The sequence below is a fragment of the Mustela nivalis genome (genome assembly GCF_964662115.1).
Source record: "Mustela nivalis genome assembly, chromosome: 10".
Taxonomy (NCBI): domain Eukaryota; kingdom Metazoa; phylum Chordata; class Mammalia; order Carnivora; family Mustelidae; genus Mustela; species Mustela nivalis.
Genome location: NC_139029.1, coordinates 16,081,285 through 16,221,510, shown reverse-complemented (window position 1 = coordinate 16,221,510; position 140,226 = coordinate 16,081,285). Strand labels below are relative to the sequence as shown.

General features: G+C 50.3%; 4 protein-coding genes and 2 long non-coding RNA genes across 11 annotated transcripts in view; 4 read left to right on the top strand and 2 right to left on the bottom strand.

The window, feature by feature from the left end:
- The window catches only part of E2F2 (E2F transcription factor 2), a 20,404-nt gene extending 7,233 nt beyond the window's left edge, over window positions 1-13,171 (top strand). For all 3 annotated transcript variants that reach the window (XM_082684660.1, XM_082684662.1, XM_082684661.1), the window contains exons 3-7: window positions 1,263-1,482; window positions 2,149-2,307; window positions 3,235-3,349; window positions 5,131-5,323; window positions 9,746-13,171. In XM_082684660.1, the coding sequence (XP_082540786.1) occupies window positions 1,263-1,482; window positions 2,149-2,307; window positions 3,235-3,349; window positions 5,131-5,323; window positions 9,746-10,023 (965 nt within the window). In that variant the 3' untranslated portion in view covers window positions 10,024-13,171. The remainder of the gene's footprint in view (window positions 1-1,262; window positions 1,483-2,148; window positions 2,308-3,234; window positions 3,350-5,130; window positions 5,324-9,745) is intronic.
- LOC309841551 lies at window positions 2,814-3,359 on the bottom strand. Its single transcript, XR_014299183.1, has 2 exons — window positions 3,254-3,359; window positions 2,814-3,001 (listed from the first exon to the last, which is right to left on the bottom strand). It is a non-coding gene; the product is annotated as an uncharacterized lncRNA (long non-coding RNA).
- An 18,983-nt stretch (window positions 13,172-32,154) lies between the features above and the next one.
- On the top strand, window positions 32,155-79,086 carry ASAP3 (ArfGAP with SH3 domain, ankyrin repeat and PH domain 3). The gene is given in 27 exon segments (XM_082687896.1): window positions 32,155-32,469; window positions 57,689-57,761; window positions 57,853-57,998; window positions 59,935-60,009; window positions 61,203-61,252; window positions 68,052-68,163; window positions 68,369-68,454; window positions 68,892-68,967; window positions 69,118-69,204; window positions 69,343-69,461; window positions 70,379-70,448; window positions 70,761-70,848; window positions 72,145-72,193; window positions 72,363-72,556; window positions 72,647-72,780; window positions 73,012-73,106; window positions 73,342-73,519; window positions 74,480-74,565; window positions 74,738-74,853; window positions 75,424-75,491; window positions 75,586-75,693; window positions 75,824-76,019; window positions 77,069-77,279; window positions 77,831-77,867; window positions 77,869-77,922; window positions 78,874-78,910; window positions 78,913-79,086. Coding segments are annotated over 27 exon segments (2,709 nt in total). The 5' UTR covers window positions 32,155-32,340; the 3' UTR covers window positions 78,948-79,086.
- Window positions 79,087-83,154: 4,068 nt separating this feature from the next.
- On the top strand, window positions 83,155-120,032 carry TCEA3 (transcription elongation factor A3). The gene is given in 12 exon segments (XM_082687897.1): window positions 83,155-83,352; window positions 88,482-88,544; window positions 89,482-89,587; window positions 90,074-90,186; window positions 90,189-90,214; window positions 97,435-97,497; window positions 107,132-107,295; window positions 107,462-107,523; window positions 109,863-110,012; window positions 115,367-115,513; window positions 117,364-117,435; window positions 119,834-120,032. Coding segments are annotated over 12 exon segments (1,044 nt in total). The 5' UTR covers window positions 83,155-83,283; the 3' UTR covers window positions 119,843-120,032.
- Window positions 120,033-121,806: 1,774 nt separating this feature from the next.
- On the bottom strand, window positions 121,807-128,952 carry LOC309842912. 2 transcript variants are annotated; one of them, XR_014299849.1, is made up of 3 exons: window positions 128,819-128,952; window positions 127,208-127,271; window positions 121,807-122,101 (listed from the first exon to the last, which is right to left on the bottom strand). It is a non-coding gene; the product is annotated as an uncharacterized lncRNA (long non-coding RNA). The 2 variants fall into 2 exon arrangements; XR_014299850.1 differs by lacking the exon at window positions 121,807-122,101 and adding an exon at window positions 126,635-126,977.
- Window positions 128,522-137,272, top strand: ZNF436 (zinc finger protein 436). 3 transcript variants are annotated; one of them, XM_082687893.1, is made up of 4 exons: window positions 128,527-128,972; window positions 130,265-130,356; window positions 131,164-131,290; window positions 133,495-137,272. In XM_082687893.1, exons 2-4 carry the CDS (start codon window positions 130,324-130,326, stop codon window positions 134,745-134,747), a joined length of 1,413 nt encoding a protein of 470 aa, XP_082544019.1. In that variant the 5' UTR covers window positions 128,527-128,972; window positions 130,265-130,323; the 3' UTR covers window positions 134,748-137,272. The 3 variants fall into 3 exon arrangements, with proteins under 3 accessions (XP_082544021.1, XP_082544019.1, XP_082544020.1); XM_082687894.1 differs by lacking the exon at window positions 128,527-128,972 and adding an exon at window positions 129,443-129,631; XM_082687895.1 differs by lacking the exon at window positions 130,265-130,356 and having other exon boundaries at window positions 128,522-128,972.
- Window positions 137,273-140,226: the final 2,954 nt, after the last annotated feature.

Below are 140,226 nucleotides of genomic sequence, written 5' to 3'. Positions count from 1 at the left end.
TATATTCAGTCAACATCCTGGTTCCAGCCGGAGTTTTAGAAAATTTGGGGGGTCAGAGACCTCATGAAGAAGGTATGTCACTGGGTGGGAAGCATGAGGGTCGGGGATCTGGGCAGGGCTCTGGTCCACCCTGCCGTGAGCCTTAGCTGTCTCTTCTGTAAAACAAAGCCCAGCTGGGTCAGGGAGGTCAGGAAAGCTGGCCCTCCTGTGTGGGTAGAGGCTGCCTGCAACATTTTATTGAGAGACACTAGGAGCACTGATCATTCAGTAATGTCTCCCAGGGACCCCAAACCTGACCAAAGCCTCCTGGTGCCGAATGCCTGCCATCCGTATGTGATGGGGTCTGAAAATCCCCTTCCGGAGGAATCTCACACTCTTCAAAGCTCAGTTTCCAGAACTCTTCCGCGGCTAGCTTGCTGTAGGACTTTGCAAGTCACTTGATTGCCAAAGCCCTCTTGTGGTTTAAGATACTGCCGCTGGGATGTAGTCTTGTGACATCAACCCCATTAAGAAAGTCTCTTTTTTTCACGAACCTGCCCCACTTGGTATTATAGGACTTATTCCTTTCAGATAATCATTAGGCTATACGTGGAAAGAAAAAGCAAGTCGAAAAATGTGCCCAAGTCCCAGTCCATCCTTCTCTTTCTCTCATTACCCTAATTCCAGATTTCTGGCAAAGCTGGCTGGAGAGAGGAATGGTTAAGAAGACAGACTCTGCAGCCAGGCTGCCTGGATTTAAATCCCAGCTTTGGCACTTTCTAGCTGAGTGAGCTGAGCAAGTCACTTTCCCTTTCTGTTCCTCGGTAGTCTCATCCATGAAATGGGGATGGTTGTGCAGCAGCCTCTTAGGGGGTTGCAAGGATTGAATTTGTTGTATATGGAAAGTGCTTAGAACCGTGATCCCACACTCAGTCTCAGTGCTTGTCATCATTGATGGTGGGGGTGTTGATACGGCTCCCTTAAGCTATGGTGGGAAGGTGCTCTGAACCAGGAGTTAGAAGAGGCTTGGTCTCCAGTCCTGTCCCTGCCCCTGACTGTGAGACCTTGAACAAGTCACGTTCCCTTTCCAGGTCTCAGGTTCCCTGCCTGGACAGGGGTGGCGAACGACCACGAGGTTTACAGAGCCTCGCGGTGCTCTGTAAACTGGAGAGTGGTTGTTCCTGTGTTCATGGGAAGGGCGGTACCTGTTAGGTCCCCATCTGTGGACGAGGCTGCCCAGGCTGGCTCTCCCTGAGCGGTGACAGGGCCCCTTTCTCCCTCAGCCCCCAAGTCCCCTGGAGAGAAGACTCGTTATGACACATCGCTCGGGCTGCTCACCAAGAAGTTCATTTACCTCCTGAGTGAATCCAAGGATGGGGTCCTGGATCTGAACTGGGCTGCCGAGGTGCTGGACGTGCAGAAACGGCGCATCTATGACATCACCAACGTGCTGGAGGGCATCCAGCTCATCCGCAAGAAGGCCAAGAACAACATCCAGTGGGTGTGAGTGCCTGGGCTGGGGCCGATGGTGCCCGTGGGTGCCCTTGCCGTGGGTGAAGGTGGGGGAGGGGCACGATATCCAGCAGGTGGGGTGGCGGTGGGACGGGGGCTGGCGCCGAGAGCAACATCCCATAGGCTTACATGCTGGGAGCTGAGCCAAGGTATTGAAGAAGGATTTCTAGAACATGTAAAGACTAAGAGGACCCAGATCCTCTTGAATTGGGGACCCCAAGATTCCCCTGTCCAGCTTAGCAAAGTCCCCTGGACCTGGGCTGTTGCAACTGACCCTTTTTCCAGCTCAGATCTGAGTCCTCTGGGCTCCTTTCCTCCTACGAAGACCAGAGCAGACCTGCAGGGAACCCAGGCAAGGCATTTGGGGGAGGCTGGGGTGTAGGGTGGACCGTTTCGAGAGCTCTTCGAAAGCAGGGTCAGGCTTGACTTGTCTCTTTTCCCTAGCCCAGCCCCCGAACTTTAGGTTCCATTCTCAGCGGCACCCTGCCGGCTAGGCGGAACCACTGATTTGCACAGCCCAGGGAGCCCCACTGTAGACCACACTGATGGCCCCGTTCTGGGGTTTTGCACGGTCTGGGCAGGTCCACGCGGCAGCCCTAGGGTTGGGGCTCCTGGATATGGACTGAGACTGACACTGGGGAACGGCTCTCTTCCCAGAGGCAGGGGAATGTTTGAAGACCCCACCCGGCCCGGGAAGCAACAGCAGCTGGGGCAGGAGCTGAAGGAGCTGATGAGCGCGGAGCAGGCCTTGGACCAGCTCATCCAGAGCTGCTCTCTGAGCTTCAAGCACCTGACGGAGGACAAGGCCAACAAGAGATATCCTGTCTGGCTGGGGGTGGGGGGAGCGGTCAGGGAGCAGGGCCCTGCTGCATACTCTATCCATCCTGAGTTCGTGCAGAATCTCCCCATAGGGGGCAGTCTCCCTCAGGGTCCGTCATGTCTTTCTTTTCTTTTCTCCCCCCCCCTTTTTTTTTAGAGATTTTATTTATTTATTTGACAGACAGAGATCACAAGTAGCAGAGAGGCAGGCAGAGAGAGAGGAGGAAGCAGGCTCCCTGGTGAGCAGAGAGCTGATGCAGAGCTCCATCCCAGGACCCCGAGATCATGACCTGAGCCAAAGGCAGAGGCTTAACCCACTGAGCCACCCAGACACCCCTGCTTAGGCTTTTCATCCATTTTTCCCAAATGGCTCCATCATCTCATTGGTTTTAGGATCTCACCTTGTATTTCCATAAGGATGCTAGGCATTGGAGAAATGTACAAAAGTAAGACAGGTCTTACTACCTGCTCAAAGATAAGGATCTAGTCTGAGAGATAAAGTCTTTTTTTAAAAAATATTTTATTTACTTATCTGAGAGAGAAAGAGAGAGCACAAGAAGGGAAAAGGGATAAGCAGACTCCCTGTGGAGTGGGGAGCCTGATGCGGGGCTCGATCCCAGGACCTCAAGATCATGACGCAAGCCGAAGTCAGACGCTCAACTGACTGAGCCACACAGGCTCCCAAGATAGTCTAGAAAATGGACAAGAGGCACCATTTAAAAAAATTAATTAAAAAAGTGATTTGTACTCCCATTTGTTTTCTAAAGGGATCCACGGTAGCTTATGATGCTAAAAGGACCGGTAGCTGTTTTTGGTTATTTGTAAGCTGCAGAAGGAGTGAGAAAGACATGTTCAGAGGCTTTGCCTGGCAGGCTAGAGGTTTGGATTTTGACCAGTTACCTCTCTTGACTCTCGTGCCCCTACACTGGCCTATGTGACTTACCAGGACATCCGTGCTGTTGGCAACTTTAAGGAGCAGACGGTGATCGCTGTCAAGGCCCCTCCACAGACAAGACTCGAAGTGCCGGACAGGAGCGAGGTGAGAGGGGGAGCATTCGGCGGAAGGAAGGTTAAGGAGGGTCCCAGGCGGCGCTCTAGGCTCTGTGCCTGGCCCTGCCTGGCCCCAAGCTTGTCTGAACCATTCTGGTGCTTGTAGCAAGATTGGTGGTCTCTGAGCAGGGGCAGCGATGGCAGGAGCCGGAAAGGACAACAGACGTCAGCTACTGATCCAAAAAAATCTCTGCTCTTGGCACCTTTCTGCACCCACCAGCCCCTGTACTCCTGGGCCTGCACGCCGTGGTACCGGTGGCTCACCATGATCCCTTCTCACCTAGGTTAAAGACCCAAATTCTTACTGCTTTCCTAGGAGGCCCTCTGGGCTCTGATCTCACCAGCCTCTTCTCTCATTATGCCCCATTGTGCCTCTGCTTTGGCCCCTATGACTTCTTTGCTGTGTTGCCATCACACTAAGCTCGTGTCCATTATAACACATTCTGCTGCTGCTCCCTCCGGCTGAAATGCTCTTCCCTTGGACTGCCTGGTTTACTGGTATTTGTCTTACAGGTCTCAACTCAAACTTCACTTCCTCCAGGAAGGCTTCCCAGATTACCACCCCTACCCACCCCTCCCAGATTTCATAAGTTCCTGTGCTTTTCTATTGCACTTACCCTCCGTTTGCTGGAAGATACGGGTGACTATGTGATGATACTGTGCTTCGCCTGTTAGAGGGTTAGCTCCACAAAGACATGCTGCACGCCTGTGGTACCCCTGGCCCAGAGCTGGATATGTCTTAAGTGCTTGAGAAGTAATTTGTTTAATGGAAGGATGTTAAGATAAATGGGACCTTACCCCTGCCTTGAAGGAGCTCAGGACCTAGTGGGAAAAAGACCCAAGGAAGCAGTCGTGTTGCCATTTATAGATTTAAGGTGCTTTGAGGGCCCAGAGAAAGGACAGACAGAGGAAGAGCCCATAGACGGTTACAGGTATTGGGTCCTCAAGAATGACCAGGACGTTTGTCAGGGGGAACAGGAGTAGAGAGAGGGCCCTGCAGGTGCACTGGGGAGGAGACCTGGGTGCGTGTTGGAATGGCAGGGGTGTGTGATGGTGGGAGGGAAGAAGCAGAGGAGGGAAGGCCAAGTATGAGGACTCCTGGTTATAAGCAGCAGAAAGCCAAGTCCAAAGGGCTTAAGTCAGGGGTGAGGGGTGGAGGGGACTGTGGGAAGCCACGCGAGAGGTCCAGAGGGAAGATTTGGAAACTGCAGGCAAGGCTAGACACTTCACCCCATGCTCTCCGTCTTTCTCTGCCATTCTCTGTGCTGTTTCCATTCCTAGGTGGGTGTCCCTTTTCCGGTGGCAAAGGTAGCTTTCATGATCCCAGCCCTGCAACCCCAGTGGGAAGGGAGCCTCCATTTCCAAGTCCAGCACGAGTCCTGGGTCTGATGCTCGGGACCTGAGCTGAGTCGTGTGCTTCCCTGAACTAGTCACCATCACTGTGACCTTCCAGGCCTGCTCTCCAAGCTCACCCACTGGAGCTGGGAAAAGTGTTGTCCCCCCAAACTACATGACTTGAGAGTGGCAGAGGAGTGGTTTCCCAAGGGAAAATCGAGATGTTCTCCCTCACAGAAGGGAGCCTGGGGGCCAGACAGGCAGAAGGAGCAGTTGTCCCCCTCGGGTCAGATGGGGCAAGCGTGGGGGCCCAGCTCAGGAGTGTGGCTTGCTCACGTGGGTGGTGGGAGGCCGGGGTGTCCATCCATTCGGCCGAACCCATGAGTCAGTGCCCAGCCGCCCAGAGTCATGACCTGGCTTCTCTTCTTCCTCTAGGAGAACCTGCAGATATACTTGAAGAGCACCCAGGGGCCCATCGAAGTCTACCTGTGCCCAGAGGAGGTGCAGGAGCCCGACAGTCCTGCCAAGGAGCCCCTCCTGCCGACCTCCACCCTTGGCTCCAGCCCTGACTCCACCCAGCCCAGCAGCAGCACGGACCCTGGGATGACAGAACCCGTGGCATCCCCAGGTAGATCCCTCTGTCCAGAGGAGCAGCAAATGGGAGAGCCCCCAGCTTTCCAGTTTCCTCCTCCACGGCAACATTTGTTGGGCAAGGGGAAGCTCGCACTTTACATAAAGCCTGTGTGTGTGTGTGTGTGTGTGTGTGTGTGTTCTTGTCTCAGTCAGGAGGCTGATGCTGTTCTGGGCTGAGGCTGTTCTGGGTCTTGGGTTTGAAACCCTGCACTTCTAACTACCAACTGTGTGACCTTGGACAAGTCACTTAACCACTCTTTGCCTTAGCCTCATCTCTAAGTTGGGCACAGTAACAGTATCTACTTTGTAGGTTGTGAAGATTGAATGAGTTCATATAGGGAAAGCCCTTGGGATGGTACCTGGCAATAACTGCTGGCTATTCTTGTCATTGTTAACCTGCCAGTACTGCTAGAACCACACTTCCATGAGGACTACAACCAGCAAAGCCTCTGGCGCTCAGGAAGCCCACAGTAAATGGGAGCTACAGATTTTTTTTTTTAATTTTATTTATTTAACAGACAGAGATCACCAGTAGGCAGAGAGACAGGCAGAGACAGGCTCCCCACTTAGCAGAGAGCCCGATGCGGGGCTCGATCCCAGGACCCTGGGATCATGACCTGAGCTGAAGGCAGAGGCTTTAACCCACTGAGCCACCCAGGTGCCCCGGCAGCTACAGATTTTTGGAGGAAGGCTCAACTAAGATTTTTTAAGTCACAGCTATGTACTGGGTACATCTATGTTATCACATTACTTTTCATAGCAGTTCTTGAGATAGGCATTATTGTTCCCGGTTTAGAGATGAGTAAACTGAGGCAGAGAGGTGATGTGACTTGCCCAAGGTCTCCTTGGGCAACAGAACTGTGTCTTGACCCTCTGTCTCTACACACGTAGCCCAGTCCTCTCTCCGTGAGGCTTGGAACAGATCAAGGAAGGGGTTGCTGACCGGAGCAGATCCCCCTTGCTGGGAGGTGGACCGTACAGCTAAAGCTGGCTCTACCTGGCAACAAGTAGCATGAGGCAGTCATCAAGGAGCAGAGAGGCGGGAGAGGTCTCAGCGAAGGAGTCCAGAAGGAGTAGAAATGGGAGCCTGCGAAGGCCCTTCCCCCAGGATGGTTTTTCCTTTTACTGGTATCACACAGCAGGTCAGCCTGACACATCCTTTGAGGCTATGGAGGCCATTGTTCAACTTTCTGTTTTTTTAACTCCAGAATTCTCTTAAGTAGAACTCTGGTGTTTAAAAAAACCAGAGCTCGAACTGATGGAAGAGCCTTGGGGGGGCGTCCACAGAACACGGGCTGGATTCCATTTCTTTAACTCAAAGGTCCACAAACTATTGCCTGCAGGCCAAATCTGGCCTGTTTTTAAGGGGCCTATGAGCCAAGAATGGTTTTCATGTATTTAAAGAGTTGGGGGGCAAGAAGAAAGTGACTATGTAACAGAGACTGTAAGTATCCTGCAAATCCTACACTTGATCTTAGCCAAAAGGCCGAGAAGCCATCTGGCCCTTTACTGAAGTTTCCTCAGCCCTGATCTAACTCAGCCCTTCATTTTACACATGAATAAGCAGAAGTTCAGAGAGGGTAAGTGACTTCTCTGAGGCCACACAGCAAATTGGAGGCAGAGCTTGGACAAAAGCCCAGGCCCTCAGCTCTTCTCTGGTGATCTCTTCTCTGTCGCGCCTCTCCCTGCACCAGCCATCTGTCCCTCCGGGTACCTCCTAGGGCCTATCTCCCATGCCAGACCTGTGCCACGCCCTGTTTTCTCTCCTGCTTCGCTCTGCCTTCTCACTCCGCTGTCAACATGTGCGCAGCTCTCCCAGGTAGAGCCACTTTGACTTCAGATGTCCTCTGAGACCTGGGGCGCAATAGAGCGGGGAGAGGCCTCCAGCATAAGTAAGGGTGAAGTTTTTAACCTCAGTTTTACTGATCAGTTGTGCTCCTGGAAGGAGTAGAGGCTGACAGACTGCTTGGCGGTGGGGCAGCCTAGGAGCCAGCTCTGTGCCATGGGTGCCCCTCTCCACCCTTGTCGTGTGGCCTCTTAGTGACATCCTTGGCAAAGGGAACAGAAGGACAGTTCCTGAAAGGGGTACACACAACACACACACACACACTCACTCTCTCTCTCTCACACACACACATACTCTTACACACTTTCTCACATACGCTCTCACACTCTCTCTCACACACACACACACACTGTCTCTCAAACACTCTCTCACACATTCTTTCTCTCTCTCACACGCAGACACATACACACACTCCACGTTCTTGCCTGAAGCAGAGCCATTTTGAGGTCTGAGTGCCAGGGGCCACACGCAGTCTGGGGACCCAGGTTCTGGCATCACCAGAGGGAATCCCTTTTGCTTTGGGGCCTCAGTTTCTCTCATCTTTCATGGAGGGGCTTTGGGTATGGGTTGTCTCTACCATCTCTCCAGGCTCTCACATTCTGAGGTAAACGTGAATGTTGTTACCATGCAGGAGTCAACGCTGGGAGCCTGGGGCTTGAGTTTGCACGTCACCTGCTGTGACTTGGTGACTGTAGGCAGGACACTTCGGCACCTCAGAACCTCTGTTCGCACGTCTGTAAAACTGGGACACGTAAAACTCCCTCATGATTTCTGGGTTACAGGCAGTGAGACAGCGTGAATGTGATTTTTTAAAAAGCTTCTGTGAACCGGGCACCTGCTCTGTGTGGTCTGGAGATAGAGCGGGAGTCTGAGCCGTCAGAGTGGGCACAGATACGAGAGAGCAGCTCCCTCCTGGGTGTGATAAGCAGCGCGAGAGAGCAAGGTCCGGCCCACAGGGGTTCCACACGCCGGTTATCTCCTTACTGTTCAGCATGTCAGGGAGGTAGCACCTTCTTTCCCCTCCTGAGAAAACTGAGGCTCCTGGCCCTACAGCTGGTGAGGGCTGGGCCTGGGGTCCGAGCCTGGACCCCCGCCCCCACTCCCAAGCCCAGCCTTTCACTAGAACTTCAGGCCTCAGCAACCCACTAAAGAAACATGCTGGTTTTTTCATTCACGTACATTTAATTGGCTCCTTTGAGCCTCAGTTTCCTCATCTGCAGATAGGGGTCCAGGATTACCTCCTGTGGGGCCCCTTAAGGAGGTGAAACACCCCTGTCCTTGAGATCAGGGCTGGCCATGCCTTGGTAAACCAGAGCTCCTCTTATTTTTATTTATTTACTTATTCACTTATTTATTTGAGAGAGAGAGTGAGAGAGCATGAGAGGGGAGAAGGTCAGAGGGGGAAGCAGACTCCCTGCAGAGCAGGGAGCCCAATGTGGGACTCGATCCCGGGACTCTGGGATCATGACCTGAGCCAAAGGCAGTTGCTTAACTGACTGAGCCCCCCAGGCACCCCCACAGATACACAGCAAGTAAGAGGCTGATCAGGCAGGCGGACACACCAGCACGGCTCTGTTTTCCAAGGAATGCTTGGTTGGGGTTTAAGGCATGACTCAAACGGTGAGATTCTGGGCGTCAGGATATATTTGGGGGGATTCCCAACACCCTATTCCTCGTCCCTGTGTAGGAAGTCGCCCTGTGATATCTAAAGAGAAATGCTTTTGGTGTGCTCACAGCAGCCGAGCCAGTGTAGCTGGAGAGGCTGCGTGGGAGCGGAAGGAGGCGGGGCAGAGGGAACAGAAAGGCCGGCGGGTGCTACATCCTGCGGGGTGATCTCAGTGCTGGTCAAACGTGGATTGTCTTCCAAGCCATTTTTAAGCTAAAGCATAAGGGTCAAGGCAAGGTGACTGGGAAGAAGTGTCTCGGTGGGAGACGATGGGCTAGACCAGGGTCACAGCACTGGAACTGAATGGACTGGGTGCGGGGGAAATGGCAGGATTTTTTTTTTTTTTAGATTTTATTTATTTACTTGACAGAGAGAATGAGAGAGAGCACAAGTAGGGGAGGAACAGAGGCAGAGGGAGAAGCAGGTTCCCTGCTGAGCAGAGAGCCTGATGCGGGGCTCGATCCCAGGACCCTGAGATCATGACCCAAGCCCAAGGCAGAGGCTTAACCTCACTGAGCCACCCAGGCGCCCCGGGTTTTTTTTTTTTTTTTTTTTCTTTTTTAAAAGATTTTTATTATTTAGTAATCTTTACACCCAACATGGGACTCACACTCAGAACCCTGAGATCAAGAGTCGTGTGCTCTTCCAGTGGAGCCAGCCAGGAAGGAGTAGGAGCTGGAGACCAGGAGATCCCACCTCTTTCTAGAGGTGGGAGAACAGGTGGCTGGAGCTGTGCCGGGAGAGGGAGCGTGTCCCCTGCCATTGGGTGTGAGGCATGTTTGGAGAGAAGAGGATGCCCAGTCATCCAGGGAGGGGGTGGGGGAGAGCCGTTCCTGGGCTCTGAGGTCTGACCAGAGGCTTTTGGGCACCAGCTCTAAGTGTGACCTCTGTCTGCTTGTCTCCAGCACCAGCGCTGACGCCCCAGCAAGTCCCGCAGCCGCCAGCGCCCCCGCCCCTGCCGCTTGTCCCCCTGGAGGCCGCCGACAGCCTGCTGGAGCTGCCGCACCCACTTCTGCAGCAGACCGAGGACCAGTTCCTGTCCCCGAGCCTGCCGTGCAGCTCTCCCCTGATCAGCTTCTCCCCGCCCTTGGACCAGGACGACTACCTGTGGGGCCTGGACGGGGGTGAGGGCATCAGTGACCTCTTCGACTCCTACGACCTTGGGGATTTGCTGATTAATTGAATGGCCTTGCCTGTCCCAGCAACCTGCCCTTGGCTCTACCTCCGCACAGACGGACAGGCCCTCTGCCCACATAGGGACGTGGGACACAAGGTGCTGCCCTAGGGATGGGGGGGGGTCCTCTTTTCTTTCTCACCCCCCCCCCCCCCAGCCAGCTGAAGCTATCTTGGAGAGAGGTTTTGGGTGAGGAGTGTATTAGGGGTCGGGTCCTCTCTTTCCTCATAGAAGCTGGGCCCAGGAAGGCCCATCTGGCTTCTGACCTCTGACCTCTGACATGAAGGGCCACAGGTGGGACAACCAGGTCCAGGGAAAGGCCCTCCCCTCGCCTTTTGAGGGAGGTGAATTAGGACCCTGAATTTATCAAGAAGCACTTAATTTCTTTGTATTTATTTCAGGTTGAGTTTTGTTTGTTTGTCTTCCTTGAGTTTTTAGCAGGGAGATTGTTCTAGTTTCTAGTAAGACTTCTCAGACGGGCCCAGTGCTGTCCACAGTCCGAGGGCAGCCCAGGGCTTCCTGGGCCCCAGGCCAGTCCCCGATTTCCCCGTAGCGGTAGACTGGGTCTCTGGGGGCTGTCCAGTCTGCTAGAACGCTACTTGCACTTCGGCCTTGTAATTCTAGTAAGTGGTGGCCACAGGCCCTTTGGCTCCTCCTGCCCATCCTCTCGCGCTGAGGCACCAGCCTTCGGTTTCTGGCCTCCTCTGTCCCAGGGATGGTTGCAGGGAGCCCTCCCGGGGAGGCGGCATCAAGGCTCCAGGTGTGGAGACCCACTTCTGTGGAATCCCCTACCTCTCCATTCCCTTAGAACAGGAAAAACCACCTTCCAGGGAGTCAGCACTGAAAGGCCCCCCCTCCCCAGGGAAACACAGACAGGAATGTGGAAGCAGCTAGAGGGCTCCGTTTGCGCCTCTGCTTGGGACAGGGGCTGTCTTACCCTGAGTACCTGGGAGGGAGTGGCAGCCCCATTTAGAGAAAGGTGGGGTTAAAGCAAGAAACTGCCAGAAAGCAGCCCCTCTGGAAGCTGCTCTTATCATCCTCCCCTTCCCTGGAAGGATTTGTTTACTGAAGGGAGTAATTCTTTAAGGATCTCTTCTTCTCGGCAGCTCTCACACAGACCCCCCCCCTGCACCCCAGGACAGAGGTAACCAGGGCTTGGTGGCATTTTAGCTCGTTTTGTCACTGGAATGCCGAAGGGCTGGCAGAGTGTTTATTGCAGACCAGACCTTTGCCCTGATGGGGAGAGGGGCTTATGTTACCTCTTGAGGCTTAGGGTCCTGAGAAGGATTCTTGCCCTGGCCTGCTCCCCGCCCCCAGAGGCTTGACCATCCCACAGTGTCTCTGCAGCCCACTTGGGTGTGAGGGATGAGGTCAGCTCTCTTCCCCACCCAATGTGGGGCGGGGCTGCTCTGGACTAAACCAAGGCTGTGCCCTCTGGAGAGAGGCAGCCAGGAATGGTGGTCTTAGAGGCCCACCACCTTCCCTCAGGGAGCTAGGTTTCCTCAGGGGCTTGGCTGGGCAGCACTTTTTTTTTTTTTTAAGTTTGTAGCATTAAGTTGGTTTTAAATATGAAGTTGGCCTCATGGGATGGCTCCTGAGTTACCCAGAAGCTGGCATCTGAAGCTGGGGATGTGGGCTTCTTTGGGGGTGGGTCTGGTGTGAGTTAATGCTTGCATGGGGACAGCGTGCCTTGTCATTTTCACAGCTTCCCGGGCCCCTGACTGTGCCCTCTCAGGAACAGATGTCCCGCTCTGGAAACAGGGTTTATTTTGTAGGCTTTACAGACATGCTGTTGGTGTCCCCTCTCCAGATACTCACAGAGGTGTCATCAGAAGCCTGCTTGGAAGCCCACTATGTCCAGGGGCAAGGGACTACCTCAGCCCTTGGGCAGGGGACAGGAGTGTTGCTTGGAATCCTGTTGGGGGCCTGTGGGGCCTAGATGGCTTCGCTGTTCTGAGGTGTCTGGGCTGCCGTTTAGCTATGTCCCATGTCTGAAGACAGAGACGTTTGACTTCCATGCCTTTGGCTCTGTCTAGAATCTTCCAGAATTAAATCAGAGAAAAGAGAGACGAGGCCTACAGGACTCACTGGGAACGGGTTTACTAGTAAAGTCTGGCCAGAATTCAAGCTCATTCTCCAAATGCTGGGCCGTAGTGCTGGACAGAGGGGCTGCCCCTTGGGCCCATGGTCTGTACCCTGAGCAGCTGTCCCTGTCCAGTGCTATCCCCTCCACACCCTGCCTGGCCCCTGGGGCTGGACCGCCCAGGCCAAGCCTCAGGCTGTGGGGGGGTGACAAGCTCACACCTCTTCCTTGCCAGCGACACTTGAAACCTCTCAGGAGTTGCATCGAGAGCTTTAAAAATGTCTGTTCGATGGTATTTCCTTTATGGGCCATGTAAACTTTAGAACTAGGGTGGAAGAAAAGCCACTTTTCTTTCTGAGGTACGTTATTTCTTCCAGGACATTTCCCAGCCCTACAGGCAGCCCCCAAGTCACCTATGTCGCACGGGGGCACCAGAGGCTCGGGGGCTCCAGGGAACTCAGTAGGTGAAGTTGTGGAGGTTCGGCCCCGCTCCCGTGTCCCTTCCCACGAAACGTGTTCGCTAGAGCAGCGTGAGGTCCCTTCTCTGTGGCAACGCTGTGGTTGGACCGGTGTGGTTGTGGGAGGACGAGGGGGATGGTGAAGCTCAGAAAGCTGGTTCTGAGAGGGTTTTGACTTGACTTCCCCTCCCCGAGTGTTCTCAGCCCCAGTTTTGCAGTGTTTAGTTCCTAGTAAAAGCACCTGGGTGTTCCCACGTCTGAGCGTCGTGTGGCTTGAAGTGAAAGCCTTCTGGGGTTGTTTGCAGGCAGCTATTTGGTGCTCCTCTTGGTGTCCCAGAGCCCCTACCTCCCCCTGGGACCCTTTTCTTCCACGAGGACCCTCGGTGACCAGAAGCCCAGCCAGCCTGCGGGCTCCTGGGTGAGGGAAGAAGCCTTGTGTACGGCAGGTGTGTCTTGAGGGTGATGAGGCCCAGGTCACCTGGTCCCTGTGCAGGGACTCTAGACAGGTCACTTTCCTCTGGTCTGGTTTTGCCCCAGGTCCTGCCTTGATGAGCACCGTGTAAACCTCCTTGTGTTGTGATAATCGGGCATTAAATGACAACTCTGGACACCTCAATTCTTGTGCTTTCTGAAGGTCATTACCAAGCGTGGGTCTGGTCCTCCCAGGTGGAAGGTAGGGACGATCCTGACCGCCTGGCTGATTTATCCCCAGAAATAGCCTCCCTTTCCCACACTGGCTTATTACCAAGCCTGAAATCTCACCACACAGACACTGAAAAAGTTAGCGGGTCGAGAATGGGAGCCCCTCCCCTCCTCCGTCTCCATCACCTTCCTCTCAGCTGGATGGTTGGGAAAGCTTGCGACCCACTCTCCGTCCGATCCTTCGTATCAGTGGTTCTCAAAGTGGGTTCCTCAGGTCAGCATTACTCAGGAACGTACGAGAAATGCACATTCTCAGGCTCTACCCCAGACCTTCTGAAACTCAGGGGAGGATCCAGGATCTGTGGCTTAGTGAGCTCTTGGCTGCTGAAGCTTGAGTACTCACACCCTCCCAAACTCAGTTCTGATCGTGTCTCTCCTGTTTAATGGAGGGCCCCTCTCTGCCCTCGTGACCCCTTCAATTGGCATAAAATTACGTTTGCAACATGACTCATGGCTTTTCCTATTTCTCCAGCCTCACTCACCACTCCATCCCACCACCCATAGCCACACTGGACTTCTTAGTTCCTGAAAAATATGTTTTTTCTCTGCAGGGCCTTTCCACATGCTGTTCACCCGGCATGCGCTTCCCTCCATTTCAGCTGAGCAGGTGCCTGTTTATTCCTTAAGGCCCCGTTCAAGAGTCTTTTCTTATAGAGTTTTCTCAGATACTAACATGTAACCATTAATACTTCGTACACAGATGTGGTTATTTACGGGCTATCAATACCTACTATGTGTTAGGCACTAAGGAGACAGAATAAAAATAGCCCCATCCTTAGGATGTTCATAAGACAGACATATAAAAATACAATTATAAATAGAGTGATAGTTGCAGTAAGATACATTATGGGGGGGGGGTCATTAGGAAGGCTTCCTGGAGGAGGTGAGGCCCAAACTAGGACATAAAAGATTAAGAGGAGTCACCTGGAGTTAGGTTATATGAGGGATGGGAGACGTCCCTTCCAAGCAGAGCAATGAGTAACTTCTGTCCTGTCATTCAGCAGACAGGAGAGGCTCATGGACCACTGCCTGCTGCCTGAGGTCAGCCAATTTGGAGCCCTTTGCCCTAGGAAAGCCCACTGAGCCAAAGAGGTTGACACAAACTCTGAGGGCAGTAGGAGAGGGGGATTAGGTTGGAGGGTCCTGTTAAGATGGTTAAGGGACTGTGACTAAGAAGAAGGGTGTGGAACTTGACACCAAGAAGTCATTTTACAGGGAAGACTTGAAGACAATCTCATCCAGGTGAGTTAACCCAGGTCCAAAGCTTGGGACATTAGTCAAGACAAGAGAACATATAAAAGGTGTCATGTACTGAGCCGTATGGGTGTTTGGGCCCAGAGCCCTGCTCAATCCGCCACACATCATGATCTCCCTGACCTTGTGAAGTCTGCTATTATTACCACCACTTTATAGAGGAAGAAACAGTTTATTTATTTTTTTTTTTTAAGATTTTTATTGGGGCACCTGGGTGACTCAGTGAGTTAAGCCTCTGCCTTAGGCTCAGGTCATGATCACAGGGTTTTGGGATCAGGCCCCACCTCGGGCTTTCTGCTCAGCAGGGAGCCTGCTTCCCTTCCTCTCTCTGCCTGCCTCTCTGCCTCCTTGTGATCTCTTTGTCAAATAAATAAATAAATAAAATCTTAAAAAAAGAAAGATATTAATTTATTTACTTATTTATTTGACGGTGAGAGAGGGAACACAAGCAGGGGGAGAGGAAGAGGGAGAAGCTGGGTTCTCACTGGGCAGGGAGCCCAGTGGAGGGCTCGATCCCAGAACCCTGAGATCATGACCTGAGCCAAAGGCAGAGGCTTAACGACTGGGCCAGCCAGGAGGCCCTGAGGAAGAAACGGTTTAAATCAATTCTCAGGTAACCCTCATTCTTAGCTAGTGGGACCATAAGAAGCTACCACCACTTGGAAAGCATTTTGTCAGTTCCCCAGAAAGATAAATCTACTGGGGCCCTTGGGGGGCTCAGTCGATTAAGTATCCGACTCTTGATTTCAATTCGGGTCATGATCTCAGGGTCGTGGGATTGAGCCCCGAGTCCAGCTCCGTGCTCACCTGGGAGTCTACTTGAGATTCTCTCCTCTTTCCGCCCCTCCCCCGGGGCGCTCTCTCTCTCTCTCTCTCTGTGTCTTTCAAATAAACAAATAAATCCTAAAACAGATAAAACTACCGTAGGACCCAGGAATTCCACCCGTAGGTGTCTACTCCAAAGAAATGAGAGCATGTCCATACAAAGCCAAGACTTGTACATGAGTGTTTATAGCAACATTATTCATAATAGTTCCACTGGAAACCTCGAAATATCCATCCATTGGCTCTTCTGAGTCGAGTTGCAAAAATCCACAACAAGGGACGCCTGGGTGGCTCCGTCTGCCTTCGGCTTGGATCATGATTCCAGGGTCCTGGTCTGGGGAAACCTAAGGGTCTCTGCTCAGCAGGGAGCCTGCTTCTACCTCTGTCCCTCCCCCTAGCTGTGCTCTCTCTCAAATAAATAACATCTTTTTAAAAATCTGAAAATCAACTAATGTATCATATTAGTAGGATGAAGGGATAAAAACCAAATGATCATCTCAATAGATGCAGAAAAAACAAAAACAAAAACAACCGTTTTAACAAAATCCAACACCACTTAGTGATTTAAGAAAAAAAAAAAAAAGCCCTTGTACAGCTGAAACTAATATAGTACCGTAAGCTGACTATGCCGGAATTAAAATGAAAAACTAGAAAGAAAGAAAGGAAGGAAGGAAGAAGGAGAGAAAGAAAGAAAGAAAGAAAGAAAGAAAGAAAGAAAGAAAGAAAGAAAGAAAGAAAGAGAGAAAGAGAGAGAGAAAGAGCTCAACAATTAGGGATATAAGGAAACTTCCTCAACCTGGTTTACCAGGGCATCTATGAAAAACCCACAACTAGCATCATGCTCAATTGTGAAATACTAAATGCTTTCGCACCTAGATCAGAAACAAGATAAGGATGTCTACCTACTCCCTCTTTTTCTATTCAACATTGTACTGGAGGTTCTTACCAGGGCAATTAGGCAAGAAAGTGAAATAGAAGGCATGCAGATGGGAAATAAAAACTAGCTTTAGGGGCACCTGGGTGGCTCAGTCCTTGAGCATTTACTTTTGTCTCAGGACATGATCCCAGGGTTCTGGGAACCAGCCCCGCATCGGGCTCCCTGCTCTGCTGGAAGCCTGCTTCTCCCTCTCCGACTCCCCTTGCTTGTATTCCCTCTCTCACTGTGTCTCTGTCAAAAAAAATAAATAAAATCTTAAAAAAAGACAGAAAGAAAAATTAGCTCTATTTGCAGGTAACATGATCTTGTGTAGAGAAAACCCTAAAGGATCCATCAAAAAATATAAAACTAATAAATGAGGTCAGTAGGGTTGTAGGATACAAAATCGACATACAGCAATCAGCTGTGTTTTTATGCGTTAGTAATGAACTATGCAAAAAAATGAAGTTAAGGGGTGCCTGGGTGGCTCAGTGGGTTAAAGCCTCTGCCTTTGGCTCAGAGCCTGATCTCAGGGTCCTGGGATGGAGCCCCGCATCAGGCTCTCTGCTCAGCGGGGAGCGTGATCCCCCCCATCCCTGTCTACTTGGGATCCCTCTCTCTCTGTCAAATAAATAAATAAAATCTTAAAAAAAAAAAAAAAGACTCTAGAGGGAGGGGAAGGGAAGAGGGGAGTGACTGCTAATGGGTACAGAGTTTTAATGGGAGAGATGAAAATACTCTGAAATTGATGTGATAATGGTTGTATAACTATGACTATCCTAAAAACCTCTGAACTGTATACTTTCAGTAGGTGAATTGTACGGTATATGAATTATAACTCAATAAAGCTATTATTTTATAAAAGGACAGGGATCCTATGGGGGACATGAAAATGATAAGTTGTTACTTAATAAAATTTCTAGAAATCATTTCATTGTACATCTGAAACAGATGAATTTTATATTATGTAAAATATATGTCAACCACGTTGTTTGGGGGAAAAAAAGAAAAAAAAGAGTTCCTGGGTAATGCAACCACAAGAGAGGCAAGTCTGAACATGTATGTGAAAGGGAGAATTTTCTAGAAAATAACAAATGTACCCAAACTGACTCAAAAAGAAATAGAAATCATTAACTAACTCGACAGGGCATTCAGGAGTTTCTGACTCCAAAATGATGCCAGAGCCAGATGGATTTACAGGGAAGTTTTATTAAATCTGATCTTGAACTTCTAGATTTTTCAGACAATGAGACAAAGGAAAATCGTCCAGTTTATTTTATAAGGATAGGATAACCTGGATCCCCAAACCAGAAAAAGGACAATACAAGAGAAGAAAATAACAGAAGAATTCCCTTAAATATAGAGACATAGGGGCGCCTGGGTGGCTCAGTGGGTTAAGCCTCTGCCTTTGGCTCAGGTCATGATCTCAGGGTCCCGGGATAGAGCCCCACATAGGGCTCTCTGCTCAGTGGGGAGCCTGTTTCCCCCTCTCTCTCTGCCTGCCTCTCTGCCCTTGTGATCTCTCTCTCTGTGTAAAATAAATAAATAAAATCTTAAAAAAACAAAACAAAACATAGAGACATAAATCCCAAGTAAAAATTAGCCAATTAAATAGAGTCTAAATAGAGGGGGAAAAAAAGTCATAGCCAAGTTGGACTGATCCCAGGACTGTAAGCATATTTCATATCAACACATTTGCTGCAAAACTCCAAACCTTTCTTGTGTGCAGTATGTGAGATAGAAATGCTACTTTTTTGGAAGCTTTCCCCAGGAATCTGTTGTTCCTCATTTATTAATTTAGTAAACATTTGGGTGCCTATTAAGTGCTCAGTACCATCCCGATACCAGTGCATAACATAAATTCCTGCCTTCAAAAATGAAAAGAGACCGAGATACACAATTCCCCACGTTAATGAATTAAAGGAAAAACCCATGTGACCATCTCCATAGATATAAGGAAAACACTCGAAAAACTCAACACTTTTATTTATTTTTTCTGAAGATTTTATTTATTTATTTGACAGAGAGAGAGATCACAACTAGGCAGAGAGGCAGGCAGAGGGAGAGGGAAAAGCAGGCTCCCCGCTGAGCCGAGAGCCCGATGTGGGGCTCAATCCCAGGACCCTGAGATCATGACCTGAGCCGAAGGCAAAGCCTTAACCTACTGAGCCACCCAGGCACCCCAGGAATTACTATTTTATAGCAAATCCCATACTCAATGGCAAAAACTTAGAAACAAGTCAAGGACACCCGCTATTACTGTTACAAATCAACACCATCCTGGTGATACTGGACAAAGCAGTAAGACAAGAGGGAGAGAAAAGCCATAATCTGACTACCTAAAGCCCAGTGCAATTAACTACTGTGCTCTCCTAAATAAGGGTCATTTATTCATCAGACATTTACTGAGCATCTATCCTGTGCCAGGGGCGGGATCATAACTTAACCTTTCTTGTCAAGGGTATTGACCTGTGTTAAGAATTGGCTTCCTGGGGCTCCTGGGTGGTTCAGTGGGTTAAAGCCTCTGCCTTCAGCTTGGGTCCTGATCTCAGGGTCCTGGGATCGAGTCCCGCATCGGGCTCTCTGCTCATCAGGGAGCCTGCTTCTCCCTCTCTCTCTGCCCGACTCTCTGCCTACTTGTGATCTCTGTCTGTCAAATAAATAAATGAAATCTAAAAAAAGAAAAAAGAGTTGGCTTCCTCCTTCCACAGATGCACACGGCCTGGCAGGTCTATGTCTGCAGCAGAGCTCTTGGGGTACCTGAAGGGTTCTAGATTACAGCAAGGAGACCAGACCTCCCCGGGGTTCAGAAGGAGAGTTTCTAACAGGGCTCAGCAGCGTGACAATGCTTTGTTATGTGTATTTATACATTTCATTTGCCTCTTGATCCTTTCATCAATCCTGGAGTGTAGAATAGAGTGAGTGTCCCAATAAATCTCAATTCACTGGTGTCAGGCTCATGCCAATCCTCAAGTGACCAGAGCCACGAGTGACCAGCAGAATGCCGGTGTACCTGCTGGCTGGGGCTGTGTTGATCCAATCAAGGGACACAACCCTCCTGGCCGGGGAGCTTGTGTGTTCCTTCAAAAGGATCACTGATTACCAGGTATATTACTTTCTCAGCATGGGGACTGCTGCCCTCTGGTGGCCATTCTGCTTAATGTCTAATTTAGGAAAAGAATTACAATTTACAGAGTCCATTAAGGACCAGGTTTTATCTTATTTACCCCCAACGCCCACCCTGCAAACCTTACAGAACAGGTATGATCCCCAGCGAGGCTCAGAGAGGTGAAGCTACTTGCCTGAAGTCACACAGCCAGAAGTGGCAGATGGGCTGTGACTAGGGCAAGGCACGAGGCAAAGGCCAGACTGGCCCCTCACCTGCTCCACCTTGACCCCCGCCCTGGCGAAGGCACAGGACTAGAATCAGGTCAGCCAAGTTCCTAGACTCCTGGTCTTAACCACCTGGTTTTCCAGCCTCCCGCGTGGCGTGATGGGGGTTCCATTCTGACCTTGGATGTCTCCTTTGTATGTATGTAATGCTAGGTGCTCGAAAAGCAAAGACACAGCCTTTCACCCATGAGGAATGTGACGTGTGTCCTGCAAATGTGGGTGTGAGAAGACTCGTTGCTCCAGAAGCAGCAAAGGAAGCATGATGTGTGTGTGTGTGTGTGTGTGTGTGTGTGTGTGTGTGGTGTTCTAAGGGAACAGGTCCTGAGGGGAAGCCTGGAGGTAGTGTCCTGGCCACAGTTATCTTCTGGCCCAGGTAGGGCACCTCCGAGACAGGCCAGTCAGCACCACATAGGCTCCTTAGAGGTGCTGGGGAAACATCTGTGCGATAAATGACCATAAACTTGTAACAGTCGATCTGCTCTCCATTGTGAAAGTATACGGGATTGTTATTGTCCTGTGTGGTCGAGAGGCAGAGAAGGCAAGTGCTCACGGGTGTGAAGGGAAGTCGCATTCCTTTGACCAGACATACTCAGCCTGGCTGTTTTAGCTCTTCTCATTTTGCCAGAATTTTTCATCAGGATCCAAGCCAGTAGTTTTCCCCTAAAACCAAATTCACAAGTTTCTATTGAGTAGCCACTAGGGAGTCAAGGCCCAGGGAGAGGGCAACTGCAAAGGGAGAGCTCTAGGCCATTCATTCAGCCCAAGCAAGGTGCCCAGCACTGTCCTAAGTGGTCTTCTTTACATCAACACAGTGGGGGGTAGGGGTGGGGAGGAGTGGAGACGGAATCCTTTAGGAGATGAGAAAGCAGCTCAGAGAGGGCAAGGGGTGTCTCTGAAGTCACACAGTGAGAGGCAGAGCTGAGATTTGAATCCAAGTCTAGCCTGGTGCTCACATTTCAACTTCTTGTCCTCAAGAGTTCCCCCAGACGAGCAGCATTAGGATCACCTGGGCACTCGTTAAAACCCCGGTCATCAGGTCCCACCGCAGGTCTACTGAACCTGAACCTGTGGGCAGTGGACCCATTGGCCTGCGTTTTAGCAAGCCCTCCAGGTGATTCCATGGGATTCTCGAGTGTGAGAACCACAGACCATTGCTCTAGAGGTCCCTGAGCCTCAACTGCCCACAGCCAGATGGGGACCCACCAAAGTGGGACAACCCAAGGAACTCCAGTCAAGACATTTTGTGATAGTGAGGGGAGAGTTAGAGAGATAGGGAGGGGAGAGTTCTGGGAGTTCTGAAACAGTTTCTTGGAAGAGATGACATTGGAGCCTGGCCATGTTGAATGGAAGGACTTTACAGATAATAGATGGAAGAAAAAGACTTTCGTGTAGAGCAGAGGCAAGCAGGCCAGGAAGGTCCTGGTGACGAGTAGGACAGAGGCCTGTTTATAACAAGCGTTGTCTGCCAGGCTGAAGGATCTGGCCTTTTCCTTGGAGGCAGTGGGGAGCCATGGTAGATTTTTGAGCACAGATGCTCACAGCATTTTCTGGCTTACTCACTGTAGCAGGCAAAATAACTGCCCCCAAAGATGTTCATGTTCTAATCCCCAGAGCCCGTGAATACATTATGTTACATGGCAAGGGGAGATGAGGTCTGTGGTTGGAATAAGGCTGGTAATCAGCTGACCTTGAGATGGGGAGATTATTCTGGATTGTCCAGGGAGGTTATTCTGGATGTAACGTGGGGTCCTTATAAGTGACAGAGGGAGGAGAGTCAGAGCCAGGGTCAGTGAGGGATTTCAAGGTCAGTCAAAGGAGTGATTTCAAAAGCCACCCTGCTGGCCTTGGAGTCGGAGGAAAGGGCCAGGACCCGGGAATGCAGGCAGCCTTTAGAAGCTGGAAAGGCAGGCACCAGATGGGCGGAGCCTCCAGAAGGAACACAGCCTTGCTGACACTTTGATTTCAGCCCAGGGAGACCCATCTGAGAACTTTCCCCTCCAGAGCTATGAGATAGGCCTCCAGGAAAATGCAAGGAGTCTTCTTTTCCTCAACGGAAGACAAATCCCAACATCAGTTAGCGTTTTCTAAGTGCTTGCAATGTTGTATATTTGAGGACTATGCTCCCTTTAATCCTTACAACACCCCCATGACGTGGGCATTATTATCTCCTTGTTCCATGCGGGGAAACTGAGGCTCGCTGGAACTGATAAGGAGCATAGCCGACACTAAGACCCAGGCCTGTCTCCCAAGTTTGTCCCCACTTGGCTTGAGAAGAATTCAGCCCCCTGTGACAGCTTCCATGTGAGGTTGCCTGGGTGGGTTTCAGCCCAAGGTGCTGAGGACCTTTGCTGGCTGGAGCAGGGGCACACTGTTGGAGGACCCTGGACATCTTCGCCCTCCAGGGAGGAGTTTGGTGAAGACAAACTTGAATTTCTCAGTGTACCACGCTGCCTTGGGTCTGCTTTCAGCTAGGCCAGGGGAGACAGAAGCCCAGGCATTGGGCTCAGGTTCATGGCCAGATCGCCTGTGTTTGTCTCCTGGTTCCAGACAAGTTCCTCACTCCTACTCCGTAAAACAGGGATGATAATAGCACCTACCTTCGAGATTGTTCTATGGCTTATTGCATGTATGGGATGGACTTACACATTAACTACACAAAGCAAGTCTCATAACTGTTATCATTATTTGCATTATAATTTCATGTCACGGGAGACGCACCCCCCCCCAACCCCCTTCTCGGTAATAGTGGGGTGATCAGCTGTGCAGATGGATTCACACATATACCTTTTTAATATGAATATTTTTACATATTTGCTGAATATCTCTTCAGGAGTTTTCAACCTTTTGTGGGTCTGTGGGCCCTTTGGGACTCTGATGATAACTATAGACCTTTTCATATCTGATCTATCCATACCCTTCTGGGTGCACAGGGATAGGTCCCTGCAGCTATGCTTGGATGTTGTGGGTATTGGTGGGCTTCCACAGCTCACAGGGAGCCTGGCCCATGCTAATGGGCACCCAGGGTTACTTGGTCCAGATTCCCGGCTGTGCAGGTTGTGCACTGCCCAATTCTAAGGCGCGCCATGATGTAGACTACAATTCACAATCCTGGCATTGTACAACATGGAGCCTTGTGAACTTCTGATCCAGACTGTGGTTACCCAACTCTTTCTCAAGGGAATTTAAGATCTGAGATTCTAAGATTAGTCTCTACGGGTGGCTTGAACTGAGGATATGCAAATGAAGACCCTTTGGTCCTAGAGAGTAGCTGCTCTTGGTTCTTGAGTACTTTCCAGTTTCTTGTGGGACAATTTAGGTAGGAAAGATCTTGCACAGCTTGAAGCCACAGGACCATGAAGCTCACAGCCTAGCAGAGGGTGGGAGTGGGACTTTACACACACATACACACACAAAGGGAGCGAGGGAAAAATAAGGAAACATGAAACATAATGGGGAGGCATGGGGGCCTACAGGAAGGGCACAGGAAGGGAAGGTTTCCTAAGGCAGTGACATCTGGGTCATGAGGATGATTAGAAGATGGCCAGGCGAAGAAGCTGCAAAAATAGTGCAGGGAAAAGGAACAGCCAGTGAGTGAGCAGAGTTGGGGGTCTGGAGGCCTTAGGAACTAAGCGGAGGTCAATTTTCTTCTCCTGAGAGAGAGCATTGAGGAGGCAGATGGAGCTAGATGGGAAGGGGCTCATGGCCTTGCAGAAGAGTATGGGCTTGATTTTAAGGGTGGGGAGAAGCCCCTCATTCCATCCATTTTCCCCTGGTGACTCTCATGTTTCACTTCTAGTCTCTGGTCTCATCTCGCCCCATGGCATGAAATGTGAGTTCTCCACTCCCAGGAGCTCAACCTTGAATCACTAGAAGGTACATCAGTCATGGAGCAGTGGACGAAGCAAGGATTTAGACATTAGATAAACCTGGATTCGAACTCTATCCCAGCCACTCACTAGTCATGTAACTTTGGGCGTCAGTAAGATGGGAATAATGAAACCTATTTGATCCAGCAAATATTCACAACATTCCTACTATGGACTGTGGGGTCAATAGTTACCATTTATTGAGCTGGGACATACTATGTGCCAGGCACTGTCGCCAAATCCTTTGTTGTTGCTGTCCTTTTTAAAGATTTTATATATTTATTTGAGAGAGAAATTGAGTAAGAGAGAGAGAGCAAGCGAGCACAAGCTGGGGGCGAGAGGCAGAGGGAGAGGGAGAAGCAGACTCCCACTGAGCAGGGAGTCCAATGCAGGGCTCGATCTCAGAACCCTGAGAACCGTCATGACCTGAGCTGAAGGCAGACACTTAACCGACTCAACCACCCAGGGGCCCTGCCAAATCCTTTATATCCATCACATCATTTAACCCATTTCTGTAACATTATGAAGGAAATGCTACTGTTCCCCCATTTTATAGATGAGAGACTGAGGCCCACAGAGATTAAGGCATCTACTCACGGTAGATAGCAAAGCCAGGATTCAAACCCGGGCAGTCTGGCTCCAAAGCCTGGATATATAACCTGGCTTCCCACCAAGCCCTAATAAGGACAAAGAAGTCCATGCTCTCACAGAACTTATATTCTAATAAAGGGAGCAAACAATAAAACATAGACAAATAAGAAAAGCAGCATGTTAAAAGGCGTAAGGGCTAAATAGGAAAAAAAATAGAACAGGGGAAAAAATAGAGTGATGTAGCGTTCAGGGAGAGATAGGTGACTGCACTTTTAAATGAGATGGTCAAGATAAGCATCATTAAGGTGGTTACAGTTGAGCTAAGACTGGAAAAAAGGTGAGGGAGTTGACCATGTGGATGTCTGTGGAAAGAGCATTCTGGGCAGTGGAAACAGCAAGTGCAAAGGTCCTGTGGTGAGTGTGTGCCTAGTACATCTAAGGAACAAGGAAGTCAGTGTGGCTGGAACAGAGGTGGAGAACAAAGGGAAGAGTAAGAGTAGACAAGGTCAGAGGGAGGCGGATTATGTAGGGACTTGCAGGCTATGTAGAAACTTGCCTTTTTGTCCGAGTGAAATGAAGAGCCATTAGAGGGTTGGGTTTGTTTTTTTTTTTTTTTTTTTGTAAGATATATTTATTTACTTATTTATTTTGAGAGAGAGAGAGCAGGGGAAAGGGAGAGACAGAATCTTAAGCAGACTCGCCGTTGAGCACAGAACCTGATGCAGGGCTCAGTCTCATGACTCAGATCATGACCTGAGCTGAAATTAAGAGAGTTGGGCACTTAACTGACTGAGTTCCTCATTAGAGGCTTTCAAGGAGTGAAATTACATGATCTGACACGATACATTTTTTAAATTTTTTAGAAGATCTTATTTATTTATTTGACACAGAGAGAGGCAGTGAGAGCAGGAATACAAGCAGGGGTAGTGGGAGAGGGAGAAGCAGGCTTCCCACTGAGCAGAGAGCCCGACGAGGGACTCGATCCCAGGACCCTAGGATCATGACCTGAGCCAAAGGCAGATGCTTAATGACTGAGCCATCCAGGAGCCCTCTGACATATTTTATTTAAAGGATCATTTGCTTCTCTGTTAAGAGTAGACTATAGCAGAGTAAGGATGGCACCCAAGAGACCAATTTGAAGCCTCCTGAAATAATCCAGGCAGGAGATGATATGGCTGAAATCAGGCTGGTAGCAGTGCAGTGATGAGGAGTGGTGGGTTTAGGATCTATTTTGGATATAGACGCGAGAGATTTCTCACTGTGGGAAAGGAGCTTTGGGAGGGAAATCTGAAGTTTGGCTTTGGATACACCAGGTTCAAGATGCCCCATGTGCCCTCCAGGAGTGTCAAGGAGGCAGATAGATATAAGGGGCTGAAGTTCAGGAGAGGTTCAGGCTGGAGTTTTAAGTCTGGGACTCATCAGGATCTAAATGGTATTTAAAGCAATGGGGCTAGATGAGATCATCAAAGGACTGAGCACACATAGGAGAGGAAATGACCAAGGACCGGGTCCTCAGTGTTAAGAAACCAGAAAAAAAACAGGAAGAGCTGATATGGGAGGTCAAGATGCCACCAGTGAGGGAGGCAGAAAATCAGGCAGTGTAGTATCAGGCCAGCACTGAGCACTGGCCACCGGGTTCAGCAATGTGGGGGCACCGGTGACCTGAATGCGAGCAGTTGCAGTGGCTAATGGGAGTGAAAGGCCGATCCCAGGTAATTTAAGAGAATATTAGAGTTCAGGCCTCTTTCTGGAACTCCTGGTATTGTCCCTGGTGGCTCCACGGCTCACGCTTCTAGGTCTCTCCAAGCTCGTTTTTCACCCTTCCCAGCACTCAATCCCAGCAGCACCCTGGGTTCTCCTCTTGACAGATGCAATTTGCCTGGGACCCCAAATCAAGTACAATATACCAATGGTGCCAGTGAGTGATGTCCGAGCAACTGCTCCTGACTCTGTACTACTCGGGGCAAGCAGAAAGGAAGAGAATCTATCTTCAGACGTTCTCTTTAGAAAGTGATGACACTGGAGCCCCTGGATGGCTCAGTTGGTTGAACGTCCAACTCTTGGCTTCAGCTCAGGTCATGATCTTGCAGTAGTGGGATTAAGTCCTGCATCAGGCTCTGCTCTCAGTAGGGAGCCTGCTTCAGATTCTCTCTCCTTCTCCATCTTGCTGTCGTGCTTGCGTGCTCTCTCTCTCAAGTAAATAAATAAAATCTTTAAAAAGAAAATGATGACAATGAAAGAGAGCATTTGCATTAGGTACCCCAAACACTGGGATCCTTATATTTTTCTCCTCTATTCTGCTCCAACATAAACATAACCTTGGCCACAACAGGATATTAAACACCTATTGATTACTCAAAGATTTCCCCAAGCCTGGAAACTTAGGGAAATTCTCAGTTTAACTGAATTGTTCACATAATACTTCAATAAAAGCAAAGGGTTGGGGGTGGGGTTATGGACATTGGGGAGGGTATGTGCTTTGGTGAGTGCTGTGAAGTGTGTAAACCTGGCGGTTCACAGACCTGTACCCCTGGGGATAAAAATATATGTTTATAGGGCGCCTGGGTGGCTCAGTGGGTTAAGCCGCTGCCTTCGGCTCAGGTCATGGTCCCAGGGTCCTGGGATCGAGTCCCGCATCGGACTCTCTGCTCGGCAGGGAGCCTGCTTCCTCCTCTCTCTCTCTGCCTGCCTCTCTGCCTACTTGTGATCTCTCTCTGTCAAATAAATAAATAAAATCTTTAAAAAAATATATATATATATGTTTATAAAAAATAAAAATTTGAAAAAAAGAAAAAGAAAAGCAACATTATTTAAAAAAAAGCAAAGGGTTATTTTACTAAAAAGAAAAATACTAAAAATTAAATTATTAAAAAATTAAATATTTTACTAAAAAGAAAAATATTTTACTAAAAAGAAAAATCCAGGAGCGGAACTGGATACAGTGAAGACAGCAGTGACTTTCAATGACTCCAGCGGCAAAGGGAAGCCGGGAAATGGGGCCGTAGCTGAAGGGAGAAGAGAGATCAAGAGAATTGCTTCATCACAAAAGCTGTTAGGGCATGCGTCTGTGCTGATGGGAGCGGATTTTCTGTATCATCTTTATCCCCGCCTTGGCTCATTCTGTCCCCAGCGCCCTCAAATCCTTCAGGGCTCAGCTCAGGTGTCCTTTCTTTTCTGAAGTCTCCTCAGCTTCCCTGAGCCCCACATTGAAAGGGTTCTCTTCCCCTCCTCACCCCTCATTCCCATAGCTCCTCTTCAAGGCCAACTACAATTTGCATCTTATGATGATTTGAGTTCAAGTTCCTCCAGAATCTCCCCATATCGTGCCAATCTCTGTATCCACACCTTCCCCACTGCTCATCTTCCACTAAGGAATCGGCCTGGAACTGCGTGGTGACTGTTTGTTGAGTGAATAAGTAAATTTCCATGAGTCAGATTTGTATAGTTTGGCCCAGGGACTTAGAGAAATGGCTATTTTATACATAATGTGTCTCAAACTCTTCCCTTGAAATAGCCCTAGTAAAGTTGAATTGTTTCACAGGGTGGTCTGGGGGCATAACTTGAAGCAACTGGAAATTTCCTTGAAGGCACATATTTTCTCTGAAAATTCCCCCAAATTTCGTAACTTATGCTGATAGGGTCCCAGGTTTATCTTATTTCCCCCAAAATACTGTAATTTACTTACCATTTGTTATTTAATTCCCCCTATTTTTATCTATCTATCTATTTATTTTGACAGAGAGAGACACAGTCAGAGAGGGAACACAAGCAGGGGGAGTGAGCGAGGGAGAAGCAGGCTTCCTGCAGGGCAGGGAGCCAGATGTGGGGCTTGATCCCAGGACCCTGGGATCATGACCTGAGCGGAAGACAGATGCTTTAACGACTAAGCCACCCAAGTGTCCCTTCTCACAAAGATCTTGAAAGCTTCAGAAGTGGGCCACAAGAGTAACATGTGTCTCTCAGTCTGAGCATTTGATAAAAGATTTGACCTTGAAGTAGTTGCTTTGCAAGCTAGTAAGGAATTTGTTAGCCTGTTAGATATGACGACAGTGTTCTGCCTCTAGTGGGTGGTATGTTTTAATTATAGGAGAGAACACATGGAACATTTATATCTACTCAATTTGCAAGAAGCAACATTTTCAAGTTAGGTAGCATAGTTTGGTGATAAAACAAAACAAAACAGGCTTCTGAGTCATGCAGACCTGGGCTGGAATCTGGGTTCTATTGCTTGTTCATTCTGATTTTATACTAATTAACCTCTCTAAGCTTTAGTTTTCCCACCTACCACACAGAGATGGCAAGAATAATGTTATCTGCCTCCGTGGGTTGTTGGGGGTACTGAGCAAATTATTGCTTGTAGCCCTTGGCATTGTGACCGGTACATAGTAAGTGCTCAGTAAATAAACATGTGGGCCAGAGACCCAGATCGGCAAGCGAGTGATTACAGTGCACAGTGGGAGGTGTTATAGCAGGGCATAGCACGTCCTGTGGGAATCTCCAAAAGGACATTGGGGATGGCTTCCTGAAGCAAGTGACATTGAATTTTGGGCAGCTGAAAAGAGGTTGGGGAGTATTACAGGCAGCAGGCGGTATAGCGAGAGGTCTCAGATGATGTCAGGGACAGAGGGTTGGGGTGAGAGATAAGGCTGTACATGGCAGGAACGACAAGATCGTGCAGGACCAGCTAGCCATGAAAAAAAGTTCATCTTTCACCCAGAGAGCAATGCGGACCATTAGACAGCTCTAAGCAGGGCAGTATCAGATCAGACATGCAAGAATGGGGGCAGGGAGACCTGTGAGGAGGTGAGAGGTAGCTTGGCCTGGACTGGGGTTGGTCTGGAGAAGGAGAAGGTGGCCATATTGGTGAGACATTAGGAGACAGTGATAAGACTTGACCGAGTGGAAGTTGGTGGAAAGAGATGGAGAGGATTACCCTGTGGTGGTGCAAGATGATACCTTTTACCAAGACAGGGACAGAGAAGGAGCCAGGGCCAGGGGCAGGGTACAAGATGGTGAGTTCAGTTTTAGACAACGGAGAGTTTGAGAGGTCTGTCTGTGAGATATACATGTAAGATATGCACCATCCCATGGGCCACTGGATCTTTAGTAAGCAGAGAGGCAGGCAGAGAGAGAGGAGGAAGGAGGCGTTCTGCTAAGCAGAGAGCCCAATGCAGGGCTCGATCCCAGAACCCTGGGATCATGACCTGAGCTGAAGGCAGAGGCTTTAACTCACTGAGCCACCCAGGCCCCGGATATATAGATCTTAAGCCAGAAAAGAGTCGGAGCTGGAGCTAGAGCCTTGGAAGATGTGGTAGGCTCAGTAATGGCCCCCAAAGACATGCAGGTCCTAATCCCTGGAACCTATAAATATTATCTCATATCCAAAAGGAATGTTTCAGTTGTGATTAATGTAAGGATCCTGAGATAGGGAAATTATCGTGGATTATCTGGGCAGATCCTAAATGTAATCACAAAAATGCTTATAAAATGGAGACGGAGGGAGATTTGACCACAGACATGAAAGCAATATGATATGACACAGAGGCAAGATGCCCTTGAAGATGGAGTAAGTTGACTATAAGCCAAAGAAGGTGAGAAATGCAATTCTAGAAGCTGGGAAAGGTAAGGAAATAGATGCCCACCGAGTACCTTCAGAGGGAGTGCAGTCTTGCTGGTGCTTTGATTTCCACACGACGAAACTCATTTCAGACTTCTGACCTCCAGAACTGCAAGAGAATAAATGTGTGTTGTTTGCAGCCACCAAGTTTGCAATAATTTGTTACAGTCCCGATAGGAAGCTAACACAGAAAACATCCACATTAATGGTGTGAAGGAAGCTGGTGGGGATGGATGAAAGTGTCCAGAAAGCCTGGGCAGAGTGAGAAGAGCAAAAGGTCTAGAAGGGCGCTAGCATTTAAGATACATGCAGAGAAAGTACATCTGAGAAAGGGCCCCATGGAGTGGCCAGGGAGGGAGGAAAACCACCAAGGAAAAGAATTCTCTCAAAAGTCAAAGGAAAGAGTTTTTCAAGAAAGAGGGAGTGATTAATAGTGCAAAATATTTCTAGAGGTCAAGAAAGAAAAGTGCTGGTTGCATTTTAAGAGAGAGATCCTCGTTGACCTTGAAATAACTCTGGAGGGATTCCTGCTGAAAACAGACCTGAGTCAGTTGAAGGGTGACTGAGTTGTATTTCACAGCATATTTGTCCTGTCTCCTCCAGCAGACTGTACACAGTTTTTCAACATTTAATTCTATTACAAGTAGTATATGCTCCTTTCAGAGAAGTTAGGAGATACGGATTCACCAAAAGAAAAAAAAAATACTCATAATGTCCTCAGCCGGTGATATCTTAGTGTTTTTTTTTAGTGTTTTTTTTTTTCCCCTATGTAAAGTATGTAATAGTCTCAATCACCTTATGGAGTAAAATATTACCAAGCCGGCCACTTTAAGAGTAGAAAATTTAGGTTTGGGGGAGCCTGGGTGGCTTAGTTATGATTTTGCCTCAGTCAGGGTTGTGTGATCAGCCGTGTTGGGTTCCCCACTGGGCTTGGAATGTGCTTAAGATTCTCTCTCCCACTCAAAAAAAAAAAAAAGAGAGAGAGAAAGAAAAAGAAAACTTCAAGTTTAGAGAAGTAAGCAATTTGCTCAGCCGCACACAGCCAGTCAACAGCAGCAATCACGATTGGAACTCAGATCTATGAAATTCCAAAGCCAATATTCTTCATCTCAGTGCTTCCCTGATTTATTTTTTTAAATTAATTAATTAATTAATTTTAAAAAACCTGAATAAATCCTTTCCATAGGACTTCAGGCTCCAGAACAAAACCCAAGTGGATTTCTATCCTGAACCCCATTCCTCATCCGCCCAAGGAAATAGGTGGTTTCCAAGAGGTAAGGGTTAACAGTTGGGAAGAGTGGCAGTCTTCAGCCCAGTACGGACAGTGAGCAGGGTTGAGGAGTGAAAGGCACGATACTGAGCCCAGCAAGAGTGAGGGCGCGGTGAGAGGGTCCGCAAAGGGCGAACGGATTGCTCAGAGTTTATTCGTTACGCGCACGTGTTAGGTTCTTTCCTCGAAACTTCACAGTTTAGTGGGCATCAGACTTCTCACGTCGCAGAGAAGGAAACTGAGGTTCCAGGAAGGAATGTACCCGCCTTCAGATCACACAGCCACCCAAGGGCAACGAGCCACACAAACCCCACGGCGAACCAAGGGGCGGGCGGGCGGCTCCGGGGGAGCGCAGACTGGAGGCCAAGAGCTGGGCGTGCGGCGCAAGGGAGTGGTGCAGTTGGGAGCGGAGAGGGGGGCCCAGACCAGGTGGGCTTGGTGGAGAGATGGGGGCCGGAGTCGGGATGAGGCCGAAGGGGCAAAGTCACGAGGGCTGGGAACGAATCCATAAGAGAAGACACAGGGCGCAGGCAGGAGGGACGCCGAGGTGGGGCGCCCGCGCAGCGGGAGGGTAGCAAACTTGGGAGGCCCAGGAGAGGGCCGAAAGGGGGCGTGGCCGTGGAGGGCCCGAGAGGGAGAAGTGGCAGAGAAGCTCGCAGGCAGGCCAGGGCGGCGCAGTCGGGACGGAGCTCTCTGGGGCTGGGCGGGCTGGGAACCCTGCAGGGGAGCCCGGCGTGGGGCCGGGGGCGGGGCCGGGAGTCCGGGGCAAAGCTCTCAGGGCCTGGGAGGCTTGGGGGCGGAGCGGAGGAGCCCGGTGAGGTCTCGAGCTCCGGGGCCCCGAGTCCCGGTGGCCGGGCGGGGCAGTGAGTCAGGGGCGGAGCTCTGAAGGGATGGGCGGCCTGGGGACGGGGCCGAGGAGCCCGGTGAGGGGCGGAGCTCCCGGGTTCTGAGGCTTGGTGGCCCCGCGGAGGAGTCCGATAGGGAGCCGGGGGCGGGGCAGTCAGTCAGGGGCGGAGCTCTCAGGCTGGGAGGTCTGGGGGTGGGGCTGGGGAGCTCGGCGAGGGGCCTGGGCCGGGCAGTCCAGCCTAAGAGGGGGTGGGCGGGGAGAGGCTGGAAGGCCAGGGGCGGGGCCTAAAGGCCGGCGGGGTGGGGAAGCTCTAGGCTCCCCGGACGCGAGGGAACGCGGCTGTGCAGGGCGAGGGCAGTCGAGGGCGGGGCGGCGTGGAGGGGGCGGGGCGTGCGGAGGCCCCGACGGCGCTCGCGGTGGGCTGTGAGGCCAGCCCAGTTCCGTGCAGCGAGCGCCCCCCGCGCCCCGCTCCGGCAGTCCCGGCGCCCCAGCCCCGCGCCCGCCATGCCCGAGCAGCTCAGCGTCGCCGAATTCCTGGCGGTCACCGCGGAGGACCTCAGCTCCCCGGCCGGGGCCAATGCCTTTGCCGCCAAGATGCCCCGGTGCCGGGGGGCGGCACTGGCGCGGGAGGAGGTGAGGGGGCCGAGGCGGGAGGGGTCGGGGGTCCCGGCAGGGCCTCGCTTTGACCTTCACGGGCGTGACCGTGATGGCTTTTACCGCGTCCCAGAAACCTGACCCCTCTCTAGATCTTTGAGAACCGAGTGCATCTTAAACATCGGCGACCTCACTTTCGAGTCCGGAGGGGGGCCCCGAGTGACTTTTTGTGCGGGAGGGGGGTGGGAATGGGGGCTTGAGGTCATCTCGATGACAGGCTTCACAGGTCGGGGTCATAACCCCAGTGCTCGTGTTGATCGGCCCCGTCGCATGCATGTTTGTTCAGCGCCTCACTGCATCTGTTTGGGTTTTCGTCTTCGGAGCCCCACGAGTTTGCTCCCCAAGTCACTCCCCTCCTGGAAAACAGGCCTTTTGCCTCAGTCTGAACTTAACTTTTCCGCAGCTTCAGGGAGGCCCCCTCCCCCTGGCTGTGGGTTCTGAGATTTGGCCGGCGCTTGTGGAATGAATGCGAATGAGAAGGCGCCAGGAGCCGGGGTTCACCTTGGCCAGGCTCTTGGCAAGTTTGTAGTCTCCCCTCCCCTCCCCTTTTCTCTTTGTCTTTCCCAGCAACGCGTCCCAGGCCTTTTCTTTCGCCCTTGCAGGCTGCCCCACCCCATTCCCGTCTGCACCGGAGTTCATTCCTACCCCCCACCCAAACGGACCTGCTGCACGCTGGCGGGGGGGTGGGGTGGGGGGGGCTCCTCTGCCCCGACTGTTCTAGGGCAGACACCCTGCGGCTTTGGGTCAAGGGAGGATAATGGGGTTGTGCACCTCCCTTTCAGAGGATGCCCTGAATTGGGTGGCATTTTTGACTTTACCAGGAGCTCTCATCTCCAGTCTTCACCATGAGAGTCTTGACCGCCCACTGTGTGGCAAATAAAAAGCTCAATAGTTCAGAATACTATTGGGCCTTGGCCCAGTGTCTTGGGCCAGTGTCTTGAGGAGTATCTCCTTCTCCCCCTCTCCCTGACAGGCTGAACCCCCATCCCAGAGTCTGTGCATCTCTCTGTAGGGGTGTTAGAGGAGCGTGGGAAGAGCATTGACTTTGCGAGAGGCAGAGCTGTGTTCAAATTCTGGCCCTGCAGTTTGCCAGCTGTGTGAGCTTGGGTGTATGACCTGAGCTGTTTGAGCCTCACATTTGGGATCTATAAAATGGGATAATAATGTTTACCTCACAGGGCTATGGTATTATATGAGTCAGTGTGAGTAAAGCATGCATCTTTATAAATGGAATGATTATCAGGTTGATTGATGGACCTTTTTAGACGGTGACCGGTTCTCTTTTGTTTGTCCTCATTTCTCTCATAGAGACTAGCCTAGTACGTTGCACATAGTAGGGTTACAGGCTTTCATTAAAATAAGAAGCAGCCGTGGCGCCTGAATGGCTCAGTGGGTTAAAGCTTCTGCCTTCAGCTCAGGTCATGATCTCAGGGTCCTGGGATCCAGCCCCGCATCGGGCTCTCTGCTCAGCGGCTTCCTTTTCTCTCCCACTCTGTCTGCCTCTCTGCCTACTTGTGATCTCTGACTGTCAAATAAATAAATAAAATCTTTAAAAAAAAAAAAAAGAAGAAGAAGAAGCAGCAGCAGCCAATGACCTTTCGGCCTCTTTCCTCAGGCAGAACCAGTAACTTAAAGTCCCCGCACTATGAATGTGGATTCTGTGTTTCTGGGAGGTTCACAGGGCAACTGTCGTCCTGATGGGAGAGTGCTGCCAGAGGTTTGTCTTCATGGCTTCACATTCCTTGACCTGGAAGAGTTCAGTGCCACTGGCATCATTAGGGCTTTCACAGTTCACCCTCCTCTCTGGGTTGTTCATTAAAATGTTAGATCAGGAGCCGGAGAAGGGACTGTACTATGAACCTTTCTCCAGGGACAGAAATGGCCATTTATCCTGTGCATCTGGCCTTGCCTGGGTTGGTGTGTGTTAGTACTTGTGTGTGCTGGGGAATGAGTGCGGGTGGGAGGGAGTATGGGGGGGGCGCCCCTTGGAACGGGTCTGGAGGCTGTCGTAGACTCCGGTCAGGACTCAGCTTTGCCCCAGTTCAGGCCAGACAAAAATCCAGCCTCGTTTGCCTTTAGGACTTTGGTTTGGTCCGTGTGACGGTTTGTTTTCGCAGCAGAAAGCCTGTGGCACCCAAACACAGCTTTTCTCTTCAGTGTTTTGGTGTCCGAATAGTTAGCATCTGACCTTTGGATTGGACTTTCCTGAGGTTTCCTGTTTGATTTTGCATTCATGTTTATATTTACATGCAGTTTGATGCTGGCATCCACCCACACCCCTTCCCCCCAGCTTCCCCCCCCGCCCCCGCTCCACAGTACCCCCATTCTGGGCATGTCTAACCCACCCCCTGGCTTGAGGCTCCATTTGGCTGAATTAAAATGCAACAGGTTCTTAAAGCACACCTTCCAGTCCCCTATGGCTTCCCCGGGAGTAACTAGAGACACTGTGCTGGGACTTGTAGGACTCTTTAGGTCCTCTAGGAAGGACCCTTGGCAAGCCACTGAACTGGAATGTCAGCATTGAGCAGCCATTTAAGATAGAGGTCACCTAGGAACTCTCATCTAAGTTGTGAAACTGATGTCCAGAAAGAACAAGAGACTTGTCCGAGCTCCTTCCTCTGGGTAATAGAAGAATTGACATTGCCACCCAAATATTCTAATCCCTGTTCCTATTCTGTTTCCTTCCTAAGTCCAAATGCCTGCTTTCCCTACGTAACTTCTCTGAACCTTAATTATTCTACCCTTAAAATGGGTCTAATAATCCTTCCTTGCTTTCCTCTCTAGGTTGTTAAAGCTTTGTTTGTTTGTTTTTTTAAGATTTTTATTTATGTATTTGACAGAGAGAGACACAGTGAGAGAGAGAACACGGGGTGGGGGGGAGGGAGAAGCAGGCGTCCTGCTGAACAGGGCGCCTAATGCTGGGCTCGATCCCAGGACCCTGGATCATGACCTGAGCTGAAGGCAGACGCTTAACGACTGAGCTACCCAGGCATCCTAAAGTTTTTTGTTTTTAATTGTGAAACACTGTACAAATGTGAAGGAATATTAAGACAAATAAACCATTCTGTCAACCACCTCTTTCCTGTTCTGGGCCCCTTTACAGTCCTCATCTTACTAGTAATAACAAGAACACAGGTGAAAATGGACCCAAGAAGCTTAAGTCAGTCACCTAGTGACTGCCTTAGTCACCACTATCACATAGTGGCTATGTCTGACTCTAAGTATATGCTTTATCCAGTTCTCCATGCCATCTCTGGGCCAGGCACCAAGGACGTAGAGATGCTGCTCTGGTTTGATGGCTGGTTGGGAGATGTGCCTGCCTTAAGGAGACGAGTAGGAATCCCAGGAGTCTGTCCTGAGTGCCTAGAGAGAAGTACAGAAGGAGGGGCACCTGGGTGCCTCAGCAGGTTAAGCCGCTGCCTTCGGCTCAGGTCATGAACTCGGAGTCCTGGGATCAAGCCCTGCATCAGGCTCTCTGCTCAGCAGGGAGCCTGCTTCCTCCTCTCTCTCTGCCTGCCTCTCTGCCTGCTTGTAATCTCTCTCAAAAAATAAATAAAATCTTAAAAAAAAAAAAAAAAGAAGTACAGGAGGATGCCATAAGAGGTCAGTGGGGTCGGGGGGGAGAGAACAGTGAGGATTGGTGCAATCATTGAGAGCTTCCTGGAAGAGGTGACTTCCAGATGGGTCTTGAGAAATGGAGGAACTCCTTCCTTCAGTGGAGAGGGTACGTGAGTGAATTTGGAGATGCGGGAAGAGAGCATATACAAGGACCAAGTAAACTATTTTGACCGATGCTAAGAATTCATGCAGTATTGTGTATCTCAAACTACTACTGAGCGTGTATCTCCTGCTAAGGTATTAGATAAAAGCAGTCTTCCACGAAGAGATCTTCGAAGGCTTGCGTCTCATATATTTATTTGAAGGTCAATGAAGTTTTAATTGCACAAAGGACATGATAATTTTTTTATTAAGTTTTAAATTTTAATTCCTAGATAGTTAACATGTAGTGGTATAAGGACATAATCATTTATAATTAAAACATATAAAAACATAACAGAAAAGGCAGAATTCACCTCTGATCATGCTTCACAATCCTTATACTCTCCCTGGAGGTATTTGCTGTGGAAATGTGTGTGTTTCCCAACATATGACCTCAAAGAAAATACATTATCGCAAGGGGGTGGTAATTAGGAGGAATGTTTACCTCGATTAGTATCATGTTCTATATCACATAGTTGACGTTTTATTGGAGTCAGATTTGTCTTGTCCTTTGTGACTTTGCTTTTTTTTTTTTAATCTTGTTTTAGAAAGAACTTTGTTGCTAATACTCTTGTGACTTCTATATTCTGCTCTATTGTGTCTTTATTTGTTTTACAAAAAATAATAAAAATTATGTAATCTTTGAGGTTGTTTGCAAGAAACATAAGCCCTCTCAAGCTGCTGATGTTGAAGGGAAACTTGTTTTAGGGAATTAGAGGGGCCTCAGGGGACTGAAGCGTGGTTAAGTAATAGTAGACCGCATCAGGGCCTCACTTGAGGCTGGGAAGTCATCAGAAACAAAGGGAACTGCTTCATCATTCTGGCTGCCCTGCCTCTGCTTCTTTCGGCGTATCTGCTCACTTGTCATCACACAGGTCCCAGAAGGTATCACATAGTCGTCTGGGGAAGAAGGTGGCTTCAGCCCCATATCCCCGTGACCTCACGTGTCTGAAGGTAACCACGCTGGCCTTGGGTCCCACTTCCTGGTTCCTGGTGGAGAGGTTGATGGCCTGGCTCGGCTTCTGGATTGGTTCTAGAAAATAGGGTTTCCACCCCTGGTTTCACGTGGCTACGGAGACCTGTGCTGTGGGAGGGAACACTTCCCAGAGAAGAGGGGCAGAGCTTGGAAAGTCCCCACCCCTCCTATGCACAATCTAGGATCCAGGGAGAGGCACAGTTCTCATCCTGTTTTCTGCCGACTTGGCTATCCAGGTGTTAGGTGGACCCCAGTTTCAAAAGCTCGGGTTTAGTGGAATTAAAAAGATGGAGAGCTAGGGGCCTCTGGGTGGCTCAGTTGGTTGGGCCACCAGCTCTTGATCTCAGGTTGGATCTTGATCTCAGTGTTGTGAGTTCAGGCCGTGAGTTGGGATCTGTGTTGGGCGTGGAGCCTATTTAAAAAAAAAAGATGGAGAACTAGAGGGTGTAGCATGACTTAGAAGGCCATGACTGCCAATTTGTCACTTGGGCTTTTTGCTGGACACGGGGGACCAGTGAACCCAATCATGTTGTCCAAGGAATGGATGAGGCCAGTTCTGCTAAGGGACACAGCAGCCAGCATAAGGCCTTTGGGACTGCTCGGTGCCAGGGCCTGTGGTATGCACTGGGTGGACACATTGCTTATTAAAAGAAATAGAGGCCTTGCTCCATTGCGCTTTCAAATCTTCTGGGGAAGACGGCTAGTAAACAGATTAACAAAGTAGGTAATTGCATGTTGTGATGAATGGCATGAAGGCTCATCCTCCTGGCCAAGGCCTTCCTTGGAGCTTGGTCCTGGGCCCTCATTTCTTTGCGTGCTAGCCCCTCCCCGGGCAATCTCATCCACACCCTCAGCTTCGGTCCTCTCTCATCTTTAAGCGACTCACTCACGCATTGGTATATCCAGCCCAGACCCTCATGTTCAACGGCTTGCTTGGCCATTTCACTTAGACATCTCAATGAGTCCAAAACCACACTTGTGACTTCCTACACAGGCTGGCCTTTCCAGGATCCCCTTCTCCAGGAGTGGAACCTCCCTCTGTACTGTCACACCAGCCAGAAACCTTGTACCTCCACATGCATCCTGCATCATCAAGGGTCACCAGTTCTGTAAATATCTCCGCAGCCTACTCACTTCTATACATCCCAACCCTGTCCAGCCCACCATCACCTCTCCCCTGGTGCTCCTAACTTGTTTCTCTGCTTTTATTCTAGCCCAGTTCTCCCTAATAGCACTGCATGTCCCTCCTTTGTGGCACACATCAGAGATATATTTTGTATTTATTTATATAATGATGTTATTAAAATCTGATTACTCACTAGATTTTGAGTTCCATGAGAATAGAATCTAATCTCACCACTGTACCCCTGGTATTTACCATAACACCATTGTGGGTGCTCAGAAAATATTGGTTGGATCATGAATAAATAAAAGAGGAAAACTAAAAAGGAGCATACTAGAGAATAGTGGTGTGAGGGTGTTCCAGATTGGGGGAACAGCTTAAGCAAAGGCCCTGAGGCAGTAAAGAACCTAAAGCATCTCTGACACCGAAAGGAGGCCAGAGGGACAGCAGCTTAGTGATGAGGTGTTGGAAGACCAAGATCGGATGAGTTTGGGAAAGCAGGCAGGGGCTTTCAAGCTTGTAGGCCCTGGCAGCAGGTTTGGATTTTATCTTTTTTGTAAGCAAGCAGCATGATCCAGTTTCTGTTCTAGAAAGGTCCTATCAGCTGCCTTGTGGAGATGAGATCAGAGGGAGCAGGAGAAAACCCAAGGATGCTGTCACAGCTGTTCATGGAAGAGAATGATGGAAGTGTGACTAGGGCCGTGATTGGTGGAGGAGAGAAGTGGACAGATTCTAGAAGTATTTTGTAAGTAGTAACTAACATCGAGACTTGTTGATGGAGTGCATGTAGGGGAGTGGTCAAGAAAGGCTCCCAGATTCCTAAGGAAGAATGCCATTGACCCTTTTCTAAGGAGAAATCCGGGGGAGAAACAGGTTTGGGGGAGAGTCAGGAATCCTGTTTGTACGACCTTATAGGTCTTTGAGATACCCCAGTGGAGAGGTCAGGAAGGCGTTCGGGTATGAGTTTATTTCGGGTATATGAGTCTGGAGATGAAGGGAGTGAGGGAAGGAGAGTTGTCAGAGTTGAGATAGCGGGTTTTGAACTTGTATCTGTGTAAGAATCACCTGCTGGCCTCCTCAGAGAGTCTAACTCAGTAGCTGTGTCTTTCTGAGGTCTCTTATTGCAAGCGATAGAAACCAACCTGAGCTGCTTCACACAAAAAAGCAGTTCACGGAAAGGAAATATTCAGTAGGTCACACAGTTTCTGGGAAGCTGGAGAGCTGGGGTGAGGTGGCAGCCAGGCTCTGAGCCAAAATCACTCCGCTGAGCCAGTTTGGCGAGGACACCGCTAAATGCCACAGCTCGTTGCTGCCACTGTCCTTGGAGACAGGGCTCCTTCGTGGCTCTTGCCGACGGCAGGAGAACAGATCTTACCTCTCTGCTCCCGACTCGGAGTCTGCAGTGAGTGCCTGCTCCGCCGAGTCCCGCTCGCTCCTGGACCCTAGCTGCAAGGGAGTCCGGAACAGCAAGAATTTGGACTTCACAGCTTTTGCCAGAGGCAAGCTCTGCCAGGACTTGCACTGCAAGTAGTTTCATAGATGAAAGGAGACTCATAAGCTGGCCGGTGAAAAGTGGCAAGTGTCCCTGGCCGGTTTGCTGGCGGGCAGGAGGGTGTCTGAGAATCTGCATTTTGATCAGCGTCCCAGGAGATGCTCTTTCAGACGGTCCATGGACCACGTGGGCTTACATCGCATTAGCTGGTGTTTAAAGCTGAGGGAATGGATGAGGTCCCCCAGGGAGAGGAAGGAAGAGGGCCCTGGGTCCAAGCTCTGGGGAGCTCCAGGGCCAAGAAGTTGGGAAGGAAAAGAGTAGCTAATGAAGGAGATTGAGAAGGAGCTGCCAGTGGGGAAGGAGGAAACTCAAGAGGGTACAGAGCCCCAGAAAACTGGAGAGGAGTGTTCCAAGGAAGGAGCCATGCTCAGCTCAGTCAGATGCTGCCTAGATGTCCAGAGGCAAAATAAGAAAATGGCAGACACAACGCCTTTCTATGGCAACATAGAAATCGATGAACAGGTTAGGAGCCGGGCCAGTGCTGGCTTCCCCTCTGTACTGGCCTGGACCGATTCAGGGAATGGGCTGATGAGAAGTTCTCCTGAGATGGGGAGCTGAGATGGGATGATGGCTGGGGACCCGCGCCAAGAGGGTTTTCCAGGATGGGCTTAGAACGTGGCCCCGCCTCAACCATCCTCTTCCCGTACCTACCTCTGGACAAGGGCAGAGGGTCTTCCTGGAGTGTCTGCCTCAGGCTCAGTCTTGTAGAGTCTCCCCCTCTCTCTAAATTTCAGTCTTCAGTATTCACTTCCTTGCCTCATGTTCAGCTGTTTTGGGACACTGAGGTGACACAAGCAGGTCTGAGGACAGACACTGGAACTGCAGGGTGTGGCAGAAGGAAAGTGCTTTCCCTGAAGGCCGTTTGGTAGTCTAGTCCTTAGACAGATGTTGTTGCTAGAAGATCTTTTTCTTTTTCTTTTTTTTCAAGATTTGTATTTATTTGAGAGAGAGAGGGAGTGAGCAGGGGGAGGACAGAGGGAAAGGGAATCTCAAGCAGACTCCCCACTGAGCATGGAACCCAATGCGAGGCTTGATCTCATGACCCTGAGATCATGCCCTGAGCTGAAACCAAGAGCCAGATGCTCAACCAACTGAATCACCTAGGCACACTGCTAGAAGATTCTTTCAGTGGGCCTAGTGCTTGGGTCCAGAGCACATGAGACATTGAGGTCTGGGGAAGAATAGTGACTTCCCCAGGCTCTGGGGCAGAGCCCTGGGAACCCTCTGTCCTGGGAACATTGTAGGGACTGGGCCTCACTGGGGTCAGAGTGGGCCTCACTGTGGAGCGTACTGGAGGCTGACCTGGGAACAGCTGCTAAAGGTTCTCCAACTCAGATGGCTTTGACCTTGACTGAGCTTTTAAGAACTTCAGTTGCCATGGGCTCTACCCGGACCCACTTTATGAGAATCTCCCAGGGGTGAAGCCTGGTCAGGTGAGGAGTTCAGAAGTTCCCCAGGCGACTGATGAGCAGTGGGGGTGAAGATGATTGTGGTAAGCCCTGGCATGCCCCTGTAAGGTTGGGAAGGTAGGTTCTGATGGCACGGAGACCATAGGACAAGGCCCTGTCTGGAAAGGAGAAGGACTTAGGCCCATGGAAAGCTGATCGACAACCCACAGCATAGAGCAACCCATGAGGCTGAGCTCTATGCAGAGAGTCCGGGGACTGACGTCAGACAAACCTGGGTTTGAATTCCCTTTGGCTGTGTGACCTCAGGCAGATCGACAACCCACAGCATACAGGGATGAGGCTGAGCTCTATGCAGAGAGTCCGGGGACTGACGTCAGACAAACCTGGGTTTGAATTCCCTTTGGCTGTGTGACCTCAGGCAGACCTCAAACTGAATCTCAGTTTCCCCATCTGTAAATCACAGCCAGTGATAACACTCACGGGGTTGTTCAAGGGGATCACAGATAAAGCACTAGCATATCCTTCGCACATGACAGATGCTTAACTTTTTTAAAAAAATATTTTATTTATTTATTTGACACAGAGAGAGAGATCACAAGTAGGCAGAGAGAGAGGGGGAAGCAGTCTCCCCACTGAGCAGAGAGCCTGATGTGGAGCTCGATCCTAGGACCCTGAGATCATGACCTGAGCTAAAGGTAGAGGCTTAACTCACAGAGCCACCCAGGTGCCCTGATACTTAACTTTTTTAGAAGTCCCTTTTACTAAAAGCACAATTCCCCCCTGGGCATAGGATACCTAAAGAGATCAGGAGCCACACAGGGAAAATGAGATCATTGCAACAGGGTTTATGAGTGAGCGCTACAATGGTCTGGGACGTCCTAGCACCAGAGCCAAAAGAGGACTCTTGTGTCCCCTCCAGGTGTCCAGGAGTGAAGAGCCCAGCCCAGCCCTGGACAAGGCAGCTTCTTCCCTCAGCTCTGCTCTTTGTTGCCTCCTCAACCATTCTTCTTCAGCAAACATTTACTGAGACTGACTGCACGTCCCCTCCCCTGGGTTGCTTTTAGGAGGATTTCTTAAAATTGGGATAAAATTCACCATTTTAACCATTCTAAAGCATGCTGGTCAGTGGTCCTTATTCACGGTGCTGTACAAACACCACCTCTTACTCCAGAACATCTCCTCATCCCCCAAACAAATACCGTGTTCCTTAGAGTCACTCCCTGCTGCCCCTCCCTGAGCCCCTGGCCACTCTCTGTCCCTCTGGATTGGCCTGTTCTGAATATTTCATATCCATGGAATCCTCCAATATGTAGCCTTTTGGGTCTGGCTTCTTCTCGTTAGTGTCATGTTCACATGGTTCTCCCATGTCATCTGGGTTGCTTTAAAAGCAGTAAAAATAGGAACGGCAAACACAGCAGGCAGTGCTGTGCGCACTTCCTGAATCCAATCCCTGTAATCCCCATAAGGAGGCGAAGGCACAGAGAGATGAGTAGCTCAGTAAACAGGATCACCAGAAAACGTCCAGGATGCCCATGTGATATCTGGGATATACTTATCCTAAAAAATTATTTCATTGATGATCTGAAATTCTAATGTAACTGCATGTCCTGTGTTTGCAAAATCTGGCAGCTCTACTAGCCTAAGTGGCAAAGCCAGGGTTTGGACTTGGCAGTTCGAAGCCCTTGGGAGGGCCTGACCTTTCACCCCATGGGTCATGCCTGACATGATTTAGCAGGTCTCAAGTGAGGCTCTGGTACGCTAGCTTTTTGAAGTGCTCCAGGTGATTCCCCTGGCAGCCTGGGAGTTTGGAGCTGAGTTCGCTGGGCTGGAGAGCTAGGCTGCCACCCTCCCTGTGTGCAGGGCGCTTCGTTATAGGCTGAAAGACCTGACTGCATTCAGTCCTATGAGGTAGATGCTGTTATTATCCCATTTGACGGATGGAGAAATGGAGGAACTGAGAAACTAAGTCAACCTGCTCCAGGTCACATCATTGACCGTGATTTACAGATGGGGAAACTGAGATTTGGAAAGGTGAAGTCATCTGTCTGAGGTCACACAGCCAAAGGGAATTCAAGACTATTGGAAAGAGAATTTAGACCTCAGAACAGGGCCGTGATCGTATAGTGGTTAGTACTCTGCGTTGTGGACCTCAGAACAGTGTGATGTGAAAGCTGGAGTCCTGACCTCCTGCTGCTTTTTCTTTGTTCCCATAGGGCCTTTCATCCATTCATTCACAAACGTTTGCGGCTACTCACGTGGCCCTGTGCTGGGGGCTGTGAATGCAAAGCCAAATGAGCCAGTCTTCAGCCCCAGAGGGAAGTCAGACTTGTGGTACAGAAGGGCCATGAATGCCCGGATAAAAGACAGAAAGGCAGGAGGGATGGGTTCTGGAGGGGTAAGTTCTGTTGAGGCAGGGAGGAAGTAACCTAAGCAGCGTCTGGGAAGACTAAGCGTCTAGGGCGGAACGGGGGAGGGCCTGTCCAGGCAGCCGGGAGAGCGTGAGCAAAGGCTTGGTGGCTGGCAACAGCCTAGCGTGTTGAGGAAATTGCAGAGCTGGGTAGGACTGACATTTATGGGATCCGTGATGGATATCCCGTTGGGTGCAGGGAAGGGACTCATCCAGGCCAATAAGGGAGCCAGAGAATGGGAGGCGGGGGGCTCTTGGCTCCTCTATTCAGGGAGGGCAGGCAGGCCAGGCTGTCTGCAGAGCTGGGTGGAATTCAGGGCTTGGGGCCAGGATTCAGCTGGGAATCCAAGGCGATCGGTCCGGCAGAGTTCTCGCTCTCTTAGCTCATCACTGCCTAGCAGTCTCCCGAGAAAAATCCCAGCCAGGAAACTTGGGGTTTACAGAGGGCTCAGCTTACGTGGAGGGTGCGGCTCCCTTCCTGCAACCCCTCTTCCTCCCCGCTTCCCACCACCCTGCAAGGGGCAGCTGGTGAGGCCTAGCAGCTTCCCTGGCCGGGGAGACAGATGCAGGGGCCCAACCGAGGGGGCCCCCGGCCAGTCACGGGCTCCAGCCGCGCAGGAAGGAAAACAGCGAGAGGCTGAGGGACCCTGAAATAATAAATGTCAGAGCTGGCAGGAGCCTTCCGCATCCCGCCCAGCCCCTTCGTTCCAGACTCCAGATGGGAGCCGAGGAGTCAGTCTGGGAGGGAAGGAGACTGCTCAGGTCACAGCAGGGGTGGGGGTAGAGCTGGGCCCCTGGTCCTGGCTCCCAGGCTCTGCGGTTTAGCTAGGACAGAGGCTGCAGGCAGGCAAGGAGAGAGGAACTGGAAAGAGCCCTGCCCTGCTCCCTGGCACCTCCTTCTGACTCCCCCAGCCTGGACTCCTGGATTCTGGGGGGTGGGGGCTTTGCCCACCTAGATGAAAACCAGTTGGAGATGTGTTCTCGCTGGTGCCCGAGGTTTGAGCAGCCTTGCGGGATATGATTAACAGGACTCGGGGTCCCAGAGCATCCCCTAGAAGGGTAATTAGCACTCATGTCCCTCAACTCTAAGGTGTACAGGTGAGGAAACTGAGGCACAGAAGGGCAGCACGTGCTCAGGGAGACCCAGAGGGGCTAGTGGCTGAGGCAGGCCTAAAATTCAGTCCCTTTCCCCTCCTTCAGAATGTTACTGCATTACCTCTGAAGCTGCCTGACATCCACCATTAGAAAAAATACGGTCTCATTTAATGTTCACAGTCGTGCTGACAGAGCTAACAGGCTCGGCCAGGTGGGATCTCGCTCATGGTTTGCTATAGCATGATAATATGCGAGAAGGCTCTGGAAACTACGGGCTCTACCCTTCCTGGAGCTGCCTGTGGCACCTGAGCCAGTTGCCTCATCTATCCCAGCCTCAGTTTCCTCATCTGTAAAATGGGAAGGATAATAACTACCTCGCAGGGCCGCCGGGAAGAACAAATGAGGGAAGCATCAAGTATCTGGCCCAAAGTGTTCCCTCAGTGGGAAGGGGGGATGGATGGTTGGATTCACGTTAGTAAGTAGACTCATTCTGGGACTTTGGAGTCTGAGTCCTTCCTGTCGTGTGTGATCGGCTTTGGGTCGGGCCAGGCTGTGTTCCCCTTCACCCTGTCAAGCCTGGTGGATGCGTCTGCGCCCCTTTTTCCCTCTTGGACATGGGTCTGCAGGCAAGCCCTGGGGCTGATCTTTCTACCATCGGAATTTACCACGTCACTCCTCTCTTGTCCAGAGCCCTGCGGGTGCTCCCCGTCAGCTGTGGGGTAAAACCCAAGGGTTTGGTTAAAAGAGCCTGACACCCTGGGTCTAAGTCTAAGTTCCACCACCTACCAGTTGTATGAGCCTGGGCAAATGCCAAAACTTCCCTGGGCCTCAGTTTCCTCATCTGTAAAACCTTCTGGGGTCACTGACAGGATTCCATGACATGGGACAAAGCATGTCACCTGGGGTAGAGTGCAACTCTTGACCCTGGGAGTGTGAGTTTGAGCCCCACGTTGGGGGTAGAGATGACTTAATGAATAAAAGTTAAAAAAAAAAAAAAAGTATGTCACATGCTTGCTGCACAGCCTGGCATACAGTAGTGCTAGAAGCATCTGCTCAGCTCTCACTGTGACCCTGGTCTCCCAGGGGGTCATTCTGGCCCCTCTCGGTCCTGAGACCTCACTGTTTGCTGCCCCGCCCCCTGGTGACGTGCTGCTGCAGGAAGATCCTGGCTGGTCCCCAGATGTGGGAAGCGTTCCTACCCAGGGACTCTGCCAGGCACCTCTCTCCTCTCTTAAAGTCGTCTTCCACTGTCTCACTTTGCTCCACTAATGTCTCCTTGTTTTTCAGGGCCCTGAAGAAGCATCAGTTCATCTCAGCGTGGGGTGGGTACCTCTTTGTCTGTGTCCCCACACAGGCTTCTCTCCTGCTCTGTGCTCCCCAAGGGTCTCCGTAGCTATCCGAGACCGTGTCCTATCTCCCACACTGGGCACCGTGAGGGCAGGGCCCAAGCAGACATCCCTCTCTCCCCAGCATCCATGCAGGGGCTTAGGGACAGCTCGATGCTCAGTATGTGTGAATGAGCTCCTACTCTGTGCCGGTGACTGGCTAGAGACCTTACCCCAGCTCCTCCCTCTGTCTCACGGGGTGGAAAGGGGCAGGTTTGCAAATCTGAGCTTCCCCAGCACACACACCCCTGAGGGTGTGGAGTTGAGCTCGGATTGCCCTGGAGCTGGGTTGCTGGAAATACTTCTCAGTCCCGCCCTTTCCCTTCCTTGCTGGCCACCCACGAAGGGCCCAGTGGGGTTCCCTGCCTGGCTCTGGATCTGGTGGTTAGACAGGTGGACGAGAAAAAGCAAACTTTAGAGTCTCATATGAGCAGGACAGCTCACGTTTGCATGGGCTGCAAACTTCCCCAGTCTAATAGGATTTAATTCTCAATGCGGGGTGACTGGAGCATCGGTGACTGTCATTCCCATTTTGCAAGTAGAGAGCCAATGGCTGAGAGACCCTTGCTCAGGGTCTCCGAGCTAGTGAGAAATTGGGTCTAGAATAGACCTGCCTCCACATCCTGTGCTCTTTCCACCATGTGCCCTTTTATAATCAGGCCGCAGAGCATGGAACCTGCCTCTAGCCAGCAGGTCAGCCTTTACCCCTTCCTGCCTGATCCCTTGCCCTCCATTGGCCCTGCGCCCTAGGCCCCTGTTTCCCTCGGGCCAGCTTCTCCAAACCCACTCTTCCGTCCCGTTCCCCTTGTGGAAAGCCGTGTCCAGACAGCTATCCACTGAAAAGAATCAGTTCGAACGTACTAAGGTGTCAAGGGCTCGTTGCAGTAACTTAGTGCAGTGGTTCTCTACTTTTCTGAATATATGAATCCCTGGACGGGGCGCCTGGGTGGCTCAGTCAGTTGAATGTCCAACTCTTGATCTCAACTCGGGTCTTGACCTCAGGGTTGTGAGTTCGGGCTCCGTACTGGGCTCCACACCAAAAATGAAGGAAGGGAGGGAGAGGGGGAGGGGGAAAGAAGGAAGGGCCCCTGGTCGTCTTGTATGAACTCTGTACTGTAGAAATTCTCAAACATACCCAGAAGTAGACTAACCCAACTATTATTATTTCCTCAATCTTATTTTTCATCGACGAGCCCTCACTTTTTTCTGAGTTTGTAGAGATTCTGGAATGGTCACGGGGACAGAACAAAATGATGCACAACCCCCATTTGCACGTGACCCAGTCCTGCCCTGACCACACCTCCACCCGCTTCCCTGACTCTCATCTTATTTTGAAGCACATGCCAAAGTTTTGCTTAAATTCCAAAAAATGTTCTAAAAAGCAAAGGAAGGTCCGTGCATCCCCTTTTGTCGGTGTGTGTTTTACACCTCTTAAATGATTTCTCCTCCGTTGTTTTTGGTTTCGTTTTTTTGCAATCCCCTTGTTAAGGAGATCGGTGGCTTTTTCTGTAGGTTCACACGGTCTGTGCTCACTGTTGCATTCCCCAGGAGTGGCTGCACGAGTTTCTCCGTCTGCATTTCCCGTACGTTAGTAGTTGGATGTAGAAATGAGAAGCCCTGGGGATTTTGTGTGGGGGGTTGTTTTTTTGGTTTTGTATTTTATTGTATTTGCATTTTATATATCACTTCATTAAAATTTTTTTAAAAATCACTCTTTTTAGTTATTTATCTATTTATTTATTTATTTGACAGAGAGAGAGAGAGAGAGACAATGAGAGGGAACACAAGGCTGGGGAGAGAAAGAGGGAGAAGCAGGCTTCCCGCCGAGCAGGGAGCCCGATGTGGGACTCGATCCCAGGACTCTGGGATCATCACCTGAGCCGAAGGCAGAGGCTTTAACCCACTGAGCCCCCAGGCGCCCCTCATTAAATGGTTTTTTTTTTAAGATATTTATTTATTATTGGACAGACAGAGATCACAAGTAGGCAGAGAGACAGGCAAAGAGAGAGGAGGAAGCAGGCTCCCTGTGGAGGAGAGAGCCCAATGTGGGGCTCGATCCCAGGACCTTGGGATCGTGACTGAGCTGAAGGCAGAGGCTTTAACCCACTGAGCCACCCAGGCACTCCTCATTAAATGGTTTTTTTTTTCTTTTTTAAGATATTTATTTATTTATTGGACAGACAGAGATCACAGAGAGGCAGAGAGGCAGGCAGAGAGAGAGAGAGAGAGGAGGAAGCAGGCTCCCTGCTGAGCAGGAAGTCCAATGCGGGGCTCGATCCGAAGACCCTGGGATCATGATCTGAGCTGAAGGCAGGACTTTAACCCACTGAGCCACCCAGGCACCCCTCATTAAATGTTTTAAGTGTAACTTGGCTTGCTCTTTAGAATGCAGTATTTTAACTTTCACATTTAATATGTAGTAGATATAATTTAATCTTCTTTGTGGATATGAAAGCTCAAAGGAGCTGGGATTCTGCCCCCTCACAGAGGGACCTCTTTTTAATGTCAGTTTGATTGACCTTCCCATGAAGTCATACTTTTAGCATTGCTTGAGAAATTTGGAAAAGGACAAAAAGTTACCATGAATTCAAGAATGCTTATTTATTTATTTGAGAAAGAGAGAGAGAAAGAATGAGAGAGAAAGCATGAGCAGGGAGAGGAAGAAGCAGGCTCCCCGAAGAGGAGGGGGCCTGACATGGGGCTCAGTCCCAGGACCCCAGGATCATGACCTGAGCCGAAGGCAAACACTTAATTGACCAAGCCATCCAGACGCCCCCCCTCCACCCATGAATTCAATAATGCTTTTAAAGACTTTTGTGTCTTATTGATCATAACAACTATGTACAAGATTTGGAATGTGGTCATGCTAACCTGGGAGACTTTTTAAAATTGGTCTCTGGTGCTTCCTGTAGGTGCAGCTTGGTGGGGCCCAGGTAGGAACTGTGTGGACGTCCAGGGTCTGGGGTCCACAGACTAGAAATGAACTAGAAATGGCATCTCCCAGTTTGGGTCCGTGCATCTCTGCTACTTTGTGGCTGCGTGAATTCAGGCAACTCCCTTCACCTCTCTGAGCCTCACTGACTCTTTAGCCAGATGGGAACAAAAGCAGCAACTGCCCTGTTGGGATGCTGTCCGTCTTACAGGATGGATGTGAAGCTGCTTTAGGAACTGTAAAGTCCTGTAAAAGTGTTGGTTTATATTCTTTTCTCAGTTTGTATTTCCTATGAGACTTGGGGCAGGAAGCTCATCCGACCCTTTGCTCTACAGTCTGTAGGATGAGGAGGTAATGTTAGATTATCACTACTATTCTGTGATTTAGTCCTTTGGGAGACAACATCATGGTCCAGAGCAAAGATGGAAAATGGTTTTCATCTCCTGTGCCAACTCTGATTTAATTGGTTAGAAGCTACCTGAAGAGTAGTCCTAGCAGAATGAACCAAATCCAGGGTCAGTGGGAAAAATCCTGAGATGGATTAAGGAGGCCACAAAAGTGATGCCTCTGTGCCGTATTTGGTAGTCCCAAGGAGTGAATGTCTAATGGTGAAATTTAATGAGCAGCTCCCAAGGCCTTAGCTTTTGCTGCTCTGCTCCCTCCGCTGAGTCGCCATGGTTACCACAGCTGGCACTGGGAAATCACAGGAATGAAGAATGGGTCCTATTGATGAATCTTAACCCAAGAGGGGGGCATGCAAAAGCCCCTTCCAAGCCGGCCAGCTAGGCATGGCCCTAGTGCTGCCATCTATATAGCCTTTGCCTGCAGAGAACACAAATCAGAGCCAGAGCACAGTGTATGTGTGTGGGGGGAGGTCTGAAGGGGGAGCACGCCGGGGGAGGGAGGGGCATAAAGGGCAGTGCCACCAGCGGGAATTCAGGCTTTGTCTAGGGCCAGACAGGCAAGGCTGCCCAAAGGTCTCCAGCTAGTTTTCCAAGTTTAGGCACGTCTCCCCCGCCTCTGCCCGATGCCTGCCCAGGCTCTCGTGTGGAGCCATTGACTCTAAGCTTTGAGAGAACTCTGAATGGCCATCACTACTAAATCCAATTCCAGTTTGAATCTACTACCTGAAGTCCTTGAATACTTCCAAGTGCTGGGGAGCTCACTCTCTCGAAGGGTCGCTTACTCTTCCTTAGGAACGTCTTCTGAGCTGAAATTTGTTTCTGTCTCCTTAAATTCTACCTCTCAGGCCTGGAAATCCTCCTCTGGTCCAATTTGTACACTCTACGTTCTCTTCAGTAGGCTAGCCTGTGGAGTATTTGTCGTTGGGCACCGCGGTCAACCCTGTTGTTCTGGCACAGGTCTCTACCTGCCCTGTCCCTGTTTGAAGGATGGGGAGGGGATGGTAGAGGCGTTTGAGTTGGGGTTCAGATTCAGAGGCAGAGCCAGTCCCCAGATCAAAGAAGCCATGTCCCTGAATGTCTGGGGGGCAGCTTGGTGGGAGGGACAGACCATCAGCCCTGGATGTGGCCAGACCTGGGTTTCAAGGACAGCTCTGCCACTCTTTGGCATTTCTGTGACCTGACCGTCCCTGGACACGCTCCTTCCCCCAGCAGCTTCATCTATAAAATGCCAGTGGTGATGTTGGAAGGGTGACAAGAAACGTGCCTGGCACAGCCCAGGCATTCTCATGTACCATCTTGTCTGCCCTGTGGCGGAGTTTCTGTGTGACTGCCCAGTGGCCCCTCGGGGACCTGCCATTCACGGGTCGTGCTGAGCTGGATCATTGCAGGGTGGGGAGAGGATCTTTAATCAGCTCCAGGAAGGTTGAGAAATTCCTAACCCAATTCAGCTTAATTTTGGAATAGGTAACATCACCAGCTCTCAAATAATAAGCGCTTTAAGCACTAAGCACTTTACCTGGGTGAAGTCATTCCGTCTCCCCAACAACCGTTTGTAGTGGAAACTCTTGTCATCCTCATTTCAGGAATGGGAACCTTGAGGCACAGAGAAGTCACACAGCGAGTGCCTAAATGGAGCTGAATTCGAAACCAGGTAGTTTGGGGCCAGTCCCATACGTTCGGCTGTGATGATTTATTGCGTCTCAAGGGTAGAATTAGGGAGCGATTTCCAAACTTTAGCATGCGTCAGAGTCACCTGGAGGACTTGTAGACCAAATTGCTGGGCCCCGCCCCTGGATTTCCTGATTCAGCTGAAGCCCTGCATTTCTGACAAGGTCCCAGGTGACGCTGTCGCTGCTGGTTCAGAGACCCCACTTGGAGGATTAGGTAGACCCACCTGCATCCAGAGATTGATTTGTTTTTTTTTTTTTTTTTTTTTCTAACCTGTCCAGCCTCAGACCTGGGGAATGAGGACTGATCTCCTGCAGAGGCAGGAAGCAAACCACAGTCAGATTCATACTCATGTTTTCCAGATGCCCCAAGCCTTGGCAGGTGCTGCCAGGTCTGCGATCTCTCGTAAGCTTCACCAGGAACTCTGTAGGTTAAGTGAAGAATGGATTTTCCCCCTGCATTGTAGTGTTTTTCTCCTGTTTTAAGCAAGAGGAGATTTGGAAAACTGCTGTGTCAGTGTTCCCCAGGGAGGTCGTTTCGAGTAGACTAGGGCTAGAATCTCAGCTTGTGACTCCTCTCTCGTCCTACAGTCCATCACAGGAGTTCTGGAAACTGTGGGGCCTTTCCCCAGATACCTTTCCATCCCCACACTATGACCAGGATTTTCTCCTTAAAACTATATTTCTTTAGCTTAAGTCTTTGCTGCGTTGTATCATAGGGTGTGGATAGATGTTATCAGTCATTTATACCCCAGTATAAACGGTGTTCAGATTTTTTTTCTTGAGAAAAGGGTGATGAGAGAGGGGGGTACCTTGGTGGCTCAGTCATTAAGCATCTGCCTTTGGTTTGGATCATAATCCCAGGGTCCTGGGATCAAGCCCCGCATTGGGAGCCTGCTTCCCCTCTCCCACTCCCACTCCCCCTCTCTCGCTGTGCCTCTGTCAAATAAATAAATAAAATCTTTAAAAAAAAAAAAAAGGAGATGAGGGTGATTAGAATTCTCCCCTTTTGTGCCCACGTTGAGCACTTCCATGTTTGTATGTCTGGGAGCCTCTTGAAGGAAGGGGCCATGCATGGCTAAAACAGGGCACCAGCAGATCCTTGCTGGAATGAATGAATGAATGAATGAATGCATGAATGAACATATGGACCATGTTCCTCTCCTTTCCCCTTCTTCCCCGAGCCCTCCCTCCTCTAGCGATCCTACCATTATACGGAGCGCTCCCCACACCACCTCACAGTGCATTCTTAGTCCCTTTCCTGCCTGTCCCGTCCCCATAGTCAAGCATCACAGCTTACAGCTTTCCCTGTTCCTTTTAAGCAGATGCGATTCTGCTTCCCCTGGGCTCCCGGGTGTCTTGTCCACCTTCCATTACTAGCTCTGATCACATTGAAGGGATCTATTTGCTCGGCTCTTTCTCCCCTTAGATACTGATTTCCCTGGAGAGATGAGACTGTGGCTTTTACACAGGGTGCAAATGCAGAGCAGGCACTGGGTAACTAAGATGAATGAATGAATGAATGAATGAATGACTGTGTGAACTTTGGTACGAGCACGAATAGTATCTTACCAGGAAGCCATTTCCTGATGTATGTCTGACAAGGGCATCGAGTGATAGTTTGTTGGTCTTTTATTTTTCCTCAAAGATTTTGTTTATTTATCTATTTGACAGCGAGAGATACAGTGAGAGAGGCAACACAGCAGAGGGAGTGGGAGAGGGAGAAGCAGGCTCCCTGGATGTGGGGCTCGATCCCAGGACCCTGAGATCATGACCCGAGCTGAAGACAGACGCCTAATGGCTTGAGCCACCCAGGTGCCCCAGTTTGTTGGTCTTTAGGTGACTTGCCTGCCTGGACCAGCTAGAGCTCCTAGCTTCAGTCCCAAGAGTATGCCTAGCATAACGTGGCTCATAGAAGACAGACATGTATTTCTCTTCCGTATGAAAGAAGTCTGCAGGTGAGTGGTCCAGGGCTGACGGGGTGGCTCCCTAGTTACTGGGGACAAGGCCACTACTTTGTCTTCCACCATCTGTAGCACATGACTTCTGCCTTACGGTTCAAGATGGCTGCCCGAGCTCTAGCCATCACACATGCATTCTCACCAGAACGGTATGACAGAGGGTTACCCCTCCCTTTCTTCCTTTTCTTTCTTCCTTCCTTTCTTTCTTTTTTTATTTTTTTTTAAAGAGAGAGAGTTCTGGTGGAATGGAGGGACAAAGGGAGAGGGAGAGAGAGAATCTCAAGCAGGCTCCATGGTCAGCATTAAACCTGACATGGGACTTGTTCTCAAGACCCTGAGATCACGACCTGAGCAGAAATCAAGAGTTGGATACTTAAAAGACTAAGCCACCCAGACACTCCTCCCCTTTTTTCAGGAAACAAAACAAAACAAAACCAAAAAAAAACAAACTTTATTTTTTAGAACACTTTTAGGGACACCTCTGTGGCTCAGTTGGTTGAGTGTCTGCCTTCAGCTCAGGTCACGATCGTGGGGTCCTGGGTTCGAGTCCCACTCAGGCTCCCTGCTCAGCAGGAATCCTGCTTCTCCCTCTGCCTGCTTCTTCCTCTGCTTGTGCTCTCTCTCTGACAAATAAATAAATAAAATCTTAAAAAAAAAAAAAAGGAAAGGAAGTACAGAGTTCTCATATATCTCCTACTCCACAGACAACCTCCCCTCCTGTTACTGGCCCACACCAGAGTGGTACCTTTGTTAGAATCCATGAACCGACACAGACACATCATTGTCACCCTAGATCCGTAGTTAAGTTAGGTTCACTCTTGGTGGTATATGTTCTTTGAGTTTTGACCAGTGCCTAGTGTCCACTCTCAACATCGGGCAGGATAGTATGATGGCTCTATAAACCGTTCGTGCGCCACCTGTTTATCCCGCCCTCTGCTGGTGACCCCTGATCTTTTCATCGTGTCCATTCTTTAGCCTCTTCCAGAATGTCACATAATTGGAATCAGACACTATGCTGCCTTTTCAGCTGGGTTTCTTTCACACAGTAATATCCACATTTTGTGAAAGATTTTATTTTTAAGTAACCTCTGCACCCAAAGTGGGGCTCAGACCCACAACCCCAAGATCGGGAGTCACATGCTCTACTGACTGAGCCAGCCCGGTGCCCTCCCTCCTCAAAATACACACTTAAGTTTCCTTCACGTATTTTGTGACTTGATAGCTCACTTATTTTTAGTGCTTAGTAATATTCCCTTGTCTTCCAAGTTTTAGCAGTTAGGAATAAAGCTGCTATAAACATCCATGGACGTGTTTTTACGTGGGAACACGTTGTCAGTTCACTTGGGTAAATACCGAGGAGTGCAGTTGCTGGATCAGATGGTAAGAGTATGTGTAGTTTTGTAACAAGCTGCCAAGCTTTCTAGCGAAGCACCCGTACCGTTTTCCTTTCCCACTAGCAGTGTCTGAGAGTGCTGGTTACTCCACAGCCTCATCAGCATTTGGTGTTGTCAGTGTTTTGGATTTTGGCCATTTTAAGAGGTGGGTAGTCCCTTCCTTTTAAGAATACTTCTGGAAGCTAACAAGTAAAATATCCATTATATGACATAGGTCAGCACGTAGTCCTAGACTACATTCCGCTGCAAGGTAAGCTGGGAAGTGTAGCCTGTATTGGGGTGACCGAGTTGCCATCTGAAAAGTCAGCATTCTTCTTTTTTTTTTTTTTTTAAGATTTTATTTATTTGACAGAGAGATCACAAGTAGGCAGAGGCAGGCAGAGAGAGAGGGGGAAGCAGGCTCCCCACTGAGCATCCCAGGGGCTCGATCCCAGGACCCTGAGATCATGACCTGAGCCGAAGACAGAAGCTTAACCCACTGAGCCACCCTGGTGCCCCAAAAGTCAGCATTCTTAACTGCTAAGGAAGAAGAAAGAATGGACACCGAGAGCCAACCAGCAGATTGTGCCGTGCTGCAGGGAAAAGAGATGCTCTCAGAGCAGCTTAAGCATGAAGGGGAATTTGTTGGGTGCATTCAAGGATATTTCATGAAGACCCAAGGACAGGAAGTGTGGAGAAGCCTCTCGGGGTGCAGGATCTGGAGATTTGCCAGAAACCAGAGCAGCCTTCTCTGGTTTTCTGGGGGCAGAATACATCTGCTTTGTTCTTTTGTCTTTGCGCATGGTGGGAAAGATGTCCCAGCTTGAGTATTTCAGATCAATTAGCCAACTTCCCAGAGCCCGATTCCAAGTTCCTTGGAGAGAGAAGCTGTTTGGGCCGGCCTGGATCAGGTATCACCCTGGTCCCGTTTACTCTGGCTAGAACAGACAAACAAGGTAATAAAGGACCCCCTTCGAGAGGGGAGGAGGGCAGTTTTCCGAGAACAGGTATCGTGAGGTGGGGAGGCTCCCCCAAAAGTATCTACAGCAGGGACACAGACTCGGCAGATCCATGTCCCGGGACTTTGCAAAATGTTCCTTTAGGTAAACAACTAGTGGGTATTTTCTGTGTGCTCGGCACATGGATCTGCCTTTTAGGGAGCTTTCTCCTTTTTAAAAGATTTTATTTTTATGTATTTATTTGAGAGAGAGCGTTCATGAGGGCGGGGGAGTGACAGAGGGAGAAAGAGAAGCAGACTCCTTGCTGAATGTGGAGCCCAACGCAGGGCTCGATCCCAGGACCCTGAGATCATGCATAACCTGAGCCGAAATCAAGAGTCAGAGGCTTCACCGACCCAGCCACGCAGGCGCCCCCTTTGCAGGAGTTTTTAAGTCTCTTTGGAATTCATTTGTATCTGTGGTCTGCACTGTTGGAGAAGGTCAGAGCTCCTTAAGTTAATCATGTCTTCGCTTTCCCTGTCAAGTCTCAAGGTGGGGATCAAGGGCTTCGGGGAATGCGTGTGTCCCCCGCTGGATCTTTGGGAACTATCGTGATGTCCTAGTTCTCTCCTCATGTCTTTGTTTCTCTGGTAGTGTCTGAGTTTGTTAGCCGGTTCAGATACGGCCTCCTGTTCCCCCATCTCCCTAATTCCTTGACTTTTTTTCCTTCAGCCCTGGGATGGGCGTCCACTGTCCCAAAGTCACATGTCCCAAACATGAAATCTATACTCAGGGAAGAGAATGTTAGCTTTCTAGTCCCTGTAGGAAACGTACTCAGAGTTCGGCGGACCCTTCTAGCCACAGGTACTGATAATGACCACAGGTGCTGTTCTTTGAGGCCACACTCAGCACCAAGCTAGGCCCTCTCTGTGCATCATCTCATACATACAATCTCATAACCCTGAGAGGGAGGCATGATTTCTCCCCATTGTAAAGATAGTTAATCAGGAAGCAACTTGCTGGAGGTCACACAGCATCTGGGCACTAGAGCAGAGCTTCGGAACCAGACCCCTCTCCCTCCCGAGGCTTCCCCCATGCCCAAGGCCTCGGAGAACATTCCACATTGCCCCCGAGCTCTGCTGGGTGCGTGCCCTCCTGTGCGCAATCTTTGGAGAAACCATTCCGAACGTGTTTGCTAACTCTTGTCACTTTGAAGGTAACTCTTTGGAGATAAACTCTGATCCCTTTTTCAGTCAGTGGACAAAATAGGCGGGGCTGTGGCGGGGGTCGGGGGAAGGGTGTGTGGTGGAGCACCGAGCTAGAGCAGGGACACAGAAGCCCAGCTCCGGGGCTGCCCCACTCTTTGGCTCTGGGCCAGGCCCTGCCCTCTCCAGGCCTCAGTCTCCTCTGAAGTGGTTCTGTCAGCCTTTCTCAGCCCTGATGTTCTATAATTTCCAGCTTCACCAACATTTCATCAGGGGTCCGTGAGGTTGGAGCATCTGCACCCCACTGAAGGAGGAGGTTTGGATCTCTGGCTGAGCCTGCCCCCCTAGCGCCTGTGAGACCTGCTTCTCCCCGTCACATCTCCTGGCCTTCCCCATCTGCTGCAACCCACAGAGGTTGCCTGGTGCTGTCCCACCAGTTCTTTCCAGTCGGGGTATACTGTGGCCCCTTCTGCTTACCGAACCTGGGATTCGAGGAACAAGCATTCTTCTGTCTCTGCCTTCGAGAATACAGAGATGTGTCTGCATTCTCTCCTCTGGTCTTTTGCTAAGCATTTTTGGATACATCTGTCAAATCATTAATTCTATCAGCACCTCCGGGAGCCTGTAGTATCGTCTCCTTTTGCAGACAAAGCCCCCAAGGCTCAGAGAAGTTAGCAGTTCTGTCTCGATCGATACTCTAGGTAGTGCCAGGGTCAGGATTCAAACCCGGGACTGGCGTTCCCCCGACTACGCCACGTGCCTTGGAATCGCTCCATTTACTTGGCCTGCGTTGGAGTTGGGGAGATAAAGTCTGTAGGTCTTCCTGGAGTGCTGTGATGGATCTCTGGTGTCCTGTGTGGTCTGGATGGAAGGTGGTGGTCTGTCCCTGTTTGGAGGGGGGCTGGGAGGCCCGAGGGAAGAAACTTTATATGTGTGTTTGGAGGGTGGGGTCCTGGAGTCAGGCACCCCTCCCAGCTGAGCATCCCTGAACTCTGTCTGCATTTGCTTCCAGATGCTGGAAGGAGACCAGGCCATCTTGCAGAGAATAAAGAAGGCTGTGCGGGCGATCCACAGCTCCGGCCTTGGTGAGTGAGCCTGCCTGATGCCCAGGCTGGCCAAGCAGCCCCTTCCCCAGCCCCAGCATGGAACTGACTCTGCCTTTCCCTACCTCCACAGGCCATGTGGAGAATGAAGAGCAGTACCGAGAGGCCGTAGAGTCCTTAGGCAACAGCCACTTGTCCCAAAACAGTCACGAGCTGTCCACTGGCTTCTTGAACTTGGCCGTCTTCACCCGTGAGGTGGCTGCACTTTTCAAGAACCTGGTGAGGACCTGTTCCTTTCTCAGCCACCCTTAGCCTAAGCTTGGGACAAATCAAGTGAGCTAATGAACCTCTCTGTCCAGGGTTGCCCTGGACCTCTAGTCTCCCTTGACCTTGACCAATGACCCAATTCCCTTTCCAGTTCTGACCTCCCATTTGCATTCTTCTTCTTGTCTGACTTTCCCCCCATGTGTTCTCTCTCCCTCTCTTCCTCCATGTCTGTCGTGTACCCACCTTGCAGAGCTGTGATGAGGCTCATGCTAGCTAAGTGCCCAGCCCCGAGGAAGCGCTCAGTAAGGGTTTGTTACTTTTGCGTCTGTGATTATTATATCTCTTTGCGTAGCACTGCCTCTCGCACTGTCTTCTCGCACTGTCTTCTGTAGTCTATGTAGGTCTTTGGTGTTTGAGTTCAACCGAGTTAAAGATTGCTTTTGTCTTTATCTCTCCTCCCCCTGCTTTGGTCAAACTAAGGTTTGCTGAGGGTCTCCTCCGTCTGTTCTGGGCATTGTACTGGGAGCTGTTGACACAGGAAAGAGTCGGGCTGTGCCTGAGAGAGCCACAGTCTACTGGGGGAGGCAGGAACTGAGATGTGGGACGACACCAAGCATGACTAGCTGTGCGGCACAAACTCAAGAACCCAGCAAGTTGGGTCAGAGGCCCAGGGCTGCCAGGGTTTGGAAAAAGGAAGGTCACAGGGCGCCTGGGTGGTTCAGTCCATTGAGCATCTGACTTCGGCTCAGGTCGTGATCTCAGGGTCCTGGGATGGAGCTTCGAGTCGGGCTTCACGCTCAGGGGGGAGTCTGCTTCTCCCTCTGCCTCTCCCCCCACTTGTGTGCACGTGCACTCTCTCTCTCTCTCTCTTAAAAAAGTAAGTAAAATCTTTAAAAAAAAATTGAAAAGGGAAGGTCAGCATAGGCCATGAGTGGAGGCAGTCAGGAAGGCTTCCTGGAGTAGGGGAGACCTAAGCTGTACCTTAAAAGGTAAGCTGAAATAGCAGACAGGCAGTTGGGGCTGCCAGATGATAGCGATTCTATTCAAAATAGGTTTAGTTTTTTTTTTCAAATTAGAATGTTTTATTTTTTTTTTAAGATTTTATTTATTTATTTGACAGAGATCACTAGTAGGCAGAGAGGCAGGCAGAGAGAGAAGGGAAGCAGACTCCCCACTGAGCAGAGACCCCGATACCGGGCTCGATCCCTGGACCCTGGGATCATGACCTGAGCCGAAGGCAGAGGCTTTAACCCACTGAGCCACCCAGGCGCCCCCAAACTAGGATTTTTTAAACCGGAAGTTCATTGGCCCTTGTAATGGGAAATCCAGGTATGCAACTGACTTTAGGCCTCTTCTCTTTCTCTTAGATAGTTTCTGTGTCTGCTCAGTGGGCAAGGTGGCCCAGCAGACCCAGACTGACAATACTGTCAGAAGAAAGACAGTCTCTCTCCCATGACTTTGGCAGAAAGTTGCAGGAAGGACCCTGATTGGCTGGCTTGAGTCATGTTCCTGATACAGTCACTACGGCCCAGGGATGGGGTACCCTGATGAGCTCTGCTCCTGTGTTTACCCCATGTGACCACAGGGGAAGGGTTCCCCACATGATGGGGGAGACGAGGAGCTAACCACATACAAATGACAGATGGGCACTTCAGAGTCAGGGTCTGAGGGGTCAGGTGAGGATGCTGGAGGCAAAGGGCCGGAGATGGGACTGACCGTGGATGTTCCTAGAGCTGGGAGGTGATGAGGCCGGTTAGTCAGGGATGGTGGTAACAGCTCTTATGGGAGACCCCCTCTGCCACTCCGCTCCCCTCCTCCCTCGCCTCTCTCTCCCCAACCTCCTCTGCCCCCAGTGCCCTCTTCGCCTCCCAGTGCTGTGCCCTAGCCTCTTTGGGGCTGGAAAGATGGTCACCCAGGGTGCGGTCTGAGGGGTCTCTGCTCTTTCTAGGTTCAAAACCTGAACAACATCGTCTCCTTCCCCCTGGACAGTCTATTGAAGGGGCAACTGAGGGACGGGCGACAGGTGAGTTCCCATTTGGGGAGCGGGGGGGGGGGGGTGCCCAACGGTGGTGGGATGGAGCGAGAAAGCGGTGGGCAGGAGACCAGAGGGGAGGCAGGGGCTGGGCTGAAGCCGCAGGTCAAATGAGGCTGTCACTGTTGGAGTGCTGACCCCATATTAGGGACTCTTGGAAGGACAGGAAGACGTGGCTCTGGGGTCAGCCGAGGATGGCTGACCTACGGTGTGTCTGGGCCCTGATGTGAGATAGCTCGGGCTACTCTTACAGCAGCCCCACAAGGTAGGTTCTGTAGGCACTGTCGTCCCCGCTCTGCAGGTGAGAAAACCTGAGGCTCAGGGAGTTTGGTAACCTGCTTACAGTTCATACAGCTGGCTGGCGGAAGAGCCAGGGTGGGCTCTGGGGCTCTTGACTCTCATGCTTGGCTAGTCCCTGCCCTGGCAGCTCCCCGCTCCAGGCAGAGCAGAACTCAAAGAAAGTGACAGAATAATCTGCATGAGAAATCTGTCCCAGAGCTCAGGGGAGACGCTGTCCTCCCCCCAGAGGCTTCCCTCTTGCCTAAGGCCAGTCACCAACCTGGGAACCACCCAAACCAGCCAGGCAGCTTCCTGCCTACCCCCTCCCGGGCTGAATGGGGCAATTCTGAAGGGTGTGAGCTGTCCCAGGCAAACTAGGCCAGGGATCAGCCAGGTGTTACTGGCTTGCTGTGTGGCCTTCAGTAGGCTTCGTAGCCTCTCTGTGCATATGTCCCTCTATCTGTACCCTTCCTGTTGAGAGGATGATCTAGTACCAGGCAGGAGGAAGGAGTGGGGTAAAGTTAGGGGATGAGTCTGACCTTCGTCTTGCCATCCTCATCCTCATGGTGATCTCAGTCTTCTGAGGGAGAGGACTTAGGGCAGACCCCAAAATCTTCCCACACTTCAGGCCAGGGCCCACCAAACCCAGCTGATTCTTAGCAGCTATGGGAGGAGGTTGGGTGGGTGAAGGGGCTCAACCCTGGGAACGGGGCTGGTTGGGTCTATTTGGGTGTGGGGGGGCGGGGTTTACAGTAAGGGCTCCCGGGGTAGGAGTTAGTTGGATTGTGGCTCTGAGCAGCATAGGGGAGCATGAAAGCGCAAAGTTGCCTTAAAGGTAGCAAAGTGTGCTGTGGATTCCCGACTCCAAGCGCCCCTTTGGGCACATTGTTCTTTCTAAACCACAGGATTCCAAAAAGCAGCTGGAGAAGGCGTGGAAGGACTATGAAGCCAGAATGTAAGTGGCTACAGTCAGGGTGGGTTTCCAGGGGGATCATGTCAGTGTTGCAGCAGGAGGCTAGACGCTGGGGAGAACTTCCATGCTGCCCGAACATGTCACCCACAAGTGCACGGCCTCTCACTCTCTAGGGGCATTCATAGGGGACGATTTATGCCCAGGCCTGATGGGAGTCTAGGGGCTGGGCTGCGAGACCACCGAAGGGAGGCAATTGTGAAGGGACCTCAAGATGCTGCTCTCAGAGGCCCATCTGCTCAGTGGTGCCAGATGTGGGCAGAGGGATGGAAAAAAGCGATCACTGACATACCAGCCACTTAATCCTCACAAGCACCCAGCCCTGTGCAGGAGGGGTTAGCGTCCCGATTGTCAGAGGAAGAATTGGAGGCTCAGAAGGGTTAAGTCACTTGCCCAAGGCCACACAGCTAGGCAGAGGAAGGATTGGGATTCGTGTTCCTTGATCCTTTTTCTGCAACACTAGGTGGTGTCTCGAAACATTTTGGTGGACATAGAGGAGGGAAGGGAGTTTGTGGTCATACCCAAGCCTCTTGGGTTCACCACACCAGACACTGGACCTCTCACCAGCTACGGGGCCATCATGGGGACAGAAGGAGCCAGTTCCCCCTGAGAGAGACTCCTCTGTCTGCAGGACTCTGCCAGGGCCCGCCCAGGCTCACCACACCTCAGAGCACTTGGTGGCTGTTTGTAAAATTTTGTTTCTCTTGCACTTTGCGAAAGCAGTATGTGTCCATTGAGAATAACTTAGAAAATAAGAAGACGCAAAAGAAGAAAACATTTTAATTATCCTTAAGAGAGGATTAGGGCAACGTGGGGACGTGACACTACTTCTCTGTTCTTTGTATATTCATACATAGTATGAGCGGACCCTGTCATTTTGTCACTTACAAACATGGGGGTAGAGAAAACTACCAAAACCAAGAGGAAAATTCTTAATTTCCGAGTCTCAAGTAGTAACAGCCTTCTGATCATTTTATTAAAATATTTTATTTATTTATTTGACAGAGATCACAAGTAGGCAGAGAGGCAGGCAGAGAGAGAGAGAGAGAGGAGGAAGCAGGCTCCCTGCAGAGCAGAGAGCCTGATGTGGGGCTCAATCCCAAGACCCTGGGATCATGACCTGAGCTGAAGGCAGAGGCTTTAACCCACTGAGCCACCCAGGTGCCCCTCTGGTCATTTTTCTATGCATAAAGAAATATTTTTACAAAACTGAGAACATAATAGTCATACTTTTTTTTAACTTAAAAATACATCATGACCATCTTTCCACATTGTTACATATTCTTATACGACGTCACTTAAATGGGTGCCAACATATGCATGATTCGTAATGTATTTTGTCTTCCCTGCCTTTGGGGAAGCATCCTTGGAATGAGATCTTGGCTCCTACCCATAATTATTGCTTGTGTAGGATCATTCTAAGTAGATCCTGGAGCTTTATGGTTCCTCCAGCCCCAGGGCCATGGGGATCTCCTGAAGCGAAAGGAAGGCCAGGACACCCCCCCCACAAGCCTGTGCCAGCAGTATCCCCATCTACACTGCAGCTGTGCATGTAGACCCCGGGGCGAAGGTCACGGGAGCTGTGGTGGGCATGGCCATTTGCTCTCACAAGAGGCCCAGGGATGGGCACGCACACGCAGGCAGTCTTGTCTTTGGGCTTGGATGTGGGGTCGTCACATGGCCTGCATCTTACTGAGTCTCCTTAACCAAGCCCACAGCCTCGCAGGACACCGTGTACCAAATGAAAGAATAACCCCCACCTTCCAGCCTCCTCCAGGCAGTTCTGCTTTTATCAGAGTTTCCATCTTGCTCTTGCCTGTAAGGTGTTGTTTCGAGAAAAGATGCTGCAGTTGGTGGGGAGAGGGGCTCTGTGAAGATTCTCCAGTGAGGTATCACCGGGGCCCAGACTGGACCCCAGGGCTTCTGAGTCTGGTGGTCTCTCTGAGTCCTTATGCTCTGTGGCCTCCCGGCCTCTGCCATGGGCGCTATACAGGCTGAGCTCCACATCCCGGCACAGGTGTCCGTGTACACTCCTTTCTGTGAGGGCTTCAGGTATGGCTAGATATTGGCGAGCCCTGCGTTTCTGTGCATTTCCACCTCCTTCCTCCCACACTGGTCTGGGCAGCAGCTGGAAAGGCCACGAACAGCATCTGTCGGATACCACCAGGAGTCGCTTCCTGGTTGGTCACAGAGGAGGGTGGGTTCTCTGTTCTGCCTGGAGCTGCAAAGAAAGGCATCCCAGGCCCTGAGCAGGGGCCAAGTTTTTCTCCGTTGTTTCACATGCAGGTCCGTTTCCTCATCTGAAACACAGGGCCGGTGGTACCTGGCAGGGTTGGCGTGGAGATGCAGTAGAACATCTAATGTTTCTACTTACATGTAATGTTCTTTACATGGCTGTGAAGCACATCAGCAAGTACTCAGTGGTCATCTTTCCGAGCCCAGAACCGTGACCAGAATAGCACAGCAAGGGGCCAAGAGGCAGGAGCCAAACCCTCGGCTCCTAGCATCCCCCCCACCCCGACCAGACTGGGATCTGGGACAATCACGTCCCTTCTCCAGGGCTCGGCTTCATCTTGTGTAAAACGATCCTTCACTGTGACCTGTCAGAAAAGACACCATGGTGGGGGGGGAGGGGCACGGGCAGTGAAATAGGTGCTGGGGATTAAGTACACTTACAGGGTGCCTAGGGGGGGGTATAGTCAGTTAAGCGGCAGACTCTTGGTTTCGGCTTGGTCATGATCTCAGGATCATGGGACTGAACCCCACATGGGCCTCCGTGCTCAGCCAGGAGTTGGCTTGAGGTCCTCTGTCCCTCTCCCTCTGCCTCCTCCCCCGCATGCTCTCTCTCAAATAAATCAATCAATCACATACCGTGACAAGCACTGAGCAATGTATAGAATTGTCGAATCACTATATTCTACACCTGAAACTAATATAACACCTATGTTAACTATGCTGGAATTAACATTTAAAAATTAAATAAATAAATACGTTTGGGAAAAAAAAGATACTGTGTCTGTCACCAGCTGGGGTGGGAGGTAGGGGGCGGGAGACCAGGCAGGACAGGAGGGATGGAGCTAATCTGAGGCACCGTGTTGGTTACCAATGTCGTCCCCAAGGCTCTGACGTCAGACAGACCTGGATCCAAATCCTAGCTCTGGCACTCAACAGCTGAGCAATCTGTGACCCGTCTCAGCCTCAGGCTCCTCAACTGTAAAAGGGGGTCATGAATCCTGCCCGACAGGGTTCTCGCGTTAGTACGTGAAGGGTCTGGCAGAGCACCCGGCATAGTAGTAGTGCTTAAAAAGAATAATTAATAATAATAGCAGCTGATACCTGTATTCAGTTAAGAGCTCCCTCTGTCCAAGGAACTGTGATAAGCTCTTTAGATCATCAGACTGACTCCCCTTGGCAGGGAAAGGGGCTGTTACTGCCCCCAACTTCTAGGTAAGAAGTAAGGGAAAAAACACCACCACAGTCCCTGCTTTGTGGATCCCACTGGTTTGTAAGCGAGAAGAGAGGTGGGTTGATAAGTGACGGAAATACAAAGCGATGGTGCCGCGGGGATGGTGTCAGCGCTGCGGTGGCAGAAAAGACAGGTGGTTTGGTTTGGGTGGGGGTGGAGGGGAGGAGGCATCCCAGGAGAGGCTGTTCAAGGGGTCAGGCTGGCAGATACTGATTCGTTTTGTTTGTTTGTTTGTTTTAAGATTTATTTATTTATTTGACAGAGAGAGATCACAAGTAGGCAGAGAAAGAGAGGAGGAAGCAGGCTCCCTGCTGAGCAGAGAGCCCGATGCGGGACTCGGATCCCAGGACCCTGGGATCATGACCTGAGCCGAAGGCAGCGGCTTAACCCACTGAGCCACCCAGGCACCCGATACTGATTCGTTTTAATTCCTTTCCTCTCCCGCCGTCCTCCTCGCTGCCCCCCCCACTCCCCATCTGAATACGAGACTGTCCCCCAAGTCCCCCTTCCATTTCTCTCAGTGTCCTCAGGAACTAGCATTTCCCTGCTTCTCACTCCCTACTCATTTTACTTCTCTTGCAGCAACTTCATTCGAAGGAAATAAAAGTTTTCCAACGGTTGAAATGTTAAGAAACCACTGGTGAACCGTTGAGGACATTGAGGGAATCGGAGTTGTATTCTCTTCTGGCCAGGGCGTGAGAGAATAAAAAGCACTCCGCAGCTGGCAGTTTGAGGTTGGCAGGTCATCTCAGGTGACCAGGTCAGCTTTGGCAGGGTAAATTTCTTAGGTTACCTTAGCGGAGACGGAGGAACAGAGCTATGGTAATTCACAAAACCGTGCAGTGTACTTTACAGCTTGTTTTCATCCTGAGCTGCCTAGCTTCTGTCCTTTAATCTCCACTAGAGCCAGTAGTCCCACCCCGAATTAAATAAATAAATAAGGAAGCACCCTGTGCTAACACACACACACACACACACATTATCTAAAGGAATCACCAGACGGCTCAGTTGGTTGAGCGTCTGCCTTCAGTTTGGGTCGTGATCCCAGGGTCCTGGGATCGAGCCCCAAGTTGGGCTCCCTGCCCAGTGGGGAGCCTGCTTCTCCCTCTCCCCCTGGTGCTCCCCCTGCTTGTGCTTGTTTGCTCTCTCTCTCAAATGAATAAATAAAATTAAAAAAAATAAAGGAATCACCAGCGGTTATTACCATAACCATCAATATCGCTAGCATCGTCATAATCCTGCTACTTATTGAGGACTTACCGTAGGCCAGGGACGGTACCATGCATTATACCATCTGAGAACAAAACAGTATTTGTCTCGTTTTTTGAAATGGGGGAGATAAAGCTTAGAAAGTTTTATAAAAATTAGGTGAGAAAGCTGCCATTCAAACCCAGACTGTGCATTTCTAGCCACTGTGCTATGGTGCTTCCTTTTTGTCCATTTACTCTGGAGCAGATGTCTCAGTGTTAGTACATACAGAGCTTCCTCATCCTTTTTAACAGTTGCATAGTATTCCTGTAACTGGCCATAGCGTAATTTAACTACTTCCTCCTGATAGACATTTAGCTTGTTTTTCATTTTTTACTATTGAAAGATGTGGTAGCAATGTCTGTGGGAGAGTCCCCTGCCCCTGCCAGCAGCTCTGCCCTCTCTACCACCCTCCTTAGCAAGCTGCCAGGCTCACTGCTAAAACCCTGCTGTCCTAGCCAGCGCCTCTCTCTGCTGCTCATTCAGATCCCCCAAAAAGCATCTGTCATGATCCCTTAGCAGGCCCGGGTCATAGGGTCCATCCCCACCCTAACTCCACTAGCCTGTCATAGACTCCCTCTCGGGATATCATCAAGTCTTAGGGAAATGTAAAAGAGTCACTCCTAAGAAATTTTTTCTAGAAAACCTATAGAACTGTACCCTAGAGCAGTAGTTTCTCAGTCGGGGGTGATTCTGCACCCCCACATCACCCCCAGGAGATATCTCTGGTTGTCAAAACTGGGAGAGGCTACAGGAACCTTGTGGGTAGAGGTTCCAAGCATCCTACATCCACGGAACAGCCCCCCACATCAGAATCATCTGATCAAAGTATCTGTAGTTCCAGGGTTGAGAAGCTGCTCTCTGGGTCTCCAGGGACAGATTCGGAGTATAAACACTACCCCAGAGGCCTGACCTCAGTGGGGCCTGGAACTTTAAAGCCAGAATGAACTCCGCCTAGGCCATTGCTTCCCCAGTTTACAGATGGGAAAACTAAGGCCTACAGGGATCTGTGATAATAGCTATAGGGTCTTTTGTGTGCTGAGTCTGCTGTGTCCTCTCTCTCATCTGGGTACAGAGAAGGATCCCCATTTTGCAGATGGGGAGATCAAAGGGGGGAGGGGAGTGACATTTGTCATGTATCCCACAGCCATCTTTGCTTGGGGCTGGCACCTACTTGAAATCACCACTGATAAGCAAGACGTATCGTTAACAGAGGAACTGTGGTGACAGGTGCCCAGCCCCAGATGTGGAAACAGTCCCCGGCTGAGAGTGGGTGGGCTGCTGGGTGTGGGATTTCCAGGAAATCATTTAAACAGATACACCCATCCCTGAAGAGGGAAAACAGCCAACCCTGGACATCTGTGGGGGCAAGGCCCAGGTTGCTCTCAGCGGCAAGCCCAAGAGGCCCCGTCTTCACTCACAAAGAAAAGACGGGTTTGCTAAGCTTTACCTGGGAGGTTCCGTGGCTCAGAGCATGAAGGCGCTTGGTGATCCCTTAAGCCATGTGGTCCTAAACCCCTCCCAGCAAAATCACACTGGTCACCCCAGACCTCACCTGGCTCTCATCTAAGCCCATCACTTCCTGCATAAAAACCTTCCATTCCTTCCCACTGCTCTTGGGAACCCTGACATGATCTGAACCAGGCCCTGTGTGACCTGGCCCCTCTGTCCCTTACTGGGAACCACCATCTCCGCCTCTACTCCTGAGTCCTGAGGCCTCCTGCCTCCAGCCATCACAGGGTCTGATGCTCCTGGCTTCCTCCTGGCAACTCCACAGACCTCAGCTCTCACCTCGAGCAGCGCTTCCTGAGCGGCCTGTGGTCAGATCCCCATTTTAGCTTTTTGTGACTCTCTTGATGCCTGGGATCGGATCCACGTCATTCTCCCCCACCAGCCCGTGGGTTCCCAAATCTGCCTCGTTCACCGCTGTACCCACCCTGCCACACGGCTGGCGCACGGGAAGCCCCCTCGCTCTCGTGTGCTCGTGGCAGAGAGGAGCGTGGGGAGGTGGTGGGACATGAAAGGGACCCCAGTGAGAGTTGTTCAGGTTTCTCTTTCCTTGGGGCCTAGGGCCAGGCTGGAGAAGGAGAGGGACCGGGCCCGGGTGACAGGAGGGACACCTGGGGAGGTGGCCCAGGACACTCAGAGAGAGCGGCGCGTCTTCCAGCTGCACATGTGTGAGGTAAGGATGCTGCAGGGGTGAGGGCGGGGTGGATACGTCTTCCTGCCTTCGTCTCCTGAACCCCCAGGGGGGCCAAGTCACAGGTTCTGGCCCAGAGGGATGGCACCAAGGTTCAGTGATGGCCCGGGATGGGGACGGCAGCCCCCTGGCCCCCAAGATTCCGCTTCAGCTCACAACTGCGTGCTTGGCCCTGCTCTTTCCCCAGTATCTGCTGAGAGCCGGGGAGAGCCAGCTGAAGCAGGGGCCCGATTTCCTGCAGAGCCTCATCAAGTTCTTCCACGCCCAGCACAAGTAGGTCTTTGCCTTGTCCCCAGCCCCCACACCATGGTCCTTGCCCCTTAACCCTTCAGGCAACACAAAACAAGGCCCCTCCCCAGGGTCTGGCAGGCCCTCGAGAACTCTGTGCCTTGTTGGTGATGCTTTGTACAGCTTCCCTTAAGGGGGTGTAAACCGTGTATCAGGCGCTAAGTACTTTCTCTTACACATTGGCTCCCTCTCAATCCCCAGCAACCCATTTTCTCCTCAGAAACTAAGCCTGAGGTTTACTAACATCCCCCAGCTAGTAAGTGGGATCTAGACCCAGACAACTTGGGCTCCAGAGAGCGGGCTCCCGCCGGACAGAGAGCACTGCCCCAGGTGCCCCGCGATCCTTGGAGCACCTTCTCCCACACGTCCTGCTTCTCTCTTTCTCATCGTTCTCATCCCTTGCTGGGCCTCACACCTCTTAGCTTTTTCCAAGATGGCTGGAAGGCTGCTCAGAGCCTGTCCCCCTTCATCGAGAAGCTGGCAGCCTCTGTACATGCGGTAAGTTGGGCCTCGGCCTTGGGGACCTGGTCAAGCCCCTGTCTTTCCGGGGGGAGCCTGAGGGTGGGGAGAGCTGGCCCCTGCTCGTCTTGGTCTGGGCCGTGCGCCTGACCCGTCCGCTGGCTGACGGAGGGGTCCTCTGTTCCACAGCTGCGTCAAGCCCAAGAGGAGGAGCTCCAGAAGCTGATCCGGCTTCGGGACTCCCTCCGTGGGACACTGCAGCTTGACAGCAGAGAGGTCAGCCCCCGCGAATCATCCCCAAGTGTACGCCTTCTCCCAAGGCCCGCTGTGGAGGGAGGGAGAGAGGGACCCCTGCAGAATGAGGCTCTGCCCACCCAGACGCCCTAAGGTCTCCTTTGCATGTCGGAGGAACAGGAGACTCTGAGCCGGAAGAACTCGGGAGGCGGTGGCGGCGGCTACAGCATCCATCAGCACCAAGGCAATAAGCAGTTTGGGACGGAGAAGGTGGGCTTTCTCTACAAGAAGAGTGACGGGTAAGTGACCCCGAGAGCTTGACTAACTTGCCCAAAGCCACACGGCCAGTAAATGACAGTAGGGGGACCTGCCCGGGGGAGCCGATCTCATCATTTACGTAGACTCTGCGGGTTCCAGGACCCTCCACTCTAGCAATGCAAAATCCTCCAAATCCTAAGCACGTGAACTTCTCCTAGAAGTCACTGGTTGTTCCTGACTTGAAAAAGAATAAAAGCAGCTGCTAACAGTTACTGAGCACTTATTATGCCCTAGACCATCCCCGTGCTCTTCTGTTGAACCTCTGTAATATACTGAGTATGCCTGGAAATGAAAGTGTGGACTGTGCCTTGCTCCCTGGTGTAAAAAAAAATCAGTGTGTAAAATGCAAAGCCTCCATGGGATGTTCCCATTTCTCCTGACTAATCAGTTTTTATCAGAGAATAATAATTTTGGTATACTAATTAATATTTACTTCTTGAAGAAGTGTTAAGTAGCTTTGGATCGTGGGTTTGCCAAATTTATTTGGGGGGGGGTCTCAATATTTATCTTGCTTTATCCTTAATCGTAATGCAGCTGTTGTGGTCGAGAGCCTGATCCTCCTCTCAGTCTGGGAGTTCCCTAAAGTCCGGAGCTGTGTCTCCTTTATCAGAGTAGTGGCTCTCAGAAGGCCAGGGTCACGATTCCCTTCAGAGTCAGGATTCCCAGAGAGTGGGGGCTCGGTTTCCTCATCAGACTGGGAGGTACCTCAGGGCAAGACTACGTCTCCACCATCAGAAGGGAGCCCCAGAAAGTGAGGGGTGTAGGGGTCAGGGAATGAAGAGGTGTGGCTGGAGGTCAGACAGGTGGGGCCAGGGACCTGGTCAGAACTCTGTTTTCTGATATGGGGGAATTAGGTGTGAGCCTTGGGTCACTGTCTCTCTATCCCTCTGGGCTCTAGAATTCGAAGAGTCTGGCAGAAAAGGAAGTGTGGAGTCAAGTATGGCTGCCTGACCATCTCCCACAGCACGGTGAGGCCTGGAGGGGGCACGATCGATAGGTCCTCTCTTCACTTCTGAACAAACAAGTGTCAAACCCTCCCTCCAGCCCTGGCCCCCAAACCTGGATCCCGATCCCTGGAGACCCCCTGTGGGAGGAAGGCTGGGACTCAAAGCTCTCAACCTAATCTTGGCCCACACTCCACATCCCTGAGGCGCTGGAAGAGGGAAGACATGAACCGGAACAGGACAATTATGCCCATTTAACAGACTGGGAAAATGGAGGCCTGCGAGTTTGGGAGACCCAGAGGGGCACATGTGTCCTCTCTCCCCAAATTCCCACAGATAAACCGGCCCCCAGTGAAGCTGACCCTGCTGACGTGCCAAGTGAGGCCAAACCCTGAGGAGAAAAAGTGCTTTGACCTGGTGACCCGTGAGTACTCCCCATCTCCTCCCTACAACTGCCCAGCGCATCTCTAAGAGACCTGCCGGCTCCCTGGAGGCTTCAGTTAGGGCCCCGTGTCCAGTCCCCAGTGTGTTTATCAGACGGCTGGCCCTGCAGGCATCAGACACCTGAGGCCCTGGACGCTGTTTTTAGAGGCTTTACTCTACAGACTATTAAATATTAAAATGTACCTTCATCCCACATTAAGTATGATTATTTCTGTAAAGTATATTTAAATGGATTTGGGTGATTCAGCTTTGGAAGTTATTATTTAACATTTTCACTCTTCATCCTTTGGAAGCTTTGGTGCCAGGTTTTACGTGGGGGTCAGTGCAGGCTAAGAAAGACCTAGATCTCATTCTAGGGCAGCTCTCTCTGGCAAGGATGTGATGTGGGGATCCAGTAAGATGATGGGGAGTATTCAGAAGAGAGGTACAGATATAGCACTGTCAAAGATAAAGGAGGAGAAGGCCTGCCCTGCTGTGGCAATCAGGAAAGGCTACTTGGAGGAGAGAGCCTTTGAGAGTAGCCTTGAAGGACAGAGATCGCTGAGTTTGGGGGAGGACGTTTCAGGAGACAGGACTGGCATGATGGAAGGCACGGGAGTAGGAGAGTAGGTCTGACCAGGCTGACCAGAGTGCAGAGTTCGCAGAGGAGAGTGGTGTGAGATGAAGCCTGGGAATGCCTCTTAAAGTTTCAGACCTTATTTTCTGGCAATAGGGAGCCACAGAGGGTCCTGAAGGGGGGGTGGCCTGATGAGATCAGAACCTTGGGCACAACAGTCTGGCGGATGGTACAGGTTGGGGAAGGGGGAGCTGGGGAGCAGGGAGACCAGACAGGAGGCTGAGGGCCCCACGTGGGGTGGTGGCAGTAGGTTTGGAGGATACCCTGTCTCTGAGCTGGGGTTGGGGGGGTGGTCCTGGAAGAGGAGGGCCTTGGTAGGATCCTCCTTTGGAGGTGACTTCTGAGAAACAGCCCATGCTGCCAGCCACTATCCTTGCCCATGGTTATCTGCCTGCCCCCCAGCTCCCAGCTAGGCAGAGTCTGGAAGGGAGCCCCAGAAAGTGAGGGGTGTAGGAGTCAGGGGATGAAGAGGTGTGGCTGGAGGTCAGACGGGTGGGGCCAGGGACCTGGTCCAGGACTCTGTTTTCTGATACAGGGGAATTAGGTGTGAGCCTTGGGTCAGTGTCTCTGACACTGGGGACAAAGTTCCACCTCGACCCCACCAGCTGGGTGAGGGCTCCTTGCATTTCTCTGGGCCAAACATACCCCCTCTCCCCACAGACAACAGGACATACCACTTCCAGGCAGAAGATGAACATGAGTGTGAGGCGTGAGTGACACCACCCTCCCCCCTTTCTAAGCCCCCTCCATCTCTCCCCACTCCCCTCCCAGCTGGAGACAACCTGGGGGTGGGGACAGGGGAGCCTCATCTACCTCCCAGCCAGGTGTCCCCACCCATGCGGGTATCACTCCCATGCCCCCTCGCACCCTTTCCGTAGGTGGGTGTCAGTGTTACAGAACAGCAAGGATGAGGCCTTGAGCAGTGCCTTCCTCGCGGAGCCCAGCGGCGGTGGCCCGGGACCCTGGGGGGGCGCCGGGCTGGACGGGGAGCCCCAGGACCTCACGAAGCTGCTCATCGCCGAGGTGAAGAGCAGGCCCGGGAATGGCCAATGCTGCGACTGCGGGGCTGCAGGTGGGCCAGCGAGGGGTGGGGAGAGAGGAGGGAGCTGGCTGCGGAGGGGAAGGGCCGGCGCCTCCAGGCACGAGCCGCTCTCTCTTGCAGACCCCACGTGGCTCAGCACCAACCTGGGCGTGCTCACCTGCATCCAGTGCTCGGGCGTCCACCGCGAGCTGGGCGTGCGCTTCTCGCGCATGCAGTCCCTCACCTTGGACCTTCTAGGCCCCTCCGAGCTGCTGGTGAGGGCGGGGCGGGGCCAGAGGGGTGTTGGGGCATGGCTTAGTCGGGGCGTGGCTTGGGCCGACTGGCTCTGCCCTAGGGTTTTGCGCTCGGGTCCGGCGGGGCGAGGTGGGGGCAGGATCCTTAAGATCCGGAAAGGGGAGGGTCGGGTCCGGCCTCTGCAGGCTCCGTCCTCCAGGGGCGCTGTCCTAAAGCACCCGTCTTACCCCACCGCTTTCTTGCGACTCCAGCTGGCCTTGAACATCGGAAACACGCGCTTCAATGAGGTGATGGAGGCCCAGCTGCCCGCACAAGGCGGCCCTAAACCCTCAGCTGAGAGTGACATGTAAGGGGATTCTCAGATGGGGGTCGGGCCGTGCGTCCTGGCTGGGGATTCTGCTTCTCCAGCTCCTGTAGTCTCAGGAGGATCTTGGGCCAGAAGTCTAGGGAGAAGGGAGCCGCAGATCTGGACGAGTACAGGACATGGGGCAGGGGGTAGATCCGTAGCTCCTCTGGGATGGTTCCAGGGGTCAGCTGAGTGGAAACGGCCCATGCTCTGAGACTAAGGTTGACTTCGGCAGGAGCACGCGCAGGGACTACATCGTGGCCAAGTATGTGGAACACAGGTTTGCCCGCCGGTCCACACCCGAGCCTCAGAGACTCCGAACGGCCATTTGCAACCGGGACCTCCTGTCAGTACTGGAGGCCTTTGCTAATGGGCAGGACTTTGGACAGCTGCTGCCTGGGCCTGAGGGACAGGTGAGGAGGACCCCGTCCAAGGGCCACCTATATCCCACCCCCTCTCATACTCCCCAGTCCTTCTCCAGGACCAGCTATCACTCTCCTCTGCGCCCCCCCCCCCCCCGGACATCTGTTCAAACCCCACCTGTTGGAGGGGTAAATGGGACAGAGCACTTCCATGGGGCAGACCTGGGCCAGAGTCCTGGCTCCGTGTTTTCCTAGCTGTGTGATCTAGAACAGGTGACTTCACTTCTCTGAGCCTCCGTTTCTCATCTGTGAAATGAGTGGATGATAGCACCCCAGGGTTGAAGTGAGAATGAAGCATGTAGTGTAAAGGGCCAAGCGCATAATAAGTGTGCAAGAAATGTTAGTATCTTTCTTTTTCCTTGACTAACCTTGGACATGGGTAAAGGTGAGTCAGATTAGGTCAGGGAAGCCTGTTGCCTTGGTGATTCTGGTAGCAAATACCCCATGAGCCAGGGAGTTGGGAGGGGAAGGGTGTCAGAGACATCTGCAAGGTTTAATTGGCAGGAGTTGCTGACTGTAGATGAACAATGGATGTCGTCTTTGAACTGTCTGATATCTTAGTGGGACTGTCCAGTGGGCAGTGAGGGTGCAGCACTTAGATGAGGTAAGAATTTGGAACAGCCTTCACATGAGTGAGAGCTGAAAGCCTGAGGTTAGCTGAGCTCCCGGGGGACCAGCGAGAGAGAGGAGCAGAGAGAGCAAGGCCGGGGCTAAGAACCGAATTTGGGAAGCACGTGTAACTGGGAGCAAGAGGAGGCAGAGCCACGGAAGGAAGCATGGAGGAAGGGTCTCTCCTCGCAAACACGAGTCTCCCTCTCCGCAGTCTCCTCTCTCAGGGTTCAGGCAGGTTTATATCTGGAGATGTCGGGGGGCAGCAAGAGTTCAAAAGGGTGATACTGGGTTGGGGGCAGGTGAACTGGGGGAATCTCAGAGGTGTGGACATGTACCCAGGCACCTGGAGAGCTTGCCCTGCACTTGGCCATCAGAGTCGCCAGCCCTGCCTCCTTGCCCCTGGTGGACTTCATCATCCAGAATGGGTGAGAGCGTCCCTGCCCATCTGCCCACCTCCTCATCCTCCTCTCCCCCCCACCCCCCCGTCCTGTTCCTTTCTCTTCTCCACAACCCTTCCCGCCTCCCCCTTTTTCTCCCTGACTTTGACCCTCCTCCCCTGTCTGTTCACCTTCCTGCCTCCCTGTCTTCCCCCGACAGAGGTCACCTGGATGCCAAGGCTGCTGACGGGAACAGCGCTCTGCACTGGGCTGCTCTCTACAACCAACCTGACTGCCTCAAGCTGCTGCTGAAAGGGAGAGCTTTGCTCGGCACAGGTGGGGCTCCCAGCACGTCCCCCAGCAGACTTCCATTCTTTCCTGCCCCTGGTGTGGAACTTCCTGCCCTCTTCCCAGACCAAGGGAGTGGGTAACAAGCACAGACTTTGCAGACAGACTGGGGTTCTAATCCTGGCTTGCCTCTGACCACCTCTGTGACCTTGGGATTTGTCCATTCATCTCTTAAACCTCAGCTTCCTCGTGTGTAAAGTAGGTATAATACCACTGGCCTGGCAGACCTGCAAAGAACATAAAATGATGTTTCTGAAAGTAGCTAACCAAGTAAATACTAGCTGAACGCAAATAATAATGATTATAATAGCCACTATTTACCGGCATAGTAACTCCTTTAGTACTCACGACAGCCTCTTCAGGAGGTTACAAGTATTACACTTATTTTATAGATAAGAAAATCAAAGCTCAGAGACAGTAGGTAACTTGCCCAAGATCACACAGCCAGGAAGTAGCAGAGCCAAGATTCAAACACAATCTGATTTCAGAGGCCCATCGTAACCTCTAAGCTAGAATGCATTTGACCTTGACCGTGACCCTTGGCTTTACCCCTCACAGTGAACGAGGCAGGAGAGACAGCTCTGGACATAGCCAGGAAGAAGCAGCACAAGGAATGTGAGGAGCTGGTGAGGTCTAGGAAAGGAGGGGAAGCCCCTTACCCTGTCGGTCTCTCTGCCGAGCCCCTGATCCTCTGAACTGCCAGGACTTTGTTATTGGCAGCTGGAGCAGGCCCAGGCTGGGACCCTCACCTTCCCTCTGCATGTGGACTACAACTGGGGAATCTCCCCTGAGCCTGGCTCTGACAGTGAGGAGGACGAGGAAGAGAAGGTGAGTCCCGGCCCCGTCTCTCGGGCCTTTGTTAGCCCATGGAAGGAGCCCGATGGGCCTGGCAGGGGGAGGGCCAGGGCTGAACTGGAGGAACCAGACCATCCTTTCTCCCATTCTTTTGCCCCTGCAGCGCTCTCCTCTGAAGCCCCCAGCCCAGGCCCGCTGGGCCAGCGGGAGGGTCGACCTCAGCAATAAAACCTATGAGACCATCGCCAACCTGGGATCAGCTGCCCCTCAGAGCCAGAGTGAGGCCTGCCCCCCACCCTTGCCGGTCAAAAACCCTTCTCGGACCATGGTCCAAGGGCGTGCAGGACATGCCAGCGGAGGTATGGCCAGCCACCCGGAAAAGTGCTCCCCACACCGTTCACGGACGGTCTGCCGTGTGCTGGCGCGCTGAGCTAAGGCTGTGTGCGGTAGTCCACGCCCCCCTCCCGCCCTTGCAATCACCTGTCAGGTAGAGGCTATCCTCTACCCCCTGCAGGTAAAGGAACAGAGATGTTAAGTCACGTGTCCAAGAGCCCACAGCTAAGTCCCCGATGTGGGATCCCAACCCAGGTCTGTCTTATTCCAGATTCCTCAATGCTACGCTTAAGTAAAAAGGCAGAGAAGCACGTACTGACCATCCACTGGGTGCCTGAGATGCAGTCTAGTGGGGGAGATAACAGCCAGAATGTGATTCATTACCATATCAGACACGACGGTACAGAATGTCAATCCCCACCCCCACCCCACGAAGGATGTAAATCGCAAAAGCACAGGGATTGGAGTGTTCTGGGACTAGTATTTCGGCACCTGGCTGGCCTCAAGAACTGTTTGTTGACTGAATGAAGAAGCTTATTCTGGGAGCTCAGGGGAAGGAGGGAGCATGTCCTGTTGGGACCGAGGGGTGGCTGAGGAGGGCATCCTGTCCTGTCGGCACCTGAGCTGAGCCTGACAGGTGAGCAGAGGAGTCCAGAGTGAGGACCCGGGGTAGCAGAAGCAAAAACAGTGCGTCACTAGCCCATGAGACCCAAGCAGAGTGGGGAGAAGCTGGAGGGGAACGCCAGATGGGGGGGCGTGGCAGTGGGGGCGGCTGTGATAGGCCCTAGAGGCCAAGGACTGCTTCGACATTGAGAACAGAGTAAGACATAAAGACAGGTTTTATCACTTCTTTTTTTTATAAATCTTTTTTTTTTTTCTAGATTTTATTTATTTATTTGACAGAGAGAGAGAGATCACAAGTAGGCAGAGTGGCAGGAGGAAACAGGCTCCCTGCTGAGCAGAAAGCCTGATGTGGGGCTCAACCCCAGGACCCTGAGATCATGACCTGAGCAAGGCAGTGGCCCAACCCCCTGAGCTACTCAGGTGCCCCAGGTTTTATCACTTCTGATTCCAGATCGTTCTGAAGTCCCCTTCAGAGGGGACTGTGAGCCCTCCGGGGCCCCTGAGAGCCTGGGCCGTCCAGCCTCCACCTCTTCCACCCTCACAAACCCCGTGGATGCTGCGGGTCCCAGCCAGACCTTACCCAGCTCTGAGGAGGGCCCCTCCCGACCCAGCCTGACATCTGGAGGCACCCCTGCAGAGATGTATCCCCCAGTCAGGTTCAGGTAAGAGCCCAGCTTTGCCGCTGAGCAAGTTTTTCCTGACCCCTATGTACATCGTATAGCTCCCCACCGGTAAATGGTGGCTGCCTAAAGACTGGGACACCTCCCAGCTCCGAGGCCCACAACTAACATAACACGCTGGCCTTCGATTGGGGGGGTGAGAGGACCCTTCGCCCTTCATACACCTGCCCTGAGTCCAGCCTGAAGGGCTGGGAAGGAGCCTAGAACTCACACTGCTGCGGATGGGGTAGAAAAGGCTGAGTCCCGCCTGTGTGGCTTCTTCTAGAGGTTCTCGGTGGGATCTTTGCCATGTCCCATTGCCAACCCACAATCCAGTCCTCCCTTCCCTGTACTCAACGCCTTTGGTCTTGAGTCTGGAGAGCAGACACAGGAAAGCTCCAGTTCCAGGCCTCTGTAGCCTGTGATGGGCCCAGCCAGGACCCTGGAGGACACTGTCCCCGCTTGTCTCAGTCCCCAGCCGATACCTGAGCTCTTTGTCCCCGCTCTAAGAGGCTCTCGGCATGAGGTCATCTTGGCCTTTCCCTGCCTTCCAGCTCCGAGAGCACTCGCTCGTATCGGCGGGGTGGGCTGGAGCCTGGAAGACTGTCCCTCAGCCAGGCAGCCTCTGCCCACAAGGAACATGCTGGTATGAGCTCTGGGACTGTGGTTCGAGGGGTGGTGGCAGGACATGTGGGAGGCAGAGTTGGTCAACAGTAGATGGGTGGGGTGGGGTCATGGGGACCTCTGCCCATGGCCAGAGTCTATAGGAGGCTGGGTGGCCACAGTTCGGCCAGCCCCTTGCGCTGGTGTGCCCCCTTCCCCCTCCAGCCCGCGACTCATGAAGCTGGGGAGAGCCCAGGTCTTGAGGGACGGCAGAGGTGAGGGGGCCCGAGCTGGGGCTTCTCTCCAGGGGAAGATGAGCAGACCTGTGTCAGCCAGACTGGGGGCTCACTTCCCTACAGATGAGGCAGGATTAGGGTGGCTGGAGAGCAGCCCTTGGCTTGCCAGCTGTCCCCTTGTATAGGAGAGTCTCCTGAATCCTCCCAGACAGGCCACTCCCAGGCAGAGAGGCGTGTGACAGGGACAAGGCAAGAGCTGTCACCCTGAATCCGCCCTCTCCCTGCTGAATTGTGACATCTTTCACAGCCACCCATAGTTAGTTGGGGATCCTGGGAGTGGGCACGGGACAGAGCCAGCTGGGCTGAGCACGAAGCCACGGTTCCCCTGGGGATCCCTCAGGGGTGGCGGTGGTTGCTGTGCTGGGAGTCAGAGACAGCAGGGGCAGGAGCTGGGCCTCTCTGAGGAATCGTCATCCTCAGTCCATCCAAGTCAGGTGCCAGACCCCAATCTGTGTCCACAACCAGGTATCAGCCCCCAGCGTTTAGCAGATGCATGTTGGTGGCACATGTGTGATAAGAAGAGCTTGGACTGTAGGACATGGAGGACTTGGAAAAGTGGCTTTGCTTCTTCAAGCCTCAGTTTCGTTGTCTGTGAAATGGGGATAATTTCATCTATCCATGATAGGACGGTGGTGGAACTGAGGTGGTATGTAATATAGGTACGCGGAACATGTCAATTTTCATTCTTCTCTCCCCAGGTTGGCTTCACTGAAGGAGAGGACTCCAGGAGAGGGCTTCTCCTGGAAACTCTGCACAGCTTTTGCAAGACTAGCTCCTTGCTCGTCCTTGCATGCCAGAACTAGCGCCCATGTGGGACCCCAATGTTCAGTGCTAGGACTTGAGCCCACAAGACCGGGGAACTGAGTTCTCCATTACCTTAGGTCTTGCTCTGTTTGTACCTTGTGCCTCTGTGGCTGGCCTTCCTCCCTGCCGTGGGCCCGTGCCCCCTCCAAGGATACGGGGCCCTTCCATATTCGGGCTGATGGCAGTTCCTTCCCCTCTATCCTGTCCCCACCCCAGGAGCTCATTAGCTGGGTCTGAGTATTCATGAGCTATCGTTAGCTGCAGAACCCTCAGTCTCTCATCAGACCAGAATATCTTTCTTCCATCAGTCTGGGGGCTCCATAAGAGTAGGGCCAGCCCACCTTCATCATCCAGACCAGGGATTCTGCCAGCCAAGGGACCGTCTTTTTGGACGTTTGTTAGTCTAGTACTTTACTGAGGTTTTCCTCTACGTCCAGATGCCACACAAGTAAGACAAGAGTCTTGCAGATGTGGTCCCTTGCTGGGTCACTGGTCCCAAAGGCTGGGTTTGGCAATCAGCAGGGCTAGATTCCAGGGGATGGTCCCGGGCCCAGGGGCAGACAGGCAATCAGCTGCCTGATACCGATGAGACGCTGCATTGTCTGCGGCTCGCATCCATCCTGGTTGGCCACTGCTCGTGCTGTACCGGCTGTTAAGTAAATAAGCACTAGCACTCCTTTTGAGGAGCCGCATAGCCCTCCTGGGGACCTCTGCTCTATTCCTCAGCCAGGAAGCAGGCTCAGCGTAGCCCCCCATTTGCCTACTGTCCTTGATGTAACAGGAGGGAAAGGAATGGTCTGGGATGATTGATCTTCCCTGCTCTCCTTTTCCTTTGGTCAACTCAGAAGCCTTCCAGTCTTGGGGGAGGAAAGAGCTAAGAAAGGAGGAAGGGGAATAATAGGAATGGGAAGGAAGGGCTCAAATTCTGTTTCCCAGTCCCAGAAGTGTCACCATGACTTTCAGCCCCATATTAGAAAACAGGTACAGCTAAGCCATCATCAGTCTCTAAGGCGGCTTCATGGGCACCCGGCGCTGAGCCCTGGCAGGGATGGGTCAGGCCAAACAGGAGAGGCCAGAGAGTGCCAATGGCCAGTGAAGCAATCTGGCCTGGGAGGCGGGGCTGTGTATGCTGGAGACCGGCCTGGTCTGGGATCCCACGGATCCCAATGGGGTAGTCTTCTGGGCCTCCAGCATCTGGTTTTGTTCATCTCAGACTTGTTATCTCACTCATCTCTAATAAAAGATTTTTTTTTTTTTTTGCATTAAATTCAGTGGCTTCATTTGTGGGATCTGAAGAACAGTAGGGAAGGGGTGGGAATCCTAGGGCCTGGAATGCTTTCTCTGGACCTACTAAGGAAGACCGCGGCATGAACAGGGGTTTGCACCCAGGGGTGGTTTTGCCCCCAGGGGGAGGTTTGGCAACATAGAGACCTTTTTTGATGGTTGCCAACTGGAAGGTACTACTAGCATCTAGTGGCTAAAGGTCAGAGATCCTGGTGACCACCCTCCAGTTCACAGCTCTGCCCTCAAAACAATGGATCATCCTAACTAGAATGTTAACAGTACGTGGGTTAAAAACCCCCATGCTGGCCAGGGAGCCGGAAGGCCAGCAGTTTAGGTTGACCACAGCTCTTGTCTCAGTTTGCGGTCTCCTGAGACAAAGTTTGGAAGCAAGGGGTTTATAGTTTGCAAGGTAATCCCAGGAAATATAAAGAGGAAGTAGGGAGTGGAATACTGGGTCAAAAAGCAATAGGGGGTGTATTAATGAGGGGCTCCTGCGAACTAGGGCTTATCTTCAGGAACTTCCAGAGACTATAGATTAGAACATGTCTTCGGGGCACCTGGCTGGCTCAGTCGGTAGAGCATGTGACTCTTGATCTCGGGGTCATGAGTTTGAGCCCCATGTTGGGCATAGAAATTGGTTTAAAAAAGAATAAAAAAGAACAAATCTCTGAGTTGTCCCACTGAAAGTGAAAAAATTGGTGTGTTTGCCACCACATCTTTTGTTGTGTTTCGTTGGCTGAGGGGTCCTGCCTGGGAGTGTCTGTTTCTAAGCACCTCAGCCTGCTCTGAAGCCCTCATCCCGAGATGTGGGTAGGTGTTGGAGGTGCATCCAGGAACAGCCTGCTGTGACCTCCATGTGAGGGCAGGTAGAGGGAATACGGCGGGTACCAACAGTGTCTGATACGGTTGAGCAGTGCAACCCTGGGCTGCTCTAAGCCTCAGTCTTCCCGTCTGTACAATGAAGAGGTTGGACTTGATGTTTTCTTAGGGTCCTTTGAGCCCCAGTGATGTAGGTGTCTTGTCATACAACTCACCGTGGGAACTCTGTGGAACTTTGAGGAGGATCAGCTCTGCTTTTTTTCTTTTTTCAAGGCAATCCTGGGGCGTCTGGCTGGCTGTCAGTGGAGTGTGTGACTCTCGATCTCAGGGTTATAAGTTTGAGCCCCACATTGGGTGTGGAGTTTACTTGAAAATAAAATCTTAAAAAAAAAAAAAGGCAACCCTAAGTAACTACAGACAGCTGTCCCTTCAACCCAGAGGTTGCTTGGGAGTTGACCAAGAGACCTCCACACATCCCAAACAAAGTCTAACCTCCTAAAAGTGGCCCATAATGCTGGTGTGGTCAGACCACACTCACCTCTGGCTTTCTGCCCTGTCTTCCCCCAAAACCAATCTCTAAGCTGTAGCCCCGCCAATATTTAGTTCTTCCAACCCTGACACATTAAGCCCACTCCCACCCCAAAGCTTTGCACGTTCAGAGCTCCAGGAAGACTGTTTTGTTCCTCTCTGGATGCCCAGGCTAGAACTGTCTGGCACATAGTAGGTGTTCAATACATGTTGAATGAATGAGTGAATGTTTCTTCCTCCCTTATGTGTATAGTCCCTTCCCACGCCCAACCCCCACCCCGCACTTCTGCTCCAAAGATTAAACTTCCTTTTTTCAGGGTAGATGAAACCTCCACTGGTGCGGGTCCTCTCAAATGTGTCCTTAAAGCATCCTTACTTCTTCCTGACCCTCACCCCACTTGTGATAATATATTTGATTGCATCCAAATTCCCTTAGGTTTTCTCCTGCCTATAGACTGTACCTCAAGTTTGCTGGGACTAGTCCTGGACACTCAAAATGCATTTGTTGAATGAAGATAAACTCACTCCTTCTTACCATACTCCCAGGTCACTCACTCAGCAGCAGTTAGAAGCCAGATGAGCCGTCACCAAGGCTGGGATGGAGTTCTCTTAACACTGAACACCCCAAGCCACTGTGTCCCCCGCTCTGCATACGCACTGACCACTTTTCATGCTTCCCCTCCAGGTCCCTAAGCACCTCTTCCAGCAAAAAGATAATGTTGTGTTAATTATGCTCACCAGTTTAGGACTCTTCCTGAGTGTGCTGGAGACACTTGGAAAGAAGGTCCTTCCATGGGAACACAGATGGGTGCGCAGTTGTGAGGGCACAGTTCTCTTTACTCCTTTCATCCAAGACCCTCCCCCCTCCCCCGACCCGATCCCACTGGGGAGGCAGGTGGCCTGACCCTGAATAAATTAGGGGCACCCATCCACCCGGATCAGTATTTCTCAAACTTTGGCGCACCTAAGAATCTCCCAAGTCGTCACTACACAGAGAGCAGTCCTCGGCATAGCCCTGCCTGCTGCACTCGGGGGAGCTTCTAAGAAACGCAACATCTCACTGCAGCCAACAAAATCGATGGAACCAGAGGGCCTGGGTGCACCCGTGTACACAGGCTGTGTGCACGAATGAGCGGGCCCCGGTAGAGCAGAGTTGGATTTGACCACCGCGCACGAAATATGAGCCGAGCGCTGCAAGCTGCCTGCACTTGGGCTCAGGCACGGAGCTAGGTCTGCCCGCTCGGAGCTGCGACCGTGCAGAGTCGCTGGAGCCAGGACTCCTCCCAGAGCGCTGGGGCACCCTCAGGCGCCCTGCTTGCCGAGACAGCCCCTTGCGTCCGGGGACCACGGCCTCCCCACTTGCCAAACCTCGCTTCGGCAGAAGGGCCGAGGCGCAGGGCCCTCTCTCTCGCGGCCTCGTCCCTCTCGAGAGGCCAAACCCGCCGGCGCGGGCAAACTTTGCCCGGGCGAGTCCTTGAAGTCTATATTTAGTGCACGTCACCCCTCCCCCCTGCGGCTGCGGGGCGGGCGGGCCAAGGGGGTGTGGGGGGAGAGCCCCGCCCCCGCAGGCGTGTGCGTCGTGTGGGTTTGGGGCCCGCGCGGTCGCGCGCCCTCCGCCTTTGCGCCTCCCGCAGCCCCGGCGCCCCTAGCCCCGGCGGGCGTCGCGCGCCAGCATGGGCCAAGAAGAGGAGCTGCTGAGGATCGCCAGAAAGCTGGAGAAGATGGTGGCCAGGAAGAACACGGTGAGGCCGCAGAGTTTGGGCCACGGCCCCCGCCCCCAGGAGGCGCGGCGCGTGCGAGCCAGGAGTCCCGGGGGCGCGTGCTGGCCGGGCGCCCGGGAGGCGCGTGCGGGACGCCAGGGCCCGAGGGAGGCGCGGCTGGCGCAGGACGCAGCGCCACTTGGGGGCTGCTGCGAACTCCCGGGGTGGGCGTGTGCCCGGCCCAGGGCGCTGGGCAGGATTGCGCGGGCCGCAGAGACGAGGCTTATGCACGCCTCTCTGGACCAGCGGGGTTCAGGGGCCCTGGGTGGCTTGCGCAGGGCCCGGGAAAGCGAGCGAAAAGACCGGGACCTGGAAAAGGACTTTCGGAGTCCGGGGACTCAAGGCAAAGTCCAGGGAGTGGTGGCGACAGCGGGGCGGGGGAGAAGGGGGAACGGCGCGGGGGGTGTGGATTGCAAAATCCTGGGTGCCCGAGAAGGGGCAAAGAAACTTGAGCTGATGTAGGGTGCTGAGCCGCCTCCATCCCTCACCCGGGGAGCGGATCTAGGGAAGGGACCGCAGATCCCACAACCTCACAGCCTGCGGGCGCCAGGAGCGGTTCTACTTGGAACTTTCCCTTAACTTGGCCGCAGGGTGGGGCCCCCGCAGGCGGGGCCGAACAGGTGCCGGGCAGCCACTGCGCGCCCTCGGGGGCCCTCGGGGCGGGGAGGGAAGGAGGACTGGCGGTAGGCCTGGCCCCGGAGGGTGGAGGGTTGGAGGGCAGAGCCGGACCCAGAGGAGAATGCAGACTGACGGCCCTACCTGCGCGGCCTGCGGCTCTCAGGCCAACTTCAAGTTAATGTTTGATCCTCACCATGATCTTTGCCTCAAGCTGGTGGCCACCAGGTTGCCTGGTCAGAGCAAACTTGGCCTTGGGTCTGGGAGGGCCTGAGCACACCTGGAGAGGGAAGAGAGGACGACTTAGCCCTTGAGAGCTCAATAGTCCCTGCTGGAGCCTGACCTGGCTTTTCAGCCCATTCTGTGACTCTAGGAGCTTGGGAAAGGGATGGCCCCTAAGGAAAGCTTTAGAATGGGGAAAAAGGAAGAGTCACCAGAACCAAGGACTGTGTCAAGCAGCCCTAGAGCAGGCACAGTGAGTGGGTGTCCGTATAAAGGCCAGAGTCTGCCAGTTTCCTCACGTGGAGGGAAGAGATAAAATTATCTACCTCCTGGGAAGGAGTGACTGCAGGCAGTGGTGAGTGTGGAAGAGATGTGAGGCCTTCGGGAGCACTTGCATGGATGTTTAGTAAGAGTTAGACAATGACTCCTCCTTTGGGACAGCAAGGCGGGACACGAAACCTGTAGAGTGCTGGGAGCCTGTCACCCTTACAAGCCCAGCCTCCCCCAACCCGGTTCCCGGATACCCCACCCAGTTCCAAGATCAGTGGTACTGAGCCTCGCATCCGAGGGCGTTTTCCCAGCTCCAAGTGGTGGAGCTCAGGCCCCTGTCTGCTGAGCTCAATCCTGCCTCATAGACCTGTCCCTGGCTAACCCCAGGCTTGGGCCGGCAGATTCTGGGCTGGAGGTGGGGGTGGTGGGACACCTGGGGAAAAGCAGTTTGGGGGAAGTCGAGCTCTGGCTGAGAAGGCGGGGACTTGCCCTGGGCTTCCCCCCTCACTCCTTGTATGGTCCTAGGCTCACCATTCTCTAGGCTTTCCCTCTCTGGGCCTCAGTGCCCTCTTCTGTGAAATGGGAAGAGGAAACTGTGTCCCTTGGGGGATGGATTCCTGTGAAAGTACCCAGAGCTCTGTCCAGGAAAGAGCCCCATCTGGATGCAAGGTCTCGGTAGCACAGAGCTCCTTCATGGCCACGTCTGCGCCTGGGCTCTTGGCAGCATCTGGGTGGGCACAAGCTCTGGGCCTGTGGCAGGGAGAGGCGGGGCCTGCTCTGGGAGCAAAAGTGGGGCCCGCCCAGCCGCGGTTAGGGAGAGGAGGACACATTTCCTGTAACAAGACGGATCCTCCACGTTGCAGCTCAGGCCTGGGGTTTGCTGCCAGTTACCGAAGTCCCAGCAACATACTAAGGGCTTTTGTCAGCTGCTGCGAGCATCCGGCTGAAGCAGCCTCAGACACAGAGCCACAGCGACAGCCACAGCAACACATACACACGATCACACACAACAAACATAGCTGCACACACGCAGCCACACACCGCAACAGCTAGACAAGCATCTACACACGTAACTGCGTATGAGACACAGCCACAGGCACCGACGTGCCAGATACAGTGGCCATGATGTTTCCAGAAAGACACACCTGTGTGTGCCGCAGAACCACCCTCAGACAGCCACACTGACCCACTCGGAGGTTGTAATACGGGCATCATTCCACAGAGACACACAGACTTGCTGCTCAGAGCCGCACATGCACAGCTCCACGCGGGGACCAGAGCTACAGCTGGGCGCACACCACAGCCCTGTACAAGGAGAGTCACAGCTGGCAGCTCTCGCCCAGGGTTCCTGGCAGTTTCTCTCCATCACCCCCCAGCGGTACAGTGGGACACACAGAGACACACGCCCCGTGGTGAGCTGCAGCCACAGCCACTATTGATTTTTCAGGAATTTTCCAAGCTGGCTGTGAAATACAGACGCTGTTTTATTCTTTTAATTGATTATAGTTGACAGCCAATGTGACATTTAGTTTCAGGTGTATGACATAGTGATTCCTCAGCTCTATACATTCTGTATGGCACCACCTGTCACCGTATGATGCTGTTAAAATACCATCGACTTGGGGCGCCTGGGTGGCTCAATGGGTGAAGCATCTGTCCTTGATTCAGGTCATGATCTCAGGGTCTTGGGATCGAGCCCCGCGTTGAGCTCTCTGCTCAGTGGGGAGTCTGCTTCTCTCTCTCTCTCTTTCTCTTTTGCTCTCGCCCTTTCTCTTTGAAATAAATAAAATCTCTAAAAAATAATAAAATACCATTTTATATTCCCTACGTAGAGCATTCTTAAAAATTAAAGATATACTTACAATTAAATAAGTTATATTAAAAACAAAGGTAACAAACTCTCCAAAGCCATCACTGCTAATTGTTTTACTTGACTTCACTATCACCTGGGGTCTAGAGCTGATTCCCTCGGATCACATCAATACGGTGGAAACAGCGTATGGTTCTGCACATCCCTCCTCTACTTCAGTGACAGCGGTTGGTAGCTTGAAACTGGCCACGGGAGGACTATTGACATGATAGAAATTGACAAACACTACAGATCAGGTGTTTTTTTCTTTGAGAACTGGGCGTTAAACATTGAGCAACAGGCCACTGCCCCTACTCATATTTCGTAATCGTACACTCCGAGGTCGCTACGTGTCCATCTCGAAGCAGTTTGTATCGTGGTTAGAGCCGAGGGGCCTCAGTTCGAATCCCAGGTCAATGTCTTGCAACTTGGGGCAAAGTATTTAATCTCTTTGTTCTTTGGGTGGCTCATCTGTGAAAATGGGGTAGTAATTTGGTAAGAAGGGGGCTAGGGATAGTATGTGCCTCACAGGGCCAGTGTGAGAGTGAAAGGGACAAAGGCAGGTGAAGGACCGAGGGCAGGGCCCAGCACCCAGGAAGCCTTGAATTAGTGCTGCACGCAGAGTTGTTTGCCCACACGTTTATGTACATGCTTGCACGTCCGCAGGTCACGCCTCCAAAAATGTACTACAAGGCCGAGTTCCAAGAGAGGCTGAGGGCTGCCCTTGGGACACGGTCCTGGCAAGGAAGCCTGGCCGGCAGGGGCTGGCAGCTGAAACCACACACTGAGACCAGGGCAAGGGGCATGCAGGACACAGTCAGCTGGCGCTCCCAGGGGACCGAGCTCAGGACAGGAGGCAGGGATGGCCTCTGGGAAGTGGGTGTAGGAAGGAGAAGGCTGAAATGGGGCAGGGGTTCACGGGGCCTGGCAGGCAGCAGATTTTCAGATCTGAGGTCCTTTGCTTCCTTCTACCTCTCGCACCTCTGCTCTCTGCTTTAGCCATTCAGTCAGGGAGTGCCGAGCTGTGTGCTGAACCCTGAGGTTTCAGAGACTAAAACAGTCCTCTTTGCCCCAAAGAAATGAAAGTATATGTCCATACAAGGACTTGTACGTGAATGCTCCTTGGCCCAGCTGGAAACTACCCCTACGTCCCATCAGCAGGTGAATGGATAAGCCAGTTGTGGTACATCTCTGCGATGGAAAATGACTCAGTAATAAAAAGAATTATCGATCTATGCAGCAACATACATGAATCTCAATTATGCAGAGTCAAGGAGAAAGCCCATCACAGTACATTTAATTTTTTTTACAAGATTTTATTTATTTATTTGTCATAGAGAGAGCACAAGCAGGCCGAATGGCAGGCTCCCTGCTGGACAAGGAGCCCAATGTGGGACTCGATCCCAAAACCCTGGGATCATGACCTGAGCCGAAGGCAGCGGCTAAACCCACTGAGCTACCCAGGCGCCCCTGCAGTATGCTTTATATAAAATCCTTTCAAATGCATCTAGACTGACGTCAGAATACTGGTGTCCTGGGGTTGGGGTGCAGAGCGGGAGGGATCACAGGGGGCACAAGGGAACTTTGGGGGATGACGGCTATGTTCTTCTCTTGATTGTGATGATGGTTTCACGGGTGTACACAAACATCAAACATGCAGCGCATTGCATATCAGTTATATCTTATTAAAGCTATTAAGAAAAAAAAAAAAAAAGCAAGGTCCTCGCCCTGCAGGAGCTCATAGTTGGCAAGCAGGGGGCTGAGGTTGCAGACGCAAAAGCAGTAACAAGAAGCCATGAAGTAGTTACTTTAAGAGGACAAGAAGGAGGAGGAGAGCGCATGCCCAGTAGAAGGAACAGCAGAACGGAGGCTAGGGGGAGGGGCAGTGGTTAGAGCTGGGACCCAGCTCAGGGAGGGCATGAGGCTGGCTGGGTGGTGGGAGAGGAAGTTAGGGAGCTGGTCCGGGGCAGAACTTCTTCCCTCTCTCCTTCTTCCTATCCCTTGCCTATCCTTCGACCACTTGGCTACGTTTATCCGGGAGCTGAGCAATCTCCCCTACCTCCTGCACCCCTCTTTCCCGCAACACCACACAGTGTCAGAAAGGGGCCTGGGGCAGAAGCCATGGCCCCCGTCCTCACCTCGTGGCCTCCCACAGGAAGCGGCCCTCGACCTTCTGAAGAAGCTGAACAGCTGTCAGATGTCCATCCAGCTACTCCAGGTGGGGGGGGGATGGGAAGCCTGGGGGGGTGCTGTCCCTGGGGGATGGGGAAGACCTTCTGGGGAAGAGGAAGTGCTGGGGGGGGCCTTTCAAGGGTGGGGTCTGGGAGGGGTCTGGGACGGGAGGGCCAAGGGCGGGAAAGGTCTTGAGCTCTGAGGGTGGAGACTGAGGCACTGAGATGGCGGCCGGGTACCCTCCAAGGGCAGGAGGCCCTCTAGGTCTGTGAGAAGGACAGATTTGCTTTCTTAAATACCCCAATTCCTAAGCCCCTGGGCCTATGGGATCTGTTTTATTTTTTTTTTTTTAAGACTGTATTTATTTATTTAAGAGAGAGCGCATAGAGAGGGGAGAAGGTCAGAGGGAGAAGCAGACTCCCCACAGAGCTGGGAGCCGGATGTGGGACTCGATCCCACAACTCCAGGATCATGACCTGAGCTGAAGGCAGTGGCCCAACCACCTGAGCCACCTAGGCATCCCTGGGCCTATGGGATCTGAAAGGCCGGTGATCCAGGGGAAAGGAAAAGTGGCCCACTTTTAGATCCTCCCTGTGTTGCCCAAACAGCCCCCAAACATTACCAGAAGTTCTCGGCCCTGAAAAAAATCAGCACAGACCCAAGCTGTAGGCACCAGACCTGTGTCTTCAGCTGAAACTTGAGCTCAGAGATGCTAGGAGGTAGACGTGGTGAGGGGTCCTCAGCGGCAGCTTTTCACCAAAGCCATGGTCACCATCGGGGCAGGGGGCTGGGCCTTGGGGCCTGGACTTCAATGCGTGCTGTCGGACCAGGGTCACAACATCAGCCACGGCTCGGGGCCAGGCCTCTGCAGAGGCTGGGGCGGGGGACGGTGTGGGGATTGAGCAGGGGCGGGTCTTGCCAATTAAGGTCGCCAGTCCTGGGGGCCCATTGGAAGACCAGCCCTTGACCCTCTGGCTTTGCAGACAACCAGGATTGGAGTGGCCGTCAATGGGGTCCGCAAGCACTGCTCAGACAAGGAGGTTGTGTCCTTGGCCAAAGTCCTCATCAAAAACTGGAAGCGGCTGCTGGGTGAGAGGAGTCCAAGTCGGCTTGGGCTGTGTGCTTCTCCCTTCTCCTGGGTCGGGACCATGCCTGGCTTACCGCACGCACTCAGTGCATGTTTGTCAAATGACTTAAGAAGTGACAGGGGGCCTCGTAGCGGGGAATGCAGGGTTGGCCCACACACTCTGCACTTTTGTAGACGTGTGCCTCTATGTATGTATTTCCGTGTGTTTGCATGTTCTATAAAGAGCACATGGCTGTATAGACGCATTTGTGTAAATACGGTCTGTGTGCAGATGTCTTTCTATCCCCGTATGAGCACGGGTTTGCACACGTGTGTGCATGTTGCATAAACATCCGTGTGTGAATGTATTTCTGTGTGTGTGTAAGGGTGTGTTGGGGGCATGTGCTGCTGTCCTGGTCCCTGCTCTTTGCTCCGCCCTCCCCGAAGTCATGCGGGGGTCTGCGGAGATAGAGTGCAGTTTGGGACCAATGCCATGCTTTCGTTTTCAGACTCCCCTGGACCCCCCAAAGGAGAAAAAGGAGAGGAGAGAGACAAAGCAAAGAAGGAAAAAGGGCTTGACTGTTCCGACTGGAAGCCAGAGACGGATCTTTCTCCACCAAGGGAAAACGAGGCAAAGAGCCCAAAGACAGGTATTTTTCTTCTGGGATGGAGAGAAGGGGGTGACATTTGTCCTGTCCTCTGCCAGTGGCTCTGTTTCTATAACTTCATTTAATCCTCATGCCCTGGGAGGAGCTGCTGCTCTCACCTCCTAGGGGACCCCCTTGAGGGGCTCTTCTTGGGCTCAATCAGACAGACCCACAAGGCCCAAATAGGCCATCCCTGTCACTGAATTTACCGAGAAGGACGCTGGGGCAGGAGGCACACTGTGCCGGGGGGGCAGGCCCAGGCCTTTCTCATCTGCTAGGGGACCACACAGCCTCCAGAGCTCTTCTGAGTTCTACCCAGGTACAGGGTAATGAGTCCACAATGAGGAGGCCGTGAACCCCTGACGGAGAAGACAAAGCTGCCAGGATCCCAGCAGGATTCACGGTCCTTGGCGCAGCCCCCCAAAGCTATGGTTTTCCACTAATTATTTATATTGCGTTCAGAGCCCTTCCTGCCTGCATGTAATTTACCAATCAGGGCTCATTTGCTATAAGCAACGTTGCCTAGTGACACAGCGGACATCCCGCCCTTGTCAGGGTTCCAGGTAAATGGGGCTAGGAACTCACTTAACCACACAGAATGTAAAGTGTTCTGTTGCCTCTCTATTCAACATTTCCATTTCGTGAGGAGGAAGCCGAAGGTTGGGGAGCAGGGACTTTTCCAAGACCACACAGCTGTTATGTGACCGAGTAGGATCGCATCTTTGTCAGACCCCCAGGCTTCTGCTGAGAAGAGTTGTTTGTCTCAACTCCATGCCCATTCCCCCTTGCCCACCTAACCAGGGTCCCCCAAATTGCATGACTTCATATAGACCCAAATGCCTTATCCATGACAGCAGATAAAAAGTCTTCATCGATGTACAAATAAATCCGACCTGTTCCCTATGTAACTAGAGCTCTTAAATCGCGGGGGAGGGATCTGCATTTGTTCATCTAATAGGTAAGGAGGCAGTTTTAAATAATACTGTATAGTATCTGATGGTGGATAATGGTAGGTATTTTATGGATAATATCACCCATGATATAGCAATATTTTTAAAAGATTTTTATTTATTTATTTGACAGACAGAGATCACAAGTAGGCAGAGAGGCAGGCAGAGAGAGAGGGGAAAGCAGGCTCCCTGCTGAACAGAGAGCCTGATGCGGGGCTCAATCCCAGGACCCTGAGATCATGACCTGAGCCGAAGGCAGAGGCTTAACCCATTGAACCACCAAGGTGCCCCCGATATAGCGATATTTTTTTTTCTTTTAAAGATTTTATTTATTTATTTGACAGAGATCACAAGTAGGCAGAGAGGCAGGCAGAGAGAGAGGAGGAAGCAGGCTCCCTGCTGAGCAGAGAGCCCGATGTGGGACTCGATCCCAGGACCCTGAGATCATGACCTGAGCCGAAGGCAGCGGCTTAACCCACTGAGCCACCCAGGCGCCCCTATAGCAATATTTTTAACGAACATACCTTTTTACCCAATATAGACACTGTAGGTCTTCATTTTAAGGAATTAACCAGGTTAGGGGCACCTGGCTGGCTCAGTCGGAAGAGCACAGGACTCTTGATCTTGGGGTTGTGAGTTCAAGCCCCACACTGGGGTGGAGATTACTTAAAAAAAAAAAAAAGGAATTAACTAGATTAAAGCATAAAGACTAAATGTTGTATGTGTAACATATTTCTGCTGGCATTTCTGAAACATTTTTAATCTCTGAGCCATTTTAAAATGAATGTTTATTATAATCCTATAAAACAAGTGTCTTGCAGAAAACACTTTTAGGGAATGATGCTGTAGAAGAAAAGGTCTCACCCAGAAGGAAGACATACCTCTACCACGCTACTCCCAGTCTGGGCTGTGCAAACAGCTGTAGAGCAAGGATCCTGTGTATCCTTCCAAGCACAGAACAGTCCCACACATTGAAAAACTACTTTACTGTGTTCAAAAAGCTGGTAGGGCCTCCATGGAGAGGCGATGCTGGGTAGAAAAAAATTTAATGACGTGGGAAAATATTCACTAAGAATTAGGAGAAGCTGTGGGTATAATATAGTATATATGGTATGATCCCATTTTTATAAAAATTAAGTAAGTGAGGGACACCTGACTGGCTCAGTCAGTAGAGCATGTGACTCTTGATCTTGGGGTGGGGAGTTTACTAAAAAAATAAAATAAAATAAATTAAAAATAAGTTTAAAGAATTAAGTGAATTTTATGTGTATGTATAGGAGAAAAGATGAGAAGGATGTATACCAGGATGGTACCAGTGATTATATCTGGGTGGTCAGATTGAGTTGTTTTCCTTCTTCTTTTTGCAAATCTCTGTTTTTCTTATTTTTCTCCAATAAATGTGTACTAATTTTTAAGTAAGAAAAAAATAATGAAACCATTTTTTAAAAAAAACAAAAATATATCTGTGTGGTTTTAATTAAGAAGATGATTAGAGACCAGAAAGCCAAGTTCTGGGCTGAACTCAGTCACTTACTCATACCCTTAGTCTATGAGACTCAGTATTGTGGCCCGAAAAATGGGCATCATTTTCTCAGGGTTTTTTTTTCCTTGTAAAAATAAAAAATATTGGGCGCCTGGGTGGCTCAGTGGATTAAGCCGCTGCCTTCTGCTCAGGTCATGATCTCAGGGTCCTGGGATCAAGCCCCACATCGGGCTCTCTGCTCAGCAGAGAGCCTGCTTCCTCCTCTCTCTCTGCCTGCCTCTCTGCCTACTTGTGACCTCTCTCTGTCAAATAAATAAATAAAATCTTAAAAATAAATAAATAAATAAATAAATAATATTTTATTTGTAATATATTCTAATTATATTTATTGTTTTAATTTATTTTATATTCATTTTATATTTTATATATTTTATATTATATATATTTTATTTAGGTAGATACTTGCCCATTGTGGGAAATTTTTTTGTTTTTTTATTTTTTTAAAGAATTTATTTATTTATTTGAAAGAGAGAAATCACAAGTAGGCAGAGAGGCAGACAGAGAGAGGAGGGAAGCAGGCTCCCCGCTGAGCAGAGAGCCCGATGTGGGGCTTGATCCCAGGACCCTGAGATCATGACCTGAGCTGAAGGCAGAGGCTTTAACCCACTGAGCCACCTTATGGGAAGTTTTTAAAAGTACAAATAAGAAAATTTTAAAAAAATCCATTCTCTAGAGACAAGCACGTATAATCATGTATAATAATCTGTGTTTAAATATATATATATTAGGGGTGTCTGGGTGGCTCAGTGGGTTAAAGCCTCTGCCTTCAGCTCAGGTGATGATCCCAGGGTCCTGGGATTGAGCCCCACATTGGGCTTTCTGCTCAGCAGGGAGACTGCTTCCTCCTCTCTCTCTCTCTCTGCCTGCCTCTTCACCTACTTGTGATCTCTGTCTGTCAAATAAATAAACAAAATCTTTAAAAATTATTAAATATATATTATATACATATTCATATATATATATATATACATATATACATATATATATAATTTATGGATGCTACGTGGCTTAGTCGGTTGACCATACCACTCTTGATTTCAGCTCAGGTCACGATCTCCGGGTTGTGGGTTGTTAGATGGAGGCCCAGATCAGGCTGTGTGCTCAGTGCAGAGTCTGCTTGAGATTCTCTCTCTCCCTCTCCCATTGCCCCTCCCCCAACACTCTCTAAACACATACATACATACATAATAAATACATATATCATTTATGTAATCATATATATCCTTCCAGAATTTTTTGCATGCTTATTTTGTCAATAACATGGAGTTATACGCTGTATATTATTTTATAACTTTTCCAAATGCTTATATTTATTTCAACAGTAAGGCACATTTAGTGTAAAAAATTTAGAAACTCAAACACAAAAGAAAATAACAGAAATGACCACTGTTAATATTTTGATGTGTACCTTTCTTGTCTTTTTTTTTTTTTTTTTAAGAGAGGGGTGAGGGGCAGAGGGAGAGGGCAAGACAGAATCTTAAGCAGGCTGCACACCCGGCACGGAGCCTGACACGGGCTCAATCTCATGACCCTGAGATCATGACCTGAGCCAAAATCAAGAGTACTTTTCCCTGGGAAATGAAGTTGTCACTGAGGCCAAGCAGGGAATGAGTAGGTTGTCTCCCCACCTCATGGGGAAAATTAAGTTGGCAAGGGTCCATTTTCAATTCAATTGGTGAACTTTTTGTTTTAGTTTCCTTAATGATGATTCACTATCGTTATTTATTATATAAACACTATCCACATTAGTGATATTTAAAATTTAAATGAGTGGCGCCTGGCTGTCAGAAGAGCACGCAACTCTTGATCTCAGCGTTGTGAGTTCGAGCCCCACATTGGGTGTAGAGATTACTCAAAAATAAAACCTTTTAAAAAATAAAATAAAAACAAAAAATATTTGTCCACAGTGTGTCACTTCCAACAAATGAAACAGCTTTTGGACATCTTCTTCCCTCCCAGTCCTGATCTACTAATATACATAATTTTTCCATTCCTATCGGCAGAGTAGACAATTACGTCCCGGTGTATCTTCCTATTGTATTCTAAGCATTTTTTCTTGCTCCTAAATACTTTTCGTAATGATCGTTTGCAGTAATTGCAGAATATTTCTGGTTTGCTCTAAAAAGAAAGGCAATGAAGAAGGGCCAGAAAATGGGGAGTCTCAGGGATTGAGGCTCATGTCTTCTTTCTTCTACTGCAAGAATTCCAGCTTCCCACTCGGGCCTGCACCTGTCCGTCCCCATGGGGCATTCGGGGTCGGGGGGAACCCCGCAGGAGAACTCCCAGAGTCCAGTGAGGGATTGGAGGGACATGTGAAGAAGGGTTGCTTATCCCCTCTCTCTCTCTCTCTGCTGCCTCCCCTGTGTTTAAAGCTGGGGTGAAGATCTGGGGCCAAATGAGTCTGGCCCACAGGATAGTCAGGCCTAGCCCCTATATTTCTGCATTGGTCAATTCCATGGCATTTGGCAATAAATACTTATACAGCACCCATTTTGTGTTAGAAGGTCTTCTGTTGGCCTGGAATAAGCTAGTCCAGGCATGAGATTGGATTCCACAGAAGCAGACCCTGAGACGCAGGTTCAAGTGCAAGGGGTTTACTTGGGAAGTGATTTCAGGAAATGCAGAGAGAAGAGTGAGGGAAGCGAGATGGGGAAGGGAAGGAAGCCAGCCCAGGGTGTGTCAGTGGGCAGGCTGGTGCTGTGGGCAACCAGGGCTTAAATCCGGCCGGGGAATTCTGGGTGACGTGGAAAACACACCTCGGTTCACCTCCTTGAGGGTTGAGGACGCTGGGGTGTTTATCCACCAATTTCTATGTATCTGGTTGAAGGCTGCTCCTGGGGTCCTTAATTCCTTGGCACTTCTGGCCCATTGGCAGCTGGCACTCGCTGACACAGAGAACTCTCTTGAGCACAGTCTGGGGGACCCCACAGCACAAGTCCTTGGGTCCCAGTGCACAGGGAGAGTGAGTGCCTAAGGGGATGTGGACTCTGCAGGGACAGCATCCGCCACAGTGAACAAACCCCACCAAGCTCTGTGCTTGTGGAATTTATGTGGGGGCTGGTTGGATAATATACATAGTAGGTAAGAACATTTTGTAGTACCTTAGAAGGGGATGCCCGCCCTGGACATAAAAAGAAGTCTCAGGGGACACCTGGCTGTGACTGTTAGTAGAGCATGTGACTCTTGTTGGTTTCAAGGTCATGAATTCCAGCCCCAGATCAGGCGCCAAAATTACTTAAAAAAAAAAAAAAAAAAAAAAAGGCAGCCTGGGTAAGTGAAATGGGGAGTGATGGTTACAATTTATAGACAGATTAATTTCATAAAACCATTAAAAGGGGGAAACATATTAGATGGCATATAAAGAGAATGTAGCTACATGCATTTTGGAGAATAGAAACAAATTTTCACATCTGATCCTATCACCCTACTGTAACCATGGTTATATTTTCCTTCTTTCCCTTTTTTTTTTTTTTTCCAGATTTTAAAAGTTTTTATTTTTGGAGATTTTATTTATTTGAGAGAGCCAGAGAGCAGGAGCAGGGGGAGGAGCAGAGGGAGAGGGAGAAGTTGGCTCCCCGCTGGCAGGGAGCCTGAGATGGGGCGCATTAATGCGGGGCTCTATCCCAGGACCCTGAGATAACGACCAGAGCTTAAGGCAGATGCTTAACAACTGAGCCACCCAGATGCCCCTAGATTTTTTTTTCATTTGAGTAATCTCTACACCCAATGTGGGGCTCCAACTTACTACCCGAGATCAAGAGTCCCATTCTCTACCGGCTGAGCCAGCCAGGAGCCCCGATCACATTTTCTTTCAATCTTTTTTCCTCCTAGGCGTTGCTTTTCTTGTATGACTTTAGAAATAGTGTGCATCTAATTTTATGCACCATTTCACTTGTCAGTTTAACAGCTCTACTATCTCCAAGGCCTGTGTGCCTCTCTCCGCTCCTCCTAAGTAAGGTGCCCGCAGGGGAGGCTGACGCTGATCTTTTCCGGCTCCCTGGCTCCTCCTGAGAATAGGCAGTCCCAGGAATGCCAGTCTCCATGGACTCCAGCTAGCCAAGGCCTGCCTGACAGCAAGGAGGAGGGGAGTCTGCTGAGAATTAATGAATAATAATTAGTAACACAAAATAAAGGTGTAGGGGTGCCTGGCTGGCTCAGTTGGTAGAACACGTGACTCTTGATCTGAGGGTTGAAAGTTCAAGCCCCAGTCTGGGTATAGAGATTACTTAAAAATTAAAAATCTTAAAAAAAAAAGGGGGTGCCTGGGTGGCTCAGTGGGTTAAAGCCTCTACCTTTGGCTCAGGTCATGATCCCAGGATCCTGGGATTAAGCCCCGCATTGGGCTCTCTGCTCAGCAGGGAGCCTGCTTCCCCCCACCCCCCCTCTGCCTGCTTCTCTGCCTGATTGTGATCTCTGTCAAATAAATAAATAAAATCTTTCCAAAAAAACACAAAAAAACAACCTTTAGTAACACATGCATAACACACATAATGTACATGGTACGTATAAGACCTCCTTCCCTTGATTGCTTCATTCAGTGGAAGGTAGGGGCAGGTGTCCAGCTCGCACGACTTGCAGCTTCGTCTCCAGGCAGCTGTGGTCCAGGTGGGTTCCACTACTCTCAGCCCAGCAGGCCTGGCTCCCAGAAGCTTTGTCCCCAGCCTTTGAGCTCTCAAGATCCGTCCTGGTGCTAACTTAAAGAGTCTCATCTCCAATTTCTCTTCTTTCAGGAGAGACTCTGTGGACTCCAAGTCTTCAGCCAGCTCTTCTCCAAAAAGGCCACCAATGGAAAGGTAAAAGAAGCCACAGGCTTCTCCATCCCAGAGTTGCTGTTCAGCATGTGTTCCCCTCTCTGCTTTTCTAGAAACAGCCTGGGGGCAGAGGAAAGCAGAAAGCCTTGTATATTATGTTCTTTGCAGACTCTAGGACCTACACAGGAAGACTGAATGGGACCCTGAATCAGAGGGATGGCTCCTTCACTGGGGTGGCTGACCAGTCACTATTGCCCCAACACTATCTAGGGGACATTCTCAAGGTCACGTTGAACCCAGTGAGGACAGAGGTCTGGAGAACTTATCCCTAGAGTGGGATCTCTGCATTTTAGTTACCCAAAATAGCATAAGTCAGCCAGTTATTTATTCATCAAATATTTATTGAGAGGCAACTATGTGCCAGGAAATGTTCTAGGTGCCAAGGATACACACAGCAATGAACAAAAGAAAAATCTCTGCAGTCATGAGGCCTATATCCTAACAAGGCGTGAGAGGCAATCCATAGAATAAATAAATCAGGTGATGATTTAGAAGGTGACGAGCATTGTGGAGACAACAGGGCAGAGTGAGGGGGTTGGGAAGGATGGTCATTTGAACAGTGACCTTTGAACAAACCTTTCAAAGAGATGAAGGAATGAGCCATGCAGATCTCCGGGTCATTCCAAGCCAGGACCCTGAGTGGCAGGGTCAGGAGGCGGTGAAGTGGCCAGGGCTGGAGTGGAAAAGTGAGGCGGGAGAGTTGGAGGACAGAGTCGAACAGGAGCCCTGCGAGGGAATTTATCAGAATGACTTCGGCTGCTGTGCTGAGAACGGGCTGTCAGGGCCAAGGGCAGGGGCAGAGCCCAGCCAGGAGGCTACTCAGTAATTCGGGCAAGAAATGACGGTGGGTTTCCCGACCGGCTGGGGAGGGATACTGGAGAATATCAAGAGTCAAGATGACTCCAAGACTTTTCTCTTGAGCGCTGGCAAAGACTGAATGGGGAAGACCGCGTCTAACTCAGGCTGCAGCAGGTGATACAGAGCTGAGGTGGGGATGTGTTGGGTTTCAGGCGTGTCCTAGTCATTCAGATGGAGAAGTTGAAGGCACTTAGGGTAGACCAAGCTAGAATTCAGGAAAAATGTCTGGGCTGGAATTTGAGTTTCAGACTCATTAGTATGGATCTAGCATTTGAAGCCACAGACCTTGATAGGTGGCTAAGGAGTGATTGTGACTGAAAGAGGGAGTGTGAGCTGTGGTCCAAGGGGAGGTCAGAGCAGGAGGAAGTGACGTAGAGGTGGATCAAAGCTAGTAAGTCATGTCTGGGGGCCATATTGGATGCCGGGGCAACTAGGCTAGAATGGTAAAGGTGTTGGCTTCCAGGAGACTATGTGTGGAGCCGCACAGTTATTTTAGGTCTAATGTACCAGTGAGACTACCACTGGAAAGAAAAGAAGAGGCACAAAAATTAGGCTGTTTAAGGTTTCTGAAGATTAAACAGGCCTGGGATATTGATGGGGTGCTGTACTGCTATAGTCCAAAGTGGCCGCCAGGTGCCTGCTGATGAGTGGCGGATCTGGGGAGTGCTGCGGCTTCGAGTCAGAGTCTGAGGCCATATCCTGCCTCTGAAGGGTCAACTGGTTTGTGGTCAACTGGTGATGTCTTCCATGAGTGAGGCCTAAGAATGGAGGACCCAGGGTCATCCTGGTTCTGCACCAGTGGTTGTCAGTGGAGAGTCATTTAGAAATTCGTAGAGGTATTTTTGGTCACAGTGACGACTGTGACGCGGGGTATCTTAGTTCACACTGCTGTAACGAAATATCATGGACTTAAGCAACAGACATTTATTCCTCACAGTTCTGGAAGATGGGAACGCCAAGGTATGAGCCAACTCAGTTCCCAATGACAGCCCTTTGCCTGGTTTGCAGATAGCCACCTTCTCTCTGTGTCTGCACAACATACACGCACACACACAGATACACGCACACACACACAGTGAGCTCTGGTCTCTTTTCTTCTTATAAGGCCAATAATCCCATCATGGGACTCTAACTTCATCTAAACCGAATCACCGCTCAAAGTCCTCACCTCCAAATTCTATCACATTAGGAGTTAGGGCTTCAACATATGATTTAATGGAGGACACAAACATTCGTCTGCAGTGGGAGAGAGGCAGGAGCAGTACAGTATTTACTAGGCAGGGGCCAGAGATGCTAAATGTCCTGGAACATGAAGGACAGACCTGCATAAGGAAGGATTGTTCTATCCCAAAAGGAAACACTGACCACTAGTCCAGTTCTGGGTGTGATATTATAAGAAAAACATTTCATATTTGTGTAAGGTTTTATACCTCTGTATTCCTTTCCTGACTTAGCCTTTTGACCTTGAAGTCTCCTGACTCCCTCCTGTAATACATTCTTTTTCTGAAGGTCAGTCAAGCAGAATACGTTTGTCCTTAGAGCAGTTGTGCCCTTTCCTGCTTGTTCCATATTGGGGGTGGGGAATCCAGAGAAATACAAGGAAGTCTTGTAAATCCACCTTATCTACTACCACACAGTTTCCTGTACACTCTCCCTCTCGATTTCATCTTTCCCATCCATCCATCCATCCATCCATCCATCCAATGAGCACGTTTGTTGAGCACCTCCTTGCAAACCTAACATGCTCCGAGGACCAAGGTCATGTGCATACAGTGGGAGACTAGTGGAGACCATGGCAGACTGAAGGGGGCACTTACTATCCAGCACAGCTATTTGTTGCTTTGTGGAAATGCAGGCCCTGCATGGCATGTCTTCCTATTTTTTAAGGAAAGCTGGACATCTACATGTTCATATGAAACTCCCAATTTTTTTTAAGATTTTATTTATTTGATAGATAGAGATCACAAGTAGGCAGAGAGAGAGGAAGGGAAGCAGACTCCCTGCTGAGCAAAGAGCCTGATGCAGGGCTTCATCTCAGGACCCTGAGATCATGACCTGAGCCAAAGGCAGATGCTTTAACCCATTGAGCCCCCCAGGCGCCCCTGAAACTCCCAATTTTAAATATGGATGATGTATTCATATTTTTGGGCAACACAGTAGGGCAAACAAAATTCATTTGGAGCCCACCAGCTGCAGCCTCTAAGCCCAGGCAAAGGTGTAAACTCATGATCTCTGCCTTCATGTGGCAAATCACTGACATAGAGGCAGACACCAAAATGCTTTTTGTTTTTGTTTCCCAAATGCTTCTTAAACAAACAAACAAACAAAAAATTGAAGATGTAACATTCAATGGGGACATAGGAAGAGTCTCAATATGACTTGAGAAGTCAAAGAAGACTTCCTCCAAGATAATGTATTTGTGCTCAGAATTGAGAGATGAGAAGGAGTTCGGTGGACAAGCCAGGAGAGGGCCTGTCGGGCAGTGGGACTGGAAGGTGCAAAGCTGTACTATGAGTGAACGTGGTGCTCTGGGAACTGTAGCTGGGGCATCAGGGAGCAAACCCCGCAGTGCACCCCTGTGACAAGGAGGAAGGCTGCACCTTATGGAGAGCCTAGCCAGCTCTCTGAATTGTGGACTTTTCACCCAGCAGCTTGGCTTCCTATCGGTGTAATAACTGCAATGTCCTCGAGGTGGCGCGCAGGAGCAGCGAGCGGGCCTCCAGGTGCCTCCGCTCCGATCTGGGGTTGAATTTTTCTATGGGCTTGGTGATGTCAGATCACAGGCTGTGGGGCTGGCGCTGGCACATCCGGGGAGCAGAAGGAAGCTGTTGATAAATCCAACGCCCCACCCCCACCCCCGCCAGTGATGCCTTCCCTGCAGTTTGTCGCTGTTCCCGATCGTGTGCACTGAAAGCAAAATGAGGCTGGCTGCCTGAAATGCACCGAGACAGGAAGGCCAGCCAGCCAGCCAGCTCTTAGCCAAGGGGAGGGACCGGGGCTGGGAGTGCCCTGCCTAGAAGGTGGTGAGAAGAAAGCAACAGGCAGCCTAACCTAGCCTGGGTTAGGGGACCCTGAAAAACTTTCTGCCTTGTAGAAACACAGTGAGATGTACTGAAAAGAATTTGGAAGCAGAAGAACTCGGTTTGTGGTGTGGCTTTGCCATTTGCTGGTTGGATGACCTTGGACAAGTCAGTTCAGCTCTCTGAACCTCAGCCTACTAATCTGTAAGACGGGGACAATTATGACCCTTCCCCAGGTCATTACGAGGATTAAATGAAATAACAAAATGCTTAACACTGTTCCCAACCCATATAAATGCTCAGTAAGTACATAATCCTTGGTAATAATACTCACACTTAATGTGGCAATCTAGGTAAATTACCTAACCCTTCATTACTAGAATTCTCCTGGGTACTAGAATCCTATCAGAAACTCTCTAAGATGGGTACTGTTTTCATCCCCATTACTAGCCCAGGGTCACAGAGCTACAAAGTGGTGGTGTCAGGACTTGAGCCTTGGAGTTTGGCTCTGGAGCAGCTTGGGTCCTTAATAAATATACCACCTTAGTGTAGGCATTCCCTTGAGGAAGCTGTCATTTGTTATTATGTGTCCTTCCAAGCAATGTGTGCTCCAGGCTCCACTGTCGGGTCTCCACTGGAGAATCCTAGACATTGAGGATATGGTGATGGGGCATGTAGCTCAGTGAGGTCCAGCACCAGGAAGAATCTAGGGCTCCATCACAGCTGGAGAAGGGCTGGAGATAGGCTGACCTGGGTGGTGGGAGGTGACAGACTCTGGCTCAGAGAGAGATCACTTTCTTAATCTCAGAGAGTAGGGTCTCTATCTTTCCAAAGAGGACCTGTCACCCACCCAGTTCAGCTCTATCTAGGCCTCCTGGATGTGCCTTTTATCTCTTTGTGGCCAAATTTCTCAACTCATCTTATATTCATGCATTTAACAAAGACTCATCGAGTTTTGGCCCAGAATGCTATTCCAGGTGCTGGAAACAGTGGTGAACCAGCCAAAAGGGTTCCTATACTCTGAAACCTGTAATCTGGAGATGGAGGCAGACAATGCTTATAAACACACAAACAAGTTAATTCTAGACTTGGATAAGTGCTATGAATGAAAGAAATCAGGTCACATGCTAGGGAGTTACAGGGCAGGCATAGGCTGCTTGACTGGGATGATTGGGGGAGGCCTCCCTGAGAATGTGATACTGGAGCTAAGACCTGACTGGTGGGAAGAGGCCCAGTCATAAGGAAATCTGGAGGAGGAAGAGCCTTCCCAGAGGAGGGAGCAGCCAGTGCAAAGGCACTGTGGTGGGAGTGACAGGTATATTTAAGAAAGAGAAAGAAGCAGTGCAGTGGGGAAGCTTCTATGAACCAAAGGGGAGCATGGCATGAGATTAGGTCAGAGAGGAAGCAGAGGCCAATGTCAAGGGGGCTGGGAGGCCATGGTGAACTTTATGCTGAAAATAACTGGAAGCCATTAGAGGTTAGAGGGCCAGAAGCAGGGAGTGATGAGATCTGCCGTAAGTGTTTGAAAGGTTTCCCCAGGCTTTTGTGTGGCAAGTGGATTGTAAGGGGGGCAAGAGGTTGCCGGGAGACCAGCTTTGGGGTTATTTTGGCTGTGTAGGTGAGAGCCCAGTGGCTAGGACTAGGGTTGAGTGTGGGGAGATTCCCACTGATTGCAGGCAGCCCCTTAAGCTCTAGACTTTACATGCTTCCCAGCCCTCTCTCGCGCACACCTTTCCCTCCCACTGAAATCTGACTCCAGCAGAGAGCAGGCCCAAGGCCTGTGCCCTGCCGCAAGGCCACTCACTTGTTAGGGAGGGTTGGGTCAAATCCAGGGTAAATTTATCTAGAACAGAAAGTTTCAAACTGCATTTAAAAAAATAAATAAAAGCTAAGAAATCCCTTTGGACAAAATTTTTCATAATTCAAAATATAAACCTTACAAGAGCAAAGCCTTCCCTCCCCAGCCCGCCTCAGTCCTGAGGTAGCACTTAGGAACCTTTGAGGAATCTCAAGGTTCTGGAGAATACAAAAATCCCAGTGATCCAAGATTGTCTGTGGTGACAGAAGGCATCCAAGCCAGGTCAAGCCAAACAGCAGAGGCTGAGGAACAACAAGGTCTCCAGCAGAATTTACATTGAAGAGTACCTAGCAGGATGTTTCTTGTCACCCCAGCTTTTTAACACTAGAAAGCTTAGGCTACTCAGTCAGCCTCACTCTCAGACACAACTTCTTGGGCCTGAATTTTCAGAAGCCCGTCATCATCTTCCTGAGGGGATGAAGTGCATCCATAACTCCAGAGAGGTCTGGTGCAGCTGCCCAGGCTGTGCACTGTACAACTCCAGAAGATACCGAGCTGGCAATATAAATGGTGCTCTCTGGAATTAAGAAATACAGCAGCCCTTTAGGACCTTCCACAAGAGCTCAGTGGGTTAAGACTCTGGGGTAGAGGAAGGGACCTTAATTTCTTCAACCCTTGTGTGTCAGTTTTTCCGAGGAGGCCTAAGGACTGGCTGGCTGATCCTGATGGGTTACTGAAGGAGACAAAGGTGAAGGCATCTTGACGCCTGGCCCCCACCCCAAGAGTAGTGTAGAAGCAGCTCTGAAAGGGAGGGAGTTGCGGAACTATCACTCCATCCTCTCATCTGTGAAATGGGGCCAGGAACTTGCCACGGTCAGGGTTATGGAGAAGAGATAGCAAACAAGCAATAAAAGATGGCTTTGGCTTTTACCTTTTTTTTTTTTTTTTAAACAAACCCCTAACAAGTCCTGTCCTTTCTCTCCAACACCCTCAGCCTCACACCCCAGGTGCCCTGAGCCCCTCAACACTGCCCACGCAAAACATGGGTTTCATGCTTCTGTGCATTTCTGCCATGAATGCATCTTCCCGTCCGCTCCTCCTGTGGCCAGCTCCCATCCCTTGGGAACTTGTGGACCTTGTGGAACTTGAACAGAGTTGCACTGCAGTGTGGGACCTCTTTGAGCTTTCTTAGGCTGCGTGGTTACTAAGGGCTGGCATTGTGATACTGATTCGCACAAGTCACCAACAGGATGCTGGCAGGTGCCTCTTCCCTCACCCAGCACCCTCTTTGCAAGGACTCAAAAGGGACCAACAACAGTCCAAGTTTCAGCCTAGATTTTTTGGTTGCATGTATCAGTACTTCTTTTTATTTTTTTAAGCTTTTTTATTGTGATAAAATATATATAACAAAATGTGCATTTCAATCTTTTTTTTTTCAGTGTAAGAAAAAAGATATTTTATCATTTCGAATGCATTAAGATTTGCCAAATATATAAAAACAGATTACTTATCATTGCATATGTCAAGCTGTGTGGTTATTTTTACTCCTTAAACTTCCTAGATGGATTTTTTTTTAAAGATTCCTAGACAGATTTTTTTAATTGGATCAAAATATACATAACATAAAATTTAGCCATTTTAACCATTTTTAAGTGTATCGCGGCGTTAAGTACATTCACATTGTGGTACAACCCCACCACCGTCCCATCTCTAGAACTTTCTCATTCTCCCAAACTGAAACCCGACCCCATTTCCCCCTTCCTCCAGCCCCCACAGCACCATCCTACTTCCTGTCTCTGTGGATGTAATGACTCCAGGTACTTTGTGTGAGTGGATCACACAGTATCTGTCCTTTTGTATCCAGCCCATTTCACCCACCATGTCTTCTGTTCATGGCATCCATGTTGTAGCGTATCTCAGAATTCCGTTCCTTTCTGTGGCTGGATGGTCATCCACTGTATTCCATACCGCATTCCGTGTATCCATTCATCTCTCTCTGGACACACGGGTTGCTTCCACATTTGCTGGGAGCCCTCTGAGAACAGGAACACAGGAAGCCCGTCTGAGCCATCCGCTTAGAGTGACAACTCGTGATTATCAATTTTTTTTTTTTTTAAAGAAAAAAACCAAAGAGTTTCTTATTACAGAAGTAGATATGCTCTTCAGGGAAGATATAGAAAATTTGGATAAGCAAAGATGAGATTGAAATCTACTATAACTCCACCTCAGAAGATAATTAATAATTACTCATTATTATGATCAATAATTAATTATATAATTAGTAATAATAATAATTATTGCTCTTAACAAGGTGTTGCTGTTTGAATGTTTCTGTGTTGAAGCCCCCAGCCACAAAGTGACTGCATTGGGAGATAGACCCTTTATGGGGGTAATGAAGACTAAATGAAGTCATGAGGGCAGAGCCCTGATCCGACAGGATTAGTGTCCTTTTGAGAGAAACCTGAGAGTTTCCTCACTCTCTGCCACTCGAGGACCTAGCAAGAAGATGGTTGTGGGATGCCTGGGTGGTTCAGTCAGTTAAGCTGCTGCCTTTGACTCAGGTCACAATTCCAGGGTCCTGGGATCGAGTCCCAAATCAGGCTCCTTGCTCAGTGGAGAGCCTGCTTCTCTCTCTGCCTCTGCCTGCCACTCTGCCTCCTCCCCTGCTTGTGCTCTCTCTCTCTGATAAATAAACAAACAAATAAATAAATAAAATCTTAAAAAAATAAAAAAAGAAGAAGAAGAAGAAGAAGAAGGTAGTTGTCTACAAGCCAGGAAGCAAGCTCCGTCCAGTACCTTGATCTCAGACTTCCCAGTCTCCAGATCTGTGGGAAATATCTATGGTGCAAACCACCCAGTCTTTGGTATGTTGTTATAGCAGCCCACGCTAAGATGCAAAGTTATCCTGCCAGTCGTCTGTACATACATGTATATATACTTGTGGGGTTTTAAGCCCAAACCAAAATGAAATCATTCTTTTTTTTTTTTTAAATATTTTATTTATTTGTCAGAGAGAAAAAGAGCATAAGCAGGGGGAGCTGCAGGCAGAGGGAGAAGCAGTCTCCCCAGGGAGCCCAATGTAGAACTCAGTCCCAGGAACCCAGAATGAGGAGCCAAAGGCAGAAGCTTAACCAACAGAGTCACCCAGGCGTCCTCAAAACGAGATCCTTCTTAGGCAGTCTCTCTTGGGTGTTAAGAGTAGACTTCGGACTCAGACAGACTCGAGTTCAAGTCTCAGTGGTGTAATTCTGTTTCCTCATCTGCAAATGAGGAGGAGGACAGTATCTACCACCTAGGACCGCTTTGGGGATTTGATTAGAAAATGTCCCTGCAGCACCTGGCACTGGGTAAAAGCCAACTCTCTTCAGTGGTGCTAAAGTCACCCGTCACTAGACTGTCAGCTCCTTGAGGATTGGAGCTTTGCTGACTTTTCTGCTTTACCCCTTGTTCCTAGCACTGGACCTACAGAATAAGGGCCTACTAAGCATTCACTGAACGAGTGAGTAAATGGTCCAGTGAGAAGACAGAGCAGCTAGCATGGTGTCTAACGGATCATAGTGTGGTTTCACGTGGTGGTACAACATTCTGTGACCTGCAGAGCAGAGCGCTTGGTTAAGAGTCTGGGCGCCTGAGTTCAACTGCTTGGGTTTCAGTTCTGGCCTCCACACGTGTGACCCGAGTCAAATTATCGTGATTGCGGCTAGCTCTACGATTCACTTTAAAATGCAACTCTAACGGGGAGGTAAGAAGAGAAGCAGCCTCGAGGGGTTGTCATGAGGATTAAATGAGATGATCCATGTCAAGCCCCTAAAAATAGCACCTACCTCACTGTGTTGTGGGAGGATGAAGCGAGGTCACCCATGAAAACGTCCAGAATGGTGCTCAGGGAAAGCTTTATCCACTTAATGTGCAAATGTCTATTACTGTTTGTCGTCCTCAGATCAAACAGCAGCAAATCGAAAGCAGAGACCCCCAAAACACCCAGCAGCCCCCTGACCCCCACCTTCGCCCCCTCTGTCTGCCTCCTGGCACCGTGCTATCTCACAGGGGACTCTGTGCGGGACAAGTGTGTGGAGATGCTCTCAGCAGCCTTGAAGGCGGAAGGTGAGAGGGCCTGGGCTGGGGGCGGAGGAGGGCAGGGCTTCTAGGAGGGCAGATGAGATGCGGTCTTTCTCAGGAGTGGCACAGGACACTCCAGTCTCTGGTACGGGCAGGCTCCACCGCCAAGGTCATGTCGGGCTGACGCCTGTGCTTCCCGAATCTCTTACAGACGATTACAAGGACTATGGAGTCAACTGTGACAAGATGGCGTCGGAAATCGAAGATCATATCCTTAAGTTGTGCCAGGGTTGTGGGTGCCCGGTGCTCTGTCCGGTGGCAGAGTCTCCCAAGTGCAAGGGACCTGGGACAGTGAGGGGGAGGGGATGGGCTCTGGGGACAGCCCCCTGTTCTGCCTCTGAACCGGAGTTTTTAATTCTAGCTAACATTTTAGTAAGTCTTGCACCCTCCAGCCTCTTGCTAAGCTGTTCCTGAGCAGCACCTCATTCAAGGTTGAGACAATCCCGCCAGGGAGGCCCCTGACTAATCCCATTTTACGAGGGAGGTAAACAGGCTCAGAGAGGTTAAGTCACTCGCCAAAGCTCATGCAGCTAATAGTCGTGGTAGAATTGGGATTTGAACCCAGGAAGCGTGACTCTAGAAATCGAGAGCTCAACCGCCGCGCTAGACAGGCCATGTCGTCATGTGGCTCGGTTGCAGGGTCAAGTATCAGAACGGACAGGGAAGACAGCATTCCTCATGCTCAGCCTTCTCCCTCTTCTCTCCCCTGAAGATGGATTCTCTGCTGGGTACCAGGCCCTGTGATGAGCAGCCGACACTTCCTAGTCTGTCCCTTCTCACAGTCTCTATGAGACGGGCTGTTGCTCCCATTTTACAGATCAGGAAACTGAGGCTCAGGAACGACTGGGTGTCACAGCTTGACTGAAAACCTTGGCCTTTGGATTCCATGTCCTGAGTTCTTTCCGTATGACCCATCCTCCTACTCTTTGAAAGGGGGCTATGTAGACAGAGGAGGTGACTCCCCCCCCAAAGTCGTGTGGGCCCATTGCACCAAAAGATTGTTGTTTGGGGGAAGGAACTCCTGGGTATCCTCCCGCATAACTTCCTGGGACCTCCCCTCCGCTGTCCTTTAATTATGAACCAGCACATCTTGGGCTATGGAACTCCGCACCAAATACGTTTTCATCAATCTCAGTGATTCAGGAACACAGAGCAAAACTCTGAGCTTCATCTTTATTCTCTCCAAGCAATTGTCCCTCCCTCCAAACAGGTCCCCTCAACGTTCAAGCCCAGTTGGAAACAAACGCTGGTGGTCTGGTACCTCATTCCACTCCCCGGCCTGTCTTCCTTCCCTTCCTCCATCAAGCCCTTTATCTCTGTGTTCTTAAAAGGTGGGAGATAAAGGGGAGGATGAGTTCTAGGGGCTTGAAGGCTCTGGGTCCCCAAAAGATCTGTCCTGTTTGGAGAAAGCTCGCAGTAACATGGCAGCCAGAGGGCTGCGCTCCTCAGAAGGGGTCAGTGACCCCCCAGGCCTGGGCTCCATTTTGTCCCGGTCAGGGCCACTTCCTGCCTGGCGAGGGGGAGAGTGGAGAGAGCATGACCGGCTGGCTTCCCACCCTGTCTCTGCCGGGAATTTGCCCTGTGACCTTGAGCACGGCTGCATCCTTTCTAAGCCTCAGCTTCCTTCTATGTTCGTGAGAAGTAACTCTGACCAGCAATTCCCAGAGTGGGTTCCGTGGCATGGTAATAGGTATTCCCAGGGGATAGGCGCAGGGGGAGATGGTTCTATGCTCGAATATGTTGGGAACATAATTGAACAAAATGATGTCTTTCTTGCAATACCTCTCTGAGGCTTCAACATGAGGCTCCTCGTCTTCTGTTTTCCTCTGATAGCTGGACGCCTGCCTTCCAGTGGTCCTGCAAAACTGGGGTTGTCTTCATCACCATTCTCATCTTCATAGCCCCTAAGTGTTGAGCACTCGATGTCCCAGACCCTAGGCTAGTGGATCATGCAGTGCAGCTTGCTAAATCCTTGTTGTAGCCCGATATTTTGTAAATAAGGAAATCTAGGGCACCCGGTGGCTCAGTTGTTAAGCGTCTGCCTTTGGCTCAGGTCATGATCCCAGGGTCCTGGGATTGAGCCCTGCATCGGGCTCCCTGCTCGGCAGGAAAGCCTGCTTCTCTGTCTCCCACTCCCCCTGCTTGTGTTCCCTCTCTCATTGTGTCTCTCTTTGTCAAGTAAATAAATAAAATCTTAATAAATAAATAAGGAAATTGAGGCACAGAGAAGTCATGTGACTCACCAGAGTCCCACAAAAAGCTCAGACAAACCCCCAAGGCCCATCCCTGGGAGCCCTGACACAACAGCACTTGTTAAGGTCTGATCTCACTGGAGAGACCGTTGCCCGTCCCTGATGCATTGTTGACCCCAAATGCCTGAGCGAAATCCCCACTCCAGGGGTCAGCAGCCACTTAGGTGCCCAACCCCTGTACAAGTCCGAGGAAAGGAACAGAAGGTCCTGCGGCTCTTTGGGCTTTGGGGAGTGGCTCCCCATCCTTCTGTGCCCCTCCATGAGTGGCTCGCTGGTCCTTGACATATCTGGTCACATATCTACCAGGAGCTCAAGAGCACAGACATGAAGTACCGGAACAGGGTACGCAGCCGGATCAGCAACCTCAAGGACCCCAGGAACCCCAGCCTGAGGAGGAACGTGCTCAGCGGGGCCATCTCTCCTGGGCTCATTGCCAAGATGACAGCGGAGGTGAGAGTGGGGCTAGGACCCCTGTCTGGCGGGGTGGGAGGCCAGGACCCTCCAGCTTTGCCCACCTCTGTGCCTTGTGACAGTGGTGATGAGCTGGCGGCTTTTTCAGCCAGACCCTCTCCAACTTCCCATCCCTCCAGGCTTCAGGACCATCAGGATAGTGAACACAGCTACTATGACTTAAGCACGGTGCTAAGTGCCTTAGGCTCATTGTCCAGTTGTGTCTTCACAGCATCTGAGGTCAAAGTGCTTAGTATCCCCATTTTACAGGCGAGGTTACTGAGGCTCGGAAGGGTTCACTGGTTTGCCTGCACACCCAGCTAGAAGACGTTAAAACCAGGGGTGCATTTGGCTCAGTCCGTGGGGCATGTGACTCTTCATTTCAAGGGTTCTTCTGAGTGCAAGCCCCACGTTGGGTGGAGAGATCACTTTTAAAAAATCTAAATCTTAAAAAAAAAAAAAATGTCGAAGCTGCGAGGCAAGCTCTTGGGCCCTACAACATCCACTCTTCACTGCTTGGTCATCTGCCTCCCTCTTCTGCCTTGGGTAATCCTGGGCCCAAGCAGAGGAGCAGTCCCTGTCTCTGTGGAACATAGTCCCTGCTGGGGAGACAGACATATTTGCAGCTGCGTTCAATTCAGAGGTGGCGAGTGCCACGATAGAGCCACCCCGGGAACTTAGAGCAGGGAAGGATTGACCCAGCTTGAAGGGGTCAGTAAGGGAAGGAAAAGGGAACACCCTGTCCGAGGAAATAAGTGCAGTGGTTGCAAGCTTCAGAACTGTGCCTAACTGCATGGGTTTGAATTCTGCCCTCTCACTTAGCTGTGTGCTCTTGGACAACGGACTTAACCTCTCCGGCCCTCAGTTTTCTCATCTGTAAAACAGGGAGAATAATAATAACTAATATGGGACACCTGGGTGGCTCTGTGGGTTAAGCGTCTGACTCTTGGTCTCAGTTCAGGTCTCAGTCTCAGGGTTGACTTCAAGCCCTTACTTAAAAAAAAAAAAAAAAAAATAGGGGCGCCTGGGTGGCTCAGTGGGTTAAAGCCTCTGCCTTTGGCTCAGGTCATGATCCCAGGGTCCTGGGATCGAGCCCCTCATCGGGCTCTCTGCTCAGCAGGGAGCCTGCTTCCTCTTCTCTCTCTGCCTGCTTCTCTGCCTATTTGTGATCTCTGTTTGTCAAATAAATAAATAAAATCTTTTTAAAAAAAATAATAATAATAGCTATCTCATGAAAGATTGAATGAGTTAATACATATGAGTGTTTAGGTTAATATAATAATAGGTAAAGCCCTCCCCAGAATTCTTATATGATAGACTCAATTACTGACCATTTCATGTAACCCCAAACACCATGCTGCAGAAGAGGAAATCTTTATCTCCATTTTATAGATGAGGAAAACTGAAGCCTCACACAACTGATAAGTGATAGGTGAGGATTCGAACCCAGATCGAATTTCAGAACCCACATCTTGGAAACACCTTTTGAACACCCTCAGGTCTGAGTGGCCTTTGATTGCCTGGGCTGATCCAGAGGATTCCGGGCAAGCTCTGCCAAGTCAGAGAGGCCCAGACAAGGGGAGGGGCAGTGCATTGGGATCCTGGAGTCTGGCTCTGCCTCAGGACATCTGGGAACCCTGATGCTGTTGGCAAGGGTGTGCCTGTGTGTGTTTGTGGCATGTGTGGTGGATGTATGTCATGTGTAGTGTGTGTGGTGTGTGGACTGTGTGGAATGCACTTGGTATTTATTGTGCGTGTGTGTGCATGCGCGCGTGTTGGTGGGGGAACCATGTAGTGGTTGTATATTAATTTCTCTCTTCACTGCTTTCCTCAAATACCCAAAACAAGAGCAAGTCCTGGTTTTAGCTTCAAATGGGGGAACTTGGCACAGGTGGACCAGGGTTCTCTTTTGGCTTAATTCAGAATAGCTGGTATTGAGTACCTGGGGGGCTCAGTGGATTAAGCACCTGCCTTCCGCTCAGATTGTGATCTCAGGGTCCCGGAATCGAGTCCTACTTCTGTGCGTGTGCCTTGTAGGAATGCTACCAAGACACTCTTCCAGGCAATCCAAGGCATGGGGAGACCAGGACCAGGAGAACCAAGAGCAAGGTATAGACACAGGTTCGAGCCAAACCCAGCAAGTTCCCATAAGCTAGAGGTCAGAATAGAGCTGAATGTCTACATTAAGACAAAGACAGGCCCCAGACATCCCAGCAAAGTAACTGGCCAAGCCCGACATGAGGGCTCCACATGAGGACTGTTCACTAGGACAGAGCAAGAGAATCAGATGGTTGGTTGACCCATGGCCAAGAAGAGTCTGACCAGACCCAGAGGAGCGAGCCAAGAACCTAGCAAGCCTTCCATGGGGCCAGGCACCAAGGACTCTACCCTCTGCCCACCGTCCAGGCATCAAATGAGAGGAGATCTTCATCCCGGGTCCTCTTTGGTCCCAGGCAGGAAGCTTCTGTAAGAAATATAAGACCAGGGCGCCTGGGTGGCTCAGTCGGTTAGGTGTCTGCCTTCAGCTCAGGTCATGATCCCGGGGTCTTGGGATCAACCCCCAGGTCTCGCTCCCTGCTCAGCAGGGAGTCTCCTTCTCCATCTCCCTCTGTGCTCTTTTGCTCTCTCTCTCTCTCTCTCTCGCTCGCTCGCTCTCAAATAAGTAATTACGATTTTTAAATTTTTTTTAATTTTTTTTATTTTTTATTTATTCGAGAGCGAGAGTGAGAGAGAGCATGAAAGGGGAGAAGGTCAGAGGGAGAAGCAGACTCCCCATGGAGCTGGGAGCCCGATGTGGGACTCGATCCTGGGATTCCGGGATCATGACCTGAGCCGAAGGCAGTCGCTCAACCAACTGAGCCACCCAGGCGCCCCGGATCTTTTAAAATTTTTTTAAAAAAAGAAATATAAGACCATTTTTGATCTAGTAAGAATAGTAACAGCTTGGGGCTGGACAGCCTGCTATGTTCTGGCTCAGGAGACAGGAGCGTCCACCAGGGAGAGCCTGGGAGAGCGGATGCCCTTGTACGTGGGTGTTCCTCTCTGTGTCCCACGTCTCTCTCGTTCCTCCCTCAGTCTTCCTTCCCTCTTCTCTTCTCTACGCAGAAACATCCCAGAATGGAGTCGATTCTGAGATGTTCTTTAGGGCCATTGAGTGGCTATACCCTTGGCCCCGTGGGGAAGGAGGTTCTGTCTGTGCGCTGCTAGCCCGGGACGGAGACCCGTGCCTGGCACGTCATAGCCACGCAGCTCCTACTCATGGGGTTCCCCTTTGGGGTTCCTGCTGTCAAGATGCGTACACAGAGGACCAGTGTCCTCTCCCGCTCTATCCCCGCCCTCATGCACCACCTTATTACAGTACTAAACCACCATGCTGTGTTTACTCCATGTGTCTTTGTCGTGGCTGCCTCCGTAAGGCAGCACGGAGACAGGTACATGGATTGGCGAGTGCATGTTTTTCTGTTCTGTTTCGTAGCTGGTACACAAGACCCCCTTTCCACCATCTGACTGCTGACCACATTTCCCAGCTTGAACACACCCACACACACCCTTCCCACTGTGTGTTATTCTCAGCTGTTCTTTTGTGTCTACTCTTCTTTCTCTAGAACTGCTGTTTCCCTCGGGAATTTTTGCTTATCTTTCAAGACTAGTTAAAGTGTCAGTTTCTCCAATGAGACTCCCTGCCCCGGAGCAGTTAGCCACCCTACTCTGGGCTTCCCCCTGTGCTGTGTGTACCTCTGCCTTAAGTACCTGTTCTGCTATCTCGCAATCCTGGTTATATACCTGGTGACTCTACCAGATTAGCATTACCTGGGGGCAGGTGGCCCATCTGCATATCTGAATCCTTAGGGCTCAGAAGCAGCGGTTGGGCAGTTCAGGGGTCAGGGCCTGCCAGCCAGCTCAAGAGAGGTGGTCCTGTGTGGCTATTCCTAGCTCTGTGCTCAATTACCCCACATGAGTAGCTTGAAATTGGCCATGGAAGGAGCATTTACACTATGGAAATTAGCGATCATGACAAATCAGGCTCCCGTGAGCCCGAGGCCGGTTCACCAGCTTGTAAATGCAGTCAAAGGCGTTCAGTAAATTGACATCTAGTATGCTTCGAATGAATGAATGCCTTAGGTTCTGGATTTCCCCCCAAATGAAGGTTAGCTGGGTTTTTCTTTTTTTAAGATTCTATTTATTTATTTGACAGACAGAGATCACAAGCAGGCAGAGAGAGAGGAGGAAGCAAGGTCCCCGCTGAGCAGAGTGCCTGATGCGGGGCCCCTTCCCAGGACCCTGAGATCAGGGTCCTGATCTGAAGGCAGAGGTTTTAACCTGAGCCGAAGGCAGAGGTTTTAACCCACTGAGCCACCCAGGCACCCCAGTTAGCTGCTTTTTGCTTACATGGTCCCAGGTTGACAGTTAGGACCTAGTCCTTGAACTGAATATGGTTGGACTTATACATTGGCAAGGACCAGAATAGCGTAAGGGCACTAGTAAAATTCCCCAGGTCTGCCCTTAGGATTTTGCATTCAGAGGTCTCTACATTTCATCAGGGAGCCCAAGTGGTGACAAAGCAGCGATCAGCACACTGCAGTTTCCAACCTTTGTGCCAAAACCATTTTTCCACGGTTTAAGGAGTCGGGAATAGATAGTGACAATGGAAAAGTTTAGCCCTCACCAGGTTCTCATTTGAACACTAGCTCCGGCCATCCTCCCTTCCCCAAACAACCTCAGCGGACAGGAGATGGGAGACTGTTCTGTAGGAGCTTGAAGAGAAGGATGTTCTGTGACACAGGGAAGCAGTTAGCTGTGTGAACCCAGGAGCTTCGGGGCCTATGCAGGTCAGGGCAACTGCAGCACGTCAAGGTTCCCATCAGGCAGAATGGACTAGGCCATGACTGCAGTTTGGGTAGGCCCTGGGTCAAGTCTAGACCAGAAGGATAAGGGGAACAGCACAGATCAGGGGGTCACAATCCAGGCAATTCAAGCAGGAGGGCTCAGGTGGCTACCTAAGGCCCCAGCAGGGGGTGTGAGCACCAGATCTGAGGAAATGTACACAAGCTATTGACCCTGGGGCGGAAGCTGTTTGCCTTCTGCTCTCCCACACACACCCTCCTGCTCTGGGCCCAGTCGGAGCCTACAGGTTTGCCTTCCCACCCAAAGCAGGATGTGGACTCTCTGGGTACAGCCTTTTCCAAGCAGGGGCGAGGCCAGGAGTCCAGGCCTCCCTCCAGCTCCTTGATCTCAATCCAGCATGTTCCCTTCTCTTCTGGTCAAGCTCTCTAGAAACCCGGTGGGGTGGGGGGGGGAGGGGGCAGGGTCCCTGGGACTCTGTAGCCCTGAAGGGCAGACTCCTTTCTCTCCAGGAAATGGCCAGCGATGAGCTGAGGGAGTTGAGGAACGCCATGACCCAGGAGGCTATCCGTGAGCACCAGATGGCCAAGACGGGCGGTACCACCACTGACCTTTTCCAGTGCAGCAAATGCAAGAAGAAGAATTGTACCTACAACCAGGTGTGGGACGGGGGCTGTGGGGCCGCTGAGGTGGAAAGGCAGCTTCAGGAGGAGTGGGGGGAGAAAGGACTAAAACTCCGGGCTGCAGAGACAAGGCCAAGTCTTGCTGTTCCCGTGGCTTCTAGAAAATGTTCTCCTGCATGTAGAATCACCCAGACTGGGGTCTATGAGGCCTGGCCAGCAAGCTCTGGCCCGCCTTGAAGCAAGACTAGGAGGAACCAGACTTATCAGGCACGGGTTTCTGTAGAGTCACAGATGGTTGGAAAGAAACTTAGCAACAGAAAACTTGGTTCCCTCATTTCCTGCATAGGGAAACTGAGGCCCAGACAGGGTCAAACTTTGCAACTTTGTCCAAGGTGGCCAAGACAGTCCTAAATGGCAGAGATAATAACAAACCCAGATCGAGACTTCTGCCTGCCTGAAATATAGCCAACATGGCCCACTGAGTTGAAGGCATGTAGCAAGTCCTAAGGCTGAAGACCACTGTCCTGGCATGGGGGGGGGGCGTCACAGAAGGCTATGGAGACCCCCTCCTCTGAAGGACTTAAAACCCAAGAACCACCTTCTGTTTCTGGGTTGTCCATATTATGGGCTTGGGGCACCACTCTTCTTGGATTCTAATTTGTACGTAGTCATTCTAGAACTCTATTCATTCTACCATCTGCTGGGCAAGCAAAACTTAGCAAGAGCACCTTGCCCTCGGTGTACCCTCGTGGCCACTGCAGAAATACAGCTGGCCTTGCCATTCTGGAAGAGTCTCTCAAAGCATTCCCATCCAGGAATTCAGAGATGTTTGTGCAAGCCTCCTGCTTTCTTCCAAGCCCATTTCCATGTGGAGTGATGTGTTTCCTGTGCGTTGCCTCTCACCAGAAGTAAACCACCCATTAGCCAAGTTTGCTCTGCACAGAGAAACCCCAGTGTTATAGTCCCTCCAGTGTTACTGCTCTGCAGTAGGGCGGCTGGGCTGAGCTGTGCTCTCCTGGCCCACCCCAGGGGTCACTCAGGAGCCGGCGACTACCGTCCCCCCACCCCCACAGACTCCCAGCTGACATTACAGCAGAGCTCAGTGTCAGCAAAGTAACACTTCATGTGCGCCCAGGGTTGGCTATAGACAATCAGAACAGTAATTGTTCAGTCTGTAAGTGCAAGGGATTTGCTGGGGGAAGCCCGATTCCTGCATATTCCTGGTTTGGTCAAGGGCGTGAGAAACTGGGAAACAGGACATTAGAGTGTCCCAGGGGTCCGCTGACCTTCAACTTACTTTTCCTCTCTGGGCCTCAAGTCTTGCACCTCTGACATCATAAGGAATGGGGTGGGGCGGGGGGAGGGGGCCCGGGTGGCTCATTGGGAAGCATCCCTGCTCGATCTCCCTCAGATCTTGATCTCTGGGCCTAGAGTTTGAGCCCCGCACTGGGAGCTGGGTGTGGAGCCCACTTAAAAAAACAAATAAAGGAATGAACTAGATGATCTTTAAGGGCGCTTCTAGCTCCCTAAAGTTCTGATCAGTGAGGCACAGCCAACGAACGGGGTATTTTCAGAGGCGAGTCAGGAAATAACTCCTGTGGGAGATGAGCCTTGAGGCGAGAGAAGAGTGATTCGATCTGAAGGATAAAGGACAAAAGCGAAAGGGCAGAGGGCTGGTTGAGCCAGTGGGGCACTGGAGGTGAGCTGATGGGCCTGAGGAGGGGAGGGGTACCCTGGGGAGCTCTCAGTGATGAGAGGGGCGGGAATAACAGTGCCGAGCTCTGGGATTTGGACCTACTGCTGCAGACAGTGGGAGCCATGGCAGGTCTTAGAGCAATGGGGGTGAATTCTGGAGTGGTCCAGCTCTCGCTTTTTCTCTCTCTCAGGTGCAGACACGCAGTGCTGATGAGCCCATGACTACTTTTGTCTTATGCAATGAATGTGGCAATCGCTGGAAGGTCTGTATGTCTGTCACTTTCTCCCTTCCCTGTCATCCACAGCTGCTGCCCCACATAAGGAGTCCTATACCCACAGCCAGGAAGGGGGTGTGCAGCCTGTGCAGGGTGGGCCTGCAGAGCGGGAGACAGTGGCAGGTGGTAGTCGGTGCGTGTACATATTTTTGTTTCGGAAGGCATCCAGCGTGGGTGGGAGCCGCAGCCCACCTTTTTTTTTTTTTTTTTTTAAGATTTGATTTTATTTAATTGAGATAGAGCATGAGAGGGGAGAAGGTCAGAGGGAGAAGCAGACTCCCCATGGAGCTGGGAACCCAATGCAGGACTCAATCCCAGGACTCCAGGATCATGACCTGAGCCGAAGGCAGTTGCTCAACCAACTGAGCCACCCAGGTGCCCTGCAGCCCACATTTTATCACAGGCTGGGCAAGTCTGTCCTTTGAGCACAGGTGCAGTCAGCCTCGTGAGATCCACAGAGGGGATCCACAGAGATCACAGATGGGATTTCCTTTGAACCCTGCCACAGCCAGAGGTGAGAGGAAGGCTGAGCCCCGTCAGGGGGCCTTGCCGCCAAATACCTCCCAGGTCACCTCCTTGCATAAGGCAGCTCTGGGAGAGCCCTACGTCACCCAAGACTGTAATCTGTGCTGTCCCAGCCCCTGCAAAGGTAGAGGTTTTGTTTTCAGGCATAGGAGCCAAACAAAGACTCCTCTCAGAGTGCTCCTTCCTGCCACGTCGTCTTCTGAAAACACTCAGTGTGATCATGTGACTAATGTCAGTTTCCAGTACCATCTGACTCGCACGTGCGTGGTGCGGTGTCTGGGCCTCCAGGCAGCTGGCAGGGGCTCCAGAAGTCCCGAGGTATTTAGTAAGGAGCCCAAGACTGGCTGGGAGTTGGGAGCCCTGGTCGTATGTCCCACTCTGCCCTACTCGCTGTGTGGCCCTGAGCATGTCACTCACCCCCCTGAGTGAAAGGGTGATGGTAATGCCTTCTCCCATGGTGGAGGTGAAGATTATTGCATATGCACACACACAGTTCGCGAACAATTATGAGAAATGTTCCTTACAATATTACTCTCACTTTCAGGCCAGGAAATTGAGCTCCTGAAAAACACTTAGCGAGCCTAAAGCCACACAGTTCAGAGCACTGAAAGACAATACTCCAAATTCCTGATTGATTGAGTTTTCAACCTTACTAAGGGCCTTGATAGCCCTGGGGCCTCGTTAGACTTGCCATATTTTTTAAGGTAAAAGTCAGATGATTGTGTACTTTTCCTTTATTCACTTATTGAGCGCTTAGGGATGGGACCAGCTTTGTGGCCTTGTGGTTTAGAGCATGGGCTTTGGCATCAGGTTCGGATTCTAGCTTTATCAACTTACAAAGTGACTTTGCTAAGTGATCTGAACTCTCCAGACCTGAATTCCCTCATCTATAAAAAGGGAGTATTAATATCTAGTCTACAGAGCTTTTTTGAGGAATTAGAGAAGGTAATATAAACAAAGCATTAACAACTTTATTATTTACAGTTGATAGGTCGTATGGTATCTTTGTCAAATTGAAAAAAGGTCTCGCTGCCTCCAAGTAGACATAGCCTTGCACCAGCTAGGCAAACGGAGCAGGAGCTAAGTTTCAGCCCCAACTTGCATTAGGGCCAGCCTCTCTTGTGCAGTGCACAACCTGTACAACCATACCACAAAAAAACCCTGAGCACATATGGACTGGCACATAGAAACCACCGTTCTTATTATTATGATTTTGTTACCTACCAGTATTATGGGAATTTGAGCAAGTCACTTAACTTGTCTGAATTGCTTCTTTTTCTTTGAAAATTGGAGAGATACAGAGTGCCTACCTCATAGGGTTGACCATGAGGATGTAGTATGGCTCAGCTCAGAATAAGGGCTCAAAAAATAGTAGCTCTTGTGATTATTACTATTGGGAAAAGGACATTCTGCATGCTCCAAATCCAGCTCCTTTCCCTTCATGCCTGCTAGTTGGAGCAACAGGGCCCATTTGAGATGGCAGCTACGTGACTCCTGACACCATTGTCACATGGTGTCCATTGCCATGTGGGAGGCCTAGAGTCTAGCCAACTGATTAGTAATAATCACAGTGATGTTTTTGACCACGCATTAAAAGCCCACTACATGCCCGGCATCAAATTTCCTATTATTTATTACCTTTTAGCCTCTCGCATTGGCCAGGGTTATGATCCCATTTTCCACTTGAGTGATTGGTTCAAGGCCACACAGCTAATGAGGGCAGAGCTGGAATTTGGACTCTGGTTTCTGTGGCTCCAGATATTACCTTCTATTTCATGTCTCCCCCCCTCACACACACCCCTTGCTTCCTTGGGTGACATAGGGAGAGCCCTAAAATTGTATTGCCTTTTTGGTTTTGTAGTTCTGCTGATAGAACCACCAGCCAGGATCTCGGTGAACAAGGTGAGGAAGAACAAAGAGAAAGCACTAAACCACTGTAGCTGGAGAAAAAATAAAAATTAAGATGAAGAAAAATGCTGAACTCTGACTGGGCTCTTAGGAATCAGAGGGAGAATTCTTTTGTAAACTAATAATCTGTTATTAAAATTGATCCACGAATAGAGGAGCCTGTTTGGGGTATGATGTTAAGAGTCTGTGTCGACAAAGCTCTTGCAGAAGCTCAGACTTCAGAGCCTCAAGGCTCAGGTGTCATGTCTTGGACTGTAGGCTGACAGTCCTTTCCTTGGAGCCCCTTCCCTCGCGTCCCGACCTCAGCTTTTTCTGAGTTGAAAAATACCAGCCAGACACAAATCTTAACCCACTCCCACTCCCGCCCCAGAGGCACATGTGTGGAACAGCTGGGACCCAGCTTGGCATTAGCAAATGGGACTCCCACACTGTATAGAAAGATCTCTTCCCAGACTCTCTGCTATCCACTGTTTGTAGCTGACTTCAGGGCCTTTTCAGGACTCCAGACCTGGTCCCTCCAAGCAGGGAACACATCTTCTTGAACTCAAGCTTTCTGAGCAAAGGGTACCACAGTGCCCAAGTTCTGCAGATCTTGGGGCTCAGGACCCCACCCAGGCCCTGGTGATTCGCTCTTCACAGCTCCATCTGCGGCCCAAGCTTCAGAGGAAGTCTGCAGGGCACAAGGGGACTTGTCGTGCTCCTCCTGCAATGACACTGGCTTGCTTTTTAAGCTGATAGGAGGAACTTTAGGCAAATCTAGAACCTTCTGGAAAAGTCTCGTGAGCGGGTCTGATGAGCACGTCCTGGGTCTCAGTCCCAGACTATCCCTAGCCTTCTGACAGCCCCAGGCTGAGCCTCCTAGATTTTGTGTTTCCTAAAATGGCCTCAGTACAGAAGCCTGTGAACTCCTGACAGCTTGGGCAAGTCACTCAACCTCTCTGTGCCGCTTTCTTACCTGTGATTATGGGAGCGGCATGAGTGCCCACCTCACAGGGTGCTGGTGCAGAGGCGGCTGGCTTCTGTCTGCCTTAGTTCCCTCAGCAGGGCAGCTGTTAGGAGTAACTTCTGCCCATGTTCCTTATAATGCCCGGGTCTCATCTGCCCTGGGATTGATTTCTGCCTTCCGCCTTCCACCCATCACGTGCCTCCTCCTATAGATGAAACCTGTAAGGAAACAGTGCAGAGAAATCCGCCACCGTCTTCAGCCCTCCCCGAGTCATGTTTGGGGGGCCGTGTCCTTTGGAAGGATGGAAAATCTTCTCTCAGAAGATAAAACACACACAGCTTATCAACGGCAGAAGCAGGAACAAAACCTTGGTCTTCTGCTTCCTGTCATTGTACCCGAAGCTGTAGAAGCTTCGGGGCCGTATGCAATGCTCAGCCCCTACCTTCCAGGAATGCCCAGCCTGGCAGGGAAAGAAACCATAAGCGGTCTTCCACACTGGACAGGATGGATAAATGCCATCCGTACCTGAGGTTCGAGTATGACCCCCCCCGGGACTGTGGAACCCTGTTGTTTACACAGCCAGGTGCTTCTAAAACTGGCCGGGATCCCCTCGGGATCCTGTTAAAAATGAAGATTCTGATTCATTGGGTCTGGGCTGGGGGAGGGGAGCCTGAGATATTTCTCTTCTTTTTTTTTTTTTTTTTAACTTTTATTTACTTATTTTTAAGGGAGAGAGAGAGAGAAAATGCATATGTGAGCAGGGTGGGGAGAGGGGGCTGTGGGAGAGGGAGAGAGAGCATCCCAAGCAGACTTCACGTCCAGCTGGGAGCCCCATGGGGGGCCCAGCCACAGGACCCTGAGATCATGACCTGAGCAGAACTCAAGGGCCAGACACTTAACCGACTGAACCACCCAGGTGCCCCCTGCATTTTTTGGGTTCACATTTATTTATTTATTTATTTATTTATATTTTTTGGAGATTTTTCATTTCTTTTTTTTTTTAATGTTATTTATTTATTTGACAGAGATCACAGGTAGGCGGGGGTGGGGTGGGGGGGGATGCAGGCTCCCTGCTGAGCAGAGAGCCCGATGCAGGGCTCGATCCAAGGACTCTGGGATCACAACCCACTGAGCCGCCCAGTCGCGCTGAGATTTTTCATTTCTTACAAGCTCCCAGGTGTTACTAATGATGCTGTCCACCGACCATGCTCTGAGTAGTAAAGGGTTTAGATGCGCAGCTTTTTCTTTGCATGATGGAATCCTCCATCCAAATGTCTAGAAACCAAAAGCAACAATTATCACTATAACTGTGTCAATAAATGTTACTTCAGGCTGCTTCAGGTGGCCCCGTGGGGTGACTTTCAGTAGTCATGGTCTCAATACCCATTGTGCTCCTGGTGTCGTGGGGACTTACAGCACAGGAAAAAAAATACAAACCCTGACTCTCCGCCCTCAGTAACCTTACTATTTACAAAGGAGATGAGTCAGATAAAACAGCGCAAGAACAAGTCGGCTCCAGTCCGCACATCTATGCAGTACACCTCTAGGCTCACAAAAGGACACAGAAAAGCATCAATAGGCCTCAGACTGTGTTCATCAGCAGACATCAATATTCTCCCAACTGGCCTTCCTGTGTCCACTCTGGAGTCCCTCCAGTCCATGCTCTTCCCTCCACTGCCCGGAATAGGCTTTTCAAAATTGCAAATCTGATCACATTATAGCCCCCCCCCGACACCCACCGCCTTTTAGGCCTTCTGTCCCCCCCTCTGCATTTCGCAGGAGCAGGTCCCACAGGGCTGGCCTCTGCCCTGCCCCCATACTTTGTGCTCCAGCCACACTGGCCATGCTGTGTGTCACACGGTTCTTGCACAAAGCCTGTTGGCTGGGACTCCTGATTTAACCCCATCGCCTCCTTCATGTCCAAGACGAGGGCGCGAGCGGCAAGGGAGTTAGTGTGAACTTCTGCCACTGGGAAGGCTTCCCAGGGGAGGGGAGACTGCTACCTTAGAGGAGAAAAAGGCAAGGTTAGGGAAGGTGAAACACAGAGGCAGTGGCATGGCCGGTAATGTCATGGCCAAAAGACCTTGAAAACAAAATACATTCAAGATCTTAGAACCAACTTAGAAGATATTTTCTAAAGGTTACAGGAACATGAAAGACTATGGAGTGAGAAATCTTTCCTCGTATGCTCATTCACACTACCAAATCTGTCTTTAGCCCTAAGATTCCCTTAGCTTAAGACTTACGTCACCGGAGTGTCTATCTGGATTTCTCCTCTCAATACGCTGGCCCTCTCCATACAATTAATCTGAAACTAAACTCACATCTTCTCTTTCTGTAAGTGCCCTCTTCTTGTATATTTGTCAGCTAGATGGCTTTCTAGAATCATCTCGGACCCTCCCCTTGCCCTCTTCTCTTTTGTCAGTTACCGATTCTATTGTCCCTCCCTTGTTCAACCCTGCCCTCCCCCAACACTAGCAACATTCTTTCAGGGTTTCTTTTTTCCTGCACTGATGCAAACACCTTCTACCGGCCTCCTAGCTCAAAGCATCCCTACCTTACCTGCCCCTGCCCTGCCTGGCTCTGAGCATCGTTCTCCCCACCGCCCCAGTCTCCTCCCCTGGGTTTCCTCCAGCGGCCAAGCAAAACTCAGACTCCTTAGTTTGACTTTCAAAGCTCCTCTCCTGTCTTAGGTGGCTTATCTTTGACCTCTGCTGCCCCTTTGCTCCAGCCTGTGGGAGGTGCTTGCCCCGTCCTTGAAAACCCGATGGACCTTCCCAGCTGTGACTGCCTATTCTGATTCCTCCTCCCTCTCCCCCGTCCTAATCTTACCCATCCTTCAAGGCTCACCTCAGGTGCGTGTTTTGTTTTGTTTTTTAATTGAAGTAAAGTTGACAAACATTCTTAATGTCACATGTACAGCCTAGTGATTTGACAAGTGAGTATAGTCACCATTTGTCGCCAGACAGCATTATTAACGATGTTATTAACTATATTCCCTGTGCTGTACTTTTTGTCTTCATGACTTATTCTGTAACTGAAGTTTGTACCTCTTAATCCTCTTAATCCTTTTGTTGACCCTTCCACTGCCTCTCTTCCCAGAGGCACCTCTTCTGTGAAGACTTCTCTAATCCCCTGGCCATAAGAGATGGTCCTCCGGGGGCCCCTGGGTGGCTCAGAGGGTTAAAGCCTCTGCCTTCAGTTCAGGTCATGATCTCAGGTCATGATCTCAGGGTCATGGGATCGAGCCCTGCATCAGGCTCTCTGCTCAGCTGGGATCCAGCTTCCCCCTCTCTCTCTGCCTACCTCTCTGCCTACTTGTGATCTCTCTCTCCCTGTCAAATAAATAAATAAAATCTTAAAAAAAAAAAAAAAAGATGGTCCTTGGAACTCCCACAGCACAGTGACACTTGAATACTTACGCTGCATTCTACCATGGTGATGATGGTGACAATTTCGTTTCCCAGCATGGATAACATTTATGCTGTGAAATTATTGACTAGCCAGGTATCTTGGGCACATTATGAAACTTCTCCATGCCTCTGTCTTTCCTCTGGAAGATGGTGGAAATAATGGCACCTGGCCCAAAGGGTTGTGAGGATTCGTTACAATCATACCTGACATGAAGTGCTTGATTAGTGAATGTTAGTGATTGTCATTACTGTGAATAGAGGGGCTTACTTTATATTGTCCCCACTAACCCTCAGACCCCATGAACTGGATTACTAGGATTATATTCTCTTGCTTTGTGTTTTAAAAGAGTTTAGTTTTAAGTAATCTCTACACCCAACTTGGGGCTCGAACTCTCAACCTCGAGATCAAGAGTCAGATGCTTTACTGACTGAGCCAACCAGGTGCACCCTTCAAAATAAAGATTTACTTAGAGAGAGAGAGAGCCTGTGTGCACACATGCAGAGGGCGAGGGGCAGAAGTAGAAGGTGTTTGCATCAGTGCAGGAAAAAATGCCTAGCTTGGAGCCCCACGTAGGGCTTAATCCCACGACCCTGAGATCATGACCTGAGCTGAAATCAATAGTCAACACTTAACTGACTGAGCCACCCAGGAGCCCCCAGGTGCCCCTTTTTAAAATTGTGACAACACATAGATAACATAAAACTTATTATTTTAACCTTTTGGGGGGGCTTTTTTTTAATGGAATGCGTCACAGATTTGCTTGTCATCCTTGCGCAGGGGGGCTTGCTAATCTTCTTTGTATTGACCCACTTTTGGTGTATGTGCTGCCAAAATGAGCACCGATCTTAACCATTTTTCAGTACACACATAGTTCAGTAGTGTGAAGTACATTCCCATCATTATGCAGCCCATCTCCAGAACATTTTCATCTTGCAAAATTGCACCGCTCTACCTATTAAGCAATTTCCCATTCCCTCCTCCCTGAGCCCTAGGCAAGCCCTAGGCAACTATTCTGCTTTCCATCTCTACGAATTGTATTATTATACTTTTTTAAAAAGATTTTATTTATTTATTTGAGAGAGAGAGAGTGCACGTGCAAGGGGAGGGGCAGAGGGGGAGGGAGAAGCAGACTCCCCAGTGAGTGGGGACCCTGATGTGGGACCAGATCCCAGGACCCTGCGATCATAACCTGAGCCAAAGTCAAACACTTAACCGACTGAGCCACCCAGGTGCCCCATATTATCATACTCTTCACAAAATGAGGATACCAAAGTTCAAAGAGTAATTTGCTTCCAGGGGACAATCTGGACTGAACCCAGGCTGCTGTTCATGCTCTTAAGCCACTTTGAAATAGGGCTTCATCTCAAGAGCATCTGCGGTGTGTTTTACTTCCCTCATAACAAGGATGGTGCCCATGTGCCCAGGCCCTCCTCTGTGCCTCTGTGTTGCCGCCATTCTCACATTTAATTGTCACAGCAAGCCCCAAGGTCATTGTGAGGGGCTGTGTCCTGTCTCCCCGCAGTGTCTGATACCGAAGAGAGACACAGGAAGCACGTTCGGTGAACGGGGGCCTATCCAATGCTTTTAAGTAGACTAACTCACACTAGATAACTTTGTTGTACGTTTTTAATGCAATTGCTTACATTTTGGGGGAAAATGTTGATTGTCTCAGGAGAAAACCAGCTGAAACTCTGGAGCTCGTAAGGAACTTCCCGGTCCTCTCCACTCCTCCTCCTCCTGCGAGTGGATCTGCTCTCCGCACCCCAGGCCAGCCCCAGTCTGCCACCCCACCCCCACCCTGACCCCCATCTGCACCTCATCACCAGCTCTGTTGATCCACAGGCCAAAGGCTGAGGCAGGCAGGCAAGGGGACATAAAAGACTGTCCCTGCTCGGCTTCCTCCCCCGGCCACTCCACCCACACTCTTCCTCTAGCCCAGCACAGTCCCGGCCATCCGGGAACAAGCTGTGTCCTTTCACGCCTCCCTGACTTCGCACATGCTGTTCTGAAGACTGGATGCCTTCCCTCGTTCTCCACCTCCAAGACTCCTACAGTCTCTGCGAGCCAGCTCAGATGTCACCTCCTCTGGGAAGCCTCCTCCCCTGCCCTGTGCTGTCTGCCCGCCCCCTCCTCTGCACAGACTTGCTCATCGTATACTAAGGCACTTGGACAGCAACGAGCGACCCAGCGTCAGTGTGTCCCCCTGTCCCCAACTCCTTGTGCTCTGCTCGGAGTAGGGGTCAAGGGGAACCCAGGGCGCTGGGATTTTTCTTGATGCTCCTAGGACATGTGAAAGTAAGATGGCAAAACAAGTTCACAAATAAATACTGAGGCATATTTTTCCACGTTTAATACATTAATGGCTTCTAATACAAAAAAAAAATCACACCATAATTGTGCTGCTCACAAGATGATTAAAGGATTTATTAAAATATAATAATGTAGGGTGCTCCACAGGCATAGTAGTCTTTGTTAATAAGAAACAAGCTTAAGGGCACAGAAAGAGGGTCTTTGATCAAATTGGTCAGTGGATCTGACATAACGTATAACCCCATTCGGAGATAATGTCAAAAGCCTACCTTGGAGACCCTGGCCCAGTGGTTCTTCTGGCCCCTTTCCGTGATGAGGGGCTCTGCTGCCCGCTCTGTACCCAGTAGGTGCTCAGTGTTGGCCGAATGATGGGAACACGTGCAGCTTTCCAAGTTAATTATTGAAAATTCTCATACAATAAGTATTCCTGAGAAACAATGAAGTCCTGAACAATGGGGCAGGAAGCCACCTCCTTCTCCAGTGACCCCCCAACCCTCAGAGTCCCGCTGAAGGCTGCAGCAGGAAGCCCCTCACCCGCTGTCTTTCCCCCCTTCTTCCCCAAGGGCACCAAAGGCAGTTGGGCTTTCCTTTTGCTCTCAGCCTCTCTTCTCCTCCGCCCTCTAAGGGTCCCAGGTGAAGAGAGAGAGAAGCACTTACTCGCAGAAGGAGGCCAGCAGCCAAGCTGGGCTCCCAGGGAGAGTAGTCCAGCCCCCAGGCAGGCCTGAGGAATAAAAGAAACAGTGAGAGGACAAAGAAGGACTTAGAGCACTGGAGCTAGGGGGAGAAAGGGCTAAGGAAGTTTACAAAGCAATCTGTCAGAGAAGGGATGAAAAGGGAGCCCTGCTGGGCTGACAGGCTCAGGGGCTCAACTCACCTTAGGCCCAATTAGAAATGTGCAATTACTGCACCAAAGTCTGAACTGACCCCCCACCCCCCTTTCCTTGTCCTTGTGGAGAAGTTTCCCTGAGCATGAGGTCTCCACTTTCTGAGTTCTGGCAGCTTCAAATACCTCTGCTCTACTGGGCTCAATCTACCAATTTGCTTGAATCCACCAAACCGGCCCAACTTCCAATCCCCTCTGGATTTCCAGCAGAAACACCACATGAGGGGAAGGCCACCAGCAGATTCTCACAGCTCCTGGGCCACTCTGACTTCCCAGATTTTCTGAGCCAGTGAAAATATCCACAGGCCTTTCTGGAAGTGTCCCCCCCTACCCCCGCCACCAAAGGCAGGATAAATAATAGTAACAGCTATCATGTGAGCGTTCCTTCTGCGTAGTGCTTTATGTCACCTCACTCAGTGCTCACCACCAACTGAGGGACGATTGCTCTGTCTTACAGAAAGGGAAATGGGCCTGTGGAGATTGAATCACTTTCTAAAGGACAGCCAGCCAGGATTCCAACTCAGGTCTGTCTGACCTCGATACCTCACGCTCTTCCCACTGTGGACACCGTCTCTTGGGGACCTTCCAAAATTCCTTTTTCTCTTTCTTTCTTCTTCTTCTTTATTTTTTTGTGTGTGGTACCCAAATAAATTTCAGATGGGGTAGGATGGTATAATTCTGAGCTATCTAAAGAATTCCTACCCTCACAGCTGGGGATGAGGAGTGGGAGTGGGAGAGCCAGCCTCAGGGCTGGGTAGGGTCCTAGCTCTTTTCAGACACTTGAGTAATTTAACCATAAATAACTGGGCACTGGGAACAGGACACTCACTAATAAAAGCATAGCCTGGAGTCATGTTGGGGGTTGTGTGGGGGGGGGTGGAGAATTCAAGTCACTCAGTGGGTGGATATATCTGCAAAACAAAAGAAAAGCCCCTTTCCCAGCCCAGGCAAAGAAGTCTCCTGTAAAGTTAGAGACAACAGGCTTCTGGGCACGTAGCCAAGGTTCTGGGGATATTTATAACTTGAAGAGGGTGGGAGTCCCTAATAAGCTGCTATATTCTTTTTCCATCACTTCCCTCTCCAAGGCTACAGCGAGCTCAGAGCTCTTCCCCACGCAGAATGCCTGCCTTCCCTAGTGCTCTGCTGCCATTGTCTAATTTTCTCATCCTGGCTGGGGAAAGGGAAGGCTGCAAGCCCTTCCGTTCGGAAGAACTCCAGTTGAATGCAGCTTAGCTGCTGCTGGTGTTTCTTGGCTAGCTGCTGTGGTCTCAGCGATCTGCCTATGAGTCTGTGGTTTCTCTGAGCTGCCTGAGAGTCTGTGAGTCTTTGGGATCCGCCTACGGATCTCTGGGCTCTGCAGCCAAGTCTACGGATTTGAAATCTACCTGCGGGGCTGAGATATCCGGGATCTGCCAGTGATCTCCAGAATCCTTCCAAACACCCGAAGTCTCAGAGAACTCTGCCTGCGGATTTGGAATCTGTTTGAGGCCTCTCAGATCTTGGAGCCGGCGATCTAGTGGATCTTTTGCGGGTCAGGAGGTAAGTCTGTTCTTTGCCCAGCTGGGTTTTTCGGCTTCCCACCTTCAGCCGGTCAGGGACTGCTAGCATCCTGAAGGTCCGCCCGGCTCAGGGCTCAGAGGCCCAAGAACTCATCCGTGCAGGAAACCGTCAGAAATCCTTTTAGGAGACAACCCGTCAGGGATGATAAGGACGACTCTTCTCAGCCCTGAGGCCGGACTCGCTCCTCCTTCGGCGCCCTCCCACCGTCGCTTCTGTATACCCTCAGGGTTTTCGCATCCCCTCTACTGGGCGCAACTTAACCCGCCCCTCAAGGGGCGCCCTCTTTAGAAGGACAAGGTTGGATGCCTCTATAGGGTTAACAGCGGTGGAGCCGGGACACCCCCTGGCCAAGCCGCGTACCGCACTAGCCAGCGCGCCCGCGGCGCAGGGTCTCCTGGGAGTTGTAGTCCGGGTAGCCAGTGAGAGTGCCGCAGGCTCTGCTGGGAGACGTAGTGCGTGGGCGGAGCTCAAAGTTACAGCGCTGCCGCTGAGTCTCCCCTGGGGAGTGGGCGGCTGCCGCTTTCCTCTCAGGCCCCGGCTGTCAAATGAGGGCCAATCCCAGAAGAACCCAACACAGGCCAGCATATAAATTAGGCCCGAAGTCGAAGTTAAGGCCCGACTCAAGATAAGCTTCTAAGGTCGTGAGGAGATGCAGGGCAACCTCTCTGGCTTAATAGGGCTGTAGTCTCCAAGTGAAGAAAGCGGAAGATACTACGCCCTGGCTAGGAGGACGTGCTTCTTTCTTCACCCTTTTGTTCTTTTCCCTCCTTGGTTTTTGGCCTCTGACTGGCCTTTGTACGCCAGAATGGAACTCCAACTCCCGGCAGCCCACGGGGACAGGCGCAGGCGTGATAGGGTGCTCAGCCGCGCTCAAGAGGCGGGCCTAATGTTCGCCATCTAATTGGCAGAGCGTTTTGAGAGCCTTGCTCGCTGATTGGTTAAGGTAGCTGCCGGAAAGGGCCCAGCCTCGAGATGGGAGAGCAGAGGCGTTCTGTGGGCTGGGCTGAGAGCCTCCTCCCCGAGACAGCATCGACTTGACCCCCCGGCCCGGGAGAGCCCGAGCCAGGGGGCTGTCTTAGTAAATTCCTGCAGTGCCTCCACCCTACGGTGGCGGAGACACAGAGGGCGGGTCGCGCTCGAGGGTCAGGGAGGAGAGTGACCCGGCCCGGGTCCAGGGCCCTCCCCACCCGTCTGGCGGCCAGAACTCCAGCCCTGGGGAGTGGGCAGGGCCTGTTTTCTGTGCCTCACGCCCTGCTTTTCGCCTCCTTTAGCGCTGTCTGCTAGCTGCTTTCCTGCTCTCTCTTCTTGGAGGCGAATCCTTGAGTCCGAGATGGCAGCCACCCTGCTCATGGCTGGGTCCCAGGTAAGCCGGGGGTGGCTTCTCGGACCCTGCCTCTGCTTACCCACCTTGTCCCGGCGTTTCTTTGCTCTGCAGATCCCTGTTGGCAATTCCCTGGGATTAGTAATTCACTCGCTTCGGTATTCTGCCTCCAGGAACCTCAGTACCAGGCCAGTATAGCCACAGACAAACATTTATCGAGCACCAGCTGTATGCCTTTAAATACTGGGGAGACAAAAGATGGATGAAACGGGCCCTCCCTGCCTGCTCACAATCTTTAGGGAGACAGACGACGCATCCGGTTAACTGTAATAGGACGTGATAACAGCTTTATTTGTCGTAGGAACTAAGTACCAAAGTGCCGTGGTGTGAGAACCAAGAAGTGGGAGTGATTAATGCTGGAGAGTCGAGGGAGGAGTGGAACAACGGAGCAGGGGGTGGGGGCACAGAAGAACAGTTGGTACTGGAACAGGGCCTTAAAGAATTGTAAGATCTCACTAGTCTGAGAAAGAGATTCCAGGAAAAGAGGAGCATTGTGAGTAAAGCTATGGAATGATGTAGGTGATGCCTGTGTTCTGAGAAAAGTACCGCTAGAGGATAAAGTTCTGGAGTAGGCAGGGACATCTGGCTATGGAAATAGCAGGGTACTCCGCTGGTAAATGGCTCCCTTCTCTACCACATCTCTTTTTTTGTCTGCTTATTTCTTCTGTCCACTCTTCAGTTAATTCCTTTTGCCTTCTCAACGATTCTAGCCATGTCTCTAATTTCAAGAAGAAAAACTGGTACTAACCTCCAGATACCAAGTAATGAGGAAGCATTGTGTGATTTCAGGCACCTGTGACATTTGAAGATATGGCCATGTACCTCACTCGGGAAGAATGGAGACCTCTGGACCCTACACAAAGGGACCTTTACAGGGATGTTATGCAGGAGAATTATGGAAACGTCGTCTCATTAGGTAAGTAAGGATTCTCTCTCTCTCCACCCCCACATTTTCAAGACTCTCAAAAATGGCTTAACTTTTCCAATGCAACCTAGTTGTTTGATTTTTAAAGCAATTAATTGGCTATTGGCTTGAGTTCTGTCTACAGGCAAATCTTTTGAGTGTAGAAACATCAGGTCATATTGTCTAAAAAGAAAAACTGTTTCTGCCCATTTTAGAAACTTTCAGATTTCTTATGCCCTGAGTCATCTACCCTTCTCCAGCCTGTTTGTACAGATCACTGACCAAACAGGTCTAACATAATGGTGCGTGCCAGGATGTAAATGCCCCTGTAAATGGTGATTTTACTGCAAGATTGAGGGGAGTTATGACCTAGGTTCATGGGAGGGCAAAAAGCCACATTTTTGTGTTTGTTTTGGCTTTAAGCCCTAGCTTTGGCTGACATCCTTTATTTATCTGGAGCAGGTACTTGTCTAGAGGTGATTCAGAGTTGATCGTAGGTTTTGAGTGTGTCAGATGTTCAGGAGAATCATGAATAGAATGATCACAAATTCTATTAGGCAGGGAAGTGAATTTTTTTGATTGTCTGCAGACCTGTCTACTCTTGGCTGTCCTTTGGTATGGATGTAACTAGAATAAATAATATATTCTTGAGCTGAATGGTGTTTGACTCACTTAGTCTCTTGGTAACACTTGACAGAAGTTAGCAACTGTGTATGGTTCACTAGGCCATCTGCCATTCATTAGGACTAATTCTTTTTTGGAAACCCTTATTTCTGTAGCCTTTCCCAGAACAAAAGGCAACTATGAGGGGTTTCATTTTAAACTTGGGCTCTTCCTGATGTTCCAAGATTCTTGGATCTTTCCTTTAGAAAAGTAACTAGAAATGAAGATAATTACCTAGATGTATTGCAGTCTCTAATCCAAATATTCCACTCAATCCAACAAAAGAATGAAGTGAGAATCTTAAAGAAATGTGAATTTATATGGCTATGGTCCAGCCCAAGTAGCACTTGTTAGAAGAATGGAAGCATGAAAGAACACACGCACACACACACACACACACACACGCACACACAGAAAAACAAGTTCCTTTCCAGGAACTTGCCAAATAAATTTGGCACTGGGTTAATAATATTTACAAGGTTTCTTTACCTCAAGACTTGTCAGAGCCTTTAATGTGTTAAATGGCATGTGAATTTCTAAGAAGAGGCTATTAGATGCACCATGCACCAAATGAATTTATCCATGGACCCTTTTCTTCCAGCATACCTACTAACCTCTTTGTTGAAGGGTATGCTAAGAAACACAACTTAGAAAATACAGTGTCTGGTAGAAAGTTTCTTGTAGACAGTCGTTATATATTTTCATTTTCATTTGCAGACTGTATTTCATTAATGTCGGGAATGTTCTGAGCTGTTTTTGCATCCTCCAACCTTCCCTTCTCTACTCATACTAGGAGGCCACTGGAAAGTAGCAAGTAACATTCGGCAGTCACCTCTCCTGTCAGTTAAAGACTTGCGATAGCCAGACATAATAACCCAGTAGATTCTTAGTAACTATGACATGGTAATAATGAAGACTTGAAAAGTTAAGAACATAACAGACAATACAATCACGCATAAAATATCTAGCCCCTTGGCTTTTAGAGATTCTAATATGGAGTCTCTTATATTTTCTGTTTTCTCTTTCTGGCTCTTTTCTTTCAAAACACCAGGAATATATATAATTTTCTTAAAGAAACATTAACTCTAGTGGCACAGAGCATGAACCGTGATTAGATAGACCTGGGTTTCAATCATGGCTCCACCATTTACTACTTTATAAGCCTGCACAAGTCACTTCTCTTGGTTTTTTTTTTTTTTTAAGATTTAATTTATTTGTCAGAGAGAGCAAGTGCACAAGCAAGGGCAGCAGCAGGCAGAGGGAGAAGCAGGCTCCCTGCTGAGCAAGGAGACCAAAGTGGGACTCAATCCCAGGGCCCTGGGATCATGGCCTGAGCTGAAGGCAGACACTTAACCAACAGAGCCACCAAGTGTTGCCCTTCTCTGGGTCTTGGATTTAAATCATCACAGAGTGGAAATCATCATAATGCCAGACTTTCAGGGTGGTTGAAATAATGGGATAAAGAACTTAGCACAGTGCCTGCTACACAGTAGATAAATTTTTTGTGTGTATTTGCCAGTATTATTATTATGACTATTTGTGCTTTATTACAGATTTTGAGATCAGGAGTGAGAACGAGGTGAATCCAAAGCAAGAGATTAGTGAAGATGTAGAATTTGGGACTGCCTCTGAAAGACCTGTTGGGAATACTGAGGAAAATCCTGAAAATGAAGAGGCCTTTGAAAGCGGGGATAGACCAGAAAGACAGTGGGGAGATTTAACAGCAGAAGAATGGGTAAGCTATCCTCTTCAACAAGTCACTGATCTGCTTGTTCACAAGGAAGTCCACACAGGCATCCGATATCATATATGCTCTCATTGTGGAAAGGCCTTCAGTCAGATCTCAGACCTTAATCGACATCAGAAAACCCACACTGGAGACAGACCCTATAAGTGTTATGAATGTGGAAAGGGCTTCAGTCGAAGCTCACATCTTATTCAGCATCAAAGAACACACACTGGGGAAAGGCCCTATGACTGTAATGAGTGTGGGAAAAGTTTTGGAAGAAGCTCTCACCTCATTCAGCACCAGACAATCCACACGGGAGAAAAGCCCCACAAATGTAACGAGTGTGGGAAAAGTTTCTGCCGGCTGTCTCACCTAATCCAGCACCAAAGGACACACAGTGGGGAAAAGCCCTATGAGTGTGAGGAGTGTGGGAAAAGCTTCAGCCGGAGCTCTCACCTAGCTCAGCACCAGAGGACCCACACAGGTGAGAAGCCTTACGAGTGTAATGAATGTGGACGAGGCTTCAGTGAGAGATCTGATCTCATCAAACACTATCGAGTCCATACGGGGGAGAGGCCCTACAAGTGTGATGAGTGTGGGAAGAATTTCAGTCAGAACTCCGACCTAGTGCGCCATCGCAGAGCCCACACAGGAGAAAAGCCGTACCACTGTAACGAATGTGGGGAGAATTTCAGCCGTATCTCACACTTGGTTCAGCACCAGAGAACCCACACTGGGGAAAAGCCATACGAATGTAATGCTTGTGGGAAAAGCTTCAGCCGGAGCTCTCATCTCATCACACACCAGAAAATTCACACTGGAGAGAAGCCCTACGAGTGCAACGAGTGTTGGCGAAGCTTTGGTGAAAGGTCAGATCTAATTAAACACCAGAGAACCCACACTGGAGAGAAGCCCTATGAGTGTGTACAGTGTGGAAAAGGTTTCACTCAGAGCTCCAACCTCATCACACATCAAAGAGTTCATACGGGAGAGAAGCCGTATGAATGTACCGAATGTGAGAAGAGTTTCAGCCGGAGCTCAGCTCTAATTAAACATAAGAGAGTTCATACTGACTAAGTCCTGTAATTAACAAGAAATTATTCATTTGAAGGTACAGTTTTATTTGATATCCAAGAACTCTCTCAAGACTGAGCTTCTTTTACCATACTGAATTTCCATGTGGGCCACAGGTTAAAACATCAAAGAAGATAAGCCATTTGCAATTCTGACCCACAACTCTGGGAATGTTATCTCCTTCTCCAAAGTAATGATTTTTATTCATTCGATATTAATGAAGTACTTCATCAAAATCAACCCCACAAATAACTGGGAATCGGAAGACCAGGGGATAAATGCTGGTAAATACTCAGGCCTGGAAATGGAGTAAAACTTTAAAAGTTATTTCTCTCGTTCTTGGCCCAAAGAACTATGCTAGGGGAAATGTTGGACTGTAATAGGGTGGTCACAGCTGCTTCAGAAAAAGACAACCAGAGACTGCCCAAATTGCCACACCTATTCACTCTCTGTAGTAGTTGGGCACACACATCTTCCCCTTCAAAAGGCTTTTTCCTTGAGTTGCTCATGCATTTGTCTCTTTCCATCTTCCTGAGAGCAGGATTCTGCACGATGAAGGCAATGATCAAAACTTTTCTCATTATTTCTAATTTAACTTTATTAAAGCTTGCATCTTTGGAGAAGCTAACTGAAGATACAGATTGAAAGGAAAAATGAGACACAGGTTTGGGGACCAAGGAACTCATCAGTGGTGGTGACTTTAGCAAAAGAGATGCCCACTGTTGTTCTTGCCATTAATCAGAATGTATTCATTTTCTTTGGGAATCACTGTAGGGAACATTGTAGGGAAAATATCTTCAAGGAAAGCTAGGACCATACTGATGGTGGAGTGTAAGGAGCAAGTGGAATTGACCACTTCAGGGAAGGAAACACAGAATTCCTCCCCAAGGAATACCACCGGTCCTTTCTGTGTTCTTCCCCCTCTGCCCTTTAAGATCAATTCTCCTTATACTGCTAACTCTAGAATTTGATAAGGGCCACATCCCAGTGTTCATCTTGGCTTGCATAAGGGCATGTGTAATGTACAGTAAAACGTGTATTCTTGTAATTTTTCCAGTAACGGAAACTATATTCACACAGAATTAGCATGTTCTTGGGTGATGTTGATCATGTGACAGAGCTGCAGACAACTTCAGTGTGAGAAATGTCCTTTTGTTTTCATTATTTTCTGAGGAAAAAAAACTTAAACACTAGTGCTCTAGTGTGCACTCTCCTGTAAGATCTGTCTTTGTACAGAACTAAGCACTTGTTTCTGTGTATCAGCCAATTGGGGGAGACAATGACCGGAGAGAGAGGTTGATTGTCCTGTTCTCAGACTGAATTATCTTCTCTGTGGCCTAGTCACAAGGAATTAATAAACCTAGATAGGAATGTGTCTCCATCCTCTCAGTCTACAGAAACATGTAGTTAAAATGAGAGTTGACCCAATTTAAACCTGTTAGTGTCAGATCCTCTCATCCCAGCTCACCATAGGAAATAAGAAATACCCCAGATGTTGATGCTTACCCAGGCTTTTGGGGATGGCAGTGTGAGGGGACTAGAGTAAGGAATATATATTTTTGAGAGTGCCCCCAAGTTCTTCCTACTGTGCTTTATCGTGAGTGTTGTAACATTTGAAAAATACTTCTGCCGTAGGTCTTTGGGACTTGGTGTGTTAAGGGAGCCAGTGGTCTCTCGGGGAGTCTGCTAAAATGAGTCATGAGGACCCACAGCTGTGTGGGCCTGCATCCTCTGCAGTGAGTGACAAAGCCTTGAAAGTAACACCACCACTCCCTGAAGGAGGTTTCTTTATTATGTCGCCTCCCCTACTGAAATATAAACTGGGGCAGGGAGCATGTTTTGTGTTCTATACAAAAATCTAGCTGATGGTGGGTATTCATATTTTAATTGTTGAATGACTTACATGTTCTTGATGACTCAACTCGAGTATGTCTTTTCCCGTGTCAGTGTTGCTAATGGTTTTAATGACTAGCAAAGTTCTCCTGTTGTTTCTGTGAGCCACAGTGGGCATCAGCTTTGGAGTGGCCCCAGAAGATAGCATCCTCATGACCCAAGTATATATCACTCCCGTTTTCTTCCCCCACTCTTCTGCCTCGCCCCAAGCTGTTCCTGCTGCTGCTTTTAGCTTCTTAGAGGTGAGTGGCTCAAGAAGAGGCTTCTAAGTGCCCCAGCCTTCTCTCCATATGCCTACACTCCAGCTGGGAAATTAGAAGGGCAAGGGCCAAGACCACCTGTTTCCTCTCTTTTTTCCCAACTGCTGCCCATTTGCCGTGTTGAACTTTGTGTAGAACTTATGCATCAGACTCTCTTTGCTAATGCTTTTTGCATGTCCTCTGCTCCCCAGTCTCTGGCTGCTTCTGCACATACCCTGAACACTTTGTGCCTGTTTTCTATGGTTGTGGAGAGTGAGTGAATAAGTAAGTGTGTAGAGCAGTTTTTCGTACGGTATTGGTCGCAGTTATGCTAGTGTCTACATCTGTATTCTAACAATATTCTATAATTAAAAGTATAATTTTTAAAAATCAAAACACTGAGAATTATTTTAGTCATCCACCACTGATTCCTAAGATGGCATTTCATCAGATTCATTAAAATGGGCATGACTGTCTTTACATTAATGCATTTGTACAGATGTTCTCGTGGAAATGGGGGTGTACGTTGTTTTCACACATGGGTGAGCCCTCTGGATATTACCAAAATTTGGGAAGATGCAAAAATCTGGGTAGTTTCCTATAAAGATTGGGCTGGTAGCAAAAGAGCATGGAAATAATTTGGTTATGAGTGGCCCATTAGCCTTGGAGAGGGAAAAAAACAAACACATCCAAAAGCAGAAATGAGAGGAGGCCTTTGTTGCTTTAAGGAGGTATTTTTGGGTACCTGTTGAGAATGCTGAAACAATTTCTACTGAACCAGTATTGGGATCCCAGGACAGATAACCTCTCAGAAACAGTCAAAGGCTCTCTGTTCACGACAGTTAGATTGCCTAAGGCAGTGATTATGTATTACTAGGGTGTGGCTATGTTTTCAAATCACTTACAAGCAATTTTCTTTGATGAATACCTTCTTTAAAGGGAGGACCAGGCTAGGCAGAGGGAGGGAGTAGAAGTGCTTTAAATTGAGGAAAAACACAAATACGGAAGTAAAATTGTAACTATACCTATTGCCAAAACTTGGAAATGGAAAGAGGTTTTATTAAAACCCTTTTTAAAATTCTATTTTTCCCTCTACGTGATCAACAGTTTTTATTTCTGGGAGGAAACGTAAAAGGAAAACCCGGGCTCACCCGGAGCCTCTGCTCTAAAGGTATTTGATATGTTAATGCTTCGCCATTGTTGTAAAGGAGATTTCCTTCTGTGGGATCTGTTCTCTAAGAGGCTAGGTTAGGGCTTTGCTTCCAGGCCGCTAGGATACCGATGAACGCACTGAAATGATAATTTGCTAAGTGGTTCCCTACTGTTTCAAAAGTTGGTATTATTTAAAAAGGAGTTCCTGTGCCCTGGGATAAATGGACTCTTTGAAGCATTGGTTAGATACCCATCCTTATGATAGCCTGGGCTACCGCTTATCTGTTGGGGACTCCAAGATAAAAGGTCATTAGTGAAAACCACTGAGGAGTGAAACTAACAGAAGAAAATTACCTTGTTGTGACCTAAAATTGTTTCATAGTTAATCCCATTTTAAAATCTGTTTTCCTAAATGCTTCATGTTCAAAGTTTGTATCATTTTCAGCATCTCCAAAGGTGGTTTTGTTTGTCCTTCTGGGGGGAGATTGAGGCTGATAACCTCAAGATCTCACTCTGAGTTTCACAGTAGCCCTTGCGCCTAACTGCCTTGGAGACCCCTCCATCTGGAAATTACCCAGGCACCTTAAAGTCAATGCCCCACCTGACCTTCGCATTTTCCTCCACCACCTCCCAGCTGCCTCTCCTATAATTCTTTCCCTCCCTCTCTCCCTCCCTTTCCCCCTCCCTCCCTCCCTTCTTTCCTTCCTCCTTTTTCCTTCCTTTAGATTTACTTATCCATTTGAGATGGAGAGGGGGGCGCGTGAGAGAGAGTGAGGAGAGGGGCGGAGAGAGGGAGAAAATCTAGCCAACTCACTGCTGAACGGGGAATGTGACATGAGGCTACATCCCATGACCCATGAGATCACAACCTGAGCTAAAACCAAAAGTAGAATGCTTAACCCGACTGAACCACCCAGGCACCCCTCCTGTATTTCTTAACTCAGTCATTGCCCGGTTATCCAAGCTGGACACTTGCATATCATACTCAACAGCTCCTGCTCCTTTTGGCACCCTCCCCAATCCAATAAATATTAGCGGACTAGTCATTCAGTCATGACCAACCTTCCTTTCTCTACTTGCTCTCTCACGACTTACCATGTGACCTTGGGCACGTTAATTAATTTTCCTGCTTCTTGGATTTCCCATCCATAAAATGGGTTAGTTCTATCTGCCTCGTGGAGTTGCAAAGATAGAAGCAAGGTAATGGGCTCGGCTGCAGTCATTCAGACCATCACCAGGCCACATCTTGCTTACAGTGTTTCTTCTTTTAAATTCCTTAGTTAACATACAGCGCAATATTGGTTTCTGGAGTAAAATTCAGTGATTCATTAATTACATACACCTCCCAGTGCTCATCACAACAGATGCCCTCCTTAATACCCATCACCCATTTAACCCACTCCCCACCCACCTCCCTCCATCAACCCTGTCTGTTTTCTATCTTTAAGAGTCTCCTATGGCTTGTTTCTCTCTCTCCTTTTTTTTTTTTCCTTCGTCCCCTTCCCATATGTTCATCTGTTTTCTTAAATTCCACATATGAGTGAGATCATGAATCATACAGTATTTGTATTTCTCTGACTTATTTCACTTAGCATTAATACACTCTAGCTCCAGTCTTGTCGTTGCAAATACTTTTAAAGATTTTATTTGGGGGGAGGGCACCTGGGTGGCTCCGTCAGTTGGGCATCTCCCTTCAGCTCGGGTTGTGGTCCCTGGCCCCTGGGGTCGAGCCCCACGCTGGGCTCCCTGCTCAGTGGGGAGTCTGCTTCTCCAGTTCTTCCCCCAGCTTGCGTTTTCTCTGTCTCTCTCTGCTCTCTGCGCACGCTCTCTCTCTCTCAAATAAGTAAATAAATAAATATATTTTTAAGATTTTATTTATTTGACAGAGATCACAAGTAGGCAGAGAGGCAAGCAGAGAGAGAGGGGGAAGCAGGCTCCCCACCAAGCAGAGAGCCCAACGCGGGGCTCGATCCCAAGACCCCGAGATCATGACCTGAGCCAAAGGCAGAGGCTTAACCCACTGAGCCACCCAGGTGCCCCAATAAATAAAATATTTTTAAAGAAAGATTTTATTTTATTTTTAGGGTGAGCAAGCAGTGGGTGGGGCAGAGGGAGAGGGAGAATCCTGAAGCTGACTGCCTGCTGAACACAGAGCCCAGAGTGGGTCCCATCCCAGGACCCTGAGATCATGACTTGAG

Coding starts and splice junctions, on each gene's coding strand:
- ZNF436 (XM_082687893.1), top strand. CDS start 130,324: ATGGCAGCCACCCTGCTCATGGCTGGGTCCCAG. Junction 130,357..131,163: donor TGCTCATGGCTGGGTCCCAG/GTAAGCCGGGGG, acceptor GTGTGATTTCAG/GCACCTGTGACATTTGAAGA. Junction 131,291..133,494: donor TGGAAACGTCGTCTCATTAG/GTAAGTAAGGAT, acceptor GCTTTATTACAG/ATTTTGAGATCAGGAGTGAG.